Source organism: Scleropages formosus, chromosome 25 (genome assembly GCF_900964775.1).
Source record: "Scleropages formosus chromosome 25, fSclFor1.1, whole genome shotgun sequence".
Classification (NCBI taxonomy): Eukaryota; Metazoa; Chordata; class Actinopteri; order Osteoglossiformes; family Osteoglossidae; genus Scleropages; species Scleropages formosus.
In genome coordinates, this window is record NC_041830.1 from 14,018,569 (window position 1) to 14,158,492 (window position 139,924).

The following is a 139,924-nucleotide window of genomic DNA, read 5'->3' on the forward strand; positions in this document are numbered from 1 at the left end:
TGTTTTTCGTTTTTTTCTTTTCCCCTTCCCCATATTGAACTTAAATCAGCTATGCGATACAGATGGTATGATTTTCTCCAGCATCTTTCTGTAAAAGGGCCTCCGGTGATGGCGGCTGAAATTACGATTAATGACAATATGCATTGAAACAGGTGCATGTAAAACTTTTGATTTTAATTATTAAAAATGCCAATGATTCATATTCTGTGTAATGATCATAATTACTAGGATTTTTTTAAAGATTTAGACATACTGTCAAATAACACTTATATAGGTGTATAAACAAAGAATGCTATGTACATATTTTTTATAGGAAGTGAACTTTTTGTGTTTTGCTTTTGTTCTTTCTCCGCTTGTGGCAAAGCCATGAATTATGGGAATTCCTTCAAGGGATCTGCTGTGGAACGATCACTACCCACAATGCATTCCTTGCTGAGTTTGCTTACCTTTCTTGGGGTCACTCCTGGAGCATCGACTACAGTAACTTCAGCCTCGCGTGTCATTTCTGAGAAGATCCCGTTATTTCCGTTGGCCTTGAGGGAATATGCAAATTCCACCACTGTCTTGTTTTTCCCTCCATAATTCATTTGCCAGCTGTCTTTTGCCGTTTTCATGCAGGCTTCAAGACTTTACACATGCACACATTACTTTGTCTTTTTGGCAGGTTGCACTAGAATATTCTTGTCTTGATGTTTTGTGTAAAAAGCAGTTAAAGGTGTGCTCTGCGGAAACATCGTAGAACCCAACCCGGAACAGACGACGAACGAGACGGACGTTGGAGAGGGAGCCGACCGGCACGAGCGCGAAAAAAGAGCTGCTTTAATTTCACTGTATTTATTCTTCTTCGGCCCTCCCCTTCCTTTTTTTCCCTTTAATATATCGAGTAACCCGATGAGGTTCGCCGCTCCTTTTATGTTTGCGCTCTTGTGTCCTCAGTCGTGCTGGGGGCATCGAGCGGATCGGCCGCAGAAGCCGTTGACAATCGCGGTCGGGAGCAGAGGTGCGGTCCATGTGAAGAGCGCCTCGTTCCAACACGGGCGCCGCGATGTCGGCTGGCACAGATCACCTTGTGCGGTCAAAGTGCCTTTCCTTTTGCTTTGTGCTTGCAGGAGGACGGAGGGCACGGGGGACACCGGGCTTGCGTTTAGGGGCGAGGTGAAGGCAGTGAACGGTGAAATCGACCCTTAGCAATAGACTCTTCGCTTTCCCACTGACGCCACGTTAGGGATCGAGCCAAAAATGTCCGTTTGTTTCAGTACTCGTTGCCTCACCAGATGCCCCCCCCCACGGAACTCTTTCATTGTAATACTCTGTATTTACCTTATGCAAGGACTGGACAGCTCTCTGGGGACTATGATGAAGGTGTATCTACTTCCCGTCACCTTCCGTTCCGCTTCACGAACTTCCTTTCTTCCGAAATGAAGCTCCTGGAGAACCGCACGGGAACAGGAACGCGTTCGACCCGTTCCGACTGGAGCTGTCCAGGCCTGGTTCGAACAAAGGGCTACACAAACTGACCAGACTGCTTCAGAAACGCCATATGCAATGCTCTTACTACGGTGTTCTTCTCACAGCGTCCTGCTCCGCTACGGTCCCCTCGTGTTTCCTACTTGTGTCGGTTGTTTGGCGTTTTTTTTTCGTTTGGAAGCCCTGCACTGATGGTGGGAAGCGGGACAGTACCATGGTAGAACTGTGTAATCGTAAGGGAAAGGGTGAACTTGAGGGGAGTCCGCAGATGGGTGCAGCAGTGCATGGAGACACGACTGGAAATGCTGCAGGTGTTTGTTTGTGTGTGTGTGTGTGTGTGTGTGTGTGTGTTTTTTTGTTAAAAAGGTAACACTACGGTGTGTGTGTGTGTGTGTGTGTGTGTGGAGCGCTCTTTGTTCGGGGACACCTGTCAGTAGCCATCAGGGTGTGTGAAAACTGGGGCTTAGTGTGTCTGTAGTGAACGGCTCACCTGTGGGAAGGGGCCAGAGTGGGGCGTAGGAGAGCGGTCATGTCGCCCAACCAGGTGTCACTGCCGAGTCGACCGTTTCCCGATCAGTGTGACAGTTGCATTACCCTTTTCCTGTTTGTTTTGATGTTTTTGTTTTCCCTCTCCAAAAAACCAGCAGGTAAACACATAATCATATTGCAGCAAATAGCTATAAGATATTAAGATACCAAAAATATTCCCAGCAAGTAGTGCCTGTCGTTCCATTGCTGGTTTGGGTTTCACTGTCATGGTCCGCCGGGCACTGAAAGAGCAGTTTGTCACGATGAAGTTTGACCCCCGACCTCTGCCAGCACCGCCACCCGGCCCTGAGGGCGGAACACCATAACCGGGGAGTCCGGAAACTTCCCGAGGTCCGTCGGCTGATTTAAGCAACCCTTTCTCCGAGAGGCACCCCCGCCTCACCTAACCCCCGCCCCACCTAACCCTAACCGTGATGAGTTTACCTGAAGGACCGAGAAACCTCCCAGGGGCCTAGAGTGGCAGCCCCCTCGTGAGCTTCATCGCCGCTGCGAGGAAAATGAAACGTAACGACGTCGCTTTGCTATCGATTCCGTCTTCGCAGGCGGTCTTTCTCGAACCCGTCGTGACAACCTGTGCACTTCAGTCAGCTCTTCGTGTTCCGTACTCCTCCATTTTATTATTACTTCCTTTCGATAAGGATGCTGTTTCAATTGCTCCCTCTGTTGATTTCTGTTTTTATTTTTGGATGAGAAGGTGAAAGGTTGAGGTGTTTCTCAGAGAACTCTAATGCAGTGTTAAATTTTAAGGGTTTTTTTTTGTTTTGTTTTGTTTTTCTCATACTTTACCAATATTACCATAGTAGTTTATCATTAATCGCTTGCTTGCTGCTCAGACGTACTCCCGTTACACCAGAAGAAAGTCCGCGGAGGTTTTATTTCCAGAGTACAGGACTTGAATAGACATGGAAACGCTGACTGTTCCCACCACCAATTTTTCCATTTTTAATATTTTCAGTAGCGATGCATCAAGAGAAGCTGCAGAGCTTTAGCAGTCAATGTAAACACAGACCGCAGAATGTGTTCACGATGCACGAGAAACAAAACTGTCCGCTTCTTCTGGTGTGATGGGACCATTTTTACATCTTTGACAATATTTGATTATTACATTGTATTCAGCCATCGCAGTTTGCATACGCTCATAATACATTACTGGAAGTGAGTATGTTTCCCTATGCAAAAAAGTATAAGATTAATAAACAAGCTATGCTATAATTCATGGCCCTTGTCTCTTGTCTCTTTTCTTCTGGAATGATCCTCAGCTGTTGTTAAACTGACACCTTTGTCCAGGGTAACTTTTACTCTTAGGCTGGTGTATGCTAAGGTACTTATTGACACAAGTACCTTGATTGAATTAGCATAGCGGGGGGGTGCATTAACGTTGGGTGTCGGGGCCGCCTGGTTCCCCGGCCGGTGTGGCGCTGTCTAGCTCATCATACGCCGATGGGTGTGAAAGCCACGGCTTGGAGTTCTCCACGAAAATAAACTGTCAAGCCAAGATGTGCAAGGAGTTCATCCTCTTCTAAAATGTTGAGGTCTTTCTCCTCCTTCAAGGGACCCGAGAACCCGAAGACGTTTGCTGTTGACCACACGTAGCGAGAAGTTCCTTCGGAGCCCTGATCCAGTAAGTCCACTTCCTCTCTTCTCGAGGTCAAGTGAAGCTCACCTGCCGTGGCACCATCCACTCCGGGTCTCCACCAGCGCACGTGTGTTCGATATCCGCCTTTGGCTCTAGACGGAGCACGTTTTCCATTTCGCTTTCGCAATTTATTACCGCAGCCAACCCACGGAGCAGGTCTCCGACAGATAAATGATGGTAATTTACAGTGGAAAACATTTACGCGTGAGATGATTTTCAGAGCCCGTATAATGTCATCTTGCTGTGGAGGAAGAGTCCAGCTGCTCTGTAGCAATATTTTCCGAGCGTCTTTTCAACTTCTTTTAACGCGTTGGGAATCTAGCGGGGTCCCGTGAGAGTACTGTGCAAAGGTGTGTGTGTGTGTGTGTGTGTGTGTGTGTGCGGGTCTCCTGTTCTGGACCGTCCCGCCGGGGAAGGTCCCGCAGGCGAAAGGCAGAGACGAGTCATGGGTGAAGCGTGAGAGCGATTAACTGCTCGCGTGTCGCCGAACGGCACGGCTCCGCCACATCTACGAGTTCCGGAACGCGTGCTTCCCCAGGAACGGCTTTTTTCCGCCGGACTCTCATTTCCAAAACCTGTCGAACGTTTGCCCTCGTCTCCTGCCGGGGTTCCTTCGGGTCGGGGGAGCGGCAGGAGGAGCGTGAACTCCACTGAGCAGCAGGAACGTGGTAGCAGTGCGAGTCCAGTTCATCAGCGCCGAATGGAGCGCTGAGGAAAGTTGCAGAACCCTGCCCTCCGCTCGCTCCCGTTGCGTTTCCTCTCGCTCTTTGTTCTGAGACCGGGGCCCACCGATTTTGGCAGCCGGCGCAACCGTTGGAGCAGATTCCGGAAGCGTCCGGTGGGGCGCCGCGGCCCGAGAAGCCGGAGGAGTCGGTCGGAGGCGGCCGGGGAGCCGCCTGTGATTCACGTCCACGGGTTCCAAGACCGCAGGCCGCCGAAGCCAGGGGGCTAAATTTAGCAGCTCGGGCCTCTCTTCCAGCTTCCTCATGTGCCCGACACATGGCTGGGTGGAGCGCTTAGCCTGGCTGTGATTGTTTGAACAGGGCGCAGCGGCGCGTCGGCACTCGTCCCCGAGGCCCAGGAATGTCCTCTGGAAGCACAAAAGCGTGCGCAGACACATGCTTGGAGCTTTGGATATAGATGCACAATCTTTTCATGGTTCCCCCACAACAACCTCGACATTTACATCTGGCGGACAGTACAGTCGCCTGGTCCAATACCAGCAGTGAACCGGCATACGTTACACCGTAACACTTCTTTTAACGACACACGATGTAGTGCAGGAGTACGGAGTAGGCGGGAGATGACGGGAAGAGGGAGTCGGACCGAAATTTGTTTGGAGACCCTTCTTGAATGCTGGGATTCAGCACTTCCGAGGGGAAGAGGGAGATGACTCCACGTTGGAAGCAGAACCGGGAACCTCTGGGCTCTTGATTTTGGACCTCTTGGGTGTGGGACCACCAAGCAGGCAGCGGTCTGGTGGGGGGTCTAGCCAGTGATTGCTGTGCTGGAAATTTTTATTGTAGCTTTAAAGAACCCAGTTATTCCTCTACTGAAGTATTTCTTATGGGTAAAGATCATAATGCATGATAATCAAGTCTCCTTATCCTCCGCTTACTTGTACTTGCAAGGACTTACTGTGTGAAATGTCCTTTTGCTGAACTTTGAAAACTGTAAATGTGTGCGTGCGTGTATATATGCGTGTGTATGTGTCTATATATTTTTTTTTGCCATCAACAGGGCAAAAGTGGCAAAAACGTGAACAGCAGAGCATCTTTTTTTTGTTGCTTCCTCAGTTTAAAAGGCAATGTCTCGACTGCAGTATTAAATCAAGGTTAATGCGCTCGTGCGTAACGACAGCTTTCAGCATAATTTATACTTTTCAGGCGCAGTTATGTGTGTCCTTGGCCCTCGCGTCCTCTCTCTAGCACACATTTCCATGTCGAGGGAGCTGTTGACTAATGCGAGTTCGCTGGTTACCTCATGTTCCCGTTCGTCGCGTTGCCGCAAAGCGTCCGTGTCCAACGGTCCGGTCCGCACCGTCTACGCAGGCGCCTCGGCATCGTTCGGTCTGGCGATGGGGACCTTGATGGACGTCCACTAGCAGTGCGGTACCTGTGCGTGTACGGTACATGCGTGTTTTGGTGTGACGTTTGCTTCCCACTTGAAGCGCAACCCGGACGACGCGCTCGTCGCCATGGAAACCGTACACGAATCCGTGCGTCGTCCGGACACCGACGGGACCTTCGATGGAAACTCCCGGTCCCACAAAGAACAGACGTGGCTTTAGACCGGACCCGGAGGACCGCGTCCGGATCACGGGGGCCGGCAGGCGGGACGCGGCGCTGGCCCGACGGAGCGCGAATGGTTTCAGTTAGGCTTGGCGCTGGATGCCACACACCTGACTCCAATAAGTCCGCGGCCCATTTGCCCCCAAACAAGTTCGCTGGAAACCAGTTTGGAAAAACAGGCTCTTTACCTTGGAGAGGAAGTCCGGTTTTATTTCATTTTAACGATTTTCAAGGGCAGAGGGGGCCTCTTTCTCGTTGTTGGAATCACGGGCCGTGTCCCCCGCCTCCCTAGGAATAACAAGTGGGGAGAAGGTATAATTACGGCGGCCGAGGAGGAACTGGCAGCGCGGTGAAGCCCGGCAGTATGAAACAAAGCAGCTGAACGAACGAACGAACGAACGGAGAAGGAACCCGCTCTTTTTTCCTCTTTCTTACGTTTCTCCCCCTTTAAGGTGATGCTGTAGGGTGGTGGGGGGGGTTCGTGCGGAACCGAGCCCGTTGTGCGACGGCCACGTGAACTCACCGCAGAAACACGGTAAATGTGGCCCGAGACGAGCGCACCGGATTAATGCACGGCGGCCACCATTTTTCTTGGCCTATCGAACATTATTACTTCAATTTGGCGGCCGTAGCGCAACACGGGTGCGAGGGGAACTTTCTCTTCGAGTTTATTTTTCTAGAAAATCCCACAGCGGAGCTCGGGAGGGAAAGAAGTTACTTGTGGGCAGGTTCCGTTATTCCAAAAATTATATAGCTCAGCTTCACCATATTTTCTGCCTCCTCAAGTTCCATATACGAGTTTTTTAAAGAAAAAAGAAGGCGGGGGGGGGCTTTATATTTGGGACATTCAGTTCCAGGAGATACATGTACTGTGTAAATGGGTTTACAAAGTGCGCTGTGGGAATAAAGCGCGTGGAAAATAGTGTGGTGTGATGGTGATGTGTTGGAATCAGATTGTAGGGGAATATTAGATGAGGTGTTTTTGCTGGTGTGGTAAACGCCACAGTGTGCGAGTCCTTACGGCGCTGGGTACGGGGGGGGGGGGTACACGGATCGCGGGGTTGAGCTGGAGTTTTGCGGAAATGCGAGAAGGGGCTGATGGGGAGGCGAGACGAAGCGCGCGGCGCCGAGGTGGGGTCAGCGGGGTGGGGACACCAGCGTGTGGCTCTGCTCTCGCTCTCCTGTCCAGGTTGTCCCGTACAGGTAAAACCCGGGTGTACTCAAACTTTTGACCGTGCCAATCTCCCCCACCCCCAGTCCTAAAGAGCCCAATGAGACGCACTTTCTCTTAATGTGAACACGGACTCTTCGGAGCGGTGGGTCCCGGTCCACTTCAGCGTCGGTCCATCTCGTCCACGGCCCCCCCTGACGGCACGGTCGTCGGCTCCCTTCCAGCCGGACGGAGAGCGCAGTCGTGACCCCATAACAGAGCGGCTAATAGGAGCCTCTGATCAGCGGCACTCGGAAAGCGCGCGCCCCGGTCCAGCTGGACCCGCATGAGACGCGGCTCGCAGAAGCGGCCGGGCCGAGCCAGGAAAGTGTGAAGGCGAAGCGCGGCGGGTTGGGGCGCTAAAAGGGAACTTTCCACACGCTGCAAAACAGCCCGGCGGTTTCTTTCTTTCTGGAACCACATGTCCCGTGTTTTTGTTTTACCGCGTTCGTACTTTTTTTTAATCGCCGAGAAGGGACCGTTTCCAGAAAATCAGGATGAATTGGCGAAACTCCAAAGTCCGAGCAGGGCGTCGCGGTCCTTTCGGTCGCTCGCGCTGCTCCGCAAGGTGCTGGAGGTGGCGGCTGCGGATGGAGGAGCCATTTCCGCCGCTGAACCGTGAGTCCGACCGGGTCCCGCGAGACCTCACTGGGCCACATGTTCTCTCTGGATCCGTTTGGACCGGTGTTTGCAGAGCACCGTCACTCAGCTGCCGTTCCCCTTCTAGCACTTTATCGAACATCACCTGGGATTGCGTGTTTACACAACGGACCCTGGAGGTTGTCCCTCCTTGGGTCTCGAACCGGCACCCTTGAGGTCGCAAAAAGGTGTCCTTAATTAAATTAACCTATTAATTAGCTGGCGCCTTTCTCCAAAGCATCTTACAAGGTTTGGTTTGTACAGTGGGACAGTCTTTGGCACACCTGGTAGCGTAGGGGGTTATAGCTGCTGCCTTTGGACCCAAAGTTCCCAGGTTCAGTTCCCACCTCCAGCTGTAGTACCCTTGAGCACAGCGAATAGCGTTGCTGTCTCACGGCACCTGGGTGGTGCGAGAGGACGTGGGTTCGATCCCTGCTCAGTCTGTGTGGAGTTTGCATGTTCTCCCTGTGTCTGTGTGAGTTTCCTCCGGGTGCTCTGGTTTCCTCCCACACTCCAAAGACATGCTGTTCAGGTTCCCCCATAGTGTGTGAGTGACAGAGAGAGAGAGAGAGAGAGAGAGAGAGAGAGAGTGTGTGTGTTCCACTGATGTATGTATGAGTGACCCAGTGTAAGTAGTGTATCCAGCAGTGTAAGTCACCACGGTGAATAAGGTGTGTGCACTGGTAACACTACATAGAGTTGATTGGAAGTCGCTTTGGAGAAAAGCACCAGCTAAATGAGTAAATGTAATTTGCTCTGATTTACCCATTTATGCAGCTGGGTGGTCGTTAACATTTCAGTTCAGTGGAGGTACCCAGATAGGAGCTCAGATGTAAAGCCAAGTCCACTGACTGCAAAGTCAACCACTATGTCACCTGCTGCTGAATGATGGGTCACTTACAACTAGTTCAGGGATACCCAGGTGAAAGGTCACAGGTCAGCGTAGTGCGGGGTCACGTTCCTTTGAGCAGCGCGAGCGCAGAGGAATATATTTATCCGACTAAAGGAGAGCGGTCCGGTTCTACACGAGGTTCCAGTCGACGAGCTGCGTTAAAGAGGCCGCGTGGAAGACGCGACGCAGCGCTGCTGCCCCGCGGTTACTGCGCCCGGCGCCCCGAGGCCGTCGCTCTCAACGCAGACGAGAGGCAGCGAACGGCCGTGAAAAAAGCTGCCCTTTAAGGATCCGCTCCAGGTTATGGCCGTTAAATTACATTTATTTAGGCTCACGTTTTGTTTGATTTGCAGTTTGGGGTGAAGGGATCGTTTTCTCTCCGTGAGCTCCTTTGCCGCGCTCCGGCCCGCGCCCGTGAATTTTAATAATGCAATTTACAGTACGCAACGCAAACGGCTTGCGAAAACAGTTCGGCGATGGGCTCCAGATGTCGAACGCGAGGGCCCGGTCCTCGAGAGAACCCCCCTGCGCAATATGATAGCAATTAGGTCACAAAATTATATGGGAGCTGCTGGAGAAATTGTATGTTGATGCATTAAAAGAGTGACCTGTGTTCTGTGGAACGTGGGTGGGATGTAGGGACCCAGAGAGGGACTCTTAAAGGGACAGGCACCCAGTTCCCTTATACGCGCACGCACACACACACACAGACACACACACGTCGACTGAAACTGTGGAGAACCAGAGCCTAGCCCAGCAGCACAGGGCGTGAGGCTGGAGGGGGAGGGGACACACCCAGGGCAGGACGCCAGTCCGTCGCAGGGCACCCCAAGTGGGACTCGAACCCCACACCCACCGGAGAGCAGGCACAGGCCAAACCCGCTGCACCATCACACCCACCCATACATATATTTTTTTTAATTTTTTTAAGTAACAAAATGACTGTGTAAATGCCTGCTAACATAAACTGTAACCATAACAGGTACGGCTTATTTTTCCTGGTGTCGCTTTACTCTGGTCTTGCGCCGCGTTGAGGACGGCCACTCGGTTTTCACGAACGCTAATAGAAAGTAATGTTTTTTGCGCTGGCGCCTCAAGTTAAAGGGCCGTCCTCATCAACAAAGGAAAGCCCCGTGGAAGCGCGTACGTGTTTACTTTGAACACACACACACACACACTTTCAGAACCGCTTGTCCCATACGGGGTCACGGGGAACCGGAGCCTACCCGGCAACACAGGGCGTAAGGCCAGAGGGGGAGGGGACACACCCAGGACGGGACGCCAGTCCGTCGCAAGGCACCCCAAGCGGGACTCGAACCCCAGACCCACCGGAGAGTAGGACTGCGGTCCAACCCACTGCGCCACTGCGCCACCACACCCCCTACTTTGAACACCGCTTGGGTAAAGGTGCAGAAGCACGGCCTAAACCAAAGGGAATCGCACCCGACTCGGGGTGCACTGGAAAGGGCGGTCGGGCGGGCAACGCCACGAGCTTGTTTCCTGACAGCTGGAGAAAAGCAACAGCGGGAGGAGAAATGAATCAGAGGTAAATGAACTCTGACTCCGCTAACGCAGCCCAATAAATCATCTCATCGCTCTTCAGTCTCACCATACATTTCTTTACTGTAGCTTTGTGCGTACTGGCTGGAACTGGCACGCTGCCCCGGGGTGCTGAGATAATCTGTTTATTATGGAGGTAATTCTCTCTCGGCGGAGCACGATTCCTGAGAGCGGAGCTGTCACCAGCGCGTGCGGCTGCGCGCGGGTGCGGATCGGCGCCACGCAGACCCGGGTTCGATGTCGGCTTCCGTCTCGCGGTTTGAGGGTGTCCGGTGGGCTTCGGCAACCTGCGGCTCTTGGCCACCAGACAAGGGGATGCCAGGAAACGCGGAAGCGACGGAACAACATGAAGACAACCAAGGACTGATGTTGTCGTCATTTTTATTGATCCGCATTATTGATCTGATGCCTTTTTCTAGGGCAACACGCGGTGTGAGGTTTGTGCACTTAAGTGCTTACAACAGTTCAACCACGTATACAGCTGGGTAATTTTTACTGTATCATTTCGGGGTGGTTAAGGGTCCTACGGCAGGTGGTGGGACCCGAACCCAGGTTTATTGGCAGGGCCACAGCTCTAACCACCGCGCCGCCTGCTGCCCTGCTACGGAAGAACTGGAAAATCCAGCTGCAGCTTTTCGCCCCCCATAGCGGCCAGAACGTTCGTCTTCGGAAAGAAGTTCTGGCTCAGCGGTGAAAATAAATGCTGCAGTTTTGTTCTACCGAACATCCACTTTATTTAACTGTACTGTGACCTTATTGGAAGAGGTTGAAAAAGAAAACAGATTTTTGGGTGGTCTCATCATGGAAATACAATCGCTCTGCACAGCGCTGGGAGCCACAAGATACCCACTCACCTCGGCATCATGAAAAGCGCCCAGTGAGCCTCAGACCATATATTTACAGCCGCGGTTTTCTGGAACACTTAAAAGGACGAGAAAAATTCCCGTCTCTACATTGTATATTTTCCAGAGAAAAATACCGGTTAGCGAAACACACAGAAAATCAACTGGAAAAAAAAAAAAAAAAAAAAAAAAAAGGCAGCTCTGTTCCTAATTGAAGCCATAATTAATTTAGCCAGATTTATTTATGAATCGGTGCAAAGAAACAATATTTAGTGTTCTGGACAAAATGTCCCGCATTTAAAGTTGCTTCCGAAAGCGTCCCACCTGCGTTTCATCAAAACGCACGGAGGCCGCGGGCCTCTTGGGTCGCGGCTACGATCCCGAAACGTATTCGTGATTTATTCTGCGTGAGCTGCGGACTTATTCAAAGTGAGAGCAAATGAATCATGCGGGCTGACATCACTCATACGCCTCGTAGGAAATGGAAAGAGAGGAGGAGAGAAGGGCCGCTGCGACTGGTCCCGGGCTCCTTTGAGCACCGCGCCAGCGAGCCGCGTCGGGCCAAAATCTCCCTCGCACACACGCACCGAGTCTCTCGTCCTCCCGCCACCAGAAATCCTTGGAGATGTTTTTTAAAACGAAAGCCGAAATATATTTGAGCTGTTTAATGGATCGGATCTGCAAAGCATTACCCTCTCCGAACCAGTCCCATTTTATCCAGCTGTGACAAATTTTTCGTGTCATTTATTTATTTCTTTTCAGACACGGGAAAGTGCGCTTATTCAGACGTGTTTGTCGTGTGCGTTTGTGTTGCGGCTCGAGCGGCAGAGCGTCCTCCTTCTTCTACCCTGCGGGGACACCTGTTGCGACACATCTGGACTTGAATGTTATTAGAGGAACGCTTGACGACATGCTGTGATTGTGGATTTCTGCTCCTTTAACACATTGCTGTATGTGTGTGTGTGTATCAGTGGTACCAGAAGAAGGAAGTTAGTGCTTGAAGATTCCTGCCATACAGAGCTGCCGGTGTTGTTAGGGGGCCCTTAGGATTGGCGGATCCCTCTCGCGCCGTTGGCCGTTCCGCGTGCCCCGTTGGCACGGCTGTGGTTGGGTTAAAAGCAGCACCGTTTAACATTCAGCATGTTGTTGGGACATTACCCAACACACACACACACACACACACACAGGGTGGAACTCCTTCCAGCGTCTCCTCGCTCCGGGATCTCCGTAGTTTGGGGTCTCCGCAGGACGACGTTTCAAAGGCAGCCAGGTGGTCCGGTTTGAGCCGTGACCCCCAGGTGTCAGAGGTGACAAGGACGTCCCCAAAAAGGTCCCTCCACCCCCCTCAAAGTGGTTTCCCAAATGACACGAGGCGGTGCGGTTAGTGTGTGTGTGTAGAAATTCCTCTTATTTTAACCTTGATCATTATTTCATCCTTAACTCTTTTCATCCGGTTATACAGATGTTTTATTGGTGGTGGAGCAGCTCCGGTTCAGTACATCTCTCCGGGGGTCTCTTCCAGGATTCGAACCTGGAACCGTCGTGTTTTACGGACTCGTAATTACATGTTACGGTGGACTTTCTGACGCCGTATGGGGGCCACGTCAGCGGTCGTGCGGGACGATTAGCGGGGTCCAGGCTGCACGTCCCCTGCAGGCCACTGAACACTTGTGAGTCCACGTGTGTGTGTGTGTGCGTGTGGCCGCTGCAAAATTTCCAGTTAACAGCATATATTTCCCTGTGGTTCTTCTCCTTTGTTTATGGAGAGAAGTGCAGCTATAAAGGAATAACTCTGATGTGTTTTATGCAGGAGCCGATCGGACGTCATCGATACCATCATCAGCCGGTGACACTGAAGGATTTTACATTTACATTACATTTATTTATTTAGCAGACGCTTTTGACAATCTAGACGGTTTTGATAATGAAGCCACACACAGTGTTTTCTTCAAATATTTTCTTCTTGGACAAGTGAGTAATAGGGTTTCCTGGGAACATTCTTGCTTTTCTTGGCCTTTATACTGAATTAATCAACTTCTTGGTGTTTGAGAGGCTTCTGGCGCCACCTGGTGGCCGTTTCCGGAACTGCTCGAGACTGATGAGTTCCTGCACATGTTTTATTCTAAAGTTTATTTCATTAATGCTCAATGATTATTTTGTGAAATTCCTGGCAGCAGAAAAAAAAACTTGACATAACAGTTTCCACAGAATAGAAATCTCACAATGATGATCTATCTGTCTCTCTATGTACAGTATCTCATCTGTCTAACGTTGGTCATGTTCTTAGGTATCTAAATAAAGACAGAATGAGTCTGTGTGTGTGTGTGTGTGTGTGCGTTCATTCACTTTTTCATTAACAGTAACAGGAGTCCAGACCTAAAAATGAAAGGCCACGTTGGGAGGACACTTCAGGTGCTCAGAGCTCTTCCGAAACACCAGTGAGCTCTTCCAGCATCTCTCTGCGACCGTAAGCTGAACCTGGGTTCGACCTGGATGTGCCAATCACCACCAACATGGCCACCACCTCTCCTGCGTCCCTCCCGTAATCTGTTAATGATGTGTTGGTGGAAACATGTTAAGATGCAATGACCTCTGTTGGCATTGAGCTGTATAAACACACACACACACACACACAGAGCCGGCTTTGCTATTCAGCCTCCTCTGACCATGACCTTAGATCATGCCGCCCTTTGCTTTGTTCCTCCATCAGCTTTGATCAAGGTGCTTTATGCCTGTGTGCTGTGATAGACTGGTGTCCCGTCCCGGTCGAACCCTCCCTCGCGCCCTATTCTTCCGAGACAGACTCTGGACCTCCATGCCCTTACACTGGGCAAGCGGTTATGGGCAGATACACGGGTGTGTAAGTGTCTGCAGAGCCCATCCGCTTCCAGGTTTGCAGATGGTGACGCGCAGCCCTGGAAGGTTCTGGAAGGAAAGCGATCAGAAGTTGGCGTCCTGGGTTTCGGAACACGAGGAGAATGGGTAGGAGATGGACCGAGCGAGGGTGCCGGTGAGCTGCAGCCACCTTGGCAGAGCGACGCCGTCTTCAGGCACAGCGTGAAAGAGTGCCAGCCTCCCAAATGAGCTTATTCCAATTATCATCTAATAATAATAATAATAACAGACAGAACATTTTAAAGATCACCCCAGCTTTGGAGAAATCTTCCCCCAACTTGCACAACATGGCGTTATTTTATTTTCGTTAGTTTTTTCCATGTTCACTAAATTCGTGCTCCCTAGTGCATTTGTTTCATAATCATACAGATAAAGGCCACGAGCTTAATCTAAACGAATAGTTCAAACACCATTTTTTGACAACTTTCCCAAACAAGCTGGTCTTCAGTAATTTTCCTTTTGTGGACAACTGTTGACAAAACATAGCATCTCTTATTGTTTATGTTAGTTGCCATGGGGACGCGGACGGACTTGCACTGTTTAACGCTCTACCCGCCTACGCAGGTCCTTCTGGGCCTTCGCTCTGGGGTTCGAACCCGCTACGCTAGCTGCTGTCCGGCGCAGGCTGCGCGACGGCATCTGGGAACGTCAGCCGGCGGAGGCCATCGGTTCCTCCGGCTCGAGAGCGCCCCCCTGTGGCTGGATAACTGTCCGACGTGGCCGTGCTAAGTTTGGCTGAAGGACACTCGCGGACCGGCGCGCGCTGGGCGGGGCTCCCGGGCGTCGGGGATCACCCAGATTGCCGGCATGTTCTCCCTGCCCTCCATGACCACCTTGATCTCCTCTTCGCGGACGAGCTCCTCGAGCTCAGGCGTGATTTCGGGGCACCAGTCCGTGCTGAACTTGTCTCTGGTCTCCCACAGCGTGGACTTGGCCTCCTCGGGCTGCTCCCCAAACAGATAGTCTGCCGGGGCACAGAGGTGTAGGGTGCGAGCCCAGAATGAGGGGAGGACGGGGGACACGGTCATTATCAGCTGGATATCATTTATTATTATTATCATCATCATCATCATCATCATCATCATTTATTCATCATTCATTTAGCTGATGCTTTTCAGTATTGTCACCTACCTAAATTTCTACCCTATTTATGCAGCTGGGCAATTTTTACTCTATCAGTTCAGGGTAAGTACCTTGGTTAAGGGCACTACAGCAGGAAGTGGGGTTTCAAGCGCTGACAGCGTTAAGCACTATGCCACCTGCTGGCCCTACAGCCCACCTGTGCGACATGTTGCCCACCTGCCAGGTCGTGGATAAGGTCCTTGATGAGGTGCCCGGTGATGGCGTACAGCACCGTCAGCACGATCAGCGTGGCTATGAGCAGGTACAGCACGTGTTTGGGCAGGTGGATGGCGTCCCGCGCCGGGGGGACGTAGTTCTTGTAGAGCACCTCCACCTGCGGCTCCTCCGGGCCCGGGTTCGAGTCCATGGCGCCGACACCCGCTCGCCCTTCTCCCTCTCCCCTGAGCCTCAGCGCCGGCGGGGTCTCCTTCCCATCCTGCCTGCGCCCCTGTGGGACAGGTGAAGCAACGCTGGAGCTCCAGCATCCTCGGCACCTGCGGTCGTCTTGGTGACGGTTCCGAACGGATCACGTTTTACAGACCGTACCCCACCGGCCGGGTACGCGGGTGCGAGAGACGTCCCGGCGCCTGGTAGCAGGTAGCGGTGCAGCGACATCCATTTAAACGATTAAGAAAGAGCAGCGAAACGCATAATAAGATTACGTCGCTCACAAAGAAACTTTGTCACATTCGCCGCCCGCTTGGCGACGGACGTCATGGAAACGGCGCCCTTAATGAAACACACAAATGTCTTGTTCCCTCTCATGCACTAAAGACAGCAGCTGGAAATCAATAAGCGGTTTGCAAATGTCAAGGGCCGCACTTCCCGGATACGTGCAGCATTAGGCAGATAAAAGATTCATCATAAAGTCATTATTTGCATCAGCGAACGAAATACGTTAATATGTCTTTTGCACTCGTATTTAGTAAAGACGACAAGTTCGCGAATGTCGAGGGGAAAACTTTTATATACAGAGACGACAACAGTTCTCAGATGCGTAAATCTGTGCAGTTAAATCACTTTCAGCCAATGAGGAGCTATTAATTATCATTGTGTTGGTAATTCATATTTATTATTGTATCTGTAATTGATTATTACTGTAACATTTTTATCTATTATCTCCAAAGCAACTTACAGCATGAGGTTTGTACTCTAAGCTATTTACCATTATTTTCCCGTAAGTACCTTAATCAAGGGTAGTTCAGCAGGAGGTGGGATTCGAATCCGGGTCCTTTGATGGGAAGGCAGCGGCGCAAACCAGCACGCTGCCTCCTTCCCCCGAGGCGGAGGATGGAAAGGGAGCGAAACAGGTGATGCTGCCGCGGTCACACACTCACCTTCGTGGTGGAGAGGAGCCTGTTCCACGTGGTCCGGGGGTTGGCGGGGGGGGGTCCACAACCTGCACTCCCTGCTCCGAACCGTTCCTTACAGTCCCCGAACGACGACCGCAGCTGGGGTTCCCACGGCAGGGCTTCTAATTCCCCGGCTCGGCTTTCCCAGAGTCCTCTGCTGAGCCACGGGTGCGAGCGGCTTACATGTCAGTGACACTGGGGGCGGCTCAACGTCAGCATCCTGATGAGGATTTGTGTTTCCTCATGGTCAGGAAGGTTACGGTGACATGCTGGGGGGGGCGAGAGGGAGGGAGAGAGAGAGGGAGAGGGAGAGGGAGAGGGAGAGAGAGAGAGAGAGAGAGAGAGAGAGAGAGAGAGAGAGAGAGGGAGTGTGTACACAGTACCACGGTACCACACTAACTCATACCGTGGTAACCCCAACGGATAGCTAAAGCGGCCTTCCAGAAGCCCTGGCACCTCTGTAAGAAAGGCCAACCCAGAGGGTCTCAACCCGTGCCGTAGAAGGTTCCGGACTCTTTGGGAAGTACAGTCACTGCGACCGCAGTGCACTCGCACAGCTTGGGGCCCGAAGGGGTTCTGAACCTTATTCATTTAAAGATGAGCATCATGCCGCACGATGCGGCGCCGATGGTGCAGCGCAGTCGTACCGAAGGACGGATTTTATTCATGTGATTTTTCTGAAGTGTGAAAACTGCTCTTACCTGGATGACGGAAACTGATCATTTAACTTTACACTAAAACACCTGCAGTTCTTCAGAATTAGACTAGTGCGCATAATTACGATGTTATGGTGCATATCGAATTGGACGCAATGCACCTGGAATATTCCAGTGGGGGGGGGTCGCAAAAATGGTGAAATAACCACTCCTCTGCCTTATTTATAATATTATTCATTAGTGATCAGTAATCATTATTTGTCCCGATAAAAGTATCGCTATTTCACCGCATTTTATCACTTAGGATCCATACTGGATATTATTTTTAGCTCAGATATGTGTCATATCTCTGGGGCATCTGAGGTCTTCCATCCAGAGAAGAACAATATAATCCTCCTTATGGGATCATACGTGTCGACACCCTGCTCCACATCCCCTGTGTCGGCCGATAAGGACGAGACAGACACGCAAAGACGATTAACGATGAGTTTCTGCTTTATTGGAGCATAATCAGTATTCAATGGGTACAACCGGAAGGGGGCGGGGGGGGGGGGGTCACCACGTTTTCCTACAGTACAGATATTACACATCACGGTAACACTGTGCTGTAGGCCGGGTCCGAGGGAAAGACTGCACTCTTACCTTGAATCATTTTACAGACAGTTCCCTCCAGAATGACAAAGAGCGAACAAAAGCGTGTTTCACGAATGAAGCGCTTTAGATGCAGACGTGCGACTGTCAATACTTGGATAATAACGTGTCGTACGGATTTATGCGGGTTTGCTGTGTGTGCGTACCAGTCTGGGGATGAAGAATGTTGCACATGGGGGTTATGGTGGGGATCAGCTAATGCCGAAAATATACATCCATGCGGGTTCTCGGAATGCAATTTCAGAAATAAGAGACATCGATATGTTCAGTGGACACAGGATCATTACATCGGATATGAACGACTAGACCGGATGCTCTGGACGTCCACTGTAGAAGACATGAATTCCCTGTGGCCCGGGACTCCAGGTGACCAAGGCCACAGGCCATCTCAGGAACACCGAGGGAGGGGGTTTCTTCATTGCTTGGAGCAAGCGGCAATGAAGCTGACGGTTGGAGGGGAGGTGGCCGGATCCGGCACGGTGGAACTCCTCGCTCTCTTCTCCTATTCGTTTCCAGCCACCCCATCAGGGACACTCTCACCGTCCTTCCCGTCAGACTCGGAGCCGAGAAGCCAGTCTGCGGTCCCAGGGTGAGAGGAACAGACAGTAAGCGTCTCAACGGGAGCTGTGTACCTCCGGTCTCATAAATCACACTGGAAATGGTAATGCGGTTAGGGTCAAATGTCTCACCGCACCGCACAGCAGAGAGAGCCGGACGGTGCGCCAACAGGGACCGAGCTGCTGGTTACCTGCCAGGTCGTGGAACAGGTCCTTGATGAGGTGGCCCACGATGGCATAGGTTGCCACGACAATCGGCACCGCTCCAGCTAGGATGTAGACCACCTGGCGGGGCAGCACGGTGGGGTCGCGGGGCGGGGAGCGGAAGTCCAAGTAGCTCGGTCCTTCCTGCCCTTCCATCGCGGGCTTCTGGGGAGTCCTTAGGCTTCACAGGTGACCGGACATCAACGACACCGCCAATCCCACCGTCACCGGGAACCGTTGTCGGCCTGGGACACAATGTGGCAGGTACCTGACGGTGCACGTTGTGAAGAAACGGTCTATTTCTCATTCTTCCTGACCTGGGGGGGATATAGAGATGACATCCAACCACAGGTCAATAGTGCAGGAACAGGTGGCAGAAGAGAGACATGCTGTTAAACCTTCTTTTTCGCCAAATTATCCATCCGGGTTTTCCTTCGGCACAAAGCTGAGAACATGACGATACTTAAAAAGCTCTTGAAAAAATAAGACTCTTGTAAAAAAGGAAATGTGAAAGCGAACACTTGTCGTTACATTACTGGTACTTCCTATATGCTTTTCCCCTAAATCTTTAGATGTCTCCAGGCTAATGACTTTGGTCAACCGGGTAGTTTAGTAGGATTTTCGAGGTGTTTGATTTGTTCTCAGGCCCAGTCTATGTTGGCTTTTCGTTCATCAAGAGGGATTTTCAGCAACACTCAAAGAATACTGTCAGCTTACTGATCATCTCCTCTCTACATCATCCCCTGTTCCAGCCAGACTTAGTGTTTGCCACGAGTTGCTATGGAAATGGAACTCGATGTTGGGGAATGAAGGGAATGAAAGGACGCTCACGATTTTTCTGATGAAAGCCGATGCAGATGCAAGCCTCCTGTGACCTTGCGCTCCTCTCCTGCAAAGCTGGTAAACAGACTCGGCAAAGACCACCAGAACCCAGCGCCATCTCTGCTGTACTTCCTCTGGTCTCCATGGTACCGGGTCCGACACTTTGGCTTCATTGTCTATGTAGAAACTCCCCTAATGTTATTAAGCATCGCTGGATGAAGATGAAAGCGTGAGCTGATCCAACCCGACAGGGTTTTGACAGCACAACGTGTCTTTGGTGGCTCAAAGTTGGACTAGAAGTGTGCAGTTTAGATCCAGTCTATTGGCTAAAAGGCAGCTAATGATGATTCCACACTCATCCCAGTGACATTCGGCACCGATTTTAAAGTGGGCTTTCTTCAAGCGAGGGTGGATCATCCACTCTGAGGATCTGGGAGATGATGAAGGTCCAGAAGACGATCGTCATGATGTTGTTGACGGTGACGACGCCCCACATGAAAGGGTGCAGCATTTTGGCGCTCTTGTGGCAGCGTTGGCAACAGGGCTTTCTCGCGTCTGTCTGGGTGACCGTTGCCTCTTCTCCTTGTTGACCGTATGACAGTGTCTCGCCCCCTTCGTCCCCTAATGGCGAAGCCCCCCTCCTATCCCAGAATAACACCCTCCCCTTGTCTCAACCAGCTTATGATCCTGCTCCTCTGCCCACCGATAATCCTGAAAACTCCACCCCACCTGGTCATGTCACATGACCTTGTGGCCCAGGTCCAGTACTGGAGTCTGTGATCCATTGCGAGCTCCAGTTCGAGGCTTTCGGAACCATATCAAAGAGAACGCTCTTCAAGCAAACATCAGGCCTATGAGTTAATTTTAAAAATGTCAGTACCAACATAGGGTTTGCTGATTATTGCGCAATGTCTCAGTAGCCCTTGCCCCGAGCTGCCTCATTCCACCGTTTTTCATCGAAACCGCCGCGGTGTCATCATTTTAGCAAGAGTGAAAGAAAAGGTTGGAAAATGGAGATGAGTGACTGAGAAGAGCACATGCACATATATGGATATACGGTGCGTGGAGGATCAAACCAGAACGTGGTAAAGTGCACGCTTACCGCAGGTTTGCCGAGGACTTCCTTGTATTTTTTGCAGAAATTGCGCTTCTCTCCGAAAGACAGGAGCAAACCTGGACCGTGTGAGAACGGGGGGAAAATCGGGATCGTTGACTATCGTTTTACTATTTAGCATTTTGCTAACTTGTATGGGGAGGTGCGGTGGCACAGTGGCACAGCGGGTTGGACCGGGTCCTGCTCTCCAGTGGGTCTGGGGTTCGAGTCCTGCTTGGGGTGCCTTGCGATGGACTGGTGTCCCATCCTGGGCGTGTCCCTTCCCCCTCCAGCCCCTCACCCTGTGTTGCTGGGTTAGGCTCCGGCTCCCTGCGACTCCGTATGGGACGAGTGGTTTCAGATGGTGTGTGTGTGTGTGTGTGTGTGTGTGTGTGTGTGACTTGTATGGACAGTTGTTCTCACTGAGATCAGTGGTTATGGAAGTGATCGGTCGACAGAAAACTATGGGTTGACACCATAATGTGAATAGTAGGTCAGTGCCGCCACTCCGATATCATGTTAAGGTCCATCTCCTGTTTGCTGGTCAGCTGATGTCTGTCCACATCGGTCTAGAATGTTCCACTTTCACCGGGCCTACGTGTTGGGGCCTGCTGCGTGTGAGCGTGGACCTCGGCTTGTCCGCAGTCGGGGGTCTTTTGTGCTCCTTTGACGTCTCCGCTGCCCCGAGAGGTCTGGTCGAGTCGACATTAGTTTGAACAACAAATATTACAAAAAGACTGAATGGATTTCATAGAGCATCTGATGGTTTTCTTCAAATGTTCTTTTCTTTCAGTTTCAGAGTGATCCTGCGGAGTCCTGGGCAGCTTCCAGACACACGAAGCGCGTTATGCTCTCTTTGGTGTGATGCGATGCAACGTAGACGTACCAACGTACCTGCTGACCTTCAGCATCTCGGAGCGGCAGGTGCATCGGTGGGGCGACGACAGCTGGCTGGGGCGCCCTGGGGTCTAATCCCATTAGTCCAGATAGAGGGATCAGTCTGTTATTGACTCGGGTGCGGACGGGACAAAAAACCCTCTAGTGTGGGAACGCGCCGTTCTGAGTGCGTATACCACTATTGCTTTAGCCACGTTATTGACAGCTGCCAGGAAATTCAAAGTTCCCAACTGCAAGGTTATGGGAATTGTTCTACCGCTATGAATTTTCCAGTACGGTGCGATATCAACAGGACTGGGCTGCACGGACACTTCAGTGCTTTAGATTCAGCAGCTGCTTATAACATGAAAACAAGAGTCTTGAATTACACGACTGCTTAATAACCAACTCAGCATCTCCGATCAATAATCATGTAATAATCGATATAAGCCATAAAAACCCATCAATAATCATAAATAAATAATCAATATAATCAATGATAATATAAACTCATTTAGTATTGTATTAGTGCCATGTTGCAGCCGTGTAGCATGGAAATGTAGGGCTTAATCCAACTTGTTATGCAGTTAATTATGACAGCAATTTAGGATGGTCATCATTGGGGGGGGGGGGTGCCCCCAGTGTTCATGCAGGCCTAATATTTGTTTATAATTCCATTAAGTGCAATTGCTAATATTTTTGACCACACAGTCACCCCTGCATTTTCAAAATAAATCTCTTCTTTCACCTGCCATCTGCACATCTGAAATTAAGGAGCCTGAAGATATGACAATGACAATTTGGGTCATTTTATTGCACGGTGACATTGCGTTTATAAATTTTTATCCGATAAGGTTGTGCTCATAAACACTAACAAGGCTCCAAGGAAAGCAGTATTTATGACTCCGCTGTCGTGTAACAATATTGCTTGTACATTTAGAAATGATTATTAATAAGTATCAGTATGAAAAATGCACACAGATTTTGTGTTATGTAACATAATAACACTCATACTCCATCCAGGGTAAAACTGGGTAATACGAGCTCTGCTTAAGACGCTCGGTCTGATTCATTCATCGGTTTGCTTTCAGTCAGCAAGAAACACAAATCCCCTTATACACAATCCCCAACCTAATTCTACTTCACGTATGATTCATAGGTGGATTTCTAAATCCTCAGCTTTAATCAGAACGACCATGTAGCTCAAGAGCGAACTCAAAGGACTCCACAAACCTACTAAATCTATACAGCTGTTTACAAATATGGAAACGTGCATTATTGCATTGTTACGTTCTGCGCTTCTCTATACCGTTTATGGTTATACAGTATAAAGCATAGCACAACCTCATAAGATACTAAAACTGTCCTCTGGATCTAAGTCTCCAACTTTCAGCTCTAAGAATGACCAATACATTGAGTATGTGTGTAAAATGAAAGACAATACAATACTGCAGATATTTAAGAGAAGTTGAAATTACACAAAAATTATAACAATAACCAGGCTTTATTTGTTGTCGTACAAAAGTAAGGTCACCTATTTAACCATCTACATATGTTGAGTTCTAGGTATTTACGCATCTTCTTTACAAATTCTGTTTTGGAAAGACAGACAGCAAGACAGCATCCTGGCCTTATACAACAAGGGGCTTTTAACATGGTGAAAGAATGAATCATGTATGACCCATGTATACTGTGTTTACAGCACCGAGGCTGTGTGTTTTAGGGTTTCAACCGTGTCATGCGTGGCTCACTGTCAAGCATTTTTAAAATATGACATCTGAATGCTACCTATATGGTAGTGATACAGTGTATGATGAAGCGAAGCCGAAATCCCTCTCCTTCCCCCCGCTGGACACCCTGGGCCACTTAACACGAGGGAAGCACAAATATATGAAGATGATTCCCTGGTGTAATTAATACAGGGAGGTTACTAGCATCTGCTCGAGACAGAGAGCCAGGAAAGCTGCCTTCAGTCATGTTCCTGCTGGAAGTAGTCACAGAACAGTGACCGGACTTCCTCTGCGGTGGGGTCGTCCGCCAAGGCAGGAACGGAGCTGGTGGGTTGGGAGCATTTGGCGTCGCTCACTGCCTCAAGCCACTCATCGACAAAGGCATCCCTGTGCACCTCACACACATTGTGTAGGATGCAGCAGGTCAGGATCATGGTGGGCACCAGGTCCAGGCTACAGTCGTTGCGCTTGTGTAGACACTGCCAGCGAGCCTTGAGCCGCAGGAGAGCGCTGTCTGCCACACTGCGAGCCCGGCTCAGCTGCTGGTTGAAGACCTGCTGAGCTGGGGTGAGCTCCGGGGACTCGGGGTAGCACTTGAGCAGCCAGCTCTGCAAGGGGTAAGCCTCATCACCCAGCAGCACGTACGGGAGTGGCCGGCCCATGAAGGGGCGTGGAGGCTGCGGGGAGAGACTGCCCTCGCTGGCCGCGGCCCATAGGGCCGAGTTCTGCAGGATGGCGGCGTCATCGGTGCTCCCGGGGAATCCGGCGCACACATCCCAGAACTGTCCCAGTCCATTGACCACGCCCTGCAGCACCACCGACAGCCAGTCGGCGCTGTTCCAGTAGCTGGCTGCGTTGCTTGAAGGTGCCACAATGGCGATATGCAGACTGTCCACAGCTCCCATGCAGTGTGGGAATCCCCAACGCCTGTGAAAAAGCCGGGCGGCATCCTCCAGCTCCTGCTCACTGGGCTGCCGCAGGTAGAGTGGGCGGAGCAGCCCCACGATGGCGTGGCACACGTCACGCACACACTTGCAGACGGTGGAGCGTCCCACACCAAAGAGTGCGCTGATGGTGCGGTACTCAACATTGGTAGCCAGGCGCCACAGTGCCACAGCCACGCGCTTCTCCACGGGGAGTGCCAACCGAAAATGCGTGTCCTGGCGCGCCAGTCGGGGCCTCAACTTGTTGCACAGATAAAAGAAGGTGTCTCTGCTCATGCGGAACTTGTCCAGCCAATCCTGTGGCTCGAACTCTTGCATGGCCACGCGCTCCCACCAGTCTGTGCTAGCAGTGTTGGTCCAGGTGCGGGTGTGGTCGCTACAGGTGCACTGCACACGCCGAGCAATCAGCATCTGGCAGACAGGAATAAATTAAAGGATACAAGGGTACAAGTGAATTGATAGTGTGTGAATACCCAGCCATATAAATGGGTACAGCTGGATAACTTCTAGTAAGTACCGTGTTCAAAAACACAATTAGATTTCACCCTGGGCCTTCTGCAGTAAGTCAAGGGCTCTAACCATTACACTGCCTGCTAACTGTAATAAACCCATAAACAAGAATATTTAAATAAATAAAAAAAAAACTGTCCATTTGCCACCTCACCATAGATGTCTCCTAAATGATAGTCAGTAACAATTTTACCAATACTTTCCCAATACGGTTACCAGCCCAGTACAGGTACAGTACTTAAGTCACAAAGATAATACTACGGCACACTAAGTAGCAGGCGAATCTGTTGCGCTTAAACCTCCAGTACTTACAATTAATTAATTAACACGGTGAAAGTGTGACCATCCACTGTCGCCACAAAGCATGCTGGGACAGCAGCCCCGCTTCGGCTCGTCACGTGCCCATTCCAGGGCTACAGGCGGTCTGATTGGCCGCAGTATTCTCATACTTCGTTGGCATGTTAGTCGCTTCGTACGTAAAAAATGTAGTTGAAAAAATAGTAACTTCTTTGTTTTCCTGAATTTAATGAAACCAGTACGACGCTAATGTCCCCCCACAATGCAATGCAACGCAACGATAACGTCATGCCCCGCCCCCCCGCAGCGAATATGTTACCATAACGATGCTTTTGTTTACCATGAGCATCCTCCTCTGTCTCTGGAGGAAGTACTGCCTGTGCCTGACCCTCCTCAGCATCTCACGCCTCTTCTGCTCCTCTGCCCTGTTCAGGTCCTTCCTGCGCTTCATCAACATGTACATGAGTAAGAACATGAGGGGCTGCAGCGCCTCCTCGCCAGCCATTTTCACATAAACACTCGCGTCCGCAGCGCCACCTGTCGGCAGCGATTGGTAGGGCGCGGCGAGGAAGTGATTCCTCTGCCGTTCCTACAGTTCCCGGGTCTTTCTGTTAAAGGGAACTCGCTGCTCTTGGAAATACTGACATTGATTCATTTTGCTGACGCTTTTCTCTAAACCGACTTACACTGTTGAACTAGTTAAGTTATTGACACGACTGGGGCTCATTTTACGACAACTACCTTGCTCAAGGGTACTGCAGAGAGGGATTCGAACCTGAGACCTTTGGGACGAAAGGCAGCAGCTCTCACCACTACGCCTTTTTGTTTCTACGCTCATTCCCTAGTCGGCCGGCAGGGGGCGTTCGAGAGTGGGCAGGACGTGAAAAAGAAGCAGGGGCTCAAGTAACGCAGCAGGGTGGAAGGCCTCATGAATAACTTTTTACGGGTATTTAGGTTCAAAAGCTCTATAGAAAAACACTGATATTTTTACTAAATGGAAGTACAGCTGACTTCAGTGATCGTATTCACTTAAGCAAACTTTTTGGGCTTATTATAATACGCTCATTATTTAAAATATGTACATAAATAACGTCATGAAAATAGCATGTTTAACATGAGCCGTCGCTTTAAAAACAGGCTCGCACGGTTGCCGCGGTAACGCGCCGTGGCGTTTTCCTGTGATGATTTAAAAGTTGTGACGTCAGCGCGCAGGCTTCCCAGAAGGCCGTGCGGCTCGGAGAGCAGCGAGCTGCGTCGTCGTCCATGTTCTGTTCGGTCTCGTCCTGAGGGAGAATAAGAGCAGGATTTGGGCAGCGGGCGAAGCGGAGGCGCTTTCTGCGGGGCTCGGACGGTTTGTGGAGGCGAGAGAAGTGGCCGTCTGAGTGGGGAAAGCTCCGCTCTACGCCTTCCGTCGGTGTGGGAGGTGGAGAGGAGCAGGAGGAGGAGGTACTACTACCTCAGGTAGCCGAGTAGCTCAAGCGAACGACGGCTTCTTCTTCTTCTTCTTCTTGTCAGCAGCGCTCCGCCAGAGGTGCGACTAGTTTCCTCCTCACTTATACTTTCCCCTCCCTCCTTACAACTCTTTAGTTTAATTTTATAAACCGGTGGCGTATTGCTAAAGCATCATCACGCTTGCGTGGAAAAACTCGTGAGTTTCCGAGGTGGAGGAGACTCCATCGAGTAACTAGCGGCTAAAATAATCATGTTTCCTCTCACTGAATTCTTTAACTTCTCATCATGACTTGGTTGGACCATTTTTTCCTTCGTGTGTTTTTTTGCTAGCTGGCTGGTGGTTTAAGGTTCACCACCTGTCTACTAAAACAAAGAAAGAGACAGGAACAGCTGTTAATTTATGTGGACACGAATAAACTTATTTATTTACATGATTTATTCATTGACACTTTTCTTTAAAATCACACATCATGGCGGCATTCGAACCCGGGTCCAAAGGCAGCAGCTCCATCCACTACGCTGTTGTTATTGACATCAATTCATATTGTTACTTTACTGAACAGTTTTATTCCTGTTGTCTTGAGGAAGGTGTGTCCCTGCTTCCTGCACTCGAACCTGCAACCTTCTGGTTTTCAGTTCCTTAACCGTTTTTGCTTAGTGTTAGATAGAGAGCCATGAGTCGGACTGCGGCTGGTCTTCTAAATCGTCCTGTCCCTGTTACATGTAATTGTCCCCACATGGCGACCTCGTTGCTTATCGTTTTTAGGTTCACTTGGTAAATGTGAAAAGATTTAGGGTTTGATATTTTTGCCTTGCAGTCTGAAGGTTGTGGGTTCAAAGCCCACTCTTGCTGTAGAACCCTTCACTGTACCCTAAATGACAATGTAAGATACCCTCTGTGTAAGTGTGAGTTGATTATCTAACGCTGAGTTGCCTTGGGCAAACGTGTGAGATAAGTGTTAATAAATATGTAAATGCATGCTGGGCTCGGTGGCCTCGACACCTGTCAGTTGTTGGTAGGGCAGCAGATGGTGTCGTGTTTAGAACTACCACCTTCCATTGCAAGGGATTTGACTATGGTTCAAGTCCCACCTCTGCTGTAATACCATGATCAAAACATTTACCGTTAAGTAAAAAGTGTGTCTGTATGAATGGGTGAATAATCTTAAACAGCTTTGGTGAAAAGAATCAACTAAATAAATAACAGTAATAGTTTGCCTTGAAGGGAGTTGCTGGTGTCTGAGAGACTCTTACAGGTGGAATTGTGGGAAGTGGTCAACTGGTGTCCAGACAGGGCCCGTTGAACTGCATACCTTTTGTGTGTATATTTGTGTGTTTTGCCTTTTATGAATGTTGTATTTGCGTTCCTTCTCATATCTCTTTAGCGATAGTCCTAAAGGCCGCAAGTCTCATCTTCTCTCAGCCATCATAAAGTGCTGAATATTGTCTTCAAACTAAGAACAGAAGTGTTCACTGAAACAGGTGGAAAAGTACTAGATTGTAACAGATAATCTCCCCCGCCACCAAAAAAAGTAGAATGCTTATTAGTACTACTAGTCAAGTCGAGCTTTATTGTCATTCCACTAAATGTGTGGACATACAGTGGGACGAAATGTCGTATCTTGCAGGACCACGGTGCTGCGTAAATAAGCATAAATATAAACATACAACACTAGACGTAAGGACAGTTTTTAGACCTAAATAGCTAATTTACTAAGTCGGTACTACTATTTAATCCTTTTATTACCTTTAGAAGGTCCTGGGTGTACCTCAACTAACTTTGTGTCCTGTGCCTCCAGGATAGGCTCTGAACTGTTGCAACCCAAGCGTGGGTGATTTGCATTATTGGGACTGTATACTAAGTCACTTGATTGACTCATTTATACAGCTGGGTACTTTTCCCTGAAGCATTTCAGGGTATCCATAGGAGGTAGGACTCAAACCTTGGTCCTTCCGGTTGCAGGGTGACAGCTGTAACCACTACACTGCCTGTCTTCATAAATATGTATAAATGAAGTAAAAATGGGCAGGCACTCAGTTTTAAATCTGTTTTTTTGTGATGATTTTTAGAGATGCATTTCTCCACAAAATATGGAAATATGGTTGTGTTCTCTCCATTCGTTTGCTGTTTTTTTTTTTTTTTTTTTTTGCCTGATGAGTCATATGACATCTGTTGCCTATATGTGCATTTCTAAATATATATTCTATTTCTAAATTATCCATATATGCTGAGTAAGGCTTTGGTGTGTGTCCATGTATAGATTTGATGCTGCAGTAGTTAAATTTACAGACATGACTGCCGTCCCTTTCTTTTTTTTTTTTTTTAAAAAATCCGGAATCCTAGCAGTTGTACACTTTGTTTCTGAATTCCTGTGTGTGTCTGTGTTGAAGCTCAGGAAGTAGGAGGACAAGACATGCATGTCAAGGTGTTGATCCACTGGTGTGACATGTTTCTTATTTTGGTTTCCGTGGGGTGTGTACAGACCCTGTTTGAAGATCAGCTGTTTTGTCAGCACCCCCACCTCACGTCTCAGTTCAGCAACACCTTAAGACGCAGACAGCCATGGACCAGGACTACGAACGGCGGTTGCTGCGACAGATCAACATCCAGAACGAGATGACCAGTCCCATTGTGAGTGTCCCGTAAAGATGCAGCATTGTGCTGCAATGTCCGCTGCGTTGATATCTAAGAAGGCTCTTGAGTTCTTGATGTCAGCGCATGTCTTATTTCATATTCTGTAAGGTCTATCCTGGGGCTCTCCGGGAAGCTTAAACTGCAGTCAGTAGAAATGTCTGAAACGTTGGCCCACTTCCCAGATCAAACCTGTTATACCCCATTAATTTCACAATGATGAAGTGCAGACCGCTGCTGATACTTTGTCCTCTGATCGAGAGCACTGCAGGTGCAGTGAGTGTCTTGTCTTCTCAACAGAGATACTTTATTCCTAGGAAAAGTGAAACTGCTTTCTTCTCTTCTCCTGTTTTAATGAGGAATCAGGGACATAAAGAATGAAATCAAAACCTGGAGATTTTATGCATGCCATTCTGTAGTGTAGGTGCTCGAATCCCATTGTCATCCGTGGCTCTTAATGTGTTTCGTTGTCCCTGCTCCTTTCCAGAAAGTGACAGACGTGATGAGAGCATTGACACCCACCAACTCTCCCATGTCCTCCCCCAGCAAGCACGGCGACAGGTTCATCCCGTCTCGTGCCGGCGCCAACTGGAGCATCAACTTCCACAGGATCAATGTAAGTACGGGCACACTTTGCATTGTGTTAAATTTGCTTAGTCATCTTGCCAAGTGCTTGCCCAGGAAATCTTCAACTGCTCTGTCCTTATTTGTTGGCCAGTTCATTAACTTTAATATGGATTTGTACATAAATTCATGCTGGAAAATAGTGTTACTTTTCCATAGGAGAATGAGAAGTCACCCAGTCAAAACAGGAAAACTAAGGATGCTACTTCTGACACCAGCAAAGGTAGTGCTCAGCCTTTGTTTATTAGTAATATGGAGAAATATTTTGTGTGAAAGTACAGTAGATATGCAGTACTGCCAAAGGTTATAAAAAAGGTCGATATGGTTGAGTTGAGAAGGCCTTTAACTTCTTGTCTCCCATTAGTTGACGGGCTGGCGTACTCTGCTCTGCTGAAGAACGAGTTGTTGGGCGCGGGCATCGAGAAGGTGCAAGACCCTCAGACAGAGGACAGGCGCCTGCAACCTTCAACACCGGAAAGGCGAAGTCTCTTCAGTGTGAGTGCTCTAATCCCAAACTGGCACACATCCTCCTTCCTCTTAGCATCTTTTTATTGTGCTTTTGTGAAAAGAGTGCTTCACAAGTGTCTCCTGCTACTATGTGCACCACAGTATTCCATCTGCCCAAAGCGTACCACTCCCGATGACGGCAACACCATCTCTCCATACTCCTTGTCACCTGTCAGCAGCAAGAGGTAAACCATTATAGTTGTGCTCTTTTTTTTTTTTTTTTTCCCCCTTCTGATCTTGCTATTGTGTGTTCTAAAATGACAAACAGTAGCCATGCAGAATGCTGTGTGTCTCTTACATTTCAGTACACATTAATTTAACCAGTACTTTTATCCAAAGTCGCAAACAACTCAAGTGCATTGAGCAACAGACAAGTTTAGATAAAGATGCGCGTAAAGCACTGTTTGTCTGATATAGCTCTTTTTTTCCTGGCACACATTACACAAATAGCTGCCAATAGAGTTGAGTCAGGAGATGAAAAGATGATGGTGACAGATGATACAATGTTTGTAGCTGTTAGGTGATCAGGAGGGAAGTTTCTGTCTGAAACATGTTTTGAGACCCTTCTGAAATACTGGGAGGAATTCTGCTCTGAGGGACAGGAGGAGCTAATTCCATCATATCAGGGCCAAAACCAAGAAGTTAGACTTATGATTTGAGACCCCTTGTGAGTTGTTGAAGGAAGCTGCCAGAAGTGGAGGAGCGTAGACCATTATTTGGGTATAGGGACTAATCAGGTCCTGTGCCACATGCTGATGCATCAGTTTGTGTCTGTAGGATTTTGAACTGCTCTCCATTTCAGTCTTGTTTTTGTCTCCTTACACCCTGCAGTCAGAAGCTCTTGCGGTCTCCCCGGAAGCCCACCCGCAAGATCTCAAAGATCCCCTTCAAGGTGCTAGATGCTCCAGAACTGCAAGACGACTTCTACCTGAACCTGGTGGACTGGTCTTCTCTGAACGTGCTGAGTGTGGGCCTGGGCACATGTGTGTACCTTTGGAGTGCCTGCACAAGCCAGGTGAGGTCCATTCTTGCTTGGCTTTCTGTGACAGATTAGGGGAAACGACAAACATTTGAATGGTTTCTAGTCCTTTGCCTAGTGTAAATAACATTATTTGTGCCCATTCATCTTCTTCAAGGTGACAAGACTGTGTGATTTGTCTGTAGAAGGAGACTCTGTAACATCAGTTGGCTGGTCAGAAAGGGTGAGGAGTCTTTGTCTGAGGAGGTGAAAGTGGGGGTTTTTTTTTTTTTTTTTTTTGTGTTTCGATACATTATGACACGTGGCGTTTTTCAGGGTAATCTGGTTGCTGTAGGGACCCACAAAGGCTTTGTGCAAATCTGGGATGCTGCTGCTGGCAAAAAGCTCTCCACGCTGGAGGGGCACACAGCAAGAGTTGGTGAGGCCCAATGAACCTCTTATGAATGACTAGATGGCTAACTAGGTTTTTTTTTTTTCCTCCCCAAAATGTCCCTAAATGAACCTTGAATCCCACCCTACAGGCGCACTGGCTTGGAACGCAGACCAGCTGTCATCAGGCAGCCGCGACCGCATGATCCTGCAGAGGGATATTCGTACGCCACCTCTGCAGTCTGAGCGCCGACTGCAGGGCCACCGGCAGGAAGTGTGTGGCCTCAAGTGGAGCACAGACCACCAGCTGCTTGCCTCGGGGGGAAATGACAACAAGGTCTGCTGCAGTTCGTGTTGCCAGTTTAGCAGTAGTGTACCTGCATGTCATTGTCATTGCTTACGGCACATTTTTCTGCAGGAACATACAGAGCAAGGTCAGAGACTCGTTTGAGTTTTAGCTGGAGCATTACCACAGTGTCTTTATTAACGCCGCTTCATGCATTTGAACTCTGACTTTTTGTGCTGACTGATTGTAACAGTGTTTCTGTCCTCCTTCCTTCTCATCTCCAAGCTGCTGGTATGGAACCACTCCAGCGTTCTTCCAGTGCAGCAGTACACAGAGCACCTGGCAGCAGTGAAGGCCATAGCCTGGTCTCCCCACCAGCATGGCCTTCTGGCCTCTGGTGGCGGTACAGCCGACCGCTGCATCCGTTTCTGGAACACTCTGACGGGTCAGCCTCTGCAGTGCACTGACACGGGTTCGCAGGTCTGCAACCTGGCCTGGTCCAAGCACACCAACGAGCTGGTACGCCTCCTGCTCCCGGACTCAGAGCGAAAACATGCGTTAGATTGGGGTATTTGAAAAACCTGTTTAGCTACTTTTATACTTAATCTGCAATTATCATTATAATTATAAAATAGTGTGTAGACAGTGGTTGATACACGTACGTGGAATGTGTGTGAAAACATCTCTGAAAAAGCTCCTTTACAGTCTGGTTTCCAAGGTTATTAGCTTAATGAGGTGTGTTAAAAGAGGAAGATGTAACATATAGATGTAAAATCATCTTAGACTAACAGTGCAGTAAGTATTTTGGCAGCCCTTGTACCGATGTCTCATGTCTCTGTCCTCAGGTGAGCACACATGGCTACTCTCAAAACCAGATCCTGGTGTGGAAGTACCCGTCTCTGACGCAAGTGGCCAAGCTGACTGGGCACTCTTACAGAGTCCTTTACTTGGTTGGTGTACCATGCTGTGTGATCAAGCAGCTGGAAGGCCTCGGAGCCTGGGCCTGTTTTAAATGTGTACTGTTTTGTTGGCCGTGTTGTTCAGCCTTGTTCACATGCTCTGCTTCCATATCCTGCACTGCAGGCCATGTCACCAGACGGCGAGGCTATTGTCACAGGGGCCGGAGATGAGACGCTGCGATTCTGGAATGTATTCAGCAAAACGCGGTCGACGAAGGTGCTTCTCTTTCTATCCTACTTAGCAAAAATTGTCATCAGCTACTCATTTATATGTTCAACTAACAAACAGGACATTATATTTCTTTGCTGCATGTATGTAATATTTTAGTATATGTCGGTTAATTTTTTTCTTTTTTTCCTGGGCTTCAAAGCATAAAATATTTTTCCATTGTTCTTTCCAGGAATCTGTATCTGTTTTGAACCTCTTCACCAGGATACGATAATGCTGGTGTGTTTAGGGAGGACCAGACTAAAGGACTCCAGTGAGCAATACCCAAATGCCAGTGTGTCACCATCAAAGCCTGGAGGACAGAGAACACTCTACAGATCTTCCTACTGCCTTTTCATGAAGAGGAAAGGAGACACTGGGGACATTGTTTCTCGTTTATTTACAAAGACTTAATCTCGGGAGAGCCAAATACAGAGTTATGGAGTTCATCTTTTTCTCTTTTGGTTATTAATGTACAGTTCTGTTAAATTTGTTTTGGTTTTTGTATGTGGATTTTTTTTTTTTTTGTTCTGTGTCGTGTGAGCGAGTGAGCATGCGCGTGTGTGTGTGTGTACATGTCTGCACACAGGTTCAGGAGCTTTCTGGAAGCCAGCCTTAAGGTGCAAACCAATTACCTTTCAATCACAGGGCCTGAAAAAGTGAACAATTTTAGTTACAGAATTACTGTGATGTACAAGAACAATTTTTTTTTTTTAAAGTTGGTGGAACAAGACATAGAATGCAAAAGGAAATGGTTTTTAAATGTAAATGACAGTACAAAATTAACATCAGGACTGATGAGAGGACCTAAAATAAACACATGGCATCAAAGTTCAGCTGCAAAACAGCAAAACCAACTTCTGTTAGGAGTGAAATATGGATGCACTTCATTTTTAAACTGAAAGGCAATTCTTGCCATTTGTTGTAGTTAAATTGATTGTACATAAATTTTTAGTTTGATTGGCCTCTATGGGAAGACTTTGGGCTGCTTATGGTTCTGAGATGCTGTGGATAATGAGTAAAAATTGCTTTTCATTAAGAGGTATTTATTTTTTTTTTTTTTTAGCAAAATCAGTTTGGCATTTAAATGGTTTATATCTTTCCCTGGAAGTGAAAATTTTCCACTGTGCACGTTGGTCTGTATGCTTTCGTAGCATCTATATCTAAATTCTGGCACCTCATATTTCAATGATGGAGCAGTGAGGTGTTTTGTATGACACTCAGCTCCCATATTTTATAGCTAAAGCAACAGTGTGTGCGGAAATTTGGTGAGCTGCACTGACCTCTATGTGCTGCAGTGTAAACGGTCACATGGCTTCATACTACACCAGACAGGAATCCAGCTGTATTAGAGGCCTGGAGTCAAACATTGTATAATAGTTCTGAAGACCTTTTGGGATGAAGATCAAAGCTGACATTTTCTAAGGTATCTGATATGTGGCTGTGCAAGATCCAAACAATGTTATGCAAGATTCATAAATGTGAAATCAAGGAATTCTTTGCAGTATATAGGTATTTTGTTCTTTTGTGATGGTTTAAAAGGTGTGCTTTTTTAGAGTGAATGATATTTATTTGACTTGCAGAACAGTGTTAGCCTTGATTGAATGTGAGCAATTCTGACTCTTTGCACATCTTGAGTTCTGTTTTTTTTTTTTTTTTCTTTCCGTCAACAGCAAAGTCACGATCGTAACTGCCAACCTGAACAGCTAAAAGAATGTGTAACAAAAATTGAAAAAAATGGATAAGATTGAATAAACTCTCACTTTTGGCCCATTTCTTTTAGTGTATGTTGTCATCTTGCTTTGTATATGCGCTAAACTCAATTCAGATTCTAGTGCCAAAATTCAAAATCGTTCACAAAGGAGTTACAAGATAAACAAATTTGCTATATTGATCAGAGATGCTTTTAGCAGTACAGTATGTTAAAGCCAGGTAGTGTAGTAGTTAAACCTTCACTTAGCAAGCAGAACATCTGCTATTCGAATCTGTTTTTGCTATGCTGTTTATCAATTGCTCCAGTAAGAACATCTTCTATATACATGAGCAGTAAATCATAAAGTTGTTTATGGACTGTTGGAAGCCGCCTTTCAAAAAAATTTCCGATAAATATGGACGTCCGGTGGTAACATTAAAAAAACTACAAATCCCAGAAGGTAACAAAAGGAAGTTAGTCGCCTTTTTCCTACGTAATGTGGCGGGAAGCAGGAAGAAGTTTCAAAACAAAGGCGGGCCACTTCTGTTCTCACGCTGAGCTTCGGAAAACACTTTTTGGTATAATTTGTTTTAATTGTGCTATTTAATGTTTGTACCGTGTCTGGCATGTTTCCTTACCTTCTATTGTGACTGTTTTGGTAATGTCTTTAGAGCCTAGGAACCTGCTCGTAGTGGAGACTCCACCCAGCACTGCAGTGCTGAAGTGTTGCCGTTGCGTTGGTGACCGAGGCGATGGGGGACAAGACTCTTCCTCAAGAGCTCAAGCGTTGGGCTGTGGAGGAGTTTAAACTGCCCGCGAATTGCCTTCCCTCTGACAGCTACTTCAAAACGTGGGTGATCATGACATGGCTTGCTTTTCCGAGCTAGTTTAAGTAAATACGTCGTCGACTCGAGTGTTTTGCAGCAGATCTTCCTCGTGCTTTCAGTCAGTGGACTCGTGGCAATAGCAGTGTGTATTAATCTGCAAATTCATTGTGTATCTACAAACATCCTGTTGACATGGTTTCATGCTATTCACATGTAGACTGTGTCTTGGACAAGGAGCCTCAATATGGAGATTTGTTATTCAGCATGTTTACAATCAGAGGTGAGTCAGTGAGCATTGGAGTGTAAACTGAAAGCTGTTTGTTTCTGTGTCTTTACATTTGTTTTCTTTTGCATCTGTTTCTGATGCCATTTTTCCTATTTCTGCTCTCTGTCTTTCAGGAATGTCAAGGTGATGCGGGGGAATCTGAAGTGGTATCCTAATCCTTGCTGATTCCACGTCCACAAGTCATTGATGCCCCAAAAATATTGGTTCACATTGTTGTATGAGAGCCTTTTTCTTCGTATGTTGGATTATAAGCGATTTGTTTCGCAGAAAAACCCAGTTATCCTTTTCCTTGACAGAAGGATTTTTCAGGTACAAAATGCTGCAGGACGATGAGGTGAGGGTTACTCGGTTTGCACGTTTCCCTTTTGCAGTCTATGAGGGGTTCTAAAGCTTTAAGCAGTAGATGAAGTGTTTGTGCTGAGCTGTGTATTCTTGTTTTTTTGTGCCTGTGTGTCTCCTTGCCCTTCCAGGTGTGCCGTGCCCAGGGCCAGAGCGAGGAGGAGAGGCGTCAGGGTCTGCAGCGTGAGATTGAGGAGCTGAGAGCAGAGCTGAGTCAGCTGGATATGCAGATTCATGGAGCTGAGGAACAGCTTGCTACTGAAGGTGAGCACAGCCATTCATCTGGCTGTCCAGCAAGAGTTCACTCATTCATGGTCGAACAAGTTCTTGGGCAAACAGACCACTGGGTGGAGTGCGCTCTGGACAGGGTGGTCATTGTTACATTCTAGAGGAAACCATCTCGACAATTCAGCTGAGCTTTGCGTCTTTTCAATATAGGAGGAAAAGAACACAAACAGGAAGGGGCCTGCAAACAGAGTGACAAAGCCATATGTGGAGTCCTCAAATTAAAAATACAGTTAGGAGTAGAAGTCTGTAACTCAGTTTCTTTGTAGATCAAAAGCTACTATTACTAATACATCACGAGCAATAAAACCTTAATATTACAGACGTCCCCTAATTTATTAATAGGGTACATTCATGGGTTAGGTTTCTTTTTTTTTTTTTTTAAAAAAGAAAAGAAACCTTGTATATAGTTATAACAGGAAAAAAAAAATCTGGACAGTTTATTATATTAAGTGTTGTTAGATTAAGTATTAAATACTGCAGGACTTTTGTATTAACATTACCTTCAAGCTACTTTTCAATTGAAATTTTAAGTTTATTTGTAAAAATTAAAAAAGATAAAATATATTATTCTACTTTGACATTAAAACTAGTTGAAAATAACAGAAAATCAAAATTTCATCTCCGCAAACTCCTGTTCAGTGTGGATAGTTGACTGATTTATTCCATGTATCTTCAGCATCCTGTTGTTGATCAGCAACATACAGAAACAAGTGTGTTTTACTGCAAGCTGATGGCAGGGTGCAGAAACAGATCATGTGAAACAAACAGTAATTTTAGAAAGCAAGTGAAGAAAATACAATAAAAAATGAATGAACTGAAACATCTATACCTTCAAAAATTCATAAGTCAAACATTGGTAACATGAGGACCCAGTGTACACACTGGCAGTAAGATCTGGAGCAGTAAGGCAACAGCAGTGATGCTGACTGAGCTACTGTGCCACATCTCACAGATAATGTTTCCTCACATTGAAAGAAGAGTCTCACGGTTGCAGCTGTGTGCTCTAACACATCATGTTCACCACCAGAACAATCTGTCAGGAGGAGCTGGGAGGCAGATGGAGAAGACCGGCGCAGGGAGCTGCTCCTGCGGGCCTTTGGCCAACGCTGCGTAGAGGAGAGACGCTTTCTGGAGCAGGAGATCCACAGGGTGGCTGGACACTGCCAGGCACTGGGATGGCTCTCCAAGTATGGTGCCCTTTCTTCTTTCTCTTCCTCCACATCTTAGATTGATGCTGTATGTGCTGCAGTTGCTGTCACCTTTTTCTCTGTCATGTGGTCTCATGGATTTTACTTTTGAATCCCCTCATTTATGATATATAACAGGAAAGCAGAAGTGGAGTTGGTCTTTGGAGGCGATGCTGTGGATCGCACTGGTGCCAGCCAGGACCACTCTGGGCCCGAGCCACAGGTTCTTGTAAGCATTACAGCCACCCCTGCAAACAAACACGTACCAATTCCTTGTACATAGTTCTGCACTCTCCCTTCGAATTAACTTATATATAAACATCTCTTTGGTGACCTTGTGCTCTTTTGCTTGGTAGAGCGCATGACCGTTCACTAAGTGGTGCCATTTCTCTCTCCTCAGCGAGAAGTGAGGGAGCTGTGTGAGGAGCGGGTGCTTTTCTTCCAGTCTCTGCTTGAAAGCGAGCTTAAGAGTGGCCCCCCTGCAGCAGCACAGTGAGCGTCAACCTGCTGGGTACACGTAGAACAGAAGAACATTCCTCATTAGCGTTGGGATTGATCTCTTTCAGACAGTTTCAGGTTCCTTGGAGTTTTAATAATGAGGCACAAATAAACTTAAATGGTTCACGACAGTTCTGCAGTCAGCGAATGATCCGTTGCAGTCGGCCGTGCCTGCAGCTTTTCCGCTGCTGCTTATATGCCTCCTCCGTTTTTCTCCTTGTGCCTGTGAAGTAGACCATCCAAGGGTCTCCTAAACAGATTTGACTAGTATTCCAGAAATTTTTTCAGCAGACAAACAAAAGGCAAGGCGCCAAGACACAGTGGAGTACAAAAATTATAGATGAATAAAAAAATAGTGAATAACAATAAAAAGTAAGCATTTTATAAGACTAAACAATAATTTAATTGTTAAAGTGCAGTCCAACATTAGTGTAGAAAAAGCTTTACATAGCCTTAAAATTGTGTATATGGATATAAAAACTATATAAAATGCAAAATTTGCAGCATGTCAGCCATCCTTTATTGAGCTAATTGTTCTGGTTAGGTGCAGAATCACAAGGTGTGAAGCAGGGTACCCTTTGGACAGGACTCCAGTCAATCGCAGGGCAGTGGAACACACATTGACTTGCGCACATAAATGGCAATTTAGAGTCACCGGTTCACCTGAAACATATGTCTTTGGGCTGTGGGAGGAAACAGGAGCTCCAGGAAGAAACCTACTCAAACACGGGGAGAACATGCAACTCCACACAGACTTTACAAAATAAAATTTTATATGTAATAGTGATAATACGTATTTCCTTTGGAAATCCTAATCCTAACAGTGACCTTCATTTCTCCTCCCAGCATGTCCCGTGAGCAGAGAGGAACTGTCTTTCAGCACTGGCTAAGTGCTGTGGAGGTAACATGGTTCATTGATGGCTAATAAATGTTGACTCTCTCTGAAATAATATTATTGCAGCAGTTTTTATTAAGTAGCTGTTTAGGTTATGATTTGCTTGTGGGTTTTTCGTAAGCTTCACCACTGGGGTGGGCAGCCCTGCTCTATACATACTGGGTGTGTGTGAGTATACATATGTCCCTAGAACTGAACTAACTGACCAGTTAAAGTTTTTATAACATCACCTTATTTGTACCGACCTGTTATATATGTACAATCTGACATTCACCGTCACTTTAACACACTCTACTTTCTTCTCAGGACCTGGTGCGCACTCATCCGCCCAGCCACGTGCTTGCTGCCTTGCAGCACCTGGCCTCCCGCCAGCAGGCGTCACTGCAAGAAAAGCTTGCTTCCTTGGATGTGACAAAAGACATTTCTGCACTTAGGTAATCTATAAAATGCATATCAGAAGCCCCCCAGTTATCCATAGGCATATGACGGGTACCGGTTTTCTCAACCCAGGTTCTGCCCTCAAAGAACTGAAAGTAATTCAAATGTTACAGGAAAACTAGCACAAAGTGTTGTGTCTGACATTCTGTTACATCTGTCACTTGGTGCAGGTATCGCTACGAAAGCTGCCGGTTGCACGACCTGTCAAAGGACACAGAGGAGCTGCCCTCAGTGAAGTCACTCATGCAGGTACTGGTTCGCATTGCCATTGGAGTGTCTGCATATTATATCAAAATGTTGTAGTCTTGTTTTTTCATTTTTCTAAGGTAAAAAATCCTCAATCATTTCCTTTCCATGTAAATGATTCTCCCTAAGGCTGTGTTTGGAGTGTGTGAGTCCTGTCTGTGCAAACAGCCCCTTTGCGTATGTGTGTGTCTGTCTCCTGGCAGGCGGGCTGGGAGGAGGTGGAGCAGATGGTTGTGCAACTGGCACAAATGAAGGCGCGTGTCCAACAGAAAAAGAGCCAGCTGGACGCCCACAGGAAGAAGGCTGAGCTGGAACAGCTGGACGATCAAGCTCAGATAGAGCCTCAGGCTGGGTAGGTCTCCCTACATATGTGTTTATAACTGTTATACGTTCTGTATCAGTCCACATGAACCCTCTTTAGTCTCCTTTCCATTTCATTTTATGAGTATTGAGCTTGTTGGACTCTCCCTTCTCCTCCTCCTGTAACAAGTAATCACACTTATTTATTGCCCATTGTTCACTATGAACCCTTTTGATGGTGTCTGCTGGCCCCTCCCCAGGTCGGTGATGGACCTGGAACTGCAGCATGTCATGCAGACCGCCAGGCGGGACAGTGTGCTGGAGCAGTGCGAGACCCTCAGCCTGCTGGCCAGAGAGAGACAGGAGGCTTTGCACACCCTGCGCAGCCAGTGGCAGAGCATCATGGACTTCAGGCAGCTTGTGGTGAGCTGAAGCCCAGAGAGCAGCATTTCCTCCATCCAGGCAGGGGACGGGGTAGAGACGGTGGCAGTTTGTGTCATAATCTGCATTCGCTCAGTACTCACACCTGTCCACCTCACTGCATCATCATTGGTCTTATTTGTTCTTTCTCCTTTTTTTTTTTTTTTGTCTTGTTTGTGTTTACAGGACAACAAGCAGGAGCAGATCAGGGGACTTATAAAGGGAAACTCTACTGCCAAGACTGAAATGTTGCGCATACATAGCGAAGTACTGTACCACAAAGTGCCAAACAGCTGATTGCTCCACTGCTGCCAATGCTGATAAACACTGCATTATAGGATGTTTTTATCGTAACTTGATCTTGGTAAACTGCTGCTGCTAGAAGTGTCTCTTTGCAGCAGCAAATGTTTGTTGTCAGAGTCCTAATAATGTATGATATCGTTCCATTTATTAATGTAACAATTTATAAATTTGTACTGTTCAGTGCTGTACTGATCAGTGTAATGGTGTCCACTTAGTATGGACTGTATGGTTTTTTTTTTTTTTTTTTTGGTTCTGTCCACAAACAAAAACTGTACTGTGATTATGCAGACTTGTCTCTATGTGCTTCTCTTCTCCTCCATATTTGCTGGCAGGCTGGACAGTTTGTGAAGGACAAGCTAGGTCCACTGTGCTGGGGTGTGGTGGATGAAGCAGGGAAGCTGCGGAACATGGTATCCCAGGAGACCAGACAGGCAGCAGGGGTGTCACTGGCAGCTCTTGACTGCAGGGTCATCAGTGGGTAAGTTCAAACAGGGTGGGGAAAAAAAACAGCCAGTACTACCACCGCCTTAGAGACAGGTGGCAGGTGGGCACGTTGGATCGCGTATGTTAATATCACTTCAGTGCTGTTTCTAGGAATTTTTTTCATGATGGCCTTGTAGGGAGTTATTTTATAAACTTGCATTCTCCAGTAGACTTTTGAATAGGCATAAATGACATTCATTCAATTTAAAATGTCCGTCTTTGCAATGAATTGCTTGAATGAAGCTCTTTGAAGGGACTGTCTCTTTAGAACAAATACCTCTGTCCCTGTGTGTGTCAGCTTGCAACGGGTCCCAGCTGAATCGCTTTCAATCCACCGTCTGCAGTCTGGCACATTCCACACTCTGTTGCAAAATATGGCCTTCCCGATATCCATGGTGAGCCCACTTTCCTCTACTTCCCACCCTGCCATTTTCGGCCCACTCTCCTCCTCGCTCTCTCAATTTGCCTTCCCGTTTGTTTTATGTTATGCAACCACTTCCCGTGCCCTCTCAGGCTCCCGAGCAGCTGTGTGCACAGGCAGTCTCTCAGCAGCTCCAGTTGCGCTTCCTGAGACGGCTGTTGCAGCTGCGCTCGGCCTCGCTGCTCAGCCTGCAGAACCAGAGAGCGATGCTTCCCGTCACAGACACACAGGGTGAGGGTTTTTCCTTTCGTACAGGCAATAGAGCTTAACTTTGACTGCGTTTCATTTGTATGAAATATCATTATCACGTACATAAGGGGGCAGAATTCAAATATTCAGTATGCCGAGGGGCAAAGAATAAGCCGAACCTGAGGACTTCTTGGATATTAATAGTAATTCAAGGGCATAAAGCCAGCGGGGGGCAGTTTGTTTCTTCATTCTGGTCCATTCGCTTGAAGTTGATGGAAGTTCCGATTATGCGCTTCAGTTATTTAAATTAACACTTGCTTAGCTCCATAAGATTTATAGGATCACGTTTGTGCCTCACCGCTCCACCCGCCCCAGCCCTTCTGCAACAGGTACGCGAGGCGGACGAAGAGATCCTGCGATCGTTTCTGCCTCGCGTCCGGGAGCTGAGCCAACGCACTTCCCAGGCCCTGCTGTATGCTGGGGAGGCAAAAACCACAATCGCCCACTGGTAAGAACTAAATTACAAAATTGTGACAGTAGGATCATGCTGGGATCATCTGATACAAGTTCTTTTCGAAATTTTTACTTGGCCTGTGGGACTTTTTTCATTTTTTTAAATTTTTAAACAGTCTTATGTGCAGTAAACTTGTTTTATTTGTTTAGGAGATTCTGACAGCCTTAATGGTTGTTTTTACTCTCCTCCCTGTCTGTCTTTCCAGGTGGGAACAGCCAGCGCAGCTTGCCCTGCCGGAGATGACCCGGGGAGGTCTTACTCTGCAGCAGTGGCTGCAGCGATGGAGACTGGCAGCCAAGGCTTTAGAATGAGCCCAAAGTCACACCGCACTGGGCAAACGGTGTAAAATCTGTGTATGCATGTGTTAGACATTTTAATGTACCATCATGAGATCCATCTGCATTTGTAAAAAAAGAAAAAAAAAACCCTAATAAATTGTTTAACAAAAAGAACTTGTAGTGGTGTACTTTATTCCGAAATGTTGTTTTTGTGTCCCCTGTTTGACACACACTGTGACAGTCTCCTGAATGCTAGTGATGGCTTTCACTTCAGTCACCCGTCCCTTTTGACAGCACTAGGTGAAAACTTTGGCATGAAAATATCTCACAGTTACGCTTGACTCTTTGTATGTACTGCGATAAAATTACATAACTTGCCTCCGTTTCATTGTTCGCGGCTATACCAATTACGAAGAATCTTGTCGCTTGCCAGACTTTAAAAAAAAAAAACTTCTACGCATGCGCCTCTTTTCAAAGGAACATCCACCTCCGTGGTTATGCCGCGCATGCGCATTGTCGAATTTCTAGTCTATGGGACACCCTCCCAAACGTTGCCCCTCGGCGCACGCGCACTGCCGCATCTTATTTCTGCATGTATTTCCGGACGCCAAGTCTTCACAGCTGCCGCCGAATTTAAAGAGACAGGAGGGTATAGTAAATTTAACGTATAAACCATTGTCTCGGACCTACTTTTCCTCAGTGGCGCTGGAAGTGCAAAATACACAGAGTGGTACGCGCTAGCCAGTGGGAGTATGGCGCTTTGAACAGGCCGTCACGTCCCAAGTTGGTTTTTTTTCCCCCCCTTCTTTTCGCCCCCCTCTCCGTTTCTTCTAGTCGGCCGAAGCTAACGGCGGCGGCGCGAGACGAGCGCTCCTCACCGCGGCTCGCGACGCGGCTAGCGGCTAGCCAGTTAGCTAATCCACGGGGGGGGGGGACAATGGCGAAGATTCAAGCGCACAGCAGCATGAAGCAGATGAACCCGGTCCCGGAGCGGCCCTACGTGGTGCAGAAGCAGGTCCAGCAGCAGCACTTCCAGAAGCTGAAGGTAGGAGTTGCGTCCAAGGCCATTTTGTGCAGGAGAAAAAAGAGGAGGAAAAAAAAAGAAGAGAGAGGAGAGAGAGAGCCGTTACGTTACTAGCGAACCGAGCTACCCGAAAAGACACGCAGAAAAAAGACACACACACAGGTAGAGACACACGTACTTCAACTGTGAACGAAGCGAGAGTCAGAGAAACTGCACTGTCAGGAACACACGAAAAAAAACGACACACTGACTGACTGACTGACTCAGTGTGTGTGTGTATGTGTGTGTGTGTTGCTGTTGGCGCGTCCATCCGTCTAGAAGAGGACAGTTACTATGTGGCGGGCTTTGTGTTACACTGTCACAACACACTGTGCTTGGAAGACAGATATAACACCCCTGTACTACTGTACTCGTATACACAGCACACACACACACTGACACATACTCACATGCTTGTTGTACGCACTGCTCACACACACACACTCTCTCAGAGTTATGAACAGTGAGTGATACGCTACTGACAGACACACACTTATGCACACACAGATGCTGGACCACACACACACACACACACAGTGCCATTTTGTCCCTCCTCATGTGGGTAACAGACTCTGATTGCTGTATATACAGGGCAGAGTGTGTGTGAGTGTGTGTTGAACGCAGGAGGCAGCGGGTGTCTCACCACCCAGCCGAAAGGGCGTTGAGTTCAGCCCTCGGCTTCCACTGCGGAGGAACTCGTCACTTTCACACACGGCCGTGCTGTCCGGCGCAATACCCCCCGGCCCCCCACGCGCCGTCCGGAGTGTGTGTGTTGTGCATGTGCGCCCTTGTCGCGTGAGCTGTGTGTACTGTGTTCCAGCCCCCCGACAACAGCTTTCACCGAGCGAAGATGAGATTCTCCAGATTCCTAACAGCTTCCTATGTCGATGCTTTTTACCTCCAGGTTGAAGATGCCTTATCGTACCTGGATCAGGTGAAAATACGGTTTGGGAACGACCCCGGGATATACAACAAATTTCTGGATATCATGAAAGAATTCAAGTCACAGAGGTATGGACTGAGAACATTCCTTGCTGTTTTTGGTTTTGATGATGAAATATCCATCCATCCATCCATCCATTTGTCCATTCACTTTAAATCACTCCTTGTCCAGTGCAAGGTCACAGTGGTCCAGATCCTATCCCAGAAGCGCAGTGTGCGGCAGGCTCCCCCCTGAATGGGACGCGAGGCCATTGCAGGGCAATCGGTCGCTCATTCAGGCACCCACACATACACACACATTAAGGGCAGTTTAGAGTCGCCATTGGACTGGAATCACATGTCTTTGGATTGGAAACCAGGTCATCCAGAGGAAACTCGCATGAACACGGCGAGCACGTGCCAACACCGCACAGACTGAGCCAGAATCAAACCCACATCCAAATGTACAGAACAGGAGCTGGGAGGCACCAGCGCTACCCAGTGCTGACATGTATCATCTTTGTCTATGACTTAAAAAAAATATATATATATTGATTATTAAACACATCTGAATGACTTTTTCCTTTCTTCTTCCTCCTCTTTTATCTCACAGCATTGACACTCCAGGAGTAATAAATCGTGTCTCCCAGCTCTTCCATGGCCATCCTGACCTTGTCCTGGGCTTTAATGCCTTCCTTCCCCCGGGTTACCGAATAGAGATCCCCAAAAACGGAGTGGTCTCTCTCCAGTCGCCCCTCTCTGGCCAGGTGGGTAAGCGTGAGTGTGCTCTCCGGTCATTGCTGTGTAATACCGGAGTATGAAATTTGTTAGGCTGGAGCAAAAGTTGTCAGGCTCAGTGTTGTTACTGTTATTCATTTAGTGTAGCTGATGCTTTTCTCCAAAGTGACTTGCATTGTTAGGTTTGCAGTCTAAGCTCTGTGATTATTTATACAGTGGGGTATTTTTTTACTGGAGCTGTTCAAGATAAGTGCACTGGTCAAGGGTACTAGAGCAGGAGTGGGATTCAAACCCAGGGCCTTCAAATCGAAGACTATGGCTCTAACCAGTATGCTACCTGCTGGTCCTGTCAGTGTCCTTTAGATACTCTTTGACACCCTTTATGGTTTTATTCTTGTCTCTGGTTCTACTTCCTCCTGGGTAATTCAGAGGGCGAGTCAGTTTTTGGAAGCAACATCTATGTGTAGGTGCTTGGGACACCTTGGGATTGGTCCAGATATCGGTCGTTTTAAGAAAAACTTAATGGTCAGATCCTTCCTGGCGTGGTATAATCTCATCTGCTGCTTACCTCTCGTGATGGGTACGGTAGTAGTGCCTGTCTGCTGCATCTGCTCATAACAGGTCTTTGCTATTCTGCAGGCATCTCCAGGTCAGGCCAGGAGTGTGGCTGCTGTTGGTGTAGCCGGTGGCGTCCCAGCATCGTCTCCTGCAGAGGACGGGTGCGCTCATGGCGAAGCTGCCTCGCTTTATGCCAGCCCTTCCTCGTCAAGCCCCCCAGACCCTCCTGGTCGGCTCTCCCTGGCCCTGCCTACCCGGGACAGCCGGTCGCAGCTGCCCACCTCCTCTTCTTCCTCGTCCCCACCAGGTTCGGAGCCCAGCCCAGTGGAGTTTGATAGCGCTATCAGCTACGTCAACAAGATCAAAAACCGTTTCCTGGATCACCCAGAAATCTACAGATCCTTTCTGGAGATACTGCACACCTACCAGGTACTTTCTGGGATATAAGTTGAATTTTACTGTTAAATGTTACTGCTCATTTTAAGCAATGAGTTAGCTTTATATTAATAAGCTTGCACTGGCTCCTCGGCTGACTAACACGATTGGGCCTAGACGTTCATAAGTTTGTTTGTAGGCTCCACAGTTACTTTTGCTCTAAGTCACAATAAATAAAAGCTACGTAATACAGATGTCCGTCCATTTATACATGGGTTAAGTTCTATAATAACCCCTGTTAACGCTATAATAAATTAAGTGTTCTCTGTATGATGTCCATCCATGCATTATCAGTAACTGCTTTTATAGACATGGTCGTGGTGGTTCACTGGTCATCCAGGAAGCATGGGGCCTGAAGGAGGGTACTGCCCAAACAGGGCAGAATGTAGCCCTTTAATTATTGTATTACCTTCAACCTACAGTAAAAAATAAAACTCCTTTAAACTGACTGAAAATTGAAAAAAATCATCACCACAATTTCCTATTCAGTCATGATCACATAAACATGTCTGTTCATTGGCATCTTTCCACTTTCTTCAGTATATTCAGTCTAAGAAAAACTTAATATAGTTTATTCACAAGTTACATTCTGTAAAAAAAAAGAAAAAAAATTAAGTGAATAAGAAGTCATTTGAACATTATCCACAATGAGCTTTATGAAAAATAATTGAAACGGACTGAAAATAAAAATGCATTTTCTCCACAAAACCCTGTTCAATGTCAGTTTTTGATATTCGTTGCAGAAACCTGCAGCATTTTTCATTTTGTTATAGATGATGGACAGAGGAATTGTGGAATACCAGACACAAGCTGGAATCACTTTGAAAGAGTTGAATGAAAGCAATCCTATTTTTGTTGTCTTGAGTCCATTTTAAAGCCAACTAACAGATGGACACAGATTTTATGAATGAATGAATGAATGGACAAGGGAAACTCTGTGTGTCTGCAGCATCATACAATATATGACATACTTGCACACAAACGTACATACAGATGTACGCCGAAGACCAGCATGTAAGTTTGTCAAATAAGTTAGGTAAACAAATATGGTGTATAGATAATGAAGTGTATTTTTACAAGAGGGGCCTGAAGACTGAATGATGAAGAATTTATAAAAAAAAAAAAAAAAAAGACAAATGTTTGTATCCTCAGCGATTTGTAACAGCATTGATGACATAAGGAGTGAATCTCTTAATAATGTAACAATTTTAAGAAAACATATCCAGCAGTTATTAAAGTTGCAGTCGACAAAACATTTGTATATGATGTCTTCTTAGAAAGAGCAGCTGGAGGTGAAGGAGTCTCGTGGTCGAGCAGGTGGAGGTATGACGGAGGATGAGGTCTTCTCTAAGGTGGCGAGCCTCTTCAAAGGTCAAGAGGACCTGCTTGCTGAGTTTGGGCAGTTCTTGCCAGATGCCAAGAGGTCACTAGTAAGTAGCTCAACCTTTCATGCCACTCTCAAAGACGACACAGTAGTGTTTCTGAAGATTGACATTTCAAAAAGGGTTGAGGAAGGCTTTTGAATTCAACCATACTTTAAAGTTTTTTTTTTTTTTTTTTTGACTTCTGTTTTCAGTCTGTAAGAAGACATGGCTTTATTATCGTGCTGCGTCTTTGTCTGGCTCATTCTGTGATACCCTGGTTTTACTGTGTTGCAGTTCACTGGCAGCTCGTTAACAGGGAAGGAGCACCTGAAGAAGATGGATGATGAGGACCTGGCTAAGCAGGGCAAGAAGAGATCACGACCCATGCTTCTCCCTCACATGACTCCATTACTGAAGGTACCTGCTTTTTGAGGCAGGACTAGAAATATAAAATGAAGCAGAATGTACTAAGATAAATAAAATTAAATATACTCTCAAGGGGAAATGCTGAAAAGTTTGACAGAGCTGTTCTGAGTGGAGCTTTTGGGATCTGAGTAATGCAAATAGCTTATCTGAAATTTTATATTGTATATGTTGTGATTTCAAGGAGATCTTAAAACTCACCCAAGATCATTTTCTGAAGGTTTTTTTTTTTTTTTTTTTAAGTTATTGAAAATGCAGTAGTGGGAGCTTTGCATGCTGTCTTCCTACATTAAAAGTATGGAAAACGTATAAAAAGCATATTAGCACTCACCTCCAGTGATGGTGAACTGATAGAAAAGATGGAAGCGTTTAAATGGAAGATAGTACATGTGTGTTTATGAGAAAGATGTTTTTTAAAAAGTGTTTGTAGGAGAACAGATCAAGAGGTTTAGACATGTTTGGGATGAGTACTAACTCGGTTTTGTTTAAAATCACATGATGACAGGTAGGTATAGGATGCAGAGGACCTGGGTTTTGGTTCATTTGGAGGATACTTTTATCCAGTGTGACTTGCAAAGTCTGTGCACCTGGAGGACATTAAGTTCTGTGCTAAATTATACAGAAGTCAGGTTCCTCCTTAGACTTCAGCCATGGCCTTCACCGTTTTACCACTAAGGTACCTGCTGGCGTAGAACATCATCAGAGAGGTTGTTTTTATAACTTGAGGTCGCATGTGATAACGCAAGACATGAAGAGTGCTGCAGAGCTCTGCATTCAACATTCTTGAAATGCCTCATTATCTGCTGTCTTTGTTGTGACGATCTCGTACTGAAATGCAAAAGTAATACTACTCATTTTGTCCTTCTTTTTGTAGAAGAAGATGAAGCTTTCGTGTTCTAAGGACCAGTCCTTCGCTGCTGTCGGGAAGCATGGTGTTTTGCGGGAGTTCACATTTTTTGACAAGGTGCAGATAATTCTGTGCTTGAACTGCACATTATATTGTTTGCTGCTTTCCTAACAGTTCTTTATTTAACCACTGAAACCTTCTTTTTCCAGGTTCGGCGTCTGTTTAAGAGTCAAGAGGTGTATGAGAACTTCTTGCGCTGCATCGCTCTGTTCAACCAGGAAGTGGTGTCTGGGGCAGAGCTTCTGCAGCTTGTCACGCCCTTCTTGGGGTCAGTAAGGATCATTGTAATAATTTGTTGATGAGATGACCAAACTGAATTATTCAGCTCACTTATTGGTGCATTGTTTGAAATCCAGGTCTGTGTTGTTCAATTTCTGGCCTTCCAGGAAATTTCCAGAGCTTTACACCCAGTTCAAGTCATTTCTGGGGGAAAAGGAACTGTCCCATTCTCTGTCTGGCCTCTCTGACCGCTACATGGAAGGCGGGGGCAGGGAGATCGATTACGCTTCTTGCAAACGTCTCGGATCCAGCTACAGGGCTCTTCCCAAGACCTATCAGCAGCCCAAGTGCAGCGGGCGCACAGCCATCTGCAAGGAGGTATGACTGCTTTGCCTAACTGGGGGTAGAAAAAGATGTGTGGTAGGGTGCGCAGACTACCTTTTTCACAGAAGATTGATTAGAAGGCGCTAGGGGTGGTTGGGTGTGCTTCTGGTGCTTAGGGTTGGGATGAGAAGAATGAACGGTACTTTGAGGTTTCAGCATAAGCCTTCGTTTTGTCTGTGTGTGTGCGCGTAGGTTCTAAATGACACATGGGTGTCGTTTCCCTCGTGGTCAGAGGACTCCACGTTCGTGAGTTCCAAGAAGACGCCGTACGAGGAGCAGCTGCATCGCTGCGAGGACGAGCGATTCGAGGTAACTTGCCAGCTGCGTCTGTACGGCCAGCATGCAGTTGGCTGGTTTCCTGATGAGTTAGGACTCTTATTCATACTACTTAAGTATTCAATTATTGATGAGTAGCAGAATGCTGACCGTGTTTCTTTTTTTTTCTCCCCTCAATTGCTGTGTTGGAATTTTGTGACTACAAAGCAGATCCCTGCGCTCTGAGACTTGGGTTTGTTGTATATAATTTACAATCTGACTCAGTTTGTTTTTAGCAATAATGTTTAATCAGAGATGTATCTGGGTGTCTTCAGAAACTGGCCTCTGAGGAAAATCTCATCAGTGGTTGAGGGGTCCATTTCACGACTTTACCGTTGGAACTTTTGCTCCCATGTTTGACGCCCATGGTTGGCTGCGTTCCTCTTTTTCCCAGTTGGACGTGGTGCTGGAGACGAACCTGGCTACCATCCGTGTCTTGGAGAGCGTGCAAAAGAAGCTTTCGCGCCTGTCGCCAGAGGACCAAGAGCGCTTCCGTCTGGACGACTGCCTGGGCGGCACCTCTGAGGTCATCCAGCGGCGCGCCATCTACCGCATCTATGGCGACAAGGCACCCGAGGTCATCGAAGGCCTGAAGCGCAGCCCTGCCACGGCTGTACCTGTGGTCCTCAAGAGGTGAGAGCTGTGCCGTGCAGTGCCTGCTGCGCTTCATCTTTTTTACTTTGCCCATTACACGGATTTTTGTAGAACATCACTGCAGAGTGTTCACTCTTGAGCTAATAATTGCGGATCAAAGCATTTGGATGAGAATAAGTCTGTCGGGTTCATTAATGAGCCTTAGCTTGATGGTTACAAATGTGTGCCGTTCTCTGTTCTGCTTTTTCAGCTTGTGTATCTCTACAACCGTTGCTTGCTGTTGCTGTACATAATTGGCAACATTTTGCTATGAAGAAGAGGACCAAGGATGGTGTGCAGATTCCCATAGTTGGTGCTGACGTGGTGCTTGCTTCTCCACCGCCCTTTCACAGGCTCAAAGCGAAGGAGGAGGAGTGGCGGGAGGCCCAGCAGGGCTTCAACAAGATTTGGCGCGAGCAGTACGAGAAGGCCTACCTCAAGTCCCTGGATCACCAGGGTGTCAACTTCAAGCAGAACGACATCAAGGCCTTGCGCTCCAAAAGTCTGTTGAACGAGATTGAGAGCGTTTACGATGAGGTGAGGCCCGTCACCTGCCCCGCCAACATCGCCCTGATACGTCATCTTTCTGTGGTATAGAATAGAATTTCACCATTTGGTGCAATATATTTTTCCTCCCCATACAAGCATTACATTCATTCATTTAGCAGACACTTTCTTCTAACATGACATACAACTCTGAGTAAACAGAAGTACAGACAAAGATACAGATGCATACTCACGGGTTTTTGAAGTGCAGTCACTTAGTTTTATACCACTGTTAAACCAACGAACATTACATGGGTAACTATGTAGAATTAGAAGAGTCCTTTTTTTTAAACGGCTAGTGTAATGCAAGTTTATAGAGCAGACAGGAGAGAAGTGGGTCCGAGAAAGACCCAAGCAAGCCATACTTCTTTCCCCCCTCTCCACAGCGGCAGGAGCAGAGCACTGAAGAGGGAGGAGGGGGCCAGCAGCAGGGCAAAGACGGTGGAGGCGGGGGGGCCTCTAGTGAGCCCCACATGATCTTCACGTATGAGGACAAGCAGATCCTGGAGGATGCCGCCTCCCTGATCATCTATCATGTGAAACGGCAGCCGACCATCCACAAAGAGGACAAGGACCACATGAAGCGCATCATGCACCACTTTGTCCCCGATCTGTTCTTCTCGCGCCGAGGGGAGCTGAGCGAGACCGAGGAGTGGACGGATGAGGAGGCAGAGCCTGAAGATGGGGCTGGGATGACGGTCAGTGCAGGGGCAGCAGTGGCCACTAGTGCTTCCCAGCTGAACGGGGAGTCGCGCAGGCGGCGCTGCGCCTCGACTCACGCTGCCGAGCCGAACCTGGCTACTGGTGGTGCCCCCAGCGCTGCCCCCAGTGCAGAGAAGCTGGACCTTCGAGACCCCGAAGCTGAACACCAGAAGGAACTGGATGACGTCTACAACCTGTTCTTCGTCAACAACAACTGGTACTTCTTCCTGCGGCTGCACCAGACTCTGTGCTCGCGGCTTCTGCGGGTTTACCGGCAGGCAGAGCGTCAGCTGCTGGAGCACCGGGCGGAACAGGACCGAGAACGGCTGCTGATGGCCGAGGGCCGCAGGGAGAAGACCAGCGACCTGGCCATGGAGCTCCGGCTCAAACAACCCAGTAAGATCCCTTTGAGGCGAGCTTGACCCCCAGGCGCAGTCCATACATGAGTGATGCTCTTTTGGTGTCTGTTTCTTATGTCTTGATAGGAGATACGGGTGAGAATTCAGCTTGATCGTCCCAGGTGAATGGAGATACTTTAAAGAGCACAATTAATTCATTTGGAAATGGGATTTAGGGTTGTTTACTGCTCTTTCTTTCTCCCGCTTTGGCTGAGAGGTTTCACAGATTGAGGGTGATGTTTTGGAGTTGGAGGAGCAATCGAAACGAGGCCCATGATGGTTTCCCAGCTCTGTGTTTTGATTGTGAGATTGTCTTGCATTGTGCAGGTGAGGTGGAGCTGGAGGAGTATTACCCAGCCTTCCTGGACATGGTGCGGAGCCTGCTGGACGGGAACCTGGACTCGACTCAGTATGAGGACACTCTGCGCGAGATGTTCACCATCCATGCGTACATTGGCTTCACCGTCGACAAGCTCATACAGAATATTGTCAGACAGGTACGTCGAATCTCCGTGTCTCTCTTTTGTGGGTTTTCAGATGAACACACAGTGTCCCTGCATGGTATGAAATTCACTCCTCCTCCTTTTACCTTCAGTTGCAGCATCTGGTCAGCGATGAAGTGTGCCTGCAAGTGGTGGAGTTGTACTTGGCGGAGCGCAAAAGGGGCGCCGCCGGGGGAAACCTGTCCTCACAGTGTGTGCGGGCCGCCTGGGAGACCAGCTACCAGTGGAAGGCTGAGAGGGTCATGGCTGACGAGAATTGTTTCAAGGTACGGGGAGTTGTGCCTAGAAAGATTATTTCTGAACGTTTCTGCTCCCTTTTAGGCTGTTTGATATTGAGACCATCTAACGCTTGCTGATGAGCTTCTCTCCTCAACCGTAGGTCATGTTCATTCAGAGCAAAGGTCAAGTGACCTTGACAATTGAACTGCTGGACACAGAAGAAGCGCAGGCTGATGATCCACTGGACATACAGGTTCGCGCACACATTCTCTAAACTCTAAAGTAACTGGGGTTTCTGTGTTCCGAATGAGGCTTGCTGCAAAACGTAACGCTAACCTCTCTTGGTAAACAGGAGGACATTTTTGTCTAAGTAGTGGACAGGAAATCTTAGATTATTTGAACACCATCAGAGTAAATTTGAGGCAACATGTACCCTGACAATGTTTGAACAGCCTCAGTAAAGACTTGTTACTTTGTTTCAGTGAAGAGCATATTTTCATTTTAAAATGCAACCCTTTTGTTACTGTTGACCACCCCCATGCAGTACTTGTCTAATTACATGGAGCAGTTTGTCGGGACAGAGTCGACAATGTGCACTCAGATGGAAGGATACTGCTTCAAGCCTGTCTTCCTGCCCAGGTAACTCTTCCTAACTTCTTATCAATGCTGCTGTCACAATGAAGAGGTGTTTCCATGTTCCTCCTCTTCTGCCAACATGTTTTCAGGCAAAGCCGGTAGTGAAAGTTGTGTGTTCCTGTCCTGGGCATAATAGTGATAATGTGTCCTCTATCAACGTGGTTAACCTGGAATCGTTTCTTTTTCCCTCTTCCTATCACCCGACGCAGAAATCTGCGTCGCTTCCGTCGCTGGCAGCTGCGCCAGATGGAGGCCATGCGCTGTCGGCGGGAGTGGCGCCGCCAGATGGGCGTGGAGAGCGCGGGCAGCCTGGACTGCCGCTTCAAGTTGCACACACACAAGATGGTGTTCGTCATGAACTCGGAGGATTACATGTACCGGCGCGGGGCTCTTGTCAAAGCCAGAAAGGTATGAATCAGTTGTATCTTGAAACCTCCAGGTAAATCTTAAAGGTCTGCAGGGCAGCGTTTGTGAACAAGGCCTTGCAAACAATGCAGTTGGTTCCGGACCCAGGAGGGTGTGTGTTTGAGCAAGCTGGTCCATACCAATGGGTGTTAGCCTAGATCAGAGGTTCTTAACCTTGTCCGAACCACGGTCCTCTTTAAGAATATGAACTTTTAGAGAACTTTTATTTTCAAAGCAGCCCTGTGCTTTACAGAGCCCAGGTTCAGAACCCCCTAGTGTCAGTGTCAGACTTAAATGTCTGTTCAAATAAAAATTATGCAATCCAGTTGTAAATGGTGGTTCTGCCAAGTCCGTAATTACAGCTCAATGTTTCTGCGTTCTTCTGCCCCCTTCCAGTCTCAGCACAGTGTGGCGCGCACCCAGCACGACCGCTTCGACAAGTGGCACCAGCACTGGCTGGCAGAGCACGTGACGCCAGCCGCCGAGCACGCCGTGCACCACTGGCTCATGGGAGAGGAGGAGGAGGAGATGGTTCCCTGCAAGACCACCTGCCTGACCCGCCAGGTCAACGGCTTGCCTGTGAACAGGTACCAGGTGCACTACAGCAGCAAACCCCCTCCTTCGCCTTAAACTCTTCCATACGCAAGTACACAAATACTTACAGACACACACTTACACACATACATGCTTCGGTGGACCTGGCCTGAAGGAAGCACTTACATATGGATCATGCAGTAGAGCAAAGACTTTGACATCCACACACGGGCACCCACACACATGCGCGCACAACGTGCGCACGCGCACAGGCAAGCTCGCACTTGGAAGACAAAGGGCCTGCAATCATGCCTCGTTGAACTGCTCTTTAGACGTCAACCAGTCGCAAGTGAAGCGACGCGGAAGTTTTGCGTGGTCTCTAAAGGAACGTGAAGAATGTCGACATTTTTAGAAGTCCGATGTAGTTCTTAGCTTCAGGAGCTGGAGTGTGTTTTTGTTTATATTTGTATATGTTTATACTGGAAGAGACAGTTCAATGAAAGGGTACAGCCTGTGTTTTGTACAGTATACTAATTCAAGCATAATTATATAAATATATGTATACATACATATATACAGTATATTCACAGAAGAGCAAAAGGTGACTCTTGGAGAGCCCTTCTCCTGGCTGCCAATGCATCCATTATTTCAACTTTGTTTTTCTTGTAGCTGAGTTTATTTCGTCTCAGACTGCCTGTGTCCATCGTACGTGTCTTTAAGACTGATTCATTTCTACACCTGTTGTATTTAAACATCCAAATTATGTATCTCAATGATATTGCCATTCTGCTCGGATGATGGTGTAATTTTACACATTAAACTTGAAAACTGGGGAAAAAAAATAAGTCTGTGTTGGAAAAGAATGTAAAGCATTTCCTTATCCTGTAGGAGTTATGAAATAAACATCATAGTAAACTTCTTTTTAACTCACTCAGTGGTCCTTTTTATGCTTTAGTAAAATTTTAGTGAATCGTTCTTACGTCCATCCGGGGGGACTAGCATAATTCATTTTTCAATGGCAGAGGGGAAAAAATCCATGTGTGTTACTAAAGAGACTCCGTTGCTAGTGAGTATTCTGTAAAATGTGCTTGTGGTTATGTAAATTGTCGCACTTGTGTTGTTTCCTGTCATCACGCTGTTTTTGCCATGAGTAAGATTGCGTAACTTGCTTAAAATTGCAAGGTCATTGAGTTTATTAGTTATTTGTGCCTTCAACAGGTAATAAATTAGGGCCCTTTGCAGTGAGGAGGAAAAGGTAGTTTCTATGGCAACGGTTTGAGTCTAATAACAAACCAGTTTTGTTAATTTTGAAATTTAAGAGAATTATCATTTTGAAGTTTCACTTTTGTGCGTGATATAAAAAAATCATTCTGTCTCTTCTGGCGATGTAGCGGTCAGCAGAGCAAGTTCTTCTCCCAGGGTCGATTTCTGGTTATCCCGTCTACTTTTTATTTTTAAATGTGGCTTCAGAAATCATTTGCATTCATTCTCATTTTTTTGAAAATAATGAATTTATGTTTTAATGCCACATGGTGTCAGTGTTGTAGGCCTAATTCCTTTTCTCTGGAGTAGAGGAATAAATAAAATATCTAGATAGACAAAAGCAAGGAGCCACTCAGACATGTCTGTCTTACATACTGCAGGTACAGTTTCAGGGGCCACGTGTGTGTGTGTTTTTTTAACATACATCTTATAAATCAAAAATAAATCAGGCATTAAATTAGTCATTATGTACAGATGATATTTAGTAATGTATCACTTTCTCCTTTCTGTTTTTAACTGAAATCTGTTTCTCTCATTCTCCAGTTTTCCTTTCAGCCTTGGGACTGTATTGGGGGGGTGAGAGAGTGCTTTGTTTCTATTGGGCTACACCCGGGTCCTGTGTGTTTTGTTCAATTAAAACTTCGTGTGCCATTTCTCCATTGTGCCATAGTAATCCTGGGGTAATCCTGAGCCCAGTGCCATCAGTTCAAGTATGATTTTCACTCACCACGAGAACTCTATCAGTCAAAATGATTGATTCATCTAAATACAAACTACATAGTATAACAGTCTGAAATTGCTTAATGTTATTATATTGATTTGCACTCAAACTAGACACCGCCACTTTGCTTTATCGTCTGAAAAATCAGTGTCGGTGTAATAAGAGTAATAGCAGTGTAAAAACTTCATTTTCAGGATAAGTACTGAAATCTGATACAGCTGCAATTAAAAATATACACTGTGATATTAACATTGTTCTATAGTGAAATTAAACAAATTGAAAATAACAGAAAATAAAAACTTCAGTGTCGATTGTTGACTTGTGTATCCCATAAACGGACACTTGTCACCTTGATATTGTCCCCCATCACTCAGGAATACCAGACGCAAGCTGTAAACACTAGAAGTACGTTATATGAATGTTGTCCCCCCTTTCTGCTCTTTTTCTATGTGTTTTACAGCCTATTAATTAGACAGTTTTTTTTTCCCTACTGACCAGTAAATTACCTTTGTCCCCAGGCGTTTTCTGATGCTCTGGTGTTGCACCTGCATATGAGAACACGAGTGTAAGAACACACTTGAGACGAGCAAAGTGTTACAACACCCTGCACAACCCCACTGTTGCCTTTCTAGTGTGATCCACCTTAATGAAATGGAAGGGTCACATCATCACACCCCCCGTGTGTCCCCAGTGACACAAAAGCATATCATATCTTAAAGCTGTCAGAGAGTGTTAGGGATGTTTTCATTTGCCTAATCCTGCCCCCTCCTGTTTACATTTGGATCAGGGGGTGTGAACAGCAGCCAGACCAACTTCCAGACCCTTTATAGTCTGGGATTGTAAATTAATGTGTGTTGTGTAAGATGCGCCAGTGGTGACTTTTCCTAAATATGATCACAGTGGGTAATTTGTCTTTGCGAACGTGCCCACCCATCATGCCACGATCACAAGTGTGTACAGATGGAATATTCAACAGGAAATGCTCTTCCATATCCTTCCTCTCAGATCGATGCTGTAGTCAGTGTCTTTTATGCGTTTTCTCCACCACCTGTGTGGCTCCCGAGAAGGAAAATTGTTCCCGTTTAATAATAGTAACTACCATACTCTACTATAACAACTTTCACCTTTGGTAACAGTAATATGTACAGCAAGTAATTTTGTGTTTTTTTCCCTGTTTTTAGTCATTTGTCAAAGTATTCTGGAGTTAATTATAAGTATCAGGTGAAGTATGAAAATTAAGTAGATAAAAATGTGGGGTTTGCTTGCCTGCCGCATGTGATGTGCATAAGGCCAGGATGGTTTGTGTTGGACCAAACATGGTGTAGATACCCTGCTCCAGCAGTGTAAGAAAACCATGCTGATTTGCTCTGCAGAAAGTGTTATTGTGCTGCTGCTGCTGCCATCCATCATAAAATCAAGAGCTACTCAAGCATATTTTTACAGGTCTTTTTTATTTCCTGTGCAACGTATGGTGTGTAATAAACAAAAAAGATAACCTGTATGTAGGCCTAGTGTAAATGCTTAAATGTAACTTTTCTGTTGATACTTTTGATGTGAAAAATAATTATTTTGTTTCCCTCCCTTTTGAGTTCACTGATGCACGTGTTGTCAACGAGAAACGATGACTAGCTGGAAGACAAAGGCGGCTGATTGTGGTCTTTGCAGTCTTCTCTGTCCGGGTTTTGTCCAACAAACAACTTATTGTATTCCATTAAACAGGCCAGCTGAAGGTGAAAAGGAAATAATTTGGTTATCTGTGGAATTGCATTATGGGACCTCTGGTTGGAGATGGTTCACCACAGGTAGGTATAAATCCAGAGGGTGCAGGCTGATGTTTGTCACGGGCTTCTGAACTGGGTTTCCAGCCTGGTTGCAGAATGGTTTGCTAGCATTTAAACAAACAAAAAAAAAAAAAAAAAAACAAAGAAAACAAAGCTTATTTTTTGTTTTCGTTTTACTGTTATTCGTGGACAAGTTGAAGTTTTGTGCCCAATTAAAGTTCATTTGCAAGCTAATGAAACCTTAGGACCGTCACTGCTGACTACATTCACAGCTAATTTCTCCCAACATACTCCAAATAAGCCCGCGTTATGTAAATTAAGTTTTATTATAATCCCAGTCACTTACACATAATGTAAAATTGACTGTTTTTGCAGTTTTCCATAAATACTGCACATTTAGTGTAGATATGTGGAAAGTGACAAAGCGCCTGTGTTTTACCGCCTTGTACGACGTTGAATTTGGGCAGCTATACTGATGTAGCAGCTGACGTCATTATCCATAATGGATTCATTATATCAAATGAGCCCTGCATTTACAGTAATCATTCTGAGGCCGTAGAACAAAGATGTCCAACCCACTGCCATGACAACAGTCTACTTGGAGAAGGTAACGGGGAATTTAAGAGGGCGTAAGTGTATTTTAGGAGGACCTGAGTGTATTCCGCTTTCCCGAAGAGCGCATTTGACCTGCTTTTCTCTTTTTTTTTTACAAATAAAAATATTGAATAGTGATATAAACAGAAATCCACTTGCAGGTTAAGTACTTTGCAAAATAATGGAATGCTATATTATTAATACCGCCCTATAAGCTGGAAATAACGTCTGATCTGAAAATAATGAAGAAAACGCCGCACCTGTATGTCACTGTCTCCTCTTAGGAGGCGAGACCCATGCGCCATGAACAAGTTTCAAAAGTGCGTGGCGTAACCCACCGACAGAGTGATGTCCATCATAAAGGAAGTGGGGTACGGGGATGAGCCCGAATGCATCCTCTACAAAGGAAACGAGGCCTTTTTTTAAAAAAAAAAAAAATAAGAAAGGTGTCATCTGCAGGCAGAGGCGATATAACAGTGAAAGGTGTGGCGCGATAAAGACTCTCCAGGGCTGTCGAACGAATGTTAAACGGTAATTTTGCCTTGTGCTAAGGACGAGGAGACATCCCACACAATGGAAGGGAGCTAATTAGATTATTTATAAGCTGGCGCGAGGCGGCGTTGTCTAACCGTGCCTGAGAGCGCCCCTCGTAGCCCGTACCGCCGCGAGCCATTGTGCGAACTTGGGAGGGACGGCGATGGGCGCCTGGTTTCCAAGCCCTTTCAGATGCTAATGGCTGCACTTGAGCGATTAAAATAGAGACTGGGGGGGAAGTGAGAAAAAGAGCACCTGATGTTTCGGTCTCTGCCCCCAGACCCCCCGTCTTGAACGTGAACAATAACGACAAAAGTTTCTCCGCATGAAATGTGCAGGTTCAGTGCAGCTCATTCAGGATGTATTACACACCTGGACACATGGAAGTGAGGTTTTACATTTATTCACTTAGCAGACACTTTCTCCGAAGCAACTTCCAATAAACTCTATGTAGCATTATCAGTTCCCACACCTTATTCACCGTGGTGACTTACACTGCTAGATACACTACTTACAATGGGTCACTCATCCATACACCAGTGAAACATGCTCTGGGGGAACCTGAACAGCATGTCTTTGGAGTGTGGAAGGAAACCAGAGCACCCAAAGACTTACACTGCTAGATACACTACTTACACTGGGTCACTCATCTATGCATCAGTGGAACGAACACACACACACACACACTCTCTGTGTCACTCACACATTATGGGGGAACCTGAACGGCATGTCTTTGGTCTATTACTCACCTGGAGGTACATTAACGCACTTTTCCTTCGTCGCGTGAGCTACTCGCACGTTTCACAGCGCCTCCTGCTGGATGAAAGCGATCCCAGCAGCCACATAATCTGGGAAAGGTTTCACATTTGAATCTGTAGCAGGATCCTGCGGTTCTTCACCTGTTTCATGCTGCAGAAACAATAAATTACAAGCTTAACTTCAAGTTAATTTCCGGTTTGCTGCACAGAAGGCTGAATCGGCTTCTGCTTAGGAAGCAAAGCAGCTGTGGGCCTCACGTGCGGATGCGTTTGAAACGGGGCGTATGAGTGCTGACTAGTTCAACATGTGTGCATGTGCTGTCGGACAACGGAAGGAGAACCTCAGGTTCCACCGAGATGATATTTGTTTAAAGGGCAAATGGCTACAGAGATAAACGCACAAGTTAAATAACATGGCCTTTTACCTCGTGCTCAGAACTATTAATAGCCATCTAAGCATCCCCATGGCCCGTTCTCCCGTCTCCCTGTTCTTCCCGCTCCTCCCTCGACCCCGCAGCACATGCCCGACCTTCCGGGGTAATGAAAGTGATCCCTGTTTTTGTGCCGCTCCTTATTTCCTGCCCTTGTTCCTTCGCTCTGCCTTCATTAAAGATAAAGTGGCGGCGTGAGGAGCCCTCGGCCCGGCGGCACCCTCCGGCCGCTCCCCGGGGACCTGCGCGGACACGCCTCGCTCCCCGCGCCGCCCCCCCCCGGCTCTCCGTGTAGCTGCACCCAGGAGGCTCGGCGCGCGTCCGAGTCTTTCGTTGCTCCAGGTTAATTCGCTCCATTTGGTTTCTGCCCAAAATACCCAGCAGCTGTCATTCAAACGCCGCCCATTTATTTATTCATCCATTTGTTTCTTTATTTCATAGTTGATCCCCTGAATCGTGAACTTACACACTGAATTTCCAGTGGCCTGTGGTAAGATGCCCAACGGATCACGGTACATATTAATTACATTTATCTGACACTTTTCTCCAATGTTAAGATTACAATTGCTACAAGCTTACAATTATTTTACCCATTGATACAGCTGGGTAGCTTTACTGGAGCAATTTAGGGTAAGTACCTTGCTCAAGGGTTCTAGACCTAGAGATGGGAATCAAACCTGTGGATCCAAATGCAGCAGCTCTAACCGCTACACTACCAGCTGTCCAACTGTCATATTCACATGCATATGATGACATGCATAAGGTGGGTGGGCTGATAACACTACATAGAGCTCATTGGAAGTCGCTTTGGATAAAAGTGTCGGCTAAATAAATAAATGTAAATGTCATATAGCACTAGTGTCTAAAAAAAAAAGTTTAATTTCCCATTCATCATCCCACAGCTATAGCTAAACCCAATTTTTACATCGTTTCCCCTTTTCGAAGACCTTGCAACAGCAGAACCTGCTTCTCCTCCACCAGTAAACGACAAAGTAGCTATGAAAATAAAAAATTTTCATGAACGGCTTTGTATGCCGAACGGGCCAAGGAATTTTTTTTAAAGGTAAATCCAAAGGTCGCAGGTTTGAATCCCACCTGCAGCTCCCGTACCCGTGAGCAAGGTGCTTGCCCTAAGTTGTTCTGGAAAAAGTTACCCAGCTGTATAAATGGCCAAATAACTAAGAGGCTTAATGTTGTAAGTCGCTTTGCAGCGAAGCATCAGCCGCACAGTAAATGTACATGTCGACGGACTCCGTATGAGGCTCTACAGCGGAAATAACCGGGCGACATAATTTCTGTCTGGGGCCGAGTGATGCATTTTTCAGAGGCAAATGCGCAGTGTTGGGCATTTAAGCTTTGAGATGAAGGCCGTGGCCGGATGCGCGCGCGCAGGCCGCGCGCTGCCCCGCATCCCGCTCTCGCGCGCCTCTGACAGCTCCTTGGCGACTATGAGGTAGAGGATGCTCGCGCACTGGAACCCGGAGCCCATTGGTCACCCTTTGAAGTCGTCATCCACAACAATCCGTCCCTCAGCCATATAAACACACGCGGAGGAGCTCGTCCGTCTTGCAGCCGCCCGGTAGCGTCAGGGGCTCCGCGGGAGAGGAGGGGGAGGGGGGGGGGTCGTCCCTGGGTGGCCGGGCGCGCGGCTCCGCCTCAATGGCAGCCGGAGAGGAGCAGAAGAGACGCAGGCAACACATCCTCCACCTGTTGATCCATCGCAGCGCAGTACAGAGCGCGGTAAGAGCTGCCGCCTCGCCGCCGCTGCGCTCCGCTTCCACCTGCGTTATTTCCCGAGTGTCGTTTTCTCAGCAGCAGCAGCAGGAGCAGGAAGGATCGCGCGCGGCCGCGCTTCCGCACATCTCGGCAACGACAGACGATGCGAAAAGCGCTCCTTCGCTCACGCGCCTTCCGACAGGGGCGAGCGGCGGAGACCGAGGAACCGACGCGGCTTCCCGCCCCGGGTTTCACCTCTGCGCGTCTCCCTCCGTATGGATCCGCTTCCCTCCCATGTGGCCGCGGTCGCTGTCCGGCGGCGATCGTAGGAACGTGGATTTCGCCCGGTAAGAATCACGCGTGGTCGTTGCCATGGATGCGTTGCGCGCTTCTTATTGTCCTTCATATCCTTATATTTTGGGAACTTTCCCGCAACAGGTTCCAAGTTTGGGGTCCAGCGGATGGGAGAGGTGTGGTGCGGACGGGAGCTCCGGGATCCGGCGGTTTCAGCACCCGGACGGCGGACAGCTCCCGCAGCCGCCCCGACGTCCGGTCAGTTTGAACCGTCACCTTCATTCGTGGATCGATCCACTGATTGATCGCCCAGATTGACTGATTTTTTTTTTGTTTTTTTGAAACACATGCTGACTGATACTTTGTGCTCACAGTGACGCCCCACCCGTTGTCATATCCATTCCAGACCCCTGTCATCAAAATAACCATCGTTTATTTCATTTCATCCCAATTGTCGGGTCATTCTTAACTTAAATCTAGGTTTTTTTTTTTTTCTTTCCTTTCCACCTTTTTCAAAACAATTGGCTCCTGAGAACTAAACCTGGAGAATTATTGCCATCTTAGGGCTGGCAAATAAATAGAAATAAATAAAACACGTATGCGAATGACTGTGACACCCATGTGGAGGATCCATGAGCTTGAGACCATGGAAGAATTATCGGTCATAAAAGCAATCCATTTCAGTGGAGGGGGCGGCAGGGGGTCATGGGGTGGGGGGTGGGGGGTGGGGAGTGGGATAAATGGGTTCTTTCACCTTTCCTCCAATATTAACAGAGAACAGTCCAGCAGTGTGGTCAGTGGATGAGCTAACGGTGCCCAGGAGGCTGACGGACTTAATAAACAACACGAGAGCTCCTGCATCGAGCCGCTCACGGCTTCTCTCGGGAGGACGGCTCTCGCCGAAACATCCAGCCTTATTTCCCTCGGCAGCTGAAGACTCGTGGAATTAATCACCACAAATATGAGCCCTCGTCAGCGTCCCCCCCGACCCACCCCCCTCTTTTTATTCCTCTTCTCACAAACTGCCACGATTGCCCTCCCCTCCGCTGCCTCAGCCCTGTTGCATAGCTACCGGCTCTGCCCGTAAAACACACAGGAAGATGAATGACAGCGATTAGGACAAAGCATGTGTCTTCTTCGCAGGGTGGGGGGGGAGACCTGGAAAACATGTTCATCATCACAATGATCTCTCCTGCCACTGCTGCCAACAGTAGCACCGGGGCCACCGGTGTGGCACGGCGAATCGGCCGGTCGCGCTGCCAGGGGATTCTCGACATCTCAGCCTTTAGATTCTTGATCGCGCGCACACACACACGCGCACACACACACACACACACACACACACACACACACACACGCACAAAAGAGGATTTGCTGGAGAAGGTGCGCTTGTTTCTTTTCTGTCCACAGGCTGAGGGCTCACACAGACAGCCACTATCAAGGATCCCCTCCCCCTCCCTTCCTTTCCCTTCACTTTAAAGCGGCTCTGCCTTTTCAAAGGGCTGGGGAGCTGGCGTGGCGGTGGTGCCGGAGCTTGGGGGGGGTGGGTGGGAATGTCAGTGGGAAAGGGAGAAGGGCAAAGGGGGGGACAAGGCGAAGAAAGGGGCAGGAATGGCGAGAAGGGAGGGAGTGAGGGTGGGTGGGTGAGAGGGACGGATGGAGGCAGAGGACGGCCGACAGTCACATCCTGTGAACGTGGTTCTCCGAGTCTCCTGCTCGTGGGCTTCAGCTATGGTGTAAATTGGAAAGTATTGAGTGTGGAACCGTTGGGACCCGTTGGTTGCAGGGAATGGCAGAGTTTAGCTACCAGAGAATAACACTTCTATTTTTTTACCCTTTGTTCTTTTAGTTGTTATTTCCTGTGTATTACTGTAACAACGGGATCAGTATCGACATGGCTTTCTTATACCTCACGATGACCGCGATGGCGATGCTAATAATACCCACCACTACTACTACCAATCACAGTACAGCAATATACTGCCATAGCTTTGGGAAATTAAAAGAAAATGTGTCTATTATTACAATTAATTGCGGTAATACAAGTAAAAATCTGGTGATGTTTTGTAATAATAGTAGTAAGAACTTTACAGGTGATAATTTGTGCTCAGGTAGGCCAGTTATAATGGAGGGAAGTCTGTTCCATATTGTTCCATAGACTAATGCCAGTGGTTTCGAATGAAATGCCACTGGTTGATCTGTGCAGGAAGGTGAGCGCTCGCTAACTCGGTGGGCTGCCTTGACATTTTTGTCTTTTCATTTTTTCCTCCGGCACCGTACGTGAATAATTTCAGATAATGGTGAATCCGACGCGGTTTGCACCTGAATGTGGAACCGCTCAATTTAAATTACATGTGGGGAGCGCAGCCTTTAGGGCCCTCTCTGCATGAGGCGGCTCTGAAATGCATTAATGATTCTTAGAAAAGCCACAGAATGTGCTTGAACATGTGTGCTTGTGGATAATATGTAGATTCTTAAGATGGCTTTTTTTTTGGTGGTGGTGGGGGGGGGGGTGGCTGACGGATGAGGTTCTTGCCCCAGGTGCTGTGTGGAAGACTAGTGATTTTGTTGTGATGCTGAAGAGAGACAACAAATCCCAGTCTGCCGCCCAGCGAGGGGCACAGCTCGGCCGGCCGACAGCCCGGAGCGCCACGTCAACATGGACAGCATCCTCTCGCAGATCTGGAACGCTCAACAGGTCTTGAGCGATAATTTCCATTTTGATTGCATTTATACTGGCAAGGGCTCCAATGGTGCAGGGAAAAGAAATTAATAAATTGATCACTGGAAAACTCACTTGTCATATTTCTTCAGCAGAAGAGACGTGATATATGCTTAATCACAGGGACATTTCATTTGAGAGTTCTTGGGCACACGTCACAATGGGCAACAATAAGTTTGTGATTATTTTACATTCATGGGCAACATTTCACTTGTTGGCTTTTAAAAAGAACTCTGTGCGACCTTTTAATCGCAGTTACCATTTCGCATTTTTATTGTCAATGGGAAAAAGTATTAATGAAACATAATCTATGTGCGTCCTGAGCGTCTCCGATGCTAAAAGTTTTTTTTGTAGACATGTAGCTGTTACGGATCATAAGTAGATTAATGCTCCGCAAAGAAGTGGCTCGGTGAGGGATGACATTAACAACCACTTCATTTGAAACTGAACATGAAGGAATATTCTGTTAGAGGCATTTCAATAAATCAGGACCAGATTCAGATATGTGAAGACAGTTATTTCATATATTTTTATGATTATTAATTTGCATGCATGTGAATGACCAGACATTTTGACAAAAAAATCTGAGCTCAGGTTTGAATCACAATAATAAGGTATGTTGCTGCAGCGGCAGTGCGACATGTCTGAATTTATTCCGTGCCCTTTCATTGACCTTCTGCACCTGTTAGTTATTCATCTCAAATATGATTATTATAATGATTACGGCTTAAGTTATTACAGTATGTTTAAACACCAGGCGTCACTTGTCACTATGCGGTATGAAGGACAAACAGAAATTTTCAATGCAGACGGGTTATAGTTGCTTGGTAACTGCTTTTGTTACTGTTTTGTTTCATTATTGTATGAATTTAAGTACTGTAATGCGGAATTTATTTACTTCGTGACATACAGGCTGCCCCAAAACTATGCGAACCGCTTCGAAAGTCTGTACCCTTTTCGGCAGCTCCCACCCGCGCGCACCGGGAAATGTAGTTTAATCGAGAAAAGAAGCAACCGGGCTGGCTCAGAACTTATTGCAGACGCACTACGTGTCCCAGTATCCTCCGTGAGCCTATCCGGTCGACGGTAGCGCAATGCCTTGCAAAGGTTCCTGGGAGTTGTCATTGAATTAAAGGACGCATGTGGTGAATACGCACCGCGGAGCCCGCTCCGAATGACTACAAGTCCCAGGAGGCCTCGCGCGCGATGTAAACATAGAACTGTCACAGCGCAAAGTCGCCATTTTCACGGCAGCCTTAAAATGGCTGAAAAATGCGAGGCGGCGACGGGCACGCGGAGTCGCTTTCTCGTGTAGGGTGAGGAGCGCCGCGCTCTCGCGCTTCCCGCCCGCCCTGCCCGTCGCTGCCGGAGGGGGGCGAATGGCCGGCGGCCGAGCCGCGCGCAGGTGAAGAGTCTGAGGCGGAAAAGGAGGAGACAGACTAGCTAGTAGTAGTGTGTACGAGAGAAAAGAAGAAAGAAAGAAAGAAAGAAAGAAAGAAGGAGAGAATCAAACGGTAACGAAATCATGGACGTGAAAACCGCCGTGTTCAACGCCGCCAGGGACGGGAAGCTGAAACTTATGCAGAAGTTGCTGAGCAACAAGAGCGCCGAGGAGCTGGAGGCGCTGGCCGAGGAGAAGACGCAGGGCGGCACGCCGCTGCTCGTCGCCGCCCGCTACGGCCACCTGGACGTGGTTCAGTACCTGCTGGAGCACTGCAAGGCCAACGTGGAGCTCGGCGGCTCCGTCAACTTCGACGGCGAGACGATCGAGGGCGCGCCGCCGCTCTGGGCGGCCTCGGCCGCGGGGCACCTGCCCGTGGTGCGCGCCTTGCTGCGGCACGGCGCCTGCGTCAACAGCACGACGCTGACGAACTCGACCCCGCTGCGCGCCGCCTGCTTCGACGGCCACCTCGAGATCGTGCGCTACCTGGTGGAGCACCGCGCCGACCTGGAGGTGGCGAACCGCCACGGGCACACGTGCCTCATGATCGCGTGCTACAAGGGCCACAGGGAGATCGCGCGCTTCCTGCTGGAGCGCGGCGCCGACGTGAACCGCAGGAGCGTCAAGGGCAACACGGCGCTGCACGACTGCGCCGAGTCCGGCAGCCTGGACATCATGAAGATGCTGCTCAAGTGCAACGCGCGCATGGAGCGCGACGGCTACGGCATGACGCCGCTGCTGGCCGCCAGCGTCACGGGCCACACGAACATCGTGGAGTATCTGGCGCACCAGGCGCGGACGTCGCGCGAGGAGCGCGTGGACGCGCTCGAGCTGCTGGGCGCCACCTTCGTGGACAAGAAGCGCGACCTGCTGGGCGCCATGCGCTACTGGCGCCGCGCTATGGAGCTGAGGCAGCCCGGCGAGCGGACGGGGGCCCTGGCGAAGCCGCCGCCGCGTCCCCCCGTTCCGGCCTACGACTGCGTGCAGGAGGCGAGCAGCGCCGAGGAGCTCGAGGCCCTCGTCACGGACCCGGACGAGATGCGCATGCAGGCGCTGCTGGTGCGCGAGCGCATCCTGGGCCCCTCGCACCCGGACACGTCCTACTACATCCGGTACCGCGGCGCCGTCTACGCCGACTCGGGCAACTTCGAGCGCTGCATCAGCCTGTGGAAGTACGCGCTGGACATGCAGCAGAGCCACCTGGACCCGCTGAGCCCCATGACGGCGAGCAGCTTCCTCTCCTTCGCCGAGCTCTTCTCGTTCGTGCTACAGGACCGCGCCAAGGGCGCCCTGGCCACTCGCGTCACCTTCGCCGACCTCATGGGCGTGCTCGGCAAGAGCGTGCAGGAGGTGGAGCGCGCCGTGGCGGTGCGCGACAGCCCGCCCGAGGCGCCGCAGTTCACCAAGGCCCTCGCCATCATCCTGCACCTGCTCTTCCTGCTGGAGAAGCTCGAGTGCACGGCCGAGCAGGAGCACACGAAGCGGCGCGCCGTGTACCGGCTCATCAAGCTGAACCCGCGCGCACGCAACGGCTACAGCCCGCTGCACATGGCCGTGGACAAGGAGACGACGGCGGTGGGCCGCTACCCGGTAGGGCGCTTCCCCTCACTGGCTGTGGCCACCCTGCTGCTGGAGTGTGGTGCCGACGTGGACTCACGCGACTGCGACAACAACACGCCGCTGCACGTGGCCGCCGCCAACGGTTGCCCGGAGATCATGGGCCTGCTGGTGCGCGCCGGCGCCCACTTCGACGCCACCAACGCCTGCCGCAAGACAGCCTATGAGCTGCTGGATGAGCAGAGTGCCGGACGCCACGCCTTGCACCCGCTCGGCTACGTGACGCTGCAGTGCCTGGCGGCGCGTGCCGTCGAGAAGCACAGACTGCCCTACAAGGGGCTCATCTCAGAGGAGATGGAGGCCTTCATCGAACTGCACTGACCACCCGCGCCGCTGCCTCGTCCCTCTCCGCTCTCTTTTCTCAGGCTTAGACCGAATCGAAGCAATAACCGGCGTGACCGATAGCGCTCGACAAACTCGTCCTGCCACCGTGGACGTTTCCTGCCTCTTCCTTCGCGCGTGACTTTTGGAGGGAAGCGTTTGAGGCTTTGCTCTTAGCGGGTGGGGCATCCAACTCATTTCCATTTAGGCTTTTGCGGTTCCTCCTCCTTTGCGCCGATTCGTTCTGGAGTGGAGGAGCAAATGCTGACGCTCATTTGTAGGTGGGGAGGTGGACCTGTGGGCAGGGATGAGAAGTAGGTGAGGCTCCCCCGTTCGGGGAACTGTGCACTTTTCGACATTTCTCTTAGAGTTGGCGACTCCGCTGGCCTTGGTGGTGTGGACTGTGGCTCCGCCCATTTTATCGGTCACCGCTGTGCTGCGATTGGAGGGGAGCGGTGTGTTTCCGCCGTGCCGAGCCATCCAAATTCGATTCGGGTGGTTGCGAAACGTCTGAACCACCACTCTAGGAAACCTCCGAGGGTTAGGGTTTGAACCTCTGACCCTAGGGCTCTGAGCTCAGTGCCCGAGTCGCGATCTCAATATCACTTTGTGTGAAGCAGCCAAAAATGACTGTTAAGCGTCGACTGGTAAACGCGACAGACGTCGCCGCGCTTGTTTTTGCTCGTTTCTCGCAGTATTTATGTGTCATTTGAACCAAGTGGAGATTCCCGTGCGGATCTAACAGGGGTGTTTAAAAACGTGGTAAAGGCTGTCGAGACTCGGGGAAGTTACTGAGTCCGTGCAAGTTTACACCAGTGTGAAAGCATTATATTATTATTGTTGTTGTTATGATTATTTGCTTATGAAAGGAAGTTTGATGAAGCAGGCAGTTTTTTGGTGCGTATGTCAGCAGAAATGGGTTACAAGGTCAGGTGATGAACTACACTTTGCCTCTTAGTCTTATTTTTCTGTTTTGTTTTACCACATTTTATTGTTTGTTTGCTTCCGACTTTATTCAAAGCACTTTGACAAAACCATAGTACTTTATTTTGCATCTAGTCCTTGGACTCATTAACTCTTGTTTTTGGTTTAACGGATTAATTTAATAACACCTTTGGGACGCGACGATGCTTTTGAGGTGCCTGAATAAATTTCAGAAACCAGCAATGTGTTTGTGTCGTCATTTCAGCCCCGCAGGTGTTGAGGGACGAGCAGTTGAAGGCAAAATGGATGGAAGCTGGTGAGGAGCTGTGTCGCCGTGGAAACCGAACAAGATGCTTTGTGACAGTCGGTGTAAACCTTTGGGCTCCAGAAAGTCCACTGTCAGTAAGCACTTCTCCAGTGCTGGGTCCCTGTGGTTCGGAGCCCGGTATAGAGTGTGGGGCAGGGTACACCCTGGATGGGATACCAGTCCATCACAGAGGAATTTTACACACACCCACACACCCCCCCACTGACTCCCACAGGGTAATTTAGTCACCAGTTCACCTGAAACACATCTGTAACGGTGGGAGGAAACCCATACAAACACAGGAAGAAGATGATACGGAGTGAACCAGATTCGCACCTGCAGCCCAGGATGCGTGAGGCACCACTACCCCTTGTGCTGCCCTCGATTAAATGTTAAGAATGTGGGAGCGACAGGTGAGCTCATTTTGACCCGGGACCGAATAGCACATGACAGCCATTTGATCGCAGGCGCTTCCACCCGCCGTCTGTTTACGGGACAAAATGTCTCGCCGGGCCATGCTGGTCCAAAGCCAAACGGTAACCCGGGGACGGCCGACGCGGGGAAAGGGCGAGCGATGCATGCAGTGCGGTTAAAGATGACACGTGGCTGACAACCGCTGTTATTCATAGCGAGCGACGCTCTTCATTCGCTGCCTTTTTATAGACGCGTTGAAAGAGGAGTAATGGAAGTAAAAATATGTGCTGGTGTGTGCGGGCGGCTGGACCCTGCGCCGGGGGGCGGTGGTCACGGGGCTGTGGGGTGGCTCGGGGCTTCAGCTGGAGCACATCGGCCTCCCCCCCACCCAACATGTATCAACACAGATGGGTTTTTGGCGTCGGTGGTGTGTCACGTGAACACACAATTAAACGTGAACCGAGCATGTGCCTCTGGTTCAGCCCTCATATTTCCAGCGTGGCACGACCTTCGACCTCTGAGCCGCCCATTTAAGCTGAATTCACAAAAAGAATTTTGGCGACCGGCAGGATGAGTCATATTTCTGCTTTTGAAGAGAGACGGCACTGTGCAGTATTTACCACACCCGCAAGTATAAATAGGATACAGTTCACCTCATGTGAGAAACAACTGAGGCCTGGAGTTTTGTGTCTCCTCTAGGGACACCCTGTGTCTGTGTGTGTGTGTGTTCTGGGATGGGGGGGCTCACTCTGCTGTGGTGTGTGAGCCGGATTCTCGTTATGAATTAACTGCTGGTTCAACGCTGTCCTTTCCAGTGGACAGCAGGGGCGCAGCGGTTAGAGCCGTTGCCTTGTAACCGAAGGACGAGGACTTGAATCTCTGTTCCGGCCGTAGTCCCCTTGATCGAGGTATTTACTGTACATTGATAGAGTAAAATCTACCCTGCTGTGTACGGCGGTAAATCAGTGTAAGTAGCTCTGTGTACAAACATAATGTAAGTTACCTTGGGAATGGAGTCGGCAAGATTAATAAATTTACCAGTAAAAACGTCGGAAGCCTCCAAACAGCTTTTATTGTCTGTTTTAGGAATAACTGCAGGTCCATAATTAATGATCCAATTTTCCCTTTTTGGTTTCAGTGCTTTCTGGATGTTATTCCTGATCCGAAGTGTCCATTGATAATAGCACCTCTTCATCTCCTCGGCTCCAGCCCAATAGCGTAATATGCATGCTGGGTTCAATTCTTCAGAAGGGCCCTGTTGCGACAACCTTGAACACGGTAAAAATAATATTGAACAAAAAAATATCCAGCATGTAGAGGAAATACTGTATGTGTTAGTGTACGAACAACCTGTTCGTGCTACAATGCCGAGTCATAAAGCATCTTCTAGAGGACGTGTTCGAACGGGGAGTTTGCACAGTTTCCTCAGAATGGGTCAAAAAACCTTTTTGATGGATGCCAGTAGAGTTGAGTACAATTATGAAAAGCAGTGTGAGATGTGTGAAGAGCTTCTGCATCACAGTACTGGACAGTGCAGTTAGATGTGTGTTCAGTCCCCATTCAGTCTGTATGGATTTTGCATGTTGTCCTTTTGTTCTCATGGGTTTCCAGCAGGTGCTCTGGTTTCCTCCCACCATCCAAAGAGGACATGTTTCATTCAGGTAAACTGCTCACTCTAAATCGTCCTTTATGTGTGTGTTACATTGCTCTGGTGTGTAGATGAGTGATTGTAGGGAGTTCACTGTCTCTGCCATTGTAAGTCTATATTGATAAAGGTTTCAGTTAAATTGTAGTTAATAATCAGTGCAAGTCGATTTGGGGCAAAGTATCTCAGATATTAAAAGTAACTAACTGGTAGACCGGCCACACACCGTGTTATTCCCGCAATGGCCACTAGGTGGCAGTACGTACAAGTCCACTATTGTCCCGCAATGGTCACTAGGTGGCAGTACGTACAAGTACTTTGACGAAGTAGCGACACTGACCACGTGGAGATGTAGGATGTTGAATTTACCTCTTGATCGTCCAAAGGTTTGTGTTCCTGCTGGACTACAGTAAGCCGTCACTTTTTTTTTTCTACTGTAAAACAAGTTTTTTTAGTCCCAGATATTTTAACGTGTAAAACGTTTTTCGGGATTATCTAAGAATATGAAACCGGCCTTTATTTATAGAGATATCGTACATACATTGGTTTCTGGTGTAAAGATTTACAGCGGTGAATGCACCGTGTGCGCGAGCTGGTGTTTTTCTCCGCTCGTGCACGGAGGTGTCATTGCTCCCTCTGTGTGCCGCGGCGAGCCACGGGGGGTCCTTTGATCGGGGCACAATAGGCGAGTGTGTAGCCAGGGGCGTGTCTAAAGGGGTGGCACGGGGTGGCATCGCCCGCCCCCTGAAATTTGATTGGTCCATCACCGATGCCCTCCCGACGCCATTGGACAATAGCTGCTTGATTTGCGATGCGGAATCACAGTACAGTACCACGTTTTTCAAACAGGAGGACAGACGCGACTCGACCACAGACCACGTCTCTGTTCACAGTACGAAGGCATTCAATTATATATTTCGAAATATGTGGACTGGGGTGCAATAATACGCAGAGGTGAACTCCAGATAACAGCAACAGTAGTAACTAGTGAGTGAAGCAGCGTAGTTACTCACTACTGAAGTCTCGAGATGACCCTCGCGGGTATAACCGTTATAATTATAATAACGGCTTCAAAAAGCTCCCAAAAGTTTCATTAGAACATTACGTAGCTAGTTAGTTATCTGAGCTAAGTAACGTAACTTGGGCAGACTAGAGAATAGCTGTAAACTTTCCTGTGTTATTCAGCAGCGGTGCATGACCATAGAAAATAGACGAATATTTTATCCGTTCTTCTTGTTTTAAACACTAAAGGCACAATCACCTTTTGCTTTTCCCAAATAGGCTACAATAAGCGGTAAACACTGAAATGTGAGGTTTTGTGAAATGTTTATGTCGCCCCGGCCTCCCTCTGTCACCTTAAAAAATCCTGGAAGCGGCCCTCGCTCGGTGCCGTGGACATCTGCGTGGCTTCGCGTCGGAACTGGGCTTGGCTCACATCCAGACAAATCCCAAAAAAAAAAGTGGAGAGGAGAAGCAGAATGAGCTTCCTGTTAGACTGTCTGGACTCCCATCCAAGGCCGTAACAGTCAAAGGCGCGCGTTGGCGGGGCTGGCGCGCGGAGCGTGCCACGCGCGCCGGCTACGTTCCTAATTCCGTCTCAGTCATGATGATGAATGCGTTATTATTATTATTTTCTGCAATAATTCAAACCGACTCCTCGACTCGTGCCTTAGTATAAATATCACCTTAACTTCTGTTTTATTACGCGTACGTAACACAAGGTTGAAAATTGGGAAATGCGATTAAACTGCCCAAGAGGTGCTCAGCAATTGTACGAATTCTCACACGGATCAAATAATGCATAAGTTGTACCTACTGTATGTGCTGAGACGTAGGTCGCTTTGGACAAAAAAAAAAAGCGTCTGCAAAGTGAATAAATGTAAATGCGAAGTAAGTTTTTCGATCAGAATAGAAATCACGGGCCGTCCTCATACACTACACTATTAGGAGTGTTTTACACTGGTACCAAATGGAAACGTGTCGCATTCGTACCGTGCATGACGGTGGTTTGGTACAGTCACAGTGCGAGTGTGTCGCGCTCCTAGTGTATGAATTATGAATTTGTTGGTTTGGTACAGTGTGTCACTGTTTTCCCTCCCTATGAGTGTGTGCTCGAAGACATCAGTGGGTGGCAACACAGGAAGGAGGGGGGGATCCATGACTAAACTGCAAAAATCGAAAACGCTGCCGTTTGAAGATAATCGCAATGGTGCGCAGTATTTTTACGCTACATTTTGTGCGTTCATGTTTACCTCCAGTAAACACGGTACAGCGTGAGTGCGAGTGTGAGCGCGAGCGAGCGAGCGCGGCCTGGCCCTGCCCTGCCCTTTCCCGCCCCGTTACAGTATCGGCCTCCATGATGGGCTCCAGTGTCTCCCCCGAACCGGAGACCCGCGCGCGGGCCGCCCTACATCTCCTCTGCTTCGAAAGCTGCCCGAGCTCTTTTTAATATCGCTTGATATGTAATCTGGTTTGACGGCGCACATCAAATGCATTGTGTGCCGTGGGAGGAAGGTGGCGCCTGCGGGGCCTTCTCGCGCACGGTTTGGCAACGACTTATCCCGCCAAAAAGTACAGCTGCAGCTGCGTGCAGAAGGCGAACCCCCCGCCGCTGCCGCCGCCGCCGCGGCGCGCACGCGGCAGCTGCAGCACGCGCGCTTCACCGCGCAAACGCCACGGTGCCATGTGCAGCGAACTCATATAGCGGGTACCCGAAAACGGCACAACACAAGCAGAAAACAGCGCACGCGGGATACGTTGCAAATCTTAGCTGTGTAAAAGCTTGAAAGGCATAATTAATAAAGTGATTTCATATTTCATAGCAGCTGCAAGGCGGACTGATTTTGAGAAAAGCAATGAAAACACAGGCAGTAACTCGGGTTTTAGTTGCAGACATGAGTAATAAGACGTTTGGATTAACTAAAAAACAACATCTGCACAAAGTCAGACTTTAGAAAAACTGCCACTATATCGACTTTCTTGCGTTTGTGTGGCCTTTTGGGGTTTAGCTTTTGTTGTGCTTATTTGCATATTCTCGCGGAAAAAAGTCTTGGAAGTTGGCCAAGGCGCGAGACCGAACTTTCGCGCGCTGAGGAACGGCCCCGCCCCCTGAACTGATAGGCGTGACCCAGAGCCAATCATGTACTGGAGTAAAAGTGCCACTGTCCAATAGAGAAGCGGCATGAGCAGAGCGGGAGGGGATACTCGCGGTTGAAGAATCTCATTGATTCAAGTCTTCTCATTTCTTATTAACAGCCGTCTTACTGTGGGAACTCATCAATTTCAAAATACATTTTAATAGCTTTTTTTGTTAGAAAACTTTTATTTCTTTTTTTTTTGGAAAGGCTTGAAGACAGGTAACCTTTCATCTGGTTTTATTTCTCTTACAGTAAGCCTTCTGATAACCTCTGTATAATACAAATACTCGGGATAGCTGAGTGAATTCTCGAGAGCTGTGATTTAAAAAATAAAATGAAAGACATTTTTAATTATAGGCATTTAGTTTCCATGATGGCTTGTACACGGGTTACTATTCGCTGGCTATCGAAAATCAAGCGGGGTGGCAGTCGGCAGACCGACTTATGGCTAAAAGCCATTGAAGGGGTGGGGAATTGTTGTACACTTTAAGTTGAGGAAAGTGAGTTCTCTGTCGGGCACGTGCGTGCCACGAGCCCGCCAGGCTAAAGTCGTTTTTTTTTTGGTGAGAAATGGTTTTAAAAGTCTGTATTTATCGTGTCACTCCAACACGGTAAACCGCATGCCGCTAGGAATTGTAAACAGGAGGGTTTAGACTAGTCGTCGGCGTCCAGGTGAGCTGGAAAAGCAGACGAGAATCTTTACCTCAGAATTCTGAGGCGATTTCTTTAAAAAAAAAAAAAAACTCTTAAAGTGGTACAACTGGTGTAGAAGTCTCTCGCTGTGTTACTTTCGGTTAAATCGTGGGTGCTGGTAGTGACAGGAAATATCTCTGTTCTGTTGTGTAGTTCCGTACTAGTTTTTGTCTGAGCCTCTCGCTGACTGAGTTCCTTCATATTTTCGCGCCGCCGGTTCCTGCTCTTATTTTCGTTTATCGGCCTCTATTTTATGACTTGTGGTGCTTCTTTGGATGACTGGTTTCAGCTCGGTTCTTCGCTCAAACTGAAGCTCCTACACTGCCACTGGGATGTGTCCGCGGCTCAAAATGGAGGCGGCGGCGCGCTGCGCGCGCACGACACGCCGTGTGGCTGTGGTCTACATCCACAAAATAATAGAAGTGACATACATTCGCAGCTTTAACTTTCTGTATTCATACCCGTTGTCGTTGAGACCAAACTTGTGGCAAAAGCTAAACGTTGACTCTCGCTGATAATTTTCCGACGGTGATTTAAATTAATTTGAAATGGTGAGTAGCTAGATGATCATGAATCATAGAAGTACATGATTCGAATCTTTTGAGTTTGATCTGTTGAACACTACTAGTGACTAGTTTACCCCTGGGTTGTTGAGGAGGAATCCTCAAACCATTTGGACAGGTTATTTTACCTTAATGTTATTTTTTTTTTAAGTGGTGTTTTATTACTTTTGATGGAAAATGTTTATTAGCTGGGCGTGCATGTTACATTGACCTTGTTTCCCACTGAATTTTAAACATTTTTGGGCCCTGGAGCAGCTATGATGAGTTAATTTCTGTGGGATGTGTAACAATGATAGTCATTCTCCTCTGGGTCTTTGCCACTCCACATGGACGTCTCTTTGAGCTTGGCTTATAATTTTTAAATAGGGGTTCAAAACTTTCAGGCAGCCAACATTTTACTGATTTAGAAAGGCAGACTTTGTAGCAAAGAACTACAACAATAGGAGAAAAGGTACAGAAAGTTGCAAGTGGAAACTTTTTTTTTTTTTTTTTTCTCTCCACTGGAGTTTTTTGAAAGCATGTTCAGGTTGGTGGATGAACACAGTGGGAACATTTCCTGTTTCCTTAAAGAAAACTGTGGGTGGTTGGGGGAGAGTCAGGGAAACCACAGAGAACTTTAAAATGACCTACGGGGTACTGCGTTTCACTTGAAACAGCACATTGTTTTGTCTTAAAAACATTTGATGAATAATACTACTTGCAGTATGGTCTCCTGCAAATCGGAGGCAACAGAAAGCTGTCTAATGGCAACCCTTGTTTGTCAGCCTGTTAATCTTGTGGGGCAAATAATTTAAAACCAGATTCTGTTTACTTGTAATTTTGTTAGTTATGCTTTTCTCCAATGTCATGTCCAACTCAGTAAAATTAATACAGGTAAAGTCCCTTTTGAATTACATCTGAATAGGATGGAGGAAATGGGCTAATATTTAAATTTCATAATGTCTTGATCATGGGGGAACAGGTAATGTAGTGGTTAGAGTTGCCACCTTGCACTATAAGGACCCGGGTCTGACTTCTCCTGCTAATGCAGTACCTTTGAGAAAGGTACTTGTCCTGAATTTCCCTAATGAAAAAATTACCCTGCTGTATAAATAAGTAAATATTATAATTAGCTAAATATTGTGAATCACGTTGGAGAAAATAGAGCTAAATTAATAAAATTGTATATCTTTATACCCTTGATTATCAGACCATTTTTAATTGACGACAAATCACCAGATCTTTTTATTTTTTTCCAAACTTTGTTTTTGTTAAATTTCCTCACCTTAACCTTTTGCCTCTGCCTGCAGGGTTACCACAATGTGGATTCAGGTGCGTACCATGGATGGAAAGGTCACCCATCGAATTGATTCTTTGTCTAAGCTCACCAAAGTGGATGAGCTACGTCTTAAGATTGCAGATGTCTTCAAGGTGGAGCCAGAGAGGCAGAGGCTGTTCTACAGGGGCAAGCAGGTGTGGAGAATAGCCAAACTAGTGTTATTTGAGGACCTGTTGATCTACCAATGCAGAGTATTTAACAAAAACTCTCACCTGACAAACCTGTTCCAGATGGAAGATGGCCACACAATCTTTGACTACAGCGTAGGCCTCAACGATATCGTGCAACTGTTGGTCCGGCAGACACCACCTCCGTTGCCTCTCCCAGCCCGCAAGGATAAAGAGGCGGAGCTTTCTGACTCAGACTCGGGCTGCGGTTCTGCTCAGAGTGAGTCGGACAAGAGCTCCACTCATGGGGAGCTGGATAGCCAGCCAGCTGGCACCTCCTCCCAGACTGAACTGCCTGATCTCGTTGACCCTGGCTTTGGCCTCTACAAGGTGAGATCAAGTTTTTTTTTTTTTTTGTGTTGTATTCTTACATGCAAGAATGAAACGCACTTTAAAATGAGACAGTTTGAAATGACAACACTTGGACCAATACTGATAGTTCCCAAACTGCAGTTTTCATGACACTATTTCTTTGGGGTACTAATTTTTCATACCCAAGAACTGACTCAAATCCATTTACTGTGAAAATATGTGTATTGAAACAAAGACCTGCTTTATAGGCTCACTCCAAGCAAAAGGTTAATGAAATATATAGTTTCATAAGTCACTTTTTTTTTTTTTAACGAAAGTTAAATTGTTGCATACTAACTGAAGATGCTGAGACTTTACTATTAGCTGAAGTAAAATGTGGTGTACAGCATTTGTAAGCAGAGAGAGATGGTGAAATTTGAAGTTTGGTAAATTTTAGTGAAAAGTGTGTGTTGGTGTGGAAACATGCCACACGCATCTGTGCTGTGTTTCTTGTGTCTTAAAAAGCAATCTCTTTCAGATAAATGAATTTGTGGATGCCCGAGACTTGAACATGGGCGCTTGGTTTGAGGCACAAATTTTGAATGTGTCAAAGGAGCGAAGGAGCACTTCAGATGGAGACAGTGAAACATCATTGGTCACTGAGGAGGAGATTCATTACCACGTCAAATATGAAGAGTGAGTCACTGCTTATTAAATGCTGAACCACAGTTGAAGTCAATGTATATGTCGGACTACTAAGTGTATAAACGTGTGCCATTCAGGGGAATTTGGTCCCAGTGAATATAAGTGTGGTTTCTCCCTCTAATTCATACTCATTCTTGTCTCAGCTACCCAGAAAATGGTGTGGTGCAGCTGCTGGAGAAGGACGTGAGGCCACGTGCCCGCACCGTGTACCAGTGGCACCAACTAGAGGAGGGCATGGTGGTGATGGTCAACTATAACCCTGATGAACCGAAGGAACGTGGCTACTGGTATGATGCCCAGATCCAGAGGAAGAGAGAGACCCGCACTGCCCGTGAAATCTATGGAAAGATACTGCTAGGGTATGTCATGTTCTCCTAACATCTGCTTGTTGCACTTGAGGTATGTGTGGTGCTGATGGATTAAAGATTAAACAAGTAACACTAGAAAGCTTGAGTGTCAGTTCTGGCTTTAAAGAAACAAGGTAACACTTCTTTACTATAAATATATTCTTTCCTTTGTGTGGCTTGATATGGCTGTTGTAACATATGTCATCACAGTAACTAAAACTGGAACTAACCTGATTTTATTGGTTTGCAGAGATGCTGGTGACTCTTTGAATGACTGCCGCATCATGTTTGTGAATGAAATTTACAAGATAGAGGAGCCTGGGAGTGTCGATGGGATGACATCTGCCTCGGACAGTCCAATGAAAAGTAAGTTTTGAAGTTCTGTTAGCCAGAGATAATGGTAGGCAGCATTTGGGTGTCTGATAGTAAGTACACTTTTTAAAAAAAAATTCTCACACAACCAACTGTGTAAATAGATAACGTGAGGTTAGAGCCTCCTTTCCCTTCTCAGGGTCCAATGGACCAGAGTGCAAGCATTGCAAGGACAACCCAGCGAAGAATTGCCGTATGTGCAACTGTCATGTGTGTGGTGTGAAGCAGGACCCCGACAAACAATTGCTGTGTGATGAGTGTGACATGGCCTTCCACACCTACTGCCTAAACCCCCCGCTCACCACCATACCTGAGGATGAGGACTGGTAAGTCTGAGGATGGGTGACTGGAGCATATTTGTGGGAAATCAACTCGCATAGCTTCTTCTATTTGGACAAATTTTTTCTCTGTTCAAGCATTGTATTGAGAAGGCCTGTGCTGTTCATTTAAAAAAAACATTGAACCCTTCTCATTTTTTGATGCCAGTTGTCAGTTTTCCATTTGGCAAATTATGATGAATGATATAATTACCTTCAGGTATTGTCCGGACTGTCGCAATGATGTAAGCGAGGTGGTGTTGGCTGGAGAGAAGTTAAAGGAAAGCAAGAAAAAGGCCAAGATGGCTTCTGCTAATTCTTCCAGCCAGAGGGATTGGGGCAAGGTAAGCCTTGAATCCTTCTCTGTTTTCATTTAATCATGTAAAGCTGTAATGTTTAATCAATTCAATGTAAATAAATAATGGGGAACACTGAAGCAAAAAAAAAAAATCCTCATACATCAGAACAATATCAAATGATTTTTCTGAACTGCTGGAAAGTACAAAAGGGCTTTTAGGGATACTCATGAGATGAGACTGTCATTGTATGCATATACTGAAATTTTGTGTGGCAGCCCTCAGCACAACAGCAGCAGAAAGAACACTTTAAATAAGTAAATAAACAAGAATTAGATTGAAACTTTGAAGTCTTTTCACGTAGTTTTTCCTAATGCAAACATTTACATTTATTCACTTAGCAGACGCTTTTCTCCAAAGCAACTTGCAATGCATACTATGTAGTGTTACTAGCCCACACACCTTATTCACCAAGGTGACTTGCACTGCTAGATAGGCTACTTACGCTTGGTCACTCATCTGTACATCAGTGAAACACTCTCTCTCTGTGTCGCTCACACACTATGGGGGAACCTGAAGAGCATGTCTTTGGACTGTGGGAGGAAACCGGAGCACCTGGAGGAAACCCACGGGGAGAACATGCAAACTCCACACACAGACTGAGTGGAGATCGAACACTCGTTCTCTCACACCACCCAGGTGCTGTGAGACAGCAGCGCTACTTGCTGTGCCACCATGCCGCCCCATACATACATACAAACATAGCCTCGACTGCACCAACTGTTGTTCACATAGACGCACAGTCCTTCTCCTCTGCTCTTCCCAGAGTCCCTCGTCCAGTCCGCTTCTGATCTCTTCCGTGTTGTTGGTAATAGACCTGGAGGTGGTGAGGAGCGGGCTCGGAAGTGCTGTATGGGTTAGCTTTTAGCCGAGCACGTGACCCGGGCTCGCATCCCCACTTCCTTTTCCTCTCCCTCCGCTTCCTGCACTGCCTTGCTGGTGGGATGGATGGTAATTCCGATGGGCTCGGGGGGGGGGGGGGGGGACGTAGGATCTCTGAGGAGTGGTGTCAAATCTGAAGCTGTGTGGTGATCTCTGGTTAAAAGTTACTGCGATCAGTAATATGTGCTGAAAGCTACCACTGTACTGAGGGAGAGCCAAGTTGCTGCGTCTGCACGCGCCATCTTGCCCTCCCTGATGTAAATCCTTTCCTCTCCCAAGGGTATGGCATGTGTTGGCCGCACTAAACAGTGCACCATTGTTCCCTCAAACCACTATGGACCAGTGCCCGGTGTGCCCGTTGGGTCCCTCTGGAAATTTCGGGTGCAGGTGAGTGTCCACCTCCATTTGTAATGGGTGCTGAAAGACACCATTTAGGACATGCTCAGTCTAGCTTCGCTGTATGTATTTGGTCTGGTTCTTTTTGTCTATAGAATACCCACCCAGTCTGCCTTTAGCAGCTTTGTCACTGTACTTAACGGCTCACTAAGTTTGGCTCGTCTGCTCTGTTAGTTGAATGGGGAAGGGAAGAAAAAAAAAAAAACGCTTCTGTAAATGTTGAGTCTTTGCATTTGGGCATATTTATTACTTGTCATTGCTTATGGTGGAGGTTTATACAAATGTCTTCAGGTTTTGTTTAGCTCTCTTTTCATATCTCAGTACTATTAATGTATCATTTGAATATGAACATGTATGATGTTACATATAACAAAGCCACAAAAGTAGAAACGGGTCTTCGGTTGCTTGAAAAGAATCTGTTGCAAGTACTTTTGGGCTTGTACCAATTTACACATGTATCTGTATGGACTTTAAGGTCAGTGAGTCAGGGGTTCACAGGCCCCATGTTGCCGGGATCCATGGTAGGAGCAATGACGGTGCTTATTCCCTGGTGCTGGCAGGAGGCTATGAGGATGATGTGGTGAGTTTTTGCTTTCTCCATCCCTCACTTCACCACTGCACCCATCTTTTCTGGTTTCTGTGATGCGTATTAACCTTTTTTTTGGTTCATGTATTGGAACTGTTGGAATGGTTATTTCAGGATGATGGAAATGAGTTCACATACACTGGTTCTGGTGGCCGAGATCTGTCTGGGAACAAGAGAACTGCCGAACAGTCGTGTGATCAGAAGCTCACCAACATGAACAGGTACAAAGAGAACTGTCATCTCTTGTTAAACACCAGGGTGGTTGACCTGTAAGGTTGAAAATGTCCCTAACGTCTTTTTCATTGTTCTCCTTACGGAACTCCTGTTTAGAGCTCTAGCTCTGAATTGTAATGCAGCAGTGAATGACAAGGATGGGGCAGAGGCAAAGAACTGGAAGGCAGGCAAGCCTGTCAGGGTGGTGCGTAGCTCCAAAGGTCGCAAGCACAGCAAGTTCTGCCCGGAGGATGGCAATCGTTATGATGGCATCTACAAGGTGAGTGTAAGAGAGGTCAGTTTAAGGATTTCATAAATATTTCTGCATTTTTCCCTCATGCTAAACCTTGCTTTCTGACTTGTTTCTGGAAGGTGGTGAAATACTGGCCAGAGAAGGGCAAATCTGGCTTCCTGGTCTGGAGGTATCTGCTGAAACGCAACGACGACGAGCCAGCGCCTTGGACTCGGGAAGGAAAGGAGAGGATCAAGAAGCTGGGTCTCACAATGCAGGTAAGGTATTCTGGACCTTTTCTCAGAGCCTGGTGAAGGGTATAATTTTAGATTGCAATGACTAACATTTGTCTTCCGCCTATATTTACTGTTTTTTGGTTACTAAAAGTACTTTTGGGAGTTCTTGACACTGTAACTTGTTGAATTCTAGCTGACCTTTGTTTTCTGTATCAATTGTAAAGTACATTACTCACAGCAAAAAATAAATCCAAGTGTTTCTTGGTTAGTATCCTGAGGGTTACTTGGAAGCAGTGGCTGCCAAGGAGAAGGAAAAGGAGAACAAGATGGAGGATGAAGAAGAGGATGTGACTGAGTCACCAGCTATGGGGAAGAGGAAGAGGAAATCTCAAGGCAGTGAGTGCAGATTACCTTGAGCGTTTTAGTGGTGCAAAAAAAGTAATCGTTCCACACCAGTTTCTGGATATACAGCTGTGTCCCAAACAAAATTAATCTTTTTGCCCCAAGTTCCATTTTTGTTCAAGGTTAGAAACTGGTATTTCGTCTGCATTCCCTGTTTTGATCTCAGCAGGATCTGGTCAGTCATATTCAGTCAACTTTCAGTCACTTTCAGTCATTTGGTTCCCCCCCATGTGTTTTGTCATGTTAATTAAGCATTTGGTCTGAGGAGGACCTGGTCATTTATATGTAATTAACTTGGTACTAGTCAGCCATTTGGTCTGAATGACCTTTGGTGTCACTTTATATGCAAATAACAGGCATTGACACTTGGTAATAAGGAACTAACTTGCTACATCCTCTGCATTGTTTAGTTTTTGAGCTACAGAAATATTCTTATGGCTGCATTCATTTGAAATTTTATGGAAGCAAGTTGTGTGTATTTTATTCCTCCTGAGCAGATCAGAAAAAATCACCAGCTAAGAGCTCTCCTAAGAAGATGAAGGTAGAAACCTACAAGTTGACCCCAGAACAAAAGGCCCTGATCAAGGAGGACGAGCTCAACAAGAAGTTGTGGGACGAAGCCATGGAGAGCTTGTCACAAGGACCTGTATGTGTGGTTGAAGTCCTCCTTGCCCCTCCCATTAAATTGATATTTTTTACATTTTTGTAAATATAACTTGCCACGCTTGTGATTTATTTGTAATCTATTTTGCAGAAATTTCTGAACAAAGTTGAAGAGGTGTTTTTATGCATATGCTGCCAGGAAGTGGTATATCAGCCAGTTACTACAGAGTGTCAACACAATGTATGCAAGGTAAGCAAATAATGTATTTCCTCCCTTATTGGATATTGAAATACTCTTTTTTTCTTTTTGTGAGCTTTTGTATCATTATAGAAATGTGTGCCTGAGGCCAGTAGAGATGAACACTGCATTGTTTCCTACAGGAATGTCTGCAGCGCTCCTTCAAAGCAGAAGTGTACACATGTCCTGCCTGCAGACATGACCTGGGCAAGAACAACCCCATGAACGTCAACAAGCCCCTTCAAGGCATCCTCAACCTGTTCTTTCCCGGGTACAGCAGTGGACGGTGATGATGTCCTGCACCTGTATTCAACTGCTGCTGCAACCCCCTCCCTCCCACCTCAGATCTCCTGGAGACTACACGAACTATGACTGTGTAGTGTAGGAGTGAACAATTTAAAAATAATAATTCTTTTAATATATTGAAATTATTAGAGATAATCTGCTGGGTGGGTGGTCAAGATCCTTCCCTGCCCCAAATCTGTGCTTCTCCCCACCCCTTTTTGTGTATAACAAAGGTTATGAGTGACTTTTTGTCATGATTAATCAAGCAACAAAGATGCATTCAGTACTGTATCAGGCATCTAGCCTCCTGACTGGCTGCTACCTTTTAAAACTTATCGTTTCCAATTTAGTTCAGTAATTAGTTTGATCCAATCAGAAGTGGGTAGTGGCCAAAAAAGCAAACAAGGTGATTATGTGCTGGTATAATTGACCTGCTTTAGCAAGTTTGTTTTGGATTTTGTTTTCAACGACAGGCTGTGCATTATTTAAAGGGTTAGTCTAGTTATGCCTACAGCACCGTGTGTATTTTTATGTATGTGATTAATCCTCCATAGTTTGCGTTTATGATTCATCCAACTTGATACAGACTCACTCTACCAAACCGGCCAGTACAAGAGCTCGGTGTCATACTGGTGTCACCCAACTAACAGGGCTGTTCACGAGCACAAATGCAATCCGTTGCGACTTCAATACAGGTGATATTTTGTGAAATACTGCTACAGAACTCTCCTCTTGTTTACAGTGAAAGGCGGTCATTCTGCCGCTACCGCACACCTCAGGCAGCTGGCAACTCTACAGAACTGGGGCTGGATCCGTTGTATATTTTCACAGGTTGTATATTTGTAGCACCAGTTAGTTGTTTGGTCCGTTCAATAGTATATTCTTGTATTCTTAACTGTACTTCTTGCTTACTAAAAATGCGGGAGTTTTTTAAGCAAAATAAAATTTCTCAAATGAAACTTTGTACAAGGATAAGTGGGTGTGTTGATGTACGTTGACCGTCCGCTGCGTGGGACACCACGGTGCGGCAAGTGCCCGTGCCCAGCCTCGCGCTCGCCGCGTGCAGCCCGTTTCTACAAGCCTTGTAACAAGGAACCGGGAAGGGGGGATTCGTTTCGTGCAAACACTGTGAAGCGGCTCTGCAGAAGTCTCGTGCTGAGTGACCTGTGCCCCGCTGCAGGACCCTCAGCCGCTGCCTTCTCCAGTGAATAATTAACACGATAGTGATGATGGTGGCGGTGACGATGGTGTCGATGATGACGATGTGAGGAGCTGCACGTAGCGCACGTCCGCCCGGTCGGCGTCAAATGCCGGATCTCGAGCTGAAGCCCAACTGTACGCATCTTCTGCCTTGCTAGGGTTTGCCTATATTCTCAACATGGTAAAGTTTGGACCCCACCGCCCTCGCACCGGGGCTCTTATATTCACAAACGTATACGTATTCGGTCTAAATACATCTTTAAAGACCGCATCCTAATAAGCTGCGGACGGACAGGGGAGCATATAGCCGCACGCCTTTTCCGTGACGGCTTTATCAGTTGTGGTGATCGTGATTGATCACTTGCGCCGTCAATCAAAGGAATTAGCCAATTAGGCGAGGCGTCGCCCCGTGACGACTGCAGCTCCGACCAGTGGCCGCGCTGCGCTGCGGAGTGGGCGTGCAGGACGCCGCGTTCGCAGATAATCGATCGTGTGGATTGTGAAAGAGAGAGGAATCGAGCGCTGGAATAAAAGAGGAGAAAAATCCCGGGACAGGAGCGGGCAGCGGGTAAGAACAGCATGGATGGCGCACCGGGTGCGGGAGAAAACAGCGCCGCTCTATTGTGAGCTGCAAAGGGACGCTCTTTGTTCTCGCTCGCCACGGTGTTTTGTTGACTTTTATCGGTCGGAGGAATGGAAGCGGTGAAGCGGTGGGGCGGTGGGGTTGTGTGGAGGGGGGCGGTCTTTAAACGTGCGTGTCCTTAAAGAAAAACATTAAAAGTTCTCTTATTAAATAAGAGTGTTTCATTTATTTATTCGTCTTTATTCAGGACACAGTTGGTCCTCATGGCCGTTGGGTGATTGCTCCCTTGAGGGGTGATGAAGGTGGGGGGGATGATGAAGGTGATGGGGGTGAAGGAGGTGATGGAGTGATGAAGGGTGATGATTGGCAGAGATGAGGTGGTGGGTGGTAATGGAGAGTCATGGAGCGATGGGAGGTGATGAGGGCTGATGGGGTGCTGAGGGGTGATGGGGGGTGATGTTGACAAGCGTGAAGGCCATGCATTTTGCCCAGAAAAGTCACTCTCATGATCATCTGCTGGTGATTCAAGCAAACATCACATGTTGTTGTTGTTATTGTTGTTGTGACATTTGAAAAGCGCCGGGTTGCTCGTGTCTTGCAGCCAGTAGGAATTTGCATATTGAAATCAGACTAAAATCCAGTGTCTCAGGTTTATGCTGTCTCACGGCGCCTGGGTGGTGTGAGAGGACGTGGGTTCGATACACACTCAGTCTGCGTGGAGTTCGCATGTTCTCCCTGTGTCTGCATGGGTTTCCTCTGGGTGCTCTGGTTTCCTCTCACAGTCCAAAGACATGCAGCTCAGGTTTGCCCGTAGTGTGTGAGTTACAGAGAGAGAGTGTGTGTTCCACTGATGTATGGATGAGTGACCCAGTGTAAGTAGTGTATCTAGCAGTGTAAGTCACCGCGGTGAATAAGGTGAGGGCTGATAACACTACATAGAGTTCAGTGGAAGTTGCTTTGGAGAAAAGCAGCTGCTAAATAAATAAATGTCAATGTTACCGATCCTGTCCAGGCTGCTTGGGACCTGCTCTTCCACGAGGCCTTGAGCGTGATGTACAATGGAGATCAGGAACAGCCCGAGAACCAACGTACCGTGGCACTCAAGTCCCCTGGTGTCCAGCTTGTTTCCGCTTGTCTGCTCCGTTTTGCAAATATATTATTTCGTTTGGGAAAACGGTGAAACGAAGCCGAAGGGCACGAGGCCCTCAGATTGTCCCAGATGTAACAGGATGGGAGAAGTTTCTCTTCTCCTCTTTCCACCTGGTCACTTGGCTCCACTTCAGGGGCTCAATACTTCCAGTTACAAATCGACGCTCCGTTTCATTTCTATCTCTTATTTTTTGGTCGTACCCGATTGTCTGCTTTGCGCCAAGGTGGCGACACGGGCGCGACCTTGTAATCTCACCCTTCCTTGGACAGCGGGATGTCGGGATCGTGATCTGCGCTTGGAGTCGAGTGCAAAGTTAACGTTTCAACTTCAAAGGGGCGTGATTGAGTCTTCATTTTTTTTTTTTTTTTTTTGTAAATGCAAATGTTTTTTAGTTATTATATCACGGAGCGTGTGACCTGCACCAAGCATTTTGGACTTTCAAACTGCCCTCATAGAACGTATCAAGATCTCGGTGTTTTATATTTGGTCCCAGACCAGATTTTGGGGGGTTTTAAAAACTGCCAGCTGTAAGCAAATATCAAAATCATTAGAATAATTTCTGCTTAAAAAGTCTCCCCTCCGGAAGGGTTAAAAGAAGATCTCAGTACTGCTGTGTGACCTCCGTGGAAGCCTCTACTCCGCTCTTGCGTGACTCGTCTTACCTGTTTGGATGTGAAACAAGGTAAACCACCCACCCCCAAACAACACCTTGCAGTACAATTGACTCGCTGTTGTTTTTAAAGCAATTTTAGTATTCGTCACTGTTTGATTGTCCCAGGAGAGCGAGCGAGTAGTTCTCCGGGGTCGCGACCGAACGGCATCTCGTTCACACTAGTGGTGCAGCAGGGGGCGTAGTGGCTACAGCACTCGACTTAGAATGACCAGTACCAGGGTTTGAATCCCACCTCCTGCTGCAGCACCCTTGATCAAGGTCCTTCCCCTGAACTGGTATGGTAAAAATGACCCTGCTCTACAAATGAGCAAGTGGGTTGGTGTACAAACACTCGGTGGTGTACACACTCTTTCACAACTGATGTTTTGGTGGTTATCAGCTCTGAGCGCTAGTTTCCTGAGATGACTGTGGGACGGGTTGAGAGAATCCTTCCTTGTGGGTGCCAACGCACGCTCCTTTTCCGCTCGCTCGGGGAGCCTCTCATCTCCGACGAGACGGAGGGAGCCCGCGTCGAGACCGTCGAGTTGAGAAGAACGCGGAGGGCTTCATTTTACCGCGTTTCCATGTAGCGCACGCTGGAGGTCCACGTGTCACATCGCCATGGTTTGTTCCTGACTCCAGCTGGCCTTCGTCGCGCCCTTTGCGCGTTGCAGGAGCAGAGGCTCAGAATTTCGATGCATGACTACCGTGCCGCTGTTCCCCAAACTTTCCTCCTTCCCGTCGTGCCGTTGGGGAGCGTGACTCTCGGGGCTGGCGATCGACCGCGGTTCGTGGCCCTCTGAGCTGTGGTCAGGGCTGGAGAACGATTTCAATGACCCAGACACACTTGAGAAGCGATGTCTGTTTGTAACTCAGTTTGTTTGTAAGTCCAACTAGTATGAGCTTAATCATACAGTCCTGCCTTGGTTTATTCATGGGTTAGGGTTTGAAAAAACCTCAGATAAAGCTATAATGAGTGTGAAATTCACTGTAAGATTTATTTTTCCATTTCAACTGCTCCTCTGGTGCTGTTCCAGAGTCTGTCCTGGATAGACAGGGCGTGAGGCTGGGTACACCCTGGATGCGACACCAGCAGGGCTTTGATTTTATCATCTTTTATTAAGTCTAAACAACATGTGCAACATTTATCACCATCTGGCTGCTGTCTTTTGCTTTATTATTCAAACAATAAAAGTTTAATTATAGCGATGTGCCTCGATTTGTTCACTGGGTCAGTTTTGTAAGATTCTTGGATGTGGCTCTAATAACTGAAATGTACACTAAATAAAAATGTTGAAAGCAACGCCTTTAATTTTGAGCTGCATGGGCGGCACGGTGGCACTGCAGGTAGTGCTGCTGTCTCGCAGCCCCTGGATGGTGCTAGAGGACGTGGGTTCGATTCCCGCTCAGTCTGTATGGGGTTTGCGTGTTCTCCCCACGTCTGCATGGGTTTCCTCAGGGTGCTCTGGTTTCCTCCCACAGTCCAAAGACATGCTGTTCAGGTTTACACAGAGAGAGTGTGTTCCACTTAAGGACTCTGGTGGTATAGTGGTATTTAACTGTGCTGTACATTGCACTTTATTAATGCACATTCAGTATTTTGCACATTTTTTTTTGTTGTTTAAATTTAAACTTTAGTTTCTTACATTTTAGCTCTTTTTTTATATATGTATAAAAAAAGTCTTGGATGAGTGACCCATTGTAACTAGTTTTTCTAGCAGTGTAAATCACCGTGGTGAATAAGGTGTGTGGGCTGATATCACTACATAGAGTTCATTGGAAGTTGCTTTGGAGAGAAGCGTTTGCTAAATAAATAAATGTAATGAAAAGCTCATTTGAAATGACTGAAAATAAAAATACTTTTTCCCCCCGAACTGTTTAATGCCTGCTGTTGACTGATTCATCATAAAAATGTGACATTCCTCATTTTGCTGTTGATCTCCACTATTATTATGATTGCCAGCGACTGCGTTTTGCTGCCAACTAAAGGCGGGATGCGGAAACGCAGGTGATTTTCGCGCTGCAATGATTTTTCAAACGCATACAAATGACGAAAATATAATCGAAAATAAATACACAAAAGATGTGTATGTGCAGAAATTCTTAACTCAGACAATCACAACACAAAGACCCAGTGTACCGTGATTTACACTGGGACATTTATACTTTGTTTAATACAAGTCATTAAAATGAGGAGCCACCCCCTGTAAGCACTATAAATATTTATTAACTGCAGACCATGTAGTTATTTGGTGGCTCTTTGTTTCACCCACAGAAGCATAAAACTAACACAGCTGGTGCAGAATTTTTAAGATATTATAAATTATTGTGATACATTTTTGAAGTAATAGCAGTATGTGTTTGATGCTCACCTGAAATGCTCAGAAGTTGTTTGCATGTTGAACTAGGGCTTCTGACCTTATTGCTAATTGAGCCTTCGTTTATTCCTCTGTCAGACATGGCTTACAGGGTCAAATTTACACTGATTTTACCCATTTATGCAGCAGGGTAATTTTTACTGTATCAGTTCAATGTGATTGTTTTGGTTAGAGTACAGAAGAGTGGGTTTCAAACTTAGGCAGATGGCAAGCTAAAATCTCGAACCACTCCGCCACCTTTTGGGTCTTTAGTTAATGGTCAGCAGACATCTGCACCACACTGCTCTACATGCGCGCGCGCACACACACACATGCAAACTTGGAGCGATTTGTTCGTGTAACAGTGATGGAAGAGTATTGGAGGAATGGTGGGCTTCAACATTGTAAAACACCCTGTTTACTCCCCTCTGACCCCAGTGATCCCACTGACCAGGAGTCCGAAAGGCTGAAGGTTTCCTCAGTTTTAGCTCCGATGTGCTACGCTGAGCTCCCTCTGTCCCTCAGAGCTGCTGAATCCCTTTCAGACCCACATCACTCCTCATCTCCCAACAACCTTGCTTTGGAGAAAAGTGCGTGCTGGGTGAATCGGCGTAAAGGTGCGAACGCTTCCGTGTGTGTGTGTGGAGACGTGATGATGCCTGAAACAGTGCTCTTCTGTGCTGCTTCCCCAGGCAGGCCATGCACCTCAGGAGCTCGGAGTGGATGTCGACGGTGTAGTGGCTCTTCTGCGGGCTGCAGCAGAAGCGGGAGGGGATCCCTTTCCTATCGACACTACCTCTGTAGACAGGTGATTTGCATATTCTACCTGCATAGAGCCAGAACGCACTCCTCAAAACACTCCTGAGGGGCGGGGCTAAGTTATTAGGACCATTAGGCCCCGCCCTCCCTCCCTCCACAGGTGCCCCATCCTCCCTACCTGCTCCTCTGGGCGATCGGAGACCTTGCTGGCTCTCATTAGCATCATTAGAGCTCAATTGAGGGGGAGGAAGGTCCTGAGGGGTTACCTGGGTGAAATTGATTTAATTGGTCTTTATTAGTGGGGGGGGGGGTGCATTGTTGCATGTGATGTTTACAAAAGTGTTTCTCACGAAATGGGTTGATTAACTTGTTGTTTATATTTTCTATGCATTTAAAACTAATAGTGTACACAGCACCTTGCTTGTCTGGTCCCATCAGGCCTCTTTCTTAAGGGTACCGCTAGCGCTTGAACCTGCAACCTTTGGGCTCATTTTAAGATGTGATTGTAATAAAAGTATGAGTACTGAAAAAGCGATTTAGATGTATTAGTGGGACTTCCAGGAAGGCGTCCAAAGCCCAGCCCCACGTACGTGTTCCTCTGTAAAGTGCATTATGGCTCGGGGTCGCTGCATGTACAGGAGGTGTCCTCTGCAGTGGACAAAAATGAGCTCCTGGGTCTCGGGACGATTTGAAGATACAGTGTAGCTGTTGTAGGGATGTTAATGCGGCAGTTCTGGTTACTCCTCTTTTCATGGTCTCACGTTGCGGTCTCTCCCGTCTCCTCCTCAGTCCCAGCATCCCCCTGTCGCCATGTCGCTGGACAGCCCCATGGCCCAGAACCCGAGCTGCAAGATCATGACCTTCCGTCCCACCATGGAGGAGTTTCGGGACTTTGCCAAGTACATCACGTACATGGAGAGCCAGGGCGCTCACCGGGCCGGGTTGGCTAAGGTACGAGGGCCCTCGCCCGTCACTGCGCCTCTGCCCTTCGATCAGCGTCAGACGTGATGGGCCAGCGGGGGCCATAGTGGTTAGGGCCTCCACCTTCCGCTGGAAGGACCTGGGTTTGAATCATACCCTCTGCTGTAGTTCCCTAAATCAAGGTACTTATCCCTGAACTGATATAGTAAAAATGACCGAGCTGTATACATGGGTGAATAAATATATAAATAAGTAGCTTAATTGGACCAGGTGTTAAGTGTGTCAATAGCTTTAGATACAAATAAGGACTCCTTGGCATCCAAAGCCCCGCCCCATCCCTGTGACCCCGCCTATCCCGCTCCGCCAGGTGATCCCCCCGAAGGAGTGGAAGCCGCGGCAGTCATACGACTCTCTCGAGGACATGGTGATTCCGACGCCCATCCAGCAGGTGGTCACGGGCCAGTCGGGCCTTTTCACCCAGTACAACATCCAGAAGAAGCCCATGACGGTGGGCGAGTATCGGAAGCTGGCCAACAGCGACAAGTAGGTTGATGGGCTCTGCTCCCACCTCCCGCTGACCACTTGGCCGCGGTCCGACAGCAGGGTCGCGGGCTTGGTTCCGATGGTCACGTGGCGCCCGGCCGGAGCTGATGAGCCCTGGTTGTTGGCACCGCCGACGTCCATCGCTCCTCTGCGCAACAGAACCCTGATTTTGCCCGTAAGGCGCTGCCCCTGGCGCCGCCCGCCTCGCCGTGTTCCGCTCGCGATCCGAAGTGCGGAGGCGCCGTAGCCTGGAACCTCGCCAGGCCCCCGACCTCGCGGCCTCGGGCACGAGAGCGCGCCATCTGCCCGGCCCAGAGGGCTCCTCCACACTTCCTCCCTGCATCCAGCTCTCAGCCACAGCAGAAATGGATTGTGGGGGATGGGGACAGGCCGTGTCCCTCGGCTATACCTCCTCTTCCACGCGGCGTTTACTTAATCCGGCAGCTGACGTACCTTTTAAGGCTGCGTATTTGTACCGTGGGTTGCCGGTTTGACTCCCGCTCTCCGTTAATGCTGTAGAATCCTCGATCAAGGTACTTGCCCTGAATTACTCTGGTAAAAAAGACCCGACTGCATAGGTGGATCGGACACTGAGTGTGAGGAAGCGATGCGCAGCGGTTATTTTATCGCCCCGGGGGTTTTGCAGGGTTTTTTCTCGTAACGCCCTTCTCCTGCCACCAGGTTCCGCACCCCTCAGCATAGGGGCTTCGACGACCTGGAGAGGAAGTACTGGAAGAACCTGACCTTCGTGTCGCCCATCTACGGCGCGGACATCAGCGGCTCGCTGTACGACCCGGTCAGTTTGCTCGCGAAATGTTGATGGGTTACAGTAAATGTTGCCCCAAATCGTGTTGATTTAATTCCCGCTGTCCGGTGGGCAGCGGTGCGTCAGCGGCGCCCCCTGGTGGCTCGATTTTAAACTTCCCGTTGCCGTCGAAGTGTCTTTTTGATTTTCGTTCGCACTTAATGAGAGAGAAAGATGCTTGAATATAATTTCGTCAGCTGATCTAAATGTGTTAAATGGGTTCCGAAGTCTGACCCCCGAAGACAATGCGAATGTCCCTTCAGGAGATCGCGGAGTGGAACATCGGTCATCTGAACACCCTGCTGGACATGGTGGAGCAAGAGTGCGGCATCGTCATCGAGGGGGTCAACACGCCCTACCTGTACTTCGGCATGTGGAAAACCACCTTTGCTTGGCACACGGAGGACATGGACCTCTACAGCATCAACTACCTGCACTTCGGGGAGCCCAAGTCCTGGTGGGTGGTCGTCCCACGTTATCTATAATCGCATTAATAGCGACATGTCCCGGTGCACGGAATCGTCTGGAATGCGCTGCGCGTTCGCTCGCGTTTGGTCTCGTCCGCCTGCGGTCGCGACGGAGCGGCCGTCGCTTCGGGGCGTGTACCGAGTCTCTCGTCCCGCCTCTTCCGGTGCGCCCCTCCTGCGGTGCGAAACTCCTGTGCTTTGTTTCCATGGCGATGTGACTGAAACGAGGGTTTTGTTTTACAGTCGTTTAGTACGGCTGTCGGTCCCGGTCCCACCCTCAAACCCGCTCCTTCGGCCTTTCGTTCGCTCGCTTCGTTTGCTCCCGAAGGGCGCGGCGGGGTCGCACGCTACTCGGCGGCTCGCACCCGCACCGGGGGCTCGGAGGCGATCGGCTTCACGTAGAGCATCGGTCTGTGATCATCAGCCGACTCGACGCTTCCAGCTCTCGATTTCAAACGCAAAAATGGATTGTTTGGCAGATTTTGCGGTGCAGCCTCTGCCCGCATTCCTCGTGTTTCTTTTCGTGGTATTGTGTACCCCCACATCCCATCCCCCTCCCCGGGTGGGAATTTTCCCCCCGCTCGTTCGCTGGGAACATCCTTCTTCCTGTCTCCTTGTTTTGTTTTATGCTGCTTTCACAGAGATTTCTGGCAGTGTGATTTTTTTTTTTTTTTTTTTTTGGATCGGAGGTGGGGGGGGGAACAGGACACGCCATGTAAAGACACAACTTGCAAAAAGCGGTTCACCATATTCCCCTTACGGGAGGCTGTACCAGTTTTTACTCGAAAAAATGATGGAACATATAATAATAAACGTGATCGTTATATCATAATAAATGAAGAGTAACAGTGTAATAAACACCCTATACACTGTACAGTCCTGGAGAGGGGTGTCGTAAGGGTTCGAGGAACGATCGCAAGCTCACTCGGGCACGTCCTGCGTTCTTTCACGAGCAGAAATCTATCTTACCTGTTATGTCCTGCAAAATAAAAATGTTTGTGTCGCCCACATAATTATGTGTCTGTACTGTGCCCGATTACTGTACTTTCGCAGTCGTTTACCCTGGTACTGCGGTCCACAGTCAGTGAAATCCCTGCTGGCAACGTGTGTATTTGCGAGTTCGGTGGGACGCATTTTTAAAACCACAGACGCAATATTTTTATGTATTCACTGTACATTTTACAAGGATGTCCAGAGTCATGTGACTGAGTGGCACTTTGTGCATAATTGGCAAAAAAAAAAAAAGTGCCATATAAATGCAAATGAGCCTGATGTGTCCGTCCAGGTGGCGTGGCGGTTTGTGAGATGGAACGGCTACAGTAAAAATGACCCAGGTGTATAAATGGGTAAATCGGGGTAAGGAGCTTAGTGTGCAAACCTCTCGGAGGAAAGCGTCAGGTAAACGAATAAATGATAATAAAGAAGTAACAAATGGTGTTTAGAACGGTTGCGCTCACAGAAACCCACGGTGCCGGTTGTGGTCGCAGCCGGCACTTCGCCTCCGGGTTAATCGGACCCCCGGGGGTCTCCGGCGAAGTCGCCGAGCTCCGCTTTCGGGATCGTCGAGGTGCCAGCAGAGGGCGCCGCAGCGCCGCGATTCACGGCATCTACTGCGCTCGGATTTTCGGTCATCTCCTTTGCCATTTATTATTAGCGGTCATTTTATGTTTATTTCGTGTAACAAATGGGAGCTCAGCCATAAATAAAATACGAGCTGGAAGGTGGAACCCAGCCTTGGACACCTGCTCACCGAGACGGGGGTCCCGGCGTTTGGTGTCGGCCCCGACCGGCGACCGCGTCTTTCGGTCGGCCCTGTGCCCGTCGCCGGGGGTGGCGCCTCCCGGAGGTGCTCCTTGATTGCTTTACCATCCCGGTCCTTGTTCCGCTGGAGCGCTTGGGTCCGCTGGGCCGGCAAGCCTTGAGCTTCGCTAACCGAGCGAACCCTGGAGAAGCTGCGTGACTCAACCTTCCCGGAGCAGGTTTTGGGACCCCGAGCCGGCGCTGTCGTTTGAACCACGGCCAGGCGTGCCAGCCGCCGGCTCGCCCGTCCCTGCCGGCCCACCGTGGCCCGACAGTCCCTCTAATCTGAGATAGATTGCTTTTGCCTTAACGCCGTCCTGTTTTTGAATTCGTTTCCAGCTGATGAATTGAATCTTGGAGGAAGTTTTACTCAGAAAAGTAATATTACCAGCAGCTTTAACGGCGTATTTAAATATTTGCTTTTCTGAGCGGTAAGGATTTTTATTTCCTTGTGGGTCCAAAGTCGAACCCTGTTTCGGCTGTAAACTGGACTCTTCGAAGCGGCCCCTAGGGATCGGTGGGTGGTGCCGCCACGGTGCCCCCGTGTGGAGCAACAGGTCATTGTGGCTGGTTTAAGTATGTGTGTGTGTGTGTGTGTGTGTTTCCCTCCTCTCAACATGCTTCACACGCTGTGTACGCTCTCATTAAAAGCAGCAGCTTGTATGAAGTAGGGCGTTTCATTAGGTAGCGCTGCTCGTCGATTTGTCATGCAATAATTTGCCGAGCGCCCGACTGGGAGATGAGAGTCAAGGGCCGGAACAATAAACGATTGTAAATTAAAAGACAATTGCTGGCCCTACAGTTTCGTACAGCGAGTGGCCATTTGTTTCGATATGACTGGATGTGTGTGTGTGTGTGTGTGTGTGTGAGATTGCGAGAGAGAAAAACTGACACCTATGGGGAGCTCTTTGGCGCACATTTTTTGAAATAATGAGCAGACAGCGGACAGCGTACTGGTTCTCTCTGTCACGTCACAATCTGAAAGTCCCAGGTTCTAATCCCTGCTCCTGCTGTAGTTCCCTTTATCGAGGTACTTAATCTGAGGTGATAGAGTAAAAAAACTACCCAGCTGTCGAAATGGGTAAATATTGGTAAGTAACATTGTACAAACCCCACGTTGTCAGTCACCTTGGGCAAAGGTGTCAGAAAGATGACGTGTGAGATGCATGCCGTGAACATCGCTACTTCGGTGCGCTGCCCTTCGGTCTACATGGAGCCCCTGTAGGATGTGGGACCAGAACGGTGGCAGCTCTGGCGACACGTCCCCACCCGTCGTGCCTCCGATTTCGTTGCACGGACACGCAACAGTTCCAAAAAGTGCTTCATCTTATCTCGCTCAACGCCGTTGTTGCTATGGATACCTGTATGGCATTTTAATTGAACACCGTTGGATGCCCAACGCCCACGTTGCTGTTATTTATAGAACAGTCATCGGCGGCTGATACGTCCACGCCACCATCTGGAGATTTCCGAGAAAACACTCGTGCCCAGGGTTGAGCTGCCGTCACGGGCAACTCGGCAAACTCCCCGCCTCCCGTTTTTCATGTCCTGCATCGTCAAACAGTATTTGATCACATTAAAGCCGCAGTGCTGCTTTATTCAGTCTGTGGTTCCAGCGCTGCATTATTCATCTGCCCAGTTTCCTCCTTGGTCCGGGCTGTTTGCACATTTCTATTCCTGCTTTGCGGGTCCTTCATAAAATGAAGCGTAACGGCGGCGTTGACTCCGTGGGTTCAAACCCGTAGCTTTCTGGATTCGGACCTTTTTTCTGTGCATAGCCTCCAGAGATTGACCCTTCACGAGTCCGGTTTATAGTCCCAGTGCAGTCATGCGCCGCTGAATGTCGTTATGCTTAACAGCTGACTGCATATATGACGATGGTTCTGTAAGATTATAATGGAGCTGAAAAATTCCTATCGACTGGCAACGTCGTAGCCGTCGTAACGTCGTAGCGCAAAGTGACACTTTGCGGCACGGTGGCACAGTGGGTAGCGCTGCTGTCTCACAGCACCTGGGCAGTGCGAGAGGACGTGGGTCTGATCCCTGCTCGGTCTGTGTGGAGTTTGCATGTTATCCCCGTGTCCGCGTGGGTTTCCTCCAGGTGCTCTGGTTTCCTCCCACAGTCCAAAGACATGCTGTTTAGGCTCACCCATAGTGTGTGAGTGACAGAGTGTGTGTGTTCCACTGATGTATGGATGAGTGTCCCAGTGTAAGTAGTGTGTCTAGCAGTGTAAGTCACTGTGTGAATAAGGTGTGTGGGCTGATAACACTACATAGAGTTCATTGGAAGTCGCTTTGGAGAAAAGCGTCTGCTAAATAAATAAATGTAAGAATTTATTTTCACGTGTTCGTGGTGGTGTTGCTGTAGACAAACCTGCTGCATTGCCACACGTACAATAATGTAGAGTACATAATACTTGATGATAAACACTTATGTTGCTGGTTTACGTGTTTACTGTATTTTTCAGTCGTTATTTTAGAGTGTACTCTTTATACTTATAAAAAAGTTTACTGTAAAACAGTATGCCGTGTCACGCTGGCAGGAGCATCGTAAATCTTGTGTTTACCGCGTCTCTTAAATGCATCGAGGCTATACCGTCTAAATTTGTATAAGAACACTCTGTGATCGAGGCTATACCATCTAGGTTTGTACTCCATGTACACCATGTATAGGTACGCTAGGTACGCTCTATGTTTGCATAATGATGAAATCGCCGAGTGCGAAATTTCTGAGTATGTAACCCCGTCGTTAAGCGATGCGTGTCTGTACAAGTTACAAATATTGTGTACCAAGCAGCAGGTAGCAATGACTCGTGTCCCCTAAAAACTTGCTGCAAAGCTTTGCGTACCGGAGACGGCGTTGAGTTACCGACCTTCCCCAACAGGGGGAGCCACTGTGCACATTCCCAGTTCAGCCACCACCCTGTCTTTTTTAGCTTCCACTTTTACGACCCTCACCAGGAAAAGCGGCCAGACGTGCACTGAACTTGGGTTTTGATGTCCTGACATGTCGATCACATTTTTACTTTGCTGCTACTGATCATGTTTTTGCTTTGTTGCTTCATCTGCCGCACACTTTATTCCCCCCGTACTAATGGATTTTGGGGAGATCGTTCACTCGTGCAGGAATTTACGGGTTTCAGACTTGTGCAATGCGCGTTACTGATCGGCAAAATCCACCTTTCTCTGAGCGTGAGACTCGCCCGCTCTGGTCTTAATAAGACCTTTGAGTCCAGGAACATTTGTGGGAATAGTGTTATTAGAAGTCCTTGCCACATCTATTGGGAGTGTCATCAGTGGTCTACTTTGTAAACGTTTAATGGATCATTACGACTGCGATGGAGTTCTTCTAAGAGAAGCCGAGCGTCGCTGCGTGCGGGTGTGCGACGGGGCCGTCGTCGTACGCGCGATGTGCTCCGGTTCCGTTGGCTCCGCTCCATCCTGACCTCTTGTCGCTTCCAATTAAGCGCTTTGCTCCACGACTCAATTGTTGCGTGGTAATTACGAGGTGGACATCATTTCGTTGCGCCCCAGTTCCGGTGGGACTCTGAATCGTCCCCCAGACCTTGTCCCCTGGGAACGGTTCAGGAGCTGGTTTTTTACCGTGCGTGTCGCAGCTGTACCTAGTGTTCTTCGCTTTGCCTTGCTGCACTGAAAGAGGCAGTGAGATGAATTTTTTTAATTAATCTTTGTTTCGTTCCGAGACACGGCAGGGTTAGCTCACCGGTTTTGGTCATGTTCGCCAGGCCCGTTGGCCTCTATGACGGTTGCGCGCGAACCCGTTGGGTTGTGTTACCGAGTCGCCGAGTTTCCCGCTCGTGTCGACAACAGCGGTACCACGGAACGCGCGTGTTGCCCCTCGGGCAGACAGATCGAGGAATAAGTTGTGGAAAACCTTTAATCTGTGCTTCGATGAAGCCCGCCCCTTCCAGTCACATGTTAATTTTGCGCGCTGTTTTCCGCTCTGTCGTGTTTCCGACGCCGAGTCTTTCTGTAATTGCCTGCTGGGTTAATAAATGAGCTTCCCTCCACATTTATGCAAGTCCTTTTTAAACCTGCGGTACGGGCCACTAGATGGAGGGAGACGATTGCTCGGGAGGTCAAAGCTCGGCGGCGCAGTGCATTCTGGGAAAAGAATGTGGAGAAATGCGGCAGGCCTCTGCCGCAGGGTGACGGTCGTTTCCGTTCATCGCGCAGTCGTTGCGTCTCAGGATTGTGCTCAAAATGATGGGTCTCGGAGGTAAATGAAAAAGAGCTTTTTGTAGTTTGTGACGCGTGGTGGTCGTGAATCTATAAAGGCCGTACTTCGGGGGTATAGAACCCAAGGGGCAGTGCTGTCTCCGCTCTTCCTCTGCCTGCTGTGGAAGTGTTGCCCTGCCTGCTGCTTTATTATCGATCCCAAGTGTCCTGTAGTTCCGACCCACCCGCCCACCCCCGTTCCCCTTTTACCGTGTTTTCGTGCTGCCGTGGCAACGTGGTACAGCCCGGATGCGGCGAGAGAGGGCGCTTGGTGGGAGGGCCGATGCTGTCGAGGGGGTGGAGTTCCGCTGGATGACTGACAGTTCAACGCTCTGTTCTGCAGAGGACACGTTCACCGCCCCCCGACCCAAACCCCACACACACTCCCGCTGTCGGATGTGTTTGCATTCAAGATCTGGATTAGCATCGCTGACCTTTTTTCAGCTTCGATGCAAACACTTTGAAGTCAGAATGCAGATGGAATAATAATAATAATAATAATAAGGAGCAGCAGGTAGCGTAGCGGCTAAGGATATGGACTCGTGACCCAAAGGTCGTGGGTTCGAACCCCTGCAGTAGTACCCTCGATTGAGGTACTTGTGTGGTTTTGATGAAATGGGAACAAATAGCTGAGGATATTTCGAGTGGATTAATACGTAGTACAGCGTTTTGCTCCTGAGAATGAATTATTTTCAGTCCACAGCACCTGCTGCCCTTGTCATTAAAAACACATTTTGCTGTTTTTAAACGCAGGATTCACATTTGTTTATTTAACCGAGTTCGGTGTATAGACATCACGCGGCGTCCGCGCTCCGTACCGCACGTGGGGAATGAGTGATTTACAATAACAGGATCTATTGAACAGACAGGATGATGTGTTAAGAACTGCCCCCCCCCCCCATTGATGTGAAGTATCACACATGTTGTACCCCTTCCCACCAGCAGGTGGCAGTCTGTTTTCATCCCCGTAGGGTTTCGTACCCATTTTATTTCTAATTCTAAGCACGTACCGGGTCTTTCTGAAAGAAGAGGGACATTTGCATCTTTGGGGTGCCTGTGGGTGGGGCTCCGTTAAACTTACCACTGAGGTAAAAATACAGTAACGCGAGACCGACAATAGCAGAAGTAAATGAGCGAGCAAATATTGCGGCGCCGCAGCGGCCCCCTGTCTGCCGCCCGATCGTCGTGTCGGTTTAACGGGAACGCGGGGATGTGACGCAGCGGAGAGCACGACGCCCCCCCTCCCCCCCGCCCCGCTGGTGTGTGATCTGGCGTGACGTGGCGCCCCCGGGAGGCTCAAAGCTGCTCTGTATGAGAGAAATCGCTGGGCTGTTGTCTCAGAGAAGAGCCATGTAATTGTTGGTGTAATTGGTGTGTGTGTGTGTGTCTCACTCAGCCTTCCCACCTGTACTGACTCATGTCTCCCCCTGCAGGTACGCCATCCCCCCGGAGCACGGCAAGAGGCTCGAGCGCCTGGCCAAAGGTAACCCCCCTCCCCCCACCCCTACCCTTCCCGCTGTCCTCCTCTCCCTACTCATGTATTGATCTTCCTCCGGCCCCACGCTCCCCGGTCGACCGTGTGAGATTTGCTGAGAGATAAATCACCACGGCGCCTCCCACCCTCTGGTAACTTGGGTTCCAGTGGTCTGGAGGCGCTTCCACTGTGACCCGGTCGGTCCTGGTCAAAAAGCAGCGAAGGTGCCGCTAGGGCTCACGGTCATTAGAGATCTACCGGTGGCCTCCGCATGTCCGAGTGAGCAAAGTGGGCCAGCGGGTGGCGTGGTGCTTGCGGCCGTCCCCGTGCAACGGAGGGACTCGGGTTCAAATCCCTGCTCCTGTTTCAGTCCCCAGGACTGATGTACTTACCCTGAGTGATGCAGTAAAAATTACCCAGCTGCACACAGGGTAAATCAAATTAAGTCACTATGGGGACAGATATCAGCTAAAAGCAAAAATAATAAGGTAAACAATACACTGCCGTATCTTGCTTACATACTTAATAAACTCAGTCGTTTTATTAACACTAATCTGTCTGTAACATTTATCTGTTAATCTATTTTGTTTTTCTCCAAAACAGCAACACACTGATTTTACCCATCTGTACAGCTGGGTGATTTTTTTTTTTTTTTTTTTTTTTTTAAATTTGAACGTATTTAAAAAATTTCTCTAACATATGTAATTAACTCAAAGGAAACGTCCTAAGCAGCTTAACTGTACAGACGGAACAATTTAAGTTGCCGCGGGGAGAAGAGCGTCAGATGAACGAGCAAACGAACGAATAAAGGAGTAAATCCTTGCTCGCAGCACCTTGTGCCGACACTGACTTTAAGAACGGGTCGTGTTCGAACACAAATATGGGGACGTGACATGAGATCTGCTGTCGACGTAACACGTCGTGGACACGTAAAGCCCTCCAACAGGAGTTGGGGTCCAGTCCCGATGTCCAGGGTGTCAGAGGCGGTTAAATGTGGACCTGACCCCCCCCCCAGTTTATGTTCTCACCTTTATTAGAACACTTTTGTCTTTATTCCGGAACATTAACGGCAGAGAGAAAGTACAAAATAATGAAACCTGCGCCTTAATAAGGCCTCAACGAAGCGTCCGTGGCCCTGGCTGCCTCTTCGCCTCGATGACTAACCAGCGCGGTGGTGGCGGCGGACGCTCCTGGAGGGGTTTTATAGCTCTCCGTGACCGCTGACCCCTCCCCGTCCTCTCTCCGCACTGCAGGCTTCTTCCCGGGAAGCTCCCAGGGCTGCGACGCTTTCCTTCGCCACAAGATGACGCTCATCTCGCCCTCCATACTGAAGAAGTACAGCATCCCGTTCGACAGGGTAGGTGTGGCGACAGGAGACGGGAGCCCAGCCGGCGCTGGGGGGTAGTTGGGGGGTAGCTCCTTCCTCTTAAACATGGTGAAAAGGTGTTGGGGTTCACTTACGGGCAGCGGAGGGCGTAGTGCTTAGAGCCTTCACCTTGCAGTCAAAGGTTCTGGGTTTGAATCCCAGCTCCTGCTGTGGTGCCCTGGATCAAGACGTTTACCCTGAATTAATATTGTAAAAAGCACCCAGCTGTATAGTGTCGGTGTAACGCTCCTCGCTTCTCACCCCCCCGTCGACCACCGTCACTTAGAGACGGAGAACGACAAGGTGATTCACAGCTGCGCGTGGGAACGCGGAGCGGTTCGGAGCGGCGCCGTCTCTCTGCTCATCGGGTTTCCTTCACGCTCGCACCCCTGACGCCTCCTGCCTTTGAACGGGTCGAGCGCCGAGTTGACGTGGTTCGCGATCACGAGCACGCCGGGTCCGGGGACGGCTGCGACTCCGGTCATTGGCCGACCTAAAGGCGTTCGGTGAGACGGACGCAGAAGGAAGACACGAGCGTGATGCTGCAGCAGGGGGCGAGCGCGAGCTACGTGTGACCGGTGCCATTGGTGGCAGCGTTGACATTCTTATAGATGCGCTTAATTGAGGCGACTGTGTTCGCATTGTATGGGGGGTGCGGTGGTGCACCGGGTTTGGCCGGGCCCTGCTCTCCGGTGGGTCTGGGGTCAGGGTGAGCACGTTGATCAAGGGTGTTGACGTACAAGCAGGAATCGAACCTGGGGCCTTCGATTTTGTTTGGCTCCTCGAACCACCGCGCCATCCGCTGCCCCGGAATCCAGAGCTGTGCCGTCAGCGCCGAACCTTTACGATGTTTTCGCAACGCTTCCCCCTCTTTTTAATGTACATATCGTGTCTTGTGTGACCTACAAGATGAAGTTGTGAATATTTCATGCCTCATTCTTAAGAAACATTGCAGAAGATGGACTTTTCACTCATTAATCAGTCTGCCTGGATGGAACACATGAGGTCAGAGGGGTTAATGACTGGCTGACGTAACAAATGCCGCAGACCGGTAACCGTTAATTACGTGTTTAGATTGCGATCTCCCGGCTTGAGAAATAATGGAACCCACCAGCATCGTTCCGCCGTTGATCACCTCCGAGACGCCTTTACACCAATAAACACGGTTTTCTGCCTTATTAGTACGTATATCTGTGTGTCGGGAGGCAGTTGGGGTAGTTATGAGTAATTAGATCCCCCCTGTTTGTCGGACTCTCGCGCTCTTCTTTCGACTCCTTTTAAAGGACGAAAAAGAGTAGAGGCTTTTTAAAGGTCTACTGAGAGCGAGAGTCTGAGAGCGAAAACATTCGAACAAGAAGCGAAGACGTTAAATATTGCATGGCTTAAATTACAATGAATAATTAAGAAATAGGAATAATTTATTCACGAGGCGAGTTTATTTTTATTTTAAAACGTCGGAGCGGTCGGCAGAGCTGGAGAAGTTCTCCTTCCCGCGAGCGCTCGGTTTTGATGGGTTCCCGTCATCTCGCGCCCAGGTCACCCAGGAGGAGGGCGAGTTTATGATCACGTTTCCCTACGGATACCACGCCGGCTTCAACCACGGCTTCAACTGCGCCGAGTCCACCAACTTTGCGACGCTGCGCTGGATCGACTACGGCAAGATGGCCACCCAGGTAGGGCGAGCACTTCCTGCACGTGGCGCCTATGAACTTTTCTTCAAGACCGCTTGCAGCACTAGGGTTACGTAAGTTACGTGCAACGATTTACCCGCTTAAACAGCCGGGTTATTTTTACTGCATCAATTCACGGTAAGCACCTGTGATCAAGGGTGCTACAGAAGGACCAGGGATTCGAACCCGGGACCAGTGGCTGTAAGGTGACATTTTAACCGCTACGCCACCGGCGTGAAGTTTTCTAACAAGTAATTTTGCTCTTTCCTTGTTTTTTCCCCTTCAGCCTACAGTGATGAATGTGATGGTTTTATGGAGGCGGGAAAGAAACGGAATTTCCCATAATGCCCTGCATGCGAACAGTTTGTCAAGAACGAGGTGGCGGCGTTCGGCAGGGAGGCCCTAAAAGCCCATAAATAACCCTCAAGGTGTTAAAGCACCTCTGTTTTCTCTGGAATAGCAGTGTAATTTTCCCAGCTTACTACGGTACTGACAGCGGAAGAGATTTACGTCGCTTTGGCCGCATCTCTCTTGTCAAGTCCGGCAGTTCACCAAAACAGATGGTGTTTGTGCATATGCAAAACACGCGTTTTATATACTATACCGGTATTCAACGTAGCCACACATCCGCGTTTCACTTTGTTTCGCCACAGCATTCGGGGATACTCGATAAATTTTCCTCTTGTACTCTTCGCAGGTGTGTTTGTTTTGCACCGGGAGTGTGATGCGTTGAACATCTACATGCCTGATTTAATTCTTCCAGCTTCGCAGCGATTTATTTTTAATTACCTTCAGCCGCATTGAGGTTTGATTTGAGCCGTTGCAGTGGAACTGTTTAATTAGAATCAGCGTTTCTATATTTTGGCTCTCGTGGACACCGAGATGTTTTCCGAAGAGCCGACAACGACCGACCGTGCAACACGCTCCCGCCCGTTCGGTCGTCCAAGGTTGCGCCTCCGTGAGCACATTCTCGGAGACTAGGCTGTCGCATGTGGATGTGGATGTAGACTGGGTCGTTTTTCACCATTAAATTGTCCAACGGTCATAAGAAAAAGCGACTGTGTAAATTGACTTTGACCTTCTTCTTGTGCCCTGGGGGGGGTGGAGTCTGAGGTCTTAGGTTCTCTTGATTGGCTGCCTGTTGGATTTAAAGTCCTCCCACTCCCTACTGTCAGTGCCCTCTTGGTGACCAGAGCGTTTAGAATTTGGAGGGACTGGATCCCAATGGCTTTCTGCTCTTCTCCGTTGCTGTGGTGTCTTGTGCTAATGGAGGGAAATTTGTTTGCTCCGCCCTCTGTTTCCTCGTCAAAGCTGATTGGCTGGTGAAGACGAGGGGAAGAAAATTTCAAAATGCCTCCTCCTTCCTTCTCTTTTTTCCGTACTGTGGTCGCACTTTTGGATCTTTTCCTTCCCCGGCTCTCATGAGGATGAGCATGGCTCATTACGGTTTATCCTGCCCGCTGGTCGGCTCACCCTGACCAACGTGGGCAATACATTGGCTTCAGGCTGTTTGATTACTACTTTAAGCTATCGAGCTGTCTGTGTACCCTAACCTTTGGAAACTGATGTAGGGAAACTCCAAGTTGACCGTTTTGAGGGTTTTCTCTTATTACCCCAGACGAATTTTTCTTTGTGAAGGCGCTGTCGCCCTCGGCTCCTTTGAGTTCTGCAGTAGTAGGTTGACTACGTGAAACTCAGCCAGCGTAACTGACAGTCTTCTCGAAGAGACATCTGAGATCTGACTTTTGGAACGGAAGCTGCGAGGGCTCCTCTCTGGGGTCAGTGCAGGGGATCCGAGTGGTGAAATACAGGACTGGTCATACAGGTGCACATTTGGAAACCTGCAGTTCACGCTCCGCTCATGCAACACGTTGTTCTTAGGCTGTCTAGAAGTTTCCTCCGTCCTTCTGATGACCCCTTCTGAGCTATCACATCTGATGACGTCACAGCTGAGAGATAGAAGTTGGTTTGATATCCAGAATATTGATTGCACAGTTAAAGTTACTTACTTTTGCACTGTTTCCAGAAGAGTCTTTGACAGGAAGTTGCGAGGTGTGTCAAGTGTTCAAGGCGGGGGTTCCTTGGTAGATTGGCATACCTCAGCACACGCTGTGTCGAGTGGCGCTTTTCACTCGAGCTTCTGTAGATTTGCTCATTAGAATGTTAACCTGACCAGGAGGGAGAGCATCTGGGGCACCTCCTGCCATGACGACCCAAAGAGCACCAAGCGGCTGTCGTCGTTGAGCGAGATACCAGGAGCCGACCTTAGAAGACCGCCGCGGTGGAAGGGTGACCGTGTGAGGGCTGCTGTGAAACCCTTTAATTCAGGCTTCTGGGTTGGTGCCTTATGTGAGAAGGGAGGACAGAAGTTTCGGTGCTGCCAGGTGACCAGTCGTCCCTCATCATCTCGCTGGAGGAGGTTATCCTCACCAACCCCTGGGAGGGTTTGGGAGACTCCACTCGTTCACGAAGTCATCTGACCGTTGAGAGGATGGGCCATGGCTTTGAAGGGATTTTTGTTACCTTCTTATGCTGAAGTCCAGTGGAAAGTGTGAGGACCAGAGACGAGGAAGCCACGAAAGGCCCCAGACGGGGACGCAACTAACGACGATTCCCCCGCTTTTATCGATCCGCTGCAGTGCACCTGCCGCAAGGACATGGTGAAGATCTCCATGGACGTGTTTGTGCGCTGTCTGCAGCCAGAGCGCTACGAGCTGTGGAAGAAGGGCAAGGACGTGACGGTGCTGGACCACCAGAAGCCCACCACGCTCACCAGCCCCGAGCTGGAGCTGTGGAGGCAGAATCGGGTGGCCTACCGGGATAAGCTACTGCGCAGGTGAGGACGATCGCCACCCCTCCCAGCCGCTGCAACTCCACCCCCCCCATCCCCCAAACAAGAACCATAGCCTTGGAGCTGCAGTCACACACAAAGCGTTGCCAGGCCTACACACACCCACGCCTTTCAACACGCGCACACTAATGGTGTTGGGCGTCTTCGGGATTTCTGCTGTCTGTTAGCGTTAGCTGGACACGTGAGTCCGATTTGCGGACCGATTCTGGCGCGTCGAATTGGAAGCCTGTCTCCGCAGTGTCTGCTGGATGATTGATTCGTCTCGGAGGTAACGGCCCACAAGCAACAAGGGCTCATAGAGGCAGTGCCTGCTGACATGACCCAGACGACATACGGAGCCGTTGCCTTCGATGGGATCCGTCTCGCCTTCGACTGTCCATATGCGTGTCCGTTTGCAGTTCGATGTGCTCCCTCCCGTCGATTCTCGAACCTGGGCATTCTGATCTCCTCTCATCTCCGTGTGTGTGGGTGTGTGTGTTTGTGTGTGTGTTGCTGCCCCAGGGCACTGCAGAAGAAGAAGCAGTTCCGGCGGCTAAAGCTTGAGGAGGTGAAAGTTCTTGCGGAGGAGGGCATCGAGCTGGACCCCGTGGAGTACATGCGGCAGGTGGAGGAACACCAGGCGCGGCGCCTGAGGGAACGGGCGGAGCGTCAGGCCCGAGTCGCCCTGGAGGCCATGGAGGAGGAGGAGCGGAGGGCGGCTGAGGGCGGTGGGGAAGGTGGGCATAGTTCCCTTCATTCTCCATCTCTTTACATTTAACCCCGCCCCCAGTTTCCATCTTTCCTGCTCGTGGAGCGTTTGCTTCTGCCCGGCCTGGACTTCTCACATATCCTGTCTTTCCTCCCAGAAACGGGGGCCGAGCCGGCGACGGCAGAGGAGGCAGACAGGACGGCAAAGACAAAGAAGAAGAAAAAGAAGAAGCTGGCGAAGGCCGAGGAGGAGGAGGCGGCGGCGGCGGCGCTCGGGGACGAGGCCGCCCGGCAGCCGGCCGACTCCCGGCCCGCAGCACCCTCCGTGTTCGTCATGCCCGCTCCCAAGAAGGTGGTGTTCGACAAGGAACGCATGTCGTGCCAGGAGGCCTTTGAGCAGTTTGCCAAGAGTGCCGGAACAGAGACGCCCAAGGTGGAGGCAGGACAGCCGGCAGACGGCAGACCCGAGAAGAAGACCCTACAGGTGAGTCCCGTTTAGGTCCTTTCATACATGATACATTGTCAGCAATGTTGGGGAGGTTGACAGTCAGTGTCCGGAGGGTTGGGTTCAAGGAGTTAGGAAGAGCAGCTGTTTGCTTCATTTTGCTGATTTTATTCCTCCAATGGGCGGCCGGTCGTTGATTTGCGTGATTTTTGTTGCGCCCTCTGTAGCCCAACCCCGCGTCTTACGCCAAGATGGGGGTGGAAGTGAAGAAGAGCCGACGTCACCCCATCAGCAAACCGCCGAAGCGCTCCCCCCTCGCCATCGTCAAACAGGAGGCCTCCAGCGACGAAGGTAGGCGGAGCTTGTACCTCGGCTATACCCCCCCCCACAGCCCAAAGTAGCAGCACAAGTGAACCACCCTTGGTTGTAGACTCAACGTCTTATCTCCTTCAACGCTTCCTTCCTACCAGTTTTCACTAGCATGTAAACACAGGTGCAGAGCAGGGCGTTCAACGTGAGTACGCTGTTTTTTTACACCGGTGGGAGCTCCGAAAAGGACAGAAGTGTCTGTGCTTCGAACAGAATGTGGCGCCAGGTCCTCCTGCTGTAGACACCCGCCTGCTCATGAACCTTTAGTCGTGGTTTGATAATGGAACAGATGTTTCCCTGCTGGGGGGTCCGTAGGGACAAAGAAAGGAGTGTGTGAAGGGTGAAGAACATCCTGTGACAGACAGGATCATGGTATTACGACCTCACCGTCTCGCTCTCCCCTTCCAGAGCTGTTCACGCCCCTGCCAGGAGAGGGCGACAGGGGGCAGCCAGCTGAGAAGAAGACCCCAGAGTGTCACCTGTGGCAGAACTGCTCTCCCAGCCTGGTGGCGGAGCGCGGGTTCAACGCGGCCGTGGCGCGGATCGAGCCGTACTGCGCCATCTGCACCCTCTTCTCGCCGTATTCCCAGGTGTGTGTGTGTGTGTGTGTCTAGGATGGGGCGAGTGAGTGTCCATGCCAGGTGCTCAGAGATGCCCTGCTTGGTAACCCCTCGTGTATCATGTTTATCCGCATGCAGCCCCACAAGGAGCCGGCGCTCATGGCGGACCCTCACAGACCCCGGTGCGGCAGTCGCACCCGGCCCCTCGTCCCGGAGATGTGCTTCAGCTCGGGGGCTGAGAACACGGAGCCCCTGCCTGCCAACTCCCACATCGGGGAGGACGGGACCAGCGTGCTGCTGTGCTGCACCGGGTGTAGCCTGCAGGTCCATGCTAGTGAGTATCCAAATACACACACACACACACAGCAGGCCCCTCGTCCATGGAGAGCAGTGCCCGCGGAAATACCATGCCCTTTTCCACTGCATTTGGTTCAGCATGCAAGTTCAATTTATTATTTATTATAATAAATAAAGATTTATTCTATTAGTTTATTTATGACCCATTAAGTGCAACACAATAATCAGACGAGCCGTAATTACACCTCCGTAAAACAGTCCTTCCAAAAGTTTTCTAAAACACGTTCCGAAACCCTTGCATCCACAGCTGTCGCGCGACACTAAGTCCGACGTTCCTTCATCCCACGTCCACAACCGGTGATGATACACATTTAGACCGTAAAAATATTTAACGTTCCTTTAACAAAAATTGCGCTTCGTAAACAACGAGCATGATTTTAACAAAGTAAAAGTGCTCAAATCATGTTATTCTCATATTAAATGACACCGTCATACTCAGCTTCTTAATGTCGCCGGTAACCTGAGAAACGGTTAAAACACAGTAAATTTACACACCCGAGGGACTGCCCATTGTCTTGTCCAGGCGGATGGTCAGTATTTAGGAAGCTGCGGAGGTCTCGCTGATGCTGTGGTCTCTCCTTCCCAGGCTGCTACGGTGTACCGCCAGACAAGCAGAACAAGGACTGGGCGTGTTCGCGGTGCACCGCCAGTGCCTGTACCGAGGTAAGAACGCCGCTTGTATCGCGCGAAGGGGATGTATTGCAGGAACGCTGTCCTCCGTGAATCGTACCGGAACCGTGACTCTGACCGCTCCTCTGGTCCGGGTTGCCGAGTTTGACCCGAGCCGTGCTGCCGTTCCAGGACTGCTGCTTGTGTAACCTGCGAGGTGGCGCTCTGAAGAAGACCACGGATGCAAGGTGAGAGACCGCGTGTTACCGTACCGTGCTCCCCGCTCACCTGCCCTGTGTCGGGTGGGCCATAAGAGCACCAAGTTCTCGGTGTTACTCGCGGTTAATGGCTGGCAGCTGTTTACTTGGATGATTTTACAGAAATTTTTTCACTTGACACTTTCTCCTAGAGTAACTTAGTACACTGCTTACAATGTTTTACCGCTTTACATAGCTGGGCCATTTTTACTGTATCTGTTAACGGTAAGTACTAAAGGATAAAGGATACTACAGCAGGAGGTGGGATTCGAACCTGGGATCTCTGAGGCAGAGGCTCTAACCACCGTGCTATTCTTGGTCGCCCACAGCGGTCTATTCTCTGACCGTAGCACCTCCCTCCCTTCGCAGGTGGGTGCACGTGATCTGCGCCATCGCCGTGCCCGAGGTGCGCTTCGTCAACGCCATCGAGAGAGAGCCCGTGGACGTCGGCGCCATTCCGGAGCTCAGGAAGAGACTGGTTAGTACCTGCCTGTCCCCACGCCATCATTCCGACACCGCGGTAATACATCTAGCGGCCGGCGGGTGGCGCTGCGCACAGCTGTTTCGTGAGACGCGGGCAGAGCAGTCGATGAACGCGCCCGGCAGGGACCCTGGGGCCGTGGGATGTGCAGCCAGACGCTGCTGCGGTGCCTCTCGGTGCGGCGTTTGCAGGTGGAAAGGTGGTCGTGGGCTGGTGGGTGGAGATGACCTTCGGAGGTGGCGCTGATCAGTCGTCGCTCCCAGAGCTCTAAGTGAGAGATCCTTCCCGGCAGCGCGGAAACCCCAATTTACCTTTTATTGGATTGTGGCATCTTTTAATTATTTAGGACAGTTAGGCCTTGTTGGAGTTCTGCTTCTGTTGTTAAGCTTGACGTACGGCTCTGATTAGGCTAAACGAAGGTTAATGCTCTAATCGTACGTGTGGCGCAGAAAAATAAGCGCGGCGTGTAGACAATTTGTTCCACCCTATTACAGTTAATTAGTCTGCAGTCATACCGTTCGGTATCGCTGTTCAGTCTTTTGGGTCCCTCTCTGTTTGGAGGCACTAATACGCTGGCTTCCTGTGTCCTGAACGGAGGATGTACAGATTTTCAAACACACAAACGTTTCTGTTTTTTTTTTTCTTAATTATTATTATTATTATTTTAATTGCACTCTTTTCATTGATCTGTTGTCTAAAATTTCTGTTTGATGCAGAGTAAAGGTGGCCTGTGTTTACACCCCCGAGCTGATAGATGGCAGTAAAGAGCACTCAAAAAAAGTGTGAAACGGCTTCAATTCAACTCACTTCCGCAAGGTTTATTGCTCGTGTTTGCTGCTCCTGAGGGTTTTTTGACTGCGTAACAACGTGACAATTGCTCGTTTTTATGGAACGAATAGGTCAACAATCAATCCTGAATACGAGTTGAAATGTATTGTAGCTATATCCAAGATTTTCACAGAACCCAGTGTTTTAATAAATAGACAGAAAGCAGCATTAAGCTTTTATTTGTTTTGATTTTGTATGGAAACTGAATTTATATGCATTTATGCTTAATAAAACCAGGGCAAAAATTTGGACAAAGGTATTGGGAGCGGTCTCTGGTTTTGTTCTGGTTCCGTCGGTTGAGATCCTGGCCGATGCGTTTCCCACAGTTTCCGTTTGATTGAACTCCATCTCTGACCTGCAAAGTAAATAATGAATGAGGCAGAGAAGTCGAGTCTCCTCTTCCCGTGTTGGAAAGAAGGGCATTGATCCGGGGCCCTACGGGAGGCGTCGCGTCGCGGCCCCGTTTGAGCCGACTTCTCGCTACACCGTCGCTCGGTGTCACAAGGCCCGAAAATGTCTGCCTTGAATAATTTATCAAAGCGTAGCTGTGCGGGGAGACGGTAAATAGTTAATGGCGCGCTCCTCCTTCGGATCGGCTGCCGGATGCGGTCCTCGGCCGTACCCGGTGCTGGACCGCGCCCACTTTGGGCCGACTCGCGATACGCTTCGGAGAAAAGGGCAATTAGCGGTAATGTTTCAGCTGCACGGGAGGAGCCCGATACGGAATGAAGGCTGTGAGGGTTTTTCGCGTCGCCGAGAGCGTTTAGTTGGAGCTGCGCTTCCTCTGCAAATGGCGGGAGGAGTCTAATCGTCCCCCGCCTTACGAAGGTCGATTGTTCCCGAAAAACCCCTCGTGAGATGAATTGGGGAAAAAAAATCAAAGACGTAACTCGCATTGGTTTCGACTGTAAAAATGTTATGCGGTCTAAAAGTGGCACCTGTTTATGCTAAAATATTGCCAAATGCGGTTAAAATGGACAGTTACTACAGTACTTAACTTTAGTTACCATAACACAACATAGCAAAGCAGTTTTCTTTCATTAATTTCATTTGCTCTTTCGTAGCTACTCTGTGCTTTATAGAACACGCTTTCAGAACGTGCGCTCCTATAACACTCGGCGTTATTAATGTATTTAATCAACCATTAACGCAAAACGGTAAAGATCAAAGAAGTCGAACTGGCACTCATTTGCATTTATCTGGTGCTTTTCTCCAAAGCGAGTTACAGCATTAAGCTATTTACAATTATTTACCTGTTTATACAGCTGGATAATTTTACTGGAGCAATTTGTGGTAAGTACTTTGCTCAAGGGTATTACAGCTAGACGTGGGATTCAAACCTGCGACCTTGGGGCCCATGTGTAGCGGCTCTGACCGCTACGCTTTCAACTTTTCTGAACAAGCTGACATACTTTATGTAGTCCAAACGGAGCCATGATTACCGATATACCAGGTAAGGCTGGTACGGATTGGGGCGCCCCCCAGCAGGAGCGCCGTTGAGAGCCGCCGTACGGCTCCTCTCGCATCCATGACATCCCACAGTGAAGTGCCGACCGGCCCCGAATGGAGCTGTATTTATGAACGACTGTCGGAGTTTACTGTCGTGTATCTTGCACTGTAAGTCACCATGCTACTTCACCGTGGGTAACGGCGTGAACTAAATGCTAGCTGATAATTGTAAGTCGCGTCTCCGATTTCGTCCGCAGAAGTGCGTCTACTGCCACAAGAGCATGCAGCAGATCCGCGGCGCTTGCATACAGTGCTCCTTCGACAACTGCTCCACCTCCTTCCACGTCACGTGCGCGCACATCGCCGGCGTGCTCATGAAGCCCGCCGACTGGCCCTACGTGGTATCCGTCACCTGCCACAAGCACACCCTGAAGGTGAGGACACCCGTCCGATGGGTCGGAGCGCCTCGGGAGAGCAGCGGGCTTTGGGGTGAGAACTTGAAATGAGAGCGTGTGCGTTTGTGTGCGTGCCCATCAGGACATCCGGAATCAGATGGGGAGCCGCGACTTCTCGCTTGGCCAGAAGATGGTGGGACGGCATCGCAACGGCTGGTACTACCCGTGCACCATCATCGGCATGGCCACGCAAACCTTCTACGAGGTCAACTTCGAGGACGGCTCCTACAGTGACAACGTCTATCCCGAGAGCATCCTGGTTGGTGTCGCTTCCGGAAACACCTCTCTTGTTTCTTCCCGGGGAAACAAGGAATAAAATGCCAAACTGAAATTGCGCAGTTGGATGTATTTGACTGCGGTTGGGCGTTTGTACTTCTCCGTGTGGGCTTAGAGTCCTCTGGATGGCTTGAACCCACTTCTGAGCCAGTTGGGTCTGTTAGGACGCCCTTGTTAAAAGGAAGGAGGCAGGTGGGGTGATGGTGGGTTTGTAGAAAACAAGCGTGTGCGGGAGGTGGTGCGTAGGGGCCGTTTACATCCAGTATAGGTGATTGACAGCTGGGTGTGGCCAAGGGTTCGGTTGAATACTTCCCTCCAAAAATGTCATTTTTACAAAATTCAAAAAAAAGTGTAATACTTTGGCACTTTGGATACAGTTATCAGCGAAGGATCAAATAGTAGTAATAATTTGCTGAATAGATGAGAAAATTGTGTGTTGTAGGAGCATTCGGGCGTTTGCCATGGCAACCGGCAGTCAACTCGGGTGCCGAAGCTCAGCAGACAAAGGTCACAAATTTAATTGAACGGTCTCTGTCTGCGCATAATAAAAGCGGTTTAAGTTGGCTCCGGAGCGCGTGCATCCGTCTCCCTCGGTCAGATAATGAATGTGAGCCCACAGTTTGCACGTCGAGCCGCCCGGAAGGTGCCGCAAGCTTCCGGAAAAGTCGGGCAATAAGTGGCGCGCAGGCAGGGATGTGGAGAAGGTCACGGAGAAGTCCTCGCGTGTCTAGTTATCCTGTTAAGTCCAGTCTAGTCCAGTTATGTCCATCGCTGCGAAGCGGAGTCGGCGTTTTGAGGCCAATCGCTGCAATAACGGACTGATTATGGGAGATGAACGGTGTTGCGCATATGCGGAGACTTGCATGAAGACGGTTGTTCTACGACTAAGTGCAGCATTGATGTCTGTCTACGTTTAAACTCTTTGGTTCCCGTTCGCAGAATGTGCCAGTGAGGTTAATAATGTGTTACAGTCAGTCATGCTTCGACGCAATTCTTCAATAATTATAATAAATTTAGTATTTGGGGCTGCACATATAAAACACAGTAATCGTTACCTATGAAACTCATAGGACGCCTGAAGTTAAATTAGAAGATGTGCAAATCATGTGAAACCAATCGGATTTAAATAAATGATGCAGCACATGAAAAAATGACTCAGTGTGGAGTTTGTGGCACTTTGTTCTTTTGTTTATTTCAAGGTGTTTCATGACATCCAGCCTATAGTGTTATCACCCCTCTTTTACGCTCTCCTATCTGGTAGCTTAGTGGTTGGGACTGCAGCTTTTAGACCCAAAGGTCCCAGGTTCGAGTCCCACCTCCTGAGCGAGGTACTTACCCTGCATTGCTCCAGTAAAATTACCCAGCTGTATAAACGAGTAAATAATTGAGTTGCTTTTGGGGAAAAGTGTCAGCTGAGTAAGTAAATGTAAATGTAGGACAGGAATCAAAATTAAACGCTAAATATTGAAAGTGCATCGAGTTTGAACTTTGGCAATAGGGCCGCGTTGAAACAAACGATTCAGCGGAAGTGACTGTGTGTGTTTGCGCCGCTCTGCTGTCAGACCCAGGACTGCCTGTCTTTGGGACCCCCCGAGGAAGGCCAGCTGATCGAGGTGCAGGCGGTCGACGGGACCTTGCACAAGGGCAGGTACATCAGGACCCTCGTCCAGAAGCTGTATCAGGTGAGAAGCTGGAGCTCCGCAGCGAACCAGAGACGTGTACAGAAATTGGGGAAAAAAGCAGTGGATCATCATGGAACCCACTTGGTTGGTTCGCCTCACCCCTGCTTGACCGAACACAAAAATCGGGATTGCTTCGGCATAATCGTGAATAATCATGAATGTTCTTTCTTTGTGCTCAGTCTCTGCTTCTGCAGCTCACTGTTGTACCCTTGAGTGAGGTGCCTAACCTTGTCTGTTGTGTAATTCACGATGGAAGAGCCTGTAAGCAGCTAAATCCAGTGGGTGCAAAATTATTCACCCCCCTAGACTGCAACTACAATGTGCCCTATTACAACTGAAAGTAAGAACACATTTGGATTGGATTTTTTGTGTGGTTAAGAAAGTGTTCTTAACATTCTGATGGGTCATAATCACTTTTATAAAAGTGAATAGGAAATACTGGACTGAAGAATCCAGCTTTAGAAAATATTCACCCCATTAGTACTTAGACGTTTAGTATTTGGTCGCTACCACCTTTACCTCAACTGCGGCCTGGAGCCTTTAGCGGTACAGCGTAATATCGATTATCGGGATTAATGGACAGATGACCAAAGGACACGCACAATTCAAAACGTACTTTATTGTGCCATAATAAAAATGAATAAAAATTAATTGCCTATTCATACAGGGGCTTTTTGGCTACGTAAAGAAAATCGCCAATTTTTGAGAATCTCTGATGCCGTTTTTTAATGTCACCTCAGATTTTTTTCCGACCTTCTTTCGCTTTTGTGTCAGTTGCAAACTGTTCGGACACCAGTGCAGGTATTTTTTTGCAACTTTGCTGCAGGTTCCCCTCTTTTGATTTTTTTTCCCCCCAGATTTTTATATACTGAGTACGGCTTTCTTCCATTATTTTATAGGGTGAATTATACCCCCTGCATACCCCATCGTAAGCGACCGTGTGCTTAAAAACACTCAAGACTACGTAGCGAGGTGCAGAGTGAGAATCGCACACGCACATTGGCTGTTTCTTTGCCGATTATTCATGATTATGCAGAAGCAATCCCGATTTTTGTATTCGGGTTCACGCGCACACTCTCGGTGCACGTCGGCAAGAGTCGTTTCCCCATCCGTCGTTTGTAATCACAATGATAACCGTACGATCCTTACGAATAATCTGCAAACCGGACGACTCGGCGTATGTTGCTGTAGCCAGTTCTTCTAGGCTCGATATTTGGCTCCTCCTCCTTGAGAAATTTCTCCAGCTGTTGCAGGTTTCTCGGGCTGCAGCGTTCACTTGTAACACGGTCAATCGTGGAAGCAGTCGGTGGTGAGGGGGTTAATACCCCCAGCAAATTGACCCAGTGTTGCGCACACAGTGTAACAGTAAGACAAGAGTGTGCGGTTTGCCCCTCCCCCACCCAACGACATCACTGTCTGACGGCTGCCTCGCGTTTCTCCTCCAAGGTGGAGTTTGAGGACCAGACTCAGCTGACGCTGAAGCGCAGCGAGATTCACGTGCCCAAGGATGAGTTACCCAAGAGGGTCAAGTCTCGGCTGGTGAGCGTCCCTGGGGGGTCACGGGGGTGGCGAAGGTGCAGCGCGCTGCTGCGTGGACTGAGCGTGCGTCATCAGCTCGACTCGCTTCCTTTTGCTTTCCTTCGTCACAGGTTACACGCTTAGAGGAAGAGTCGTTCGTGTCGTGTTTTGTGGGGCGGGGTGTCAGGGGTTCGAGTTTGGGACCCGCACAGTGTCCTTGAGGAGAATGGGCTGTGTTGACTCTTCCCGTCATCTTCTTCCGCAGTCCTTGACGGCGGCGGTCCAAGACGCCTCGGATCCGACTCCTTCCGGAGATGAACCGCAGGCGGCCAAGCGGCCCCGCCTCCCCAGCTCTCTGGAACCGCCCCCTGGTTCCGTGTTGGGTCCCTCCTCCTCTGTCTCGGTCCTACCCAATGCCGCCACTACGCCCCCCCTCCCGGAGACTTCTCTCGCACCCTCGGTCGGGGAGCTCCCCGCCTACAACCCCGCCGACGCCCAGGTGCCTCACCAGGGCCCCAGCTACCTGTCCTTCATGGAGTCGCTGCTGGAGGAGCCGTACCCTCAGGCCGAAGCGCACGCGTACCAGTGAAGAGCCTCGGCATGGAGTGTGCGCAGCGCCCCCTGGCTGGGACACCCTGCGGGCGCATCAGCGCGGCGCTGTCAGGGAACTCAGCGGACACGGTCGCATGTCTCCCTTTCCCGACACTGTCGTTGTTTTAGTAGTTGGTGGTGCTCTTGCTCTTGTTGCTGTTCTTGTTGTTGATGATGTTGCCGTTGCCGTCGTCACCGTTGTTGTTGTTTTCCGTCGCCGGGGGGATATTTTTTTTTAATGAACTCGAATTCGATTTTTTTTTTTTCCTCCTTCTCACCTGTGTGTCTCCTCTCCACCGACAAGACTCAGAGCGTCAACACAATACCTCTTCAACGCCGTCTGTTCTCTCGCTCCGCCGAGCCAGGAAAAAAAAAAAAAAAAAGGGAGGCGAGTTTGGATGTGACGTTAGCTACCCGCTAACAATTTTGCATTAATTTTTTTTTTTTTTTTTTTTTTTTTGAACAAGCCAAAACATACAGCAAAAAAGCAGCAAAAATCCAGGTGGACTGTACTTTTGTGTGAACTGTTTAAGTAAAATATTTTTTGTGTCACGGTTTGGGGTGGGGACAGGGTGGGTGATTGACTTTGGTATTTAAATATCGAATAATTCAGGATCCGTTTAAAGAAATAGCAGTACACCGTCTGTTAGCAGGCGCCGCGAGTGTGGAGTTTGTTTTGTGTCACGAAGGTAGACATTTTTAATGCATTACTTGGCTATTGTAACCCAGCTCTACTGGAGATGTTTTGTAGCCCTTCCTTGAGAACTTTTAATCTATTTATTTGTCTTTTATTTGACTGCTATTTTTATTTTGTATTTTGTTTTCTAGCTCTGGCTCTGTAGAATTTGAAACATAAAGTGATGTTAGACTGCTTTCGAAGAAAATTGTTTTAAACATGTAAAGCACAAATGTTACTCTAAAAGCTACGTAATATTTACTCTTTTTTTTTTTTTTTTTTTTTTCCCCCGAATGTCGAGCCATTTTTACGGAAGGTGCTACTGAGACCTCTGACTGCTGATGAGGACTGATGTGTGAACCATTACTGAGCAGCACATACAGCCTTTCTCCTTGTCAACTCGGAACGCTGTTGTCTTGTTTTCTTTCTCATTTTCTTCTTTTTTTCCCCAAATACACTGGCTCCTCTTCTTCTCAATTTTCGAAGACACAAACATTTTTTTGGTTTATTTTTTAATTGCGCTTCCTTCGCTCGTTCATTTATCTTCAACTGTTTATCGGCAATGGAACGTCACCTGCATTTCCACGTCCAGCCAGTAGTTGGCAGCAAAATACACCCAATCGGTTTTAGAACGCGGAACTGGATTAATTCGGCTCAATTCCACAGTGTTTACAGCTCATATCTGGTGTTCCCGAGTGCCAGTGACAATGCGATAAATTGGTTGACAGTCGGCATTAGGATAAAGCTATGGAGATGACGTGTTTAAGTAATTCTAAAGCAGACTTAATGGTGTTTGAACTTAATACAAGACAATAAAATAGTCCTGCGACGGACTGGCGCACCTTGCCTCACCCCCCGACTATCCAGGAGAGCCTCCGGAGCATATCGACGTTGCACCGGACAAGTAGTTACGAGCAAAGGAATGAATAATGTCTTTCAGTGATTTTTAAAAAATGTTTTGTAGCTTTTATCTGAGATTTTTGCAGAAACCAACTTGTTAATGAGTGGTTGGATTTGAAAAAAGAATTACAAACAGATTCCAGCCCCAGCTGTGTTCATAAATTGAAGACTTGGTGTATCGGGATCACGGTAGCGTCAGTTGCCGTGTCGTGTCGCATGACCGTGGAAGTTGGAGTGGCATTGGAGAAGCTCTTGTGTTGCCTTTCTGTGGGGGGGGGGAAACAAATGAAAAGGGGCATCGATCTTTTTTCCCCATTCCATCATCGCATCACGACAAAGATCATAATGAGTTGTGCGCCCCTCTGTGTTTGCAGTGTAACCGGGTGTATACTGTACCACTGAACCTTCCTGGCCAAGGGTCAGCAGGTGGCACAGTGGATAGAGCTGCCACCCTGTAAACAAAGGATCCAGGTTCGAATCCCTTCTTCTGCTGTAGTGCGCTTGGTCAAGGTATTTACTCTGAACTGATGCAGTAAAAATGCCCCTCCTGTCTAAATAAGTGAGTAACCAAGTAGTTTAGCAGTGCCAACTCTATGTCTTTTTGATGAAAAGAACCGGCTGAATAATAGTTAATAATATTAAATAATGAACTGAAATCCAGGCCTCATATTTTAGTTACATTTTTTGCCTGCGGTTACCCTGCCTGTGACCTCTGACCAGTGTTAGAAATAGCACCTTATGCTATACATTAGGCTGACCCTATTTTTTCTGCAGTCATATAACTTAATAATATATCTCATATATAATATGTAATTTAACCAAATTAATACAATAAACTGGGGTTCACTGGTGTTTAGACGAACCGCTTTCAGCGAGTGTGACCTCTGTGTAAGAAAAACGCCCACAGGGAATTAAGGCTGTGATTTATTAATGAATGCCGCTGCATCCAGCTTGTGGTCATTAAACAGCGTGACCGTGTACCCCTATGGAGGCCGTGCGGACGTTCGGTAGGGCTTTACTCCACGTGTGGAATCGGTTGAGATTTGCAGCTTTCGAAAACAATACCCCCCTTCGATGTGTTCGATTCTTTATTAGGCTGAGCAATAGTGTCAAGAAACATCTTGCTAGTGTGTGAATGCAGTGCACATGGTCTGTGGAAACTCAGTCGTGTAACGTTGGTGTGGAACACGAAAGGGGTTAGTGGCTCCTGCTTGGGTGGGTGGCATTTAACGGGTTTCCCTGATGGGTTTTGACCAAATACCCACAGGTGTGGAGTGCGCATCTGGGGCACCCTGAAGTCGGCCTCTACCTGGCTCCGGCCAACCGTGTTGGAGGGGGTCCAACCAGGAGAGGATGACCGGGATGCTCGACCACACTGGGTGTCGCAAAGGCACTGGACGAGTCCTGGCGATGGAAACACGGTCGTCGTTTTCCGTCCCGTCCGCGCAAACAAAACACCCCCTGCAAGTTTTTGATTGCCTCATCAGTCTTCCAGACTCCAGTCTCCACCGTCCTAGCTGGGGGGTATGTTTCGTGCGAGACGTACCGCACGCTTGACTCGACCTCTGCCACGGACTCATCTCTATTCAAATGTTTGTTTATTTATGGTGTTTGTTGAGGGCCGAAGCGGTTTTGCGAGATCCGATCGACTGGGATGTCGTCGTAATTCACAGCTGGAAGGCGTCTCCTTTGTCCCCTGATGGCTACTCAGCGGCGGCACTTCCCCCCGGCTGTGATGAGACAGCCGCACGAGCTTTTCTAGAATTTTCCGTCCAATAGACCTTCCTGTGTGTTCTGCGGAGCCACGGACCGCTGCTAAAAATCTCATTCCACACTCAATTAGCCTTTGGCCCGTGGAGAATTTGGTTCTGGAGGTTTTATTTGTGTTCCTTTTTGATTTGCAGATAGAGATCACGGGTCGGCTGGGAAATGAATTCTCTGATCCGTTTGTGGGGGGAACATAAATGGCTCTGTTAACGGCCACTAACTGCCATTAAACCCTACATATGAACACTAATGTTATCACCGCTGTTCTTTCGTTTCTTTGATAGTAATTTCTTGGAGTGCTGCCATTTATAGTAATTAAATACGATTTAAAATATCCAAGGCTTATTATTACTGTTGCTATTTTTGTTATTATTATTATGACTATCATTATAATGATATGATAGTTGCCACAGACCACAAGATGCAGTTTTACGTTAGTATTAATCATTTATTTTTTTAGCTAAATTCTGGGTTCCAGGCATCGTTCATTTAATACATTCTGCGGTCAATAAGTTCCAACACTGGCCACCGTGACAACAGCGACACATGGTGGCCAGTCTTAGAACCTATTGACTACCTTGTATATGTACGTTTATAAACATAACGTGCATGTTTTATACGTTGCGTTTCATATACACACACATTTGATAGATTATATTGTGTTTGTGCTCGAACAGGCGATTCCATGATGGCTTTGTTTGCAGCGTTGTTTTTTTACAGCATACTGGTGAAGACAAATTTATAAAGTCTCCAGATGAGCTATAGAGTTGACTTGCTGGATGGCATTAAAAACATGAAGGAAAAACGGTTTCAACACAGCTGAAGTGGAGGAAGCGGCGGTGGCAGCGGTGCTGTTCCTTTGTAATTTCCTTTTCCGCGTATGAAATATGCACTGAAATGTTTCGCCCGTCAGTGTGTTTGAAAGGACACAACGGGGCAGATTTAGCAAGTTTCTCTACCAGTGCCGTTGCATTTTTTTTCTAGAAAAATAAACTGAATTACTGAAAAATTAACAACTGATTACGTAATGATTATTTAATAACAAAAATATTATTTCTATTATGAGGTAAATGCGAGGGTAAAATAGCAGGAGGTGTTTTTTTTGGGGGGAAAAATCTTGGAAAGCTTGGTTAAATCTGCCCTAAAGGTGTTTAAATAAAATAAAAGCAGCAGCAGCACCCCCACCCCCCACCCCCACAGTTCCATTGCAGTGCTTCAGTACCTTGAAAAATCTCATTTTGGAGAAGATTTGGGAAGTTTACCATGAATAAAGCAGATGGAATTTGTCTGCCCTGTAAAACAAGGTGTAAAACTGACTAAATATGTTTGGCCTGGATGGAAATGTATAAAGCAGACAAAAAAAAGGTCCCCTAGCATAAGACGGTAGAAAGCAAACTAAAATCACCCGACTTGCGTAACAAAGTAAAGCAGGTTGAAATTGTTCAACTGATATCCCAAGGTATAAACCAGACAAAATTCTACTGTCACAGTATATAAAGCAGATAAAAATTGTCCAACCTGCATATCAAAATGTAAAGCAGACTAAAACTGTTCACGTTAAATAAATACGCAGACAAAATTAGTTTGAGTAGCTTAAAGTATATAAAGTGAATAAAAATACATTCCCTATCATGAGGTATAAAGCAAAGGAAAATTTACTAGCAGAACAACATATAAAGCAGACAAAATAACATTGTCTGCTTTATACATTGCTATGATAATGATATATATATATTTACATTTACTTATTAGGCAGATGCTTTTCTCCAAAGCGACTTCCAACGAACCCTATGCAGTGTTATCAGCCCACACACCTTATTCACCGCGGTAACTTACACTGCTAGATACACTACTTGCACTGGGTCACTCATCCATACATCAGTGGAACACACTCTCTCTGTCACTCACCGGAAGTTCATGAACCTGATATATAATTGTCTATATAATGAGGTACAGCGGAGCATGAGGAGCTCAAGGACAAGTGGTGCCGTGGCTCACGCATCCATAAATGTCTTTATCTTCCACCTCTCAGCCCTGTACCCCTGGTGTGAACTCTTGAGAAGGTCTTTCTCTCTCTCCCAGCTTGCTGGGAACATTCCCCCAGTAGCAGGCCTGAGGACGGTGGTGGTGATGATAACGATGATAACGACGATGCCGATGACGTGCGAGACTCGTTGGGTCGGAGCGGTCCCGACCGGATCTTTGTGAATCCGGAGGAATCGTCTTCCTCTTCTCAGTTGCTCTCTTTATTTGCCCTCCGTTACTGGAGCTTTTGCGGTAAGTGTGCAATTTACCAGCGTGAAACGCGGTGACGTGAGCGATAATCATGATTTTTCCCACCGTTTTTGTTCTCCAGCAGGATTCTGTCACGTGTGCTTTAGTAATGTGGCACGGCAGAGTGCGGCGGCGGCGGCGGTGATGGTGGGCTCATGTTTTATTGCCGTAATATACTTGTCGATGGGAGACGTGCGGCCGGCTGTTTGAGACCGGGACCTCTGCGGAATCCTCCGCTCTCCCACCCATGAAAGGAACCCTAAACGGCCTGGCACTGGGCTGTAATTGCGTTGTTAAAATCTGTCCCGAGGCGTCTCTTCTCATGTTAACGCTGTTTGTAACGTTGTATTTCTTAGATATAGAGCTATGGTCAGTTTTTTTTTTCCCCTTTCCAGTTTGACCTTGAGGCTCATGCGTGAACAAATCGAGCTCACACACACAAAGAGGACCAGTTCTTGTCTTTCCAGTCCTTTCATTTAGTGGAATAGTTGGCTGAAGAATTAGTCTCCTCACTACGTAAACTCACACACACACATCATCTGAAACCGCTTGTCCCATACAGGGGTCGCGAGGAGCCGGAGCATAACCCGGCAGGACAGGGCACAAGGCTGGAGGGAGAGGGGGACACACCCAGGATGGGACGCCAGTCCATTGCAAGACACCCCCAGTGGGACTCGAACCCCAGCCCTACCGGAGAGCAGGACCTGGTCCAACCCACTGCACCACCGCACCCCCCACTACCTAAACCAGCTAGTTAATAACAGCTAAATTAAGCCGTTAATTTAAATACTTCTGATCATAAGAATTATTATAATAATAAAATGATTCCAGAAACTAAGTAGTTAAATAAATGATCAATATATTCAAGTGTATCAGTATGTCAACGTATCCAAATATGACCTTGTCTACGTTCACGGAGAGCGAGCGGTGATTAAACGGTCGACTTCTCCTAGCAGTATGCGTTGCGCCCGGGCTGTTCCTCCAGGGCCCGGCGTCGCTCGGTCATCCTGCCGCTTCTCTCCGGGCCGTCGCTCCCGGAGTCGCTCCGCGTGCCGAACGTTTTCGCGATCATCGCGGCGGTTGAGGACGCGCGTTGACAGGCTCGCGCGCGCGGGCTCCCCGGCCGCGGGCTCTCAAACGGGGCACGTGCTCCCGCTCTAAATGACTCGGAATTATTTTCGATTTCATGAAATACGGCACCTGGGGGAGGTTCGCGCCCTAAATGCGTGAGCCACGTTATCGACGAGCTCTTGTTAACGCCACCGCTTCAGTGCAACAGGCTGCAGCTTGTTACATGTGCGCGGGGGCCCCTTTGATTATCGGGAGAACCTGGGCGGTCGCTTAGGGTTAGTGCCGAAATCTGGGGGCGTCGGATTGTTTAAAAGTTGATTTTGCGCACGACGCAGGGTGAGAACGGTGTCCGGGTAGAAGGAAACGCCGAGGAAACGCAAATATGCCCACGTACGTAGAGCGAGGGCTCAGGGTCAAAGGGTTACGGTTTATCGCAGGCGTCGCTTTGTCATAACTCTCCGAAGGGTGTCCGGATGTTCCAGGATTCGTTCGGATTGTCGTGCAAATCGGAGGTCGCTTTTCCCACAGGGAGACATTTAAATACTTTAGTCATCCACATGTTTACAGAGGGGACTCGAAGGGTCGAGCGCAGCGCCGAAAGCGGATTGCCCGTGTGCCGTAACTTGGTGGAGAGAGTAATTTGGGTTGCGATTTATTAAGAGCGTAGCTGGGGAGAAATCACTTTTTTTCTTATTTTTGTTGTATAAGATTTCTTGAATTCTTGCATCTGGGGGGGCCAGATTTCGATACTGAAATTCCGTCTGTCCGTCCGTCCGTCCCTCCATCCATCCATCCATCCATTGAGTCATCCATCTGTCTGTCTATCCATCCGTCTGTCCGTCTGTCCATCTGTCCATCCGTCCGTCTGTCCATCTGTCTATCCGTCCGTCCGTCTATCCATCCGTCCGTCCATCCATCCATCCATTGAGTCATCCATCCGTCTGTCCATCTGTCCGTCCATCGAACTGTCCATCCATCCATTGAGTCATCCATCCGTTTGTCCGTCCATCGAACTGTCCATCTGTCCGTCCATCGAACTGTCCATCCGTCCATCTGTCCATCCTTCCATCCATCCGTCTGTCCATTTATCCATCTGTCCGTCTGTCCATCCACCCATCTGTCCGTCCATACATCTGTCCATCCGCCCATCTGTCCATCTGTCCGTCCATCGAACCGTCCGTCCGTCCATCTATCCATCCGTCTGTCCATCTATCCGTCCATCCATCTGTCCGTCCATCCGTCTGTCTGTCTGTCTGTCCATCCATTCATCCATCCATCCATCCATTTTCATTTACCCAGAATCACTGGGCGCAATGCTAGGGGTGGGGAGAGGAGGGTACACCCTGACTGGGACATCAATACATCGCAGGGTTACTAAAATTGAAAAATAATTTGGAATCTTGGAAAAATTATTACAAAAAAAAACATCTCTTCACAATGAGAACCAGTGTTATTAGAAAACTGAGATGCGCTGCGCTTTCTGTTGTGTAAATATGGTACGACGCACACCGTCGCCCCGCGTCTTTGAATTGCTGCAGCTCTGTACGTGACATTTCCTACGAAACGAACCATTTATTTGAAAGTAACTGTTTACATGTGTTTGTTCCCTTAATAACCGTCAGTATTGAAAATCAGTGCAGATTTCGCTTTCGTCGCAGCATTTCGATGATAGACTTGTTTTCTCAACGCGTGTTCCATTCACATAGGTGTTGTCGTAACTAATTACAGAAGAATAACTCTTTTGTCATTCAAATTTTATTTCCCTGTCTTCATGATTTGCGTGCATCTCTATGAAAAAAAAAATATATATTTTTTGCCATTTTTCTATATATGTATACCTTCATAATTTCAAAGGTAGTGGTCCATGGGGGGGGCAGCGACTCTTCACTGGCTGGTCCTGCTTGTGTGCCTTTAAATGTTGGAGAGGCAGTAGGTGGCGCAGTGGTTAGAACCATTGTCTTACAGTCAGAAGGTCCTGGGTTTGAATACCAACTGCTCCTGTAGTTCCCTTGATCATGGTACCTACCCTGAACAGATATAGTAAAAGGCAGTAAATTGCTGTAAGTAGATTAGGGTACACATGTAACAGTTTCTTTGGAGAGAAAAGACAAAAATAATAATGGTGATGTTATCCCCCAGGACTGTTGTTCTGTCTGGGGTGCAGGTTTATTGAACCAGTTTGGGAAAATGCGCTGCTGCTCGGGATCCGTTTCGAACCGTTTTCGCCGGGCTGTGAGACGGGGTTCAATGAGCGGCAGGTGGGAAACGATTTTTTTTGCCCGCCGCTGGGCCGAATAAGCCGAGTCAGCAGGTTCCCGCTGCTCCGGCGCTATGGGGAGAAGGAAAGGAACGGCTGGAAAAAATCGGCCCGTAGTTGCCGCACCTCTACCCCCCCCCCCCCCACCCACCCACCACTGTGCGGTGCTACAGGGATCTGGGGGGGGGAGGCTGTCACCCGGTGGGGGTTTGTCTGGGTTTCCCGTCTCCTCCATGCACACGGACCTCTACATTATTCACCGCCTGACTGTGGTTAAAGTGCGGTCCACGTTTAACAGCCGCCAAGAGGGAGTTCCCGGGGAGCAGAATTAATTACCATTAGTGTTTTACACTCTTTACTCTTAAACACCAGGCTGCTTCTCTCTCCTCGCGGCAATCTTGTTTGGGAAAGTCACGATACCCTGAGCTCGGTCGTGCTGCCAAACTACAAAACCCGCATGGAGACAGCCAGCAGCAGGGGGCGTAGTGGTTAAACTTGTCCCCTATGTACCCTCCTCACCTTCTGATCTAGTGCCCTTGACCCTGGTAAGTTTCTGATATATGAAAAATTACCGTGCTGTAAATGTGTAAATCATTACAGGTTGCTCAGGACTGTAGGTTGTCACATAACATAAATAACAGGAAAAAATGTCGGTGTTTGTTATTTATTGATTTAGTTTTTGCTGCTTTTCTCCAAAGAAGTTTACGGTGATTTACCCGTTTATACCACTGGGTAATTCAGGGTAAGTACCTCGATCAAGGGCATAACAGCAAGAGTTGGGATGTGAACCCAAGTCCTTTAAGTATAAGGCAGCAGCTCTAACCGCTGCGCCACCTGCTGTAGAAGTGATGTAAGAACGTGTTGCAACGTTGGACCCCTCTTTGGGTCATCACGTTTGTGGCCGATCGGTAGATGAGAAGATGAGCAGCGGTGCTCATCGAGGTCCGAACTGCGGGACCGACTCTCTAATCGCCCTTTGAAGCGGAGGTTCGGCGGCACATCGTGGCGCATCGGCACGGTCGAGGGCTTTCGAGTTCCGTGCGCCGAATGAGTGATTTTTTAAAGTGACGTTTTGTTGATTTGCTAAGAGGGTTCGTCTCCGGGCCGACGCGTCTCGGAAGAAGGCCGATAAGAGCTTCCTTTGGCCTTCACGAACCGCCTCATTTAGGGGACACCGTGCTCTGCTTTCAGAATCTGAAACACAGGTCGCTAAATATGGCGGCACAACGGGTAGCACCGGTGCCTTACCAGTCCTGGGCTGCGCATTCGGACTTGGGTTCAAACCCAGCTCAGTCTCTGTGAAGTTTCCATTTTCTCCCCTTGTTCATTTGGGTTTCATCCAGGTGCTCTGGTTTCCTCCCACACTCCACTGATGTGTTTAGGCAGACGGGTGACTCTAAATTGCCTTCAGGGTGTGTGACTGAATGAGTGTGTGTGACTGCCCTACGATGGACTGGCATCCCATCCAAGAAGCGCCCAGTTTCATGCCCAGTGTTTCCGGGATAGGCTCCGGACCACTGTGACCCTGCAGCGGACTAAGCGGTTAATGATAATGCATGGATTTTAATATGGTAATAAGTATGTAGCCCACAGTGTTACACAGTATCCAGAGCGTAGTAAGTTTTGAGCTGGATCAACCTTTCGAAGACAGGAGTTCTTCCCAAACTTTCTGTGACATAAAGCGATGGTGATTGGTGGTGAGGGCTGCCGGAGCTGCGGAGGTATAGGTATGGTCGACCAGCACCGCACACCGCGATCGCCGCTGCACGGCACCCTGGGATTCGGGGCGTAGCCACGCAGAGAGCCAGGAGCCCTTCTGCGTATGCAAATGAGCTCTGGCAAGCGTGGTGATTTAGACCGCAGTAAAACCCAGTGTGAAAAGTCAGGAGCTGTTCAGATTTGGACTCGGCGGCGCTGGAGGAGGGAAGGAGCGACAAGCTTTGCGGTCACCGAGATGAGGCTGTGCTAGAGTGAAAACCATGAGCCGAGGGGGAGCAAATGAGGATTTTCCTACACTTTATGTGGGGTGGGGGTGGGTGATGCTTTAGAGGCAGAACTTGGATTATGCTCCTGAACCTTCCCTGGAACCGAGAAGACAAGAAATGGGCTTCGAACACAGCGGAAGCTTGCGTTTACGGGCCGCGGTTAAAGCTGAGCGGAGCAGCGGGGGCCGAGTCCGACGCCGGAGACGCCGCTCGAAACGGCAGAAGGCCGCCGCCGCCCTTCGCCGTCACGCGCCCTGCCTCTCGAACCGCACGCCGGCGAGTGTTTCGCAGCCACCGGAGGAGGCCCTTTATGATCTCCATGGGGCAGGATTTAAGCGCCTGTGCAGAATGAGCGGAGTGCGGCTCGGGGGGGCTGGGGCCTGGGGGCCTGGGGGCTTGGGGCTGGGGCTGCGGGGGCGGGCTATGGGAGCGTGCCGCCGGAAGGTTCCCCAGCGGACCGCTAGGTGGCCCTCCTCCCACTCCGATTTCAAAGCAACCTGCGGCTTCGCCGAGAAATACGTCGAAATGTCTTGCGTCACCCGCAGGGATGCGATAGCCATCGCCGGGCTTTGCGGCGCTTTGCTCAGGGAGTGCGCGGGAGCGTCACACACCGCCACGCAATCCGGCGAACCACGCGCTCGTTCTTCCCCCTTAGACGCAGCCCGCACTCGCGTCCTTCACGTCTCTGACGCATTTCCACGACTCGCACGCAGCCAGGGCCGGCGCTCGGGGATCGGTCCCGCGCCCTTCACACTTGTTCTAATAAAGATACGCATGGAGATACATGACAGCAGTTGTTTCATTTACTCATTGAATTCATTCGGATCACGAAGGAAGGAAAATAAAATATGAACTTATAAATAAGTTCTATTTCATGTAACAATTTACAACGACGTGCGTGTGAATATTGAATATCCAGAGAGCAAAAATGTGTACTTCAATGAGTTGCTGCTCGCTTTGGCTCCAAAGGTTCCGGGTTTGATTCCCATCTCTAGCTGTAATACCCTTTGGTAAGGTGCTTACCTTGAACTGCTGCAGTAAAATTCCTCAGCTTAATAAAGGGGTAAATAATTGAAGCTGCTTTGGAAAAAGCATCAGCTAAGTGAATAAATGTAACTGTGTCACAATATATGTTAGAAGATCGTCAATGTAGAGGTGGCGCGGTGGTGCAGTGGGTTGGACCGGGTCCTACTTTCCAGTGGGTCTAGGGGTCAAGTCCCGCTTGGGGTGCCTTGCAATGGAGTAGCGTCCCATCCTGGGTGTGTCCCCTGCCTCTCCAGCCGTACGCCCTGTGTTGCCGGGTTAGGCTCCAGCTCCCCGGGACAGACAGATCCTCAATGTTCTACTTAAGCTGTGTCTTTACTGTGAAGCAAGGCTTTTGTGAATTTATTCCAAGCTCACAATTTATTTTTTAATTTTAGTGGCAAAATTTAGCGTGTCGAATTTTGGCACTAAGCCTTCGCCGTCGCTCGGGTTCTCCAATTTCCGAAACGGGCCGTGCGTGCAGGAGCTCCGTCAATCATCCCGCGCTGTAGATGGGCGCAGTTGTTATGGGCGATGCTGAACGTGTGATTCGAAGGGGAAGGTGGGAAAGGCACCTCCCTCCTTCCCGAAGTTAGGAAACGTGCCGAGTCAGCGCTCGGCGAGCAGCCTTCGTCCAGGATTGCCCTTGAGCAATGGCCGGGCGACGGCTCCTCGGCTGGGGTCCGCCGTTTCCGAGGCAGGCCCTCCCGCGAGAGCGTCCTTGTACCATCGCCACCGTTGACGCTGTCTTGGGCAGGAGGATTCGCTGACAAACGGCTTCGAAAGAAAGCTATTTGTACTGCCATCCTTTCCACCTTGTTACGCACACAATGGCAACATCATTGTTTTTGCATGGGGGATACAAGTGTACCGATACAGAGAATAGGAGAATGGACATATATAGATATAGCTGTATAGAATAGATATATGTACGTTTGTAGATATAGACACAGAGACTAGGAGTAGATATAGAGGATAGGAGTATATATAGGTATGGATGCAAGAGGATGTGGGTTCGATCCCCACTCAGTCTGTGCGGAGTGTGCATATTCTCCCCATGTCTGTGTGGGTTTACTCTGGGTGCTCTGGTTTCCTCCCACCCTCAGAAGACATGCTGTTCAGGTTCACCCATAGTGTGTGAGTTCCACTGATGTATGGGTGAGTGACCCAGTGTAAGTAGTGTATCTAGCAGTGTAAGTCACCACGGTGAATAAGGTGTGTGGGATCATAACACTACATAGAGTTCATTGGAAGTCACTTTGGAGAAAAGTGTCTGCTAAAGAAATAAATGTAGATATTGAGAATGGGAGTATATAGGGAATGGAAGTATATAGATACAGATATTGAGAATAGAGGTATATAGAAATAGGAGAATGGAAGAATATAGGTACTAGTGAGTCCTTTGGCCTTACTTAAAAATACCCAGAAAGTATGAAATTGTTTTTGAAAATGTCCAAATGAACAGATCTCACTAAGGCCAAAGACTTATTTCCAGTCGTCGCATTTATTAGGTCAGGGATGGTCTCCTACCGAGCTTCCCTCAAGGTTTGAGTCTCCTGCCAGACTTCCTCACGCCTCGGCTCACAATCTCCGCTGTCGTCAGATCAATGAGCAGCCCCTACCAGGCGCGTTTCCGGGCCTTTCCGAGCCCCGCGCTGTGGATCGGCCGCACCGTCACGTCTATTACACCCGGATTGTGTGATTTTGGGGGAAAAAAACAGCCAGTTATAAAAAGTTCGAAAAAATTCTGTAATTTTGCTTGTATGAAAACCAGGCTGGGGGAACAAAGCTGCTCTGTGCGGTGGGGCGGGGAGGCCGTATGAGCATCCGTAACCATGACGCCATCGCGGTCCTGATGCGGGGACTTCTGAGCGGCTGGGAGGCGTGGCCTCTCACACAATGCTTGTCCTTTCACCAGAGCCAGGCCCAGATCTGTGGATGCGGCACAACGCGGCGTTTTAATTAAAAAGGGCTTTATTGTCCGACGCCTGTCTGAAACGATGTCGTCCACGGCGGCGTCGCCGCGAGCGAAGCGGGGTACGGCGTTTCCGCTGTGGGCAATGGAACAAGCGCGGATTTAATAGCTTATATTTGCTGTTTGCTCACAAAAGGTTAGAGCGTCTCTCTTTTTCTCCGGCAGCGGACTGGAGCGAAGGACAGCAACGCGGTTCATTAAAGCGTCCCGCGCATCAGCGGGGAGGCGGCAGAAATGACGAGATGTCAAAACCGAGCGTGGATCGGCCGTGTCAGCGTCACTCCTTCGCACACACAAACACACACCCCAGCAGTGAGTACAGTGTGTAGCGCTCACTCAACTGTGTGTCTGTAGCAGATGTTCAGAACCTTTCCTAGACCATGTGTCCCTTTAAAATTGATCAAAGGCCCCCCCACGGAAAAATGTTAATAAATTCCGAGATTATGTTGCTCTGAAATTACAAAAATGTCATAGACTGTATCAGCATAGTACTATTTTTATTTTCAGTTTTGCTTTCGTTAACTTTCTAAGCAAGACTGAGCTTCATGGAGCCCATGGTGGAAAAACCCTGGGCTCCAGCAGTGATGAGGAGGAGGAGGAGGAGGATGATGATGATGATGGTGGGCAGGGCCTGTGAGTCCTGAGCACAAAACAGATGTGATTGCGTTTCCCTTACATTTGGAACTCATTTCCAACCCCCTGGAACAAAACCGTTCCGAAGGGCTCCGCACACGATCTCCTAGCGGCTCCGTTCTCATGTTTCCACGTTGCAGATTTCCCATCATCCCCGTCACCTCGCGTCAGCGCCGCGCAGGTGCGCCGAGGCCCGGTCGTGCAGACGATGCAATTATCTCATTACCATTAACAGGGGAACGAGGCTGCAGGAGCAGGTGTGCCTAAACACACTGAGTGTGGGTCTTGGGGGGTGCTGTGTGTCAATGTACTGTGTTTTTACCATGCTCTCAAAGATCACCTCCTGAAGTGGTTTTGTGCTTTATATTACATGAACTAAACTGTACGTGTGAAGGATGGTGAATGTTTATGAGCTCCAGACTGCCCGTCAGTGCTCATCTGGTGTTGGCATAGAGGATGGAGGTTCTCAGGTTAGTAAGCGAGTGAAATTAGACTCGCTGGTGGGGCTTTTGGAGAAGTTGGATTGTGGTGAAGTACGGTATGGGTTTGTGCGGTTACTGTTTTAGTGGTTTTGAAGATGTTAAGAAGGGCAGCAAACAGCAGCTCGGTTGTGGGAGCGGAGAGTGCGGTGAGGCTCTCACCTGGAGGTCAGTGTGGTGTCCCACCTAGGGGACCGGTGTCGGTGGACCACGCGTCCCACCTGTAGGGGACCGGTGGCTGTGTGCGGCGCTTTGACGCCGGGTTCCTGTTGGTAAGGGAACGTTTTGGGGGAGCGAACGAAGAGGAGTCCGATTTGCAGCCCGTCCCTGAAAACGGCCCCGTGTTCTCGTACCTGCTCTGCTTTATAAGTCGGGCACGGCCGCGTCTCCCCGGGAGTCTAATCCCGACCCAATTTTGGGAGCTTAGCGGCGTCTGAGAGAGCTTTGTCCGCCGCCGGCGGTGGTGAATTCCTTTCATCGCGTCCCTCCGTGCTCCGGGGAGAAAAAGCCCTATCGGATCGTCAAGCGATTGCGGCAAGTCGGCGAGCGGTGCGGAGGGGTGTCTCCCGACCGCACGTTAACCGGCTTCCTCTCGGGTCCCGTAATTAGCGCTTGTTTTCAGTTTCTTATCCTCTCTCCCCGTCCTGCATCGCGGTGCAGGAGCAACAGCGACGGTTTCTGTGGGAATTCAAATCATACGGGGGTTTATCGATTTCCCATGTGGCTGTGGGGTTGGAGGTGGATCAGGTACGGTGTGTTGGGGGGGAGGGGTGATGGGACCGGACCCCACGTGATGGGACACTCTCTACCCTGGCAGTCATAACACATCTGAGGCCACAGTTGTCTTCAGGAAGCATGTTCTGCACTTGGGACAAGGCGAGACCACCTTCCTCATCCACACACACACCGAATAGTGTGTGTGTGTGTGTGTGTGTGTGTGTGTGTGTGTGTGTGTGGGTCTGGGGTTAGGGGAGAGCTCGAGAAACAAACGTGCTCATAAGCACGTGCCCCTGGCGGTTGTCGTACATCATGAGCTCCCTGGCGGAGGAGGTGTGCTCTTGTACCGCAGGTGCCAGCGGTTATTAAGCCGGGGGGGTCCGGCGCGCTGATGGATCGGCCGGTGCCGAAACGTGTTTTCGGCACTTTTCATGGATGACGAGCTTTCGGAATGAACGCTGTCGGGCAGCGCCTGTGCCGAAGGGCCGCTGGATATGGGAATGGTGAACTGCTTAATGCATGTCTGACCTGAAGGATGAGTGAGTGTTTTGATTTCGGGGGGGGGGTCCACTGTCATTTGGGGTTGTATTTTCACTGCGCTAATTGATGGCATTTAACGATACCCATTTTTTTCCCCTCCATCACTCTTTCCGCTCAACTGTCTTTACGTGGCTCCCTCCCTTCTAGAAGGTTCTGTGATACCGGCTGGTGTCGGTGCGGGTCTCGCTCGATCTCCGCACGCTCTTTTCACCATTCTGGTGAAACGGAGAGCCGATCTGTTAGCGGGCCGCGAGAGGAGCGCGTTCCTCTGAACGGAGCCTGGCGAGTGGGCCCCCCCCCCCCCATATATCTGGTGTCAATTGGGGATTTAAACGCAGCAGAATTTCAGGTTCTTAGTCGCAGGTCATTTTATACGAGACACTTGTACATCTGCCTGGATGCCTCAGCGTTTGTTGTTCTCTGGCACTTTATTGCGTTGTCGAGAGCTGCTGATCTAGGGTTTTCCAGAAGGGAGCGAAGCGGAGAATGCTCAGTTCTCCGTTCAAGGGCAAGTAATTGCTCTGAACGTCGCTCATCTCCTTTTTGCTCTTGCGAACCTGAGACCCAGCGGCGTTCGCGTGCTCTCCCTGTGTCCGGGTGCTCCGGTTTCAGCCCGCAGTCCCAAGGTGCGTTGCTTGCTCTGCCCTGCCTATTATGAGAGACGTCCGCAGTTAAAAGCGAGTGAGTTTAGCATTCGTGCACGACTTAAAAACAAGGTTATACGTTCCAAAAATACTAGGAAATATCCAGTTATTAAAAATCAGCAATCCAGCAATTTTTTCTAAAACAATCTTTCTCCCCAGCTACCAGGAAGCAAGTGTACACCTATAATTAGAATCAATTACATTCGCAATGATGAACTGGCTACCCATCCAGGGTGTACCCTGCCCATCCTCTCACCCTATGTTTCCAGGATAGGCTCTGGGCCACCGTGACTCCTCGTAAGGACAAGTGGTTCTTGAAGGTGGGGGGGGGGGGGCCTGTAAGATCGACTCGGTTAAATTGGCGTAGCTCAGCAGGAGGAAGCGGGGCAGAACGGTCGTGCTGTTTCAATCTTGGCAGGTAACGTCAGGCTCCTGTTCCGTACCGCCGTCATTAGTCACCTGCGTGATTTTTGCTCGCAGGAAAAAAAAAAAAAAAGCCAACAAAGTCACCAGGTTCAGCATCTCATGTTCTGGCTGCCTGCTTTCCATACTGCCCCCCCCCGACACATTCTACCACCTTGTTTGATGGCAATGCCAGCACAGTTTCCATGGAAACACAGATCCCCCCCCCCAAGCTCTCCTTACTCCAGCCTGTGCTCATCCCTGTGGCGAGTCCCACCGGGGAGCGTCCTTCTAAAGGCATCTAATGCATTGTCGGTTTGACCGACGAACACGCACCAGTACACGCAGATGCTCTTGCCCCGGAAAGCAGCACGCGGCAGTCGTGCCCCGTGGCCAGACCTGCTCTCGCGCTAAAATATTGAACGAGTGTCTGAGTTCTGAAAGCCTGCAGACAAAGGAAAAAAGAAAGTAGTGTGCCCTTCCGGTTGGCATTCTGTTAAAAAGGACTTTCGACACTAATTTCGACCGTTGATGAGGTCCCCCCCCCCCCCATTATGGTAATGAACTGTAATGTCAGATGTAATCCTGACACTCTGGGGTGGTGGAAAGGGCAACTTACCATTTAGAGTAGCCCAACTGACAGGATGTAAATATGACTGTGTGTGTGTGAGAGAGAAAATTGGAGCGGTGCATTATGGGGAGAAAGGGCTCTGAAGGTGACCGCCTTGCCGTTCTTCTCTTCCTGCAGAACTGTGGTGGCCAGCAGCGGATGGACTTGATTGCGTCTGACCCCAGGTGAGAACTTCTGGAGGGGGGGTCGAACCCGCCCCCAGGAGATGAACCGCAATCTTTTCCACATATCAAGGCTCCTGGAAACTCGGGTTCCCGGTGCTCCGAACAAAGGTTCGAGGGTCAGTTTGCTGTCAAAGCAACTTTTTGTTCTGCTGCAGATGTTCGTTCAGGGCTTCTGGGAAATGTATAGCGAAGTAGTGCTGAGCTGTGTCTTAAAAAGGAGCTGTGACTTCACAGGATGACGGGAAGGCTTGATGTTTCTCTGCTGGTGCTGTAGCTCCGCCCATCCTGATGAGATCGACAGCTCTATGTGATGAGCACCATGTTGGCACGAGGTCTTCGGATCTCCACATGTTCATGCGACCAGCCCGCCGGTATTACCCATCGGTTTCGCTGTCTTTATCTCATCGGCAAGGCTTACGCTCTTTGGGGGCCTCTTCACAGCTGCCTCTTTGAGCTGTTTTGCAAGGTTGGATTGGAGATCTTTACCATGTTGCGTCCCTCAAACTGATCCTGGTTCTCCTGACCATCCGAGCATCCAATTTTCTCCCCATCCTCCAAGCAGAGGAAAACAAGGTAACGGGTCCACGTACCTCCTGTGCGGGACAGAAGCCAAACTGGGAGAAGCATCTCCGCTGAGGGTTTTGCGGGACGTGCTAGGGGGTGACGATTTAAATCGCTTGTTTCCGGAAAAATCTGGGACGTTAACGACCTGGTTCATCCCACAATTTCCGAAGGCCGGTTTCTGATGGAAACGGAAGCGGAAGACTGCGCTGCTCGAGCGGTTCAGTGATTTATTGTAAATGGTTTACTCAAACCCGACGCGAGCGGCGGAACCGAGGAGCTGATATACATTTTAAAGAGGCATCGGTCCAAAGCAAATGCATCTTGAAGCCTTTGGGAACTGAATTGTAATCAGCTTTTCCAGAGCTACTTCAGCCGCCGCTCCTCTTTTGTAGTTTATCCTATCGAGCATGGATTTGTGTAATTTCTCCGTTTTGTTTGAGATCCCATCCCCCCCCAGGGATTTTGTATGCTTTCCATGCATGTTTCCAGTGGAGATGGCGAGGAGGATGGAATGAGATGGCTTTCAGGAAGCTGAAGAGATCATCCAAGATGTCCTGCCCACCTGACGTGGGGTCGCTGCTTCCATACCCCCCGCCCCGCTCACTCTTGCTTTTGCTTTTTCCACGTCCGGCACCCCCACGTGAATTCCGTGCTATTCTCAGCCCTCCTAGATGCGTTTTGCCGAGTTGCCGCTCTTTCCTCGCTGTCCGTTGGGAATCCCGAGCCCATGGGCAGTTGTCTTCTTGCTGATCTCGTAGCGTTGGGAGAATCGACGCCTATCCCACTGGGGAGGGAGCAGTTGTCACCACTGTAACTCCTCACCGTGCTTTTACCTCCCAGGACTGGCGGGAAGGCCTTGGGTGAGGAGATGAAGACTTCGTTCATGTGAATGTCAGTGGTTCTAGAAAGTTCAGTCTGGACTGTTGGCATGGTTGCCGACATTCTGTATTCTAGCAGCTGGCTGGACGATGATGAGTCTTGCGGACTTTGGTCTCTGCACTGGTCTTCCCGCTCCCGGGGTGATGGACGGAGGTGCAGCAAGGTCACGGGTTTGGCCAAACGGACGCTGATGCATCCGCGGCCCGGTGCTTTGGGTGGTTCTAGTTCACTCCCCGACCCTTCCTCTGTGTGGCATCTTCATTAACCACCTGCCAGCTTAATGAGAAGACGGCCCACCTGTCATGCTCCGTTGAGCTTAGAAACCCTCTCCTGAAAATAGACCCCCTGCACTTCTGATTGGGTGCTCTGCTGGGAAATCCGATTTCCTGTGTCTGATCAAAGCTCATTCTACCTTCGCCAACAGACAGATTGAACCATACCTGCTCCTCTGGATTAACAAGGTGCGGGGGAGACGGCTCCACCGGAGAAAGTGTGCGTGTCGATAGCTGTGCGAACTGGGAACCGTCAGTGCTCGGTAACGTTTAGCGTACCACGGTCTTCGGTCTGCCACGTACCAGGGTAGCAGGTGGCGTAGCGCTTAGAACCGGCAATGAGCTGTCAGCGCGCACCCGTAGGGCCTGGGGTTGAATCCCACCTTCTGCCGCAGTACTCAATCACGGTACTTAACCTCAATTGATGCAGTAAAAAATTACCCCGCTGTATAAATGGCTAAGGCTCACTGCAGAAGTACAGGTTACTAGTTCTTCTCCTGCGGTTTCCACCTTCTGCACCGTGACCCCACCGCTCTCCCGCTATGCCTCTTCTCCCTTGTTGCCATAGCTCTCCGAAGGTTTCCTCCTCCCTCTCGCATGGCCGTTCTCTCACGTGCGCCTCCTCCAGATCGGTACTCGTGAGCGCTCTCTCTCTCCTCCTCCCTGCCCGGCGTCCAGCAAGCCTGCGAGGGAGTAAACATATCGATCCCGCCCCGTGGGGTCAGCTCCCTAATGGAGGAAGAAGAAGGCCAAGGGCACAAACGCGTCCCTCGTGTTACTCAAAGTTCGACCGACACCGCACCCCTCGGCTGCCGAGTAATAATCGGCAGCTGGAGCTCTGGGGGACCCGTCTGTGGCGCTTTTGTGGGTAGCGAGCTGACGAGCTGGTTACTGCTCGGCGTCTTTATACACACAATCAGGGTGGTTTTTAAAAAAAATTGTCAGCCTTTTTGTAGCAACGTCTTTGGAGTCTCTTTGCTGTGTGGAGGGTTTAGAGTGAGTAGGGAGGAGCACCCCCCCCATCTATCCCGTGTTTCCAGCATCTCAGCCTCTTGATGTGATTCTTCTGGAGCGAATGGATTTCCGCCAGGAAGGTGTCACTCGTGGGCGCGTGTCCAAGACGAAGGAAAGGTATGCGAGGGATTCGAATTTATTTGGATAAAGCGATCTGGTACGCGAACGTGAGCGGCCCGGTTAATGTTCAGAAGGACAGCCCTAGCCCCCCCCCCACCCCCCCCACACTGTGAAGGGCTGCTTTCATTTCCAGTGTTCGCAGGCTCCTTGTCAGGAAACGGCAACGTCCCCACCCTCATCCTCGGCGCGTTTCTTCTCTGGGTTGCGATGAAAGAAGTGGTTGATGTCACTGTAGCTATAAGGGAGCTGGAGCCCTGGCGTGGCTAGTCTGAGTGGGGGGGGGGGGTGTGAGGACGCCTGGGGTCTTTTCGTTAAACGTGCGTTCCTTTCTGCGCTCCTCCACCTCCCCTGCTAATACTCGCATTAGTATTCAAGGATGGATGCAACATGCAGATGTCCCTTGGATTGCTGTGCGTGTTTGGGGGAGGAAAGGGGGGGGTGGGGGTGGGGCTGAGATTACCTCACCGGCCCCCTGCGGAGAAGTGTGAAGACCTGCGTGTGCAGGCCAGTCTCACTCTATTTCTCCCAGTGGTCACACTCCCCCCCCGACACACTTCCAATGTGTGTGGTGATGAAGCGCAAGCACAGGCACGCCTGCTTCTACACTCTGTCTGGTAACCCCCCCCCCCCCCCCCCAGCCCTGTTTGTGCGTCGCGTTGCTGTGATGCTGGAGGCTAGGTGCGAGGTCAGTCGGAGAAAGTGTTTCATTTGCAGCCGTCTCCCCCGTGCACGCCAGACAGCCGTCTCCCCCGTGGAGCCCACGCGAGCTCATCGCAGGACGCGGAGCGATAATTACGGCCGAGAGCCGCTCCTCAAACCGGTGAACGACGGGAAACCGGGTGAGGAGCCTGGTGAACGAGGCTGAGGGGCAGAGATCGTTCCGGAACCTTCCGGTAAGGGGGCGGCTCTCTCGGTTCCTCGGGTTTCATTGCCACCTGATGGAAGTCGTCCGTCGGCCTCCTGGGATCTGATGTCAAACCCGGTTTTGAAAGGTACCTTTGGCATCTGTCCCACGGTGAGCGCTGCAGACTTACCACGCTTATTTCAAGGGTGGTTGAGTACACCAATTAACCTTTACTGCCTCTCCTTCGGCCCTTTTTCCTCTAGACACTTGTCCAACGCGGTACGATCGCATACGCACCCCGACTAAGAACGGTTGACTTGCCGTGTCACTTGCAATGTATGTCTTCGGACCGTGGGAAGAAACCAGAGCAGTTGAGGAAACACCACATGACCACAAGAACATGCGAACTCCACACTGACTGACTGAGCTTGATTTGGACCTATGTTCAAACCCACAGCCCAGGAGCCGAGGGGCCAGTTATCCCCCCTGCACCACTGTACCCAGCTCCCTCTGAAAGTGCAAATACCAGTCACATGTCCCAAAGGCTCTGC

At 48.7% G+C, this 139,924-nt stretch overlaps 7 protein-coding genes across 13 annotated transcripts; 6 read left to right on the forward strand and 1 right to left on the reverse strand.

Annotated features, from left to right (window-relative positions):
- Positions 1-22,817: 22,817 nt before the first annotated feature.
- Positions 22,818-25,311, reverse strand: LOC108921575 (protein ANTAGONIST OF LIKE HETEROCHROMATIN PROTEIN 1-like). 2 transcript variants are annotated; one of them, XM_018731084.1, is made up of 2 exons: positions 25,136-25,311; positions 22,818-24,399 (listed from the first exon to the last, which is right to left on the reverse strand). In XM_018731084.1, exons 1-2 carry the CDS (start codon positions 25,298-25,300, stop codon positions 23,284-23,286), a joined length of 1,281 nt encoding a protein of 426 aa, XP_018586600.1. In that variant the 5' UTR covers positions 25,301-25,311; the 3' UTR covers positions 22,818-23,283. The 2 variants fall into 2 exon arrangements, with proteins under 2 accessions (XP_018586600.1, XP_018586601.1); XM_018731085.1 differs by lacking the exon at positions 25,136-25,311 and adding an exon at positions 24,811-25,044.
- Positions 25,312-26,030: 719 nt separating this feature from the next.
- Positions 26,031-33,322, forward strand: fzr1a (fizzy/cell division cycle 20 related 1a). Of its 3 annotated transcripts, none has more exons than XM_018730994.2 (14): positions 26,031-26,256; positions 28,731-28,879; positions 29,367-29,495; positions 29,663-29,726; positions 29,868-29,998; positions 30,113-30,195; positions 30,842-31,025; positions 31,147-31,212; positions 31,305-31,407; positions 31,511-31,695; positions 31,930-32,163; positions 32,490-32,594; positions 32,728-32,820; positions 33,005-33,322. In XM_018730994.2, exons 2-14 carry the CDS (start codon positions 28,811-28,813, stop codon positions 33,044-33,046), a joined length of 1,488 nt encoding a protein of 495 aa, XP_018586510.1. In that variant the 5' UTR covers positions 26,031-26,256; positions 28,731-28,810; the 3' UTR covers positions 33,047-33,322. The 3 variants fall into 3 exon arrangements, with proteins under 3 accessions (XP_018586510.1, XP_018586512.1, XP_018586511.1); XM_018730996.2 differs by having other exon boundaries at positions 26,031-26,241; XM_018730995.2 differs by lacking the exon at positions 26,031-26,256 and adding an exon at positions 26,269-26,326.
- Positions 33,323-35,024: 1,702 nt separating this feature from the next.
- On the forward strand, positions 35,025-42,558 carry haus5 (HAUS augmin-like complex, subunit 5). Its single transcript, XM_018731043.1, has 20 exons — positions 35,025-35,082; positions 35,176-35,354; positions 35,549-35,611; positions 35,731-35,763; positions 35,927-35,951; positions 36,088-36,220; positions 37,272-37,431; positions 37,570-37,660; positions 37,832-37,923; positions 38,776-38,830; positions 39,131-39,258; positions 39,433-39,511; positions 39,712-39,860; positions 40,069-40,231; positions 40,415-40,495; positions 40,864-41,009; positions 41,313-41,409; positions 41,528-41,666; positions 42,000-42,132; positions 42,344-42,558. Exons 2-20 carry the CDS (start codon positions 35,257-35,259, stop codon positions 42,447-42,449), a joined length of 1,971 nt encoding a protein of 656 aa, XP_018586559.1. The 5' UTR covers positions 35,025-35,082; positions 35,176-35,256; the 3' UTR covers positions 42,450-42,558.
- Positions 42,559-43,312: 754 nt separating this feature from the next.
- Positions 43,313-55,730, forward strand: sin3b (SIN3 transcription regulator family member B). Its single transcript, XM_018730796.2, has 19 exons — positions 43,313-43,461; positions 44,384-44,490; positions 45,014-45,167; positions 45,778-46,125; positions 47,409-47,561; positions 47,790-47,912; positions 48,793-48,882; positions 48,975-49,093; positions 49,212-49,422; positions 49,621-49,737; positions 50,138-50,376; positions 50,730-50,913; positions 51,309-52,020; positions 52,350-52,519; positions 52,618-52,791; positions 52,905-52,997; positions 53,289-53,383; positions 53,590-53,788; positions 54,182-55,730. Exons 1-19 carry the CDS (start codon positions 43,354-43,356, stop codon positions 54,413-54,415), a joined length of 3,630 nt encoding a protein of 1,209 aa, XP_018586312.1. The 5' UTR covers positions 43,313-43,353; the 3' UTR covers positions 54,416-55,730.
- A 10,638-nt stretch (positions 55,731-66,368) lies between these two features.
- fem1a (fem-1 homolog a) lies at positions 66,369-69,676 on the forward strand. Its single transcript, XM_029249444.1, has one exon. The coding sequence runs from the start codon at positions 66,659-66,661 to the stop codon at positions 68,510-68,512; it is 1,854 nt and encodes a 617-aa protein (XP_029105277.1). The 5' UTR covers positions 66,369-66,658; the 3' UTR covers positions 68,513-69,676.
- A 5,386-nt stretch (positions 69,677-75,062) lies between these two features.
- uhrf1 (ubiquitin-like with PHD and ring finger domains 1) lies at positions 75,063-85,058 on the forward strand. 3 transcript variants are annotated; one of them, XM_018731235.2, is made up of 17 exons: positions 75,063-75,158; positions 77,485-77,647; positions 77,744-78,010; positions 78,510-78,667; positions 78,820-79,035; positions 79,274-79,389; positions 79,535-79,721; positions 79,933-80,056; positions 81,230-81,337; positions 81,822-81,926; positions 82,047-82,153; positions 82,263-82,425; positions 82,518-82,655; positions 82,883-83,009; positions 83,513-83,661; positions 83,770-83,868; positions 84,000-85,058. In XM_018731235.2, exons 2-17 carry the CDS (start codon positions 77,495-77,497, stop codon positions 84,144-84,146), a joined length of 2,364 nt encoding a protein of 787 aa, XP_018586751.1. In that variant the 5' UTR covers positions 75,063-75,158; positions 77,485-77,494; the 3' UTR covers positions 84,147-85,058. The 3 variants fall into 3 exon arrangements, with proteins under 3 accessions (XP_018586751.1, XP_018586752.1, XP_018586750.1); XM_018731236.2 differs by lacking the exon at positions 75,063-75,158 and adding an exon at positions 75,541-75,611; XM_018731234.2 differs by lacking the exon at positions 75,063-75,158 and adding an exon at positions 76,708-76,721.
- A 741-nt stretch (positions 85,059-85,799) lies between these two features.
- On the forward strand, positions 85,800-117,754 carry LOC108921450 (lysine-specific demethylase 4B-like). Of its 2 annotated transcripts, XM_029249227.1 has the most exons (23): positions 85,800-85,909; positions 90,776-90,891; positions 91,632-91,793; positions 92,131-92,306; positions 92,988-93,102; positions 93,375-93,568; positions 101,051-101,100; positions 102,345-102,448; positions 103,993-104,130; positions 106,767-106,963; positions 107,480-107,694; positions 107,824-108,149; positions 108,338-108,461; positions 108,888-109,069; positions 109,178-109,373; positions 109,983-110,059; positions 110,198-110,253; positions 110,632-110,740; positions 113,278-113,454; positions 113,558-113,734; positions 115,314-115,433; positions 116,880-116,972; positions 117,217-117,754. In XM_029249227.1, the coding sequence occupies exons 3-23, from the start codon at positions 91,653-91,655 to the stop codon at positions 117,538-117,540; spliced, it is 3,291 nt and encodes a 1,096-aa protein (XP_029105060.1). In that variant the 5' UTR covers positions 85,800-85,909; positions 90,776-90,891; positions 91,632-91,652; the 3' UTR covers positions 117,541-117,754. The 2 variants fall into 2 exon arrangements, with proteins under 2 accessions (XP_029105060.1, XP_029105061.1); XM_029249228.1 differs by lacking the exons at positions 85,800-85,909; positions 90,776-90,891; positions 91,632-91,793; positions 92,131-92,306 and adding an exon at positions 92,772-92,839.
- Positions 117,755-139,924: the final 22,170 nt, after the last annotated feature.

Coding starts and splice junctions, on each gene's coding strand:
- LOC108921575 (XM_018731084.1), bottom strand. CDS start 25,300: ATGGCTGGCGAGGAGGCGCTGCAGCCCCTCATGTTCTTACTCATGTAC. Junction 24,400..25,135: donor GACAGAGGAGGATGCTCATG/GTAAACAAAAGC, acceptor CCTGTCTGCCAG/ATGCTGATTGCTCGGCGTGT.
- LOC108921450 (XM_029249227.1), top strand. CDS start 91,653: ATGTCGCTGGACAGCCCCATGGCCCAGAACCCGAGCTGCAAGATCATG. Junction 110,254..110,631: donor AAGAAGACCACGGATGCAAG/GTGAGAGACCGC, acceptor CTCCCTTCGCAG/GTGGGTGCACGTGATCTGCG. Junction 113,735..115,313: donor TCTATCCCGAGAGCATCCTG/GTTGGTGTCGCT, acceptor CTCTGCTGTCAG/ACCCAGGACTGCCTGTCTTT.
- fem1a (XM_029249444.1), top strand. CDS start 66,659: ATGGACGTGAAAACCGCCGTGTTCAACGCCGCCAGGGACGGGAAGCTG.
- sin3b (XM_018730796.2), top strand. CDS start 43,354: ATGGCGAAGATTCAAGCGCACAGCAGCATGAAGCAGATGAACCCGGTC. Junction 48,883..48,974: donor AGTTCACATTTTTTGACAAG/GTGCAGATAATT, acceptor TTCTTTTTCCAG/GTTCGGCGTCTGTTTAAGAG. Junction 50,377..50,729: donor GTACCTGTGGTCCTCAAGAG/GTGAGAGCTGTG, acceptor GCCCTTTCACAG/GCTCAAAGCGAAGGAGGAGG.
- haus5 (XM_018731043.1), top strand. CDS start 35,257: ATGGGGGACAAGACTCTTCCTCAAGAGCTCAAGCGTTGGGCTGTGGAG. Junction 37,924..38,775: donor GGCCCCCCTGCAGCAGCACA/GTGAGCGTCAAC, acceptor TTCTCCTCCCAG/CATGTCCCGTGAGCAGAGAG. Junction 38,831..39,130: donor ACTGGCTAAGTGCTGTGGAG/GTAACATGGTTC, acceptor CTTTCTTCTCAG/GACCTGGTGCGCACTCATCC.
- uhrf1 (XM_018731234.2), top strand. Junction 78,668..78,819: donor TACCACGTCAAATATGAAGA/GTGAGTCACTGC, acceptor TTCTTGTCTCAG/CTACCCAGAAAATGGTGTGG. Junction 81,927..82,046: donor GAGGCTATGAGGATGATGTG/GTGAGTTTTTGC, acceptor TGGTTATTTCAG/GATGATGGAAATGAGTTCAC.
- fzr1a (XM_018730994.2), top strand. CDS start 28,811: ATGGACCAGGACTACGAACGGCGGTTGCTGCGACAGATCAACATCCAG. Junction 31,213..31,304: donor CAGTTGGCTGGTCAGAAAGG/GTGAGGAGTCTT, acceptor GGCGTTTTTCAG/GGTAATCTGGTTGCTGTAGG. Junction 31,408..31,510: donor GGGGCACACAGCAAGAGTTG/GTGAGGCCCAAT, acceptor CCCACCCTACAG/GCGCACTGGCTTGGAACGCA.